General features: G+C 39.5%; 4 protein-coding genes across 5 annotated transcripts; 1 reads left to right on the forward strand and 3 right to left on the reverse strand.

The window, feature by feature from the left end:
* Positions 1 to 6,681: 6,681 nt before the first annotated feature.
* On the forward strand, positions 6,682 to 36,881 carry B4GALT6 (beta-1,4-galactosyltransferase 6). The gene is made up of 9 exons (XM_054284624.1): positions 6,682 to 7,025; positions 22,270 to 22,386; positions 22,743 to 22,856; positions 27,035 to 27,159; positions 27,659 to 27,775; positions 28,604 to 28,791; positions 30,964 to 31,086; positions 31,926 to 32,027; positions 33,285 to 36,881. Exons 1-9 carry the CDS (start codon positions 6,911 to 6,913, stop codon positions 33,430 to 33,432), a joined length of 1,149 nt encoding a protein of 382 aa, XP_054140599.1. The 5' UTR covers positions 6,682 to 6,910; the 3' UTR covers positions 33,433 to 36,881.
* A 589-nt stretch (positions 36,882 to 37,470) lies between these two features.
* Positions 37,471 to 44,519, reverse strand: LOC128942544 (transthyretin-like). Of its 2 annotated transcripts, none has more exons than XM_054285093.1 (4): positions 44,451 to 44,519; positions 42,650 to 42,780; positions 39,952 to 40,087; positions 37,471 to 38,262 (listed from the first exon to the last, which is right to left on the reverse strand). In XM_054285093.1, exons 1-4 carry the CDS (start codon positions 44,517 to 44,519, stop codon positions 38,155 to 38,157), a joined length of 444 nt encoding a protein of 147 aa, XP_054141068.1. In that variant the 3' UTR covers positions 37,471 to 38,154. The 2 variants fall into 2 exon arrangements, with proteins under 2 accessions (XP_054141068.1, XP_054141069.1); XM_054285094.1 differs by having other exon boundaries at positions 44,445 to 44,519.
* Positions 44,520 to 46,680: 2,161 nt separating this feature from the next.
* On the reverse strand, positions 46,681 to 54,435 carry LOC128942414 (transthyretin). Its single transcript, XM_054284868.1, has 4 exons — positions 54,324 to 54,435; positions 53,411 to 53,550; positions 48,750 to 48,885; positions 46,681 to 46,834 (listed from the first exon to the last, which is right to left on the reverse strand). The coding sequence occupies exons 1-4, from the start codon at positions 54,390 to 54,392 to the stop codon at positions 46,727 to 46,729; spliced, it is 453 nt and encodes a 150-aa protein (XP_054140843.1). The 5' UTR covers positions 54,393 to 54,435; the 3' UTR covers positions 46,681 to 46,726.
* Positions 54,436 to 75,654: 21,219 nt separating this feature from the next.
* LOC128942505 (desmoglein-2-like) lies at positions 75,655 to 97,325 on the reverse strand. Its single transcript, XM_054285025.1, has 15 exons — positions 97,281 to 97,325; positions 91,475 to 91,510; positions 90,485 to 90,619; positions 89,385 to 89,543; positions 88,969 to 89,113; positions 87,663 to 87,823; positions 86,696 to 86,830; positions 86,364 to 86,549; positions 85,210 to 85,469; positions 84,384 to 84,526; positions 83,540 to 83,767; positions 81,838 to 82,068; positions 80,675 to 80,817; positions 79,190 to 79,534; positions 75,655 to 77,184 (listed from the first exon to the last, which is right to left on the reverse strand). The coding sequence occupies exons 1-15, from the start codon at positions 97,323 to 97,325 to the stop codon at positions 76,159 to 76,161; spliced, it is 3,378 nt and encodes a 1,125-aa protein (XP_054141000.1). The 3' UTR covers positions 75,655 to 76,158.
* Between the last annotated feature and the right edge of the window lie 11,018 nt (positions 97,326 to 108,343).

The raw sequence follows: 108,343 nt of genomic DNA on the forward strand, positions 1-108,343 counted from the left end.
TGATGTTAGTTAATGATGATTATGTCTCCTGCTGCATTTATTTTCACCTGTACAAGTTACAGTGAAATAAATCCCATGGTTCCCAAAGTTACTTTTTTATCAATCCTTATTTGTGCTACACATACACTGTGATAAAAATGATTTTTTACTTGTACCTTATCCTTGCTAGGTAGATTTCAAACAACTGCGCATTCACTGTTTTAAAGGACTATGAACATGATCTAATGCCAGATATGTCTTTTCCACATAAGATGCTTACAATAGTATGGTATAGAAAATAGTTTTATTCATGACACAATAAAAATTACAAATTGCCTAATCTCAAAATGATAATTATAGAACTATAGAATCATAGGTAATCCTGAGGTCAAAGGGACTCACAGGGGTCACTGAAGTCCAACTTCTGCCCTTGCACAGCCCCAAGAATCAGACCGTGTGCTTGAGAGTGCAGTAAGTTTCAGGCTTGAAGTTGTAGTACAAAAGAAAATACCAAACTTTCTCAAAATACTTCCAATCTGACATTTGATTTAATAGTGGGATTATAAAGAATGTAAGGAGGTTAGGTCACATGGCCCAAAACTTAAGTGAGGTGTTAAATTTTTCATTATTTATTGGTGTGAATTTTATGTCTTTGTGCTACACACTGAAGAGTGCTAACTTTCTCAGGGTCTAGATCACCCTGACAAAACTTGATTTAATCTTTAATCATCATTAATTTTATAATGATCTTTAAAAATCTTACACAGACTGTGCATTTTCTTGGAATTGTCAGGCCTCTTCTCATGCTTCTTATCCTGAGCTTTTTAACTCCAGGCATTTTAACTCCTCCTTGACCTTACAAGAAGGGTTACTTATAAGTTACTGTGCAGGATTTTGGAATGCTGCTGCCCTGTATAACAAAGTGTGATTAATAAAAATCACACTGCTAAATCCAAATAAATGAGAAACCAAAGGTATTTACAAAAAATACCAACAAAGTAATTGCTACACTTAGGATGAATAATGAAACCATGTTGCGCTCATTTATCAATTTTTATTACTACAATTAAGGGAAACAGAAAAGGCAAGGAAGAGAGCTGAAGCACTAATGGCAAAAGATTTAAGAAGGAAAACCACAGGGAATATTTCATGTATTTCTCTGTAGTGAAGAGAAAGCTGATCACAGAATTTTGCCTGTGGCTCCAAAGGGGTTGCTCAGAGCTAAGGGAAGTTTGTGCCTTGACTGCAGCTCACTGGGTTTCTTTCGGGGACAGGTGGTGAGAGTAGGAAAGAGCTCTTGTAAAAAAATGTGAAAGAATCATTCTGCTTCTTGGGCTGTCAGTTACAGCCTAAATAAGGCAGTTGGGCTGGCTTAGATAAAAGTGAAGACAAAGTGACAGTCAGCAACTAGAGAGCAAATAGACCTGACTTGACAGTTCCAGAATGTAAAGGTAGGGTGTAAGGAAGACAGAATGTTGTTGGTACTAATGATTAAATTTGCAGTAAAAAAGAAAAAAATGCAAGATTTTCGGGACTGATAAGGTACTTTAGTACTTTATTGTTGATAAAAAGTGTTTAGATAGATAAATGACAAAAAATTGTGACAAAACCAAACAACCTTTCTGTCTGAAATATACAAGCTATGGAGGCAGCCAGGTGAAATTTGGTAATGTGGGTAGAATATTGATTGGAGGAGACAATCTCGAGATACATCATTATGGAAGAGATAAAACAGCTAGTAAAACAAGAGTTTTATTGCTTGCACCCAGTTCATTCAAAGACTGGGTACAAGCAATAAAAAATAACCCGAGCATGTGGCAGTAGATAACCTGGGGAACAGAATGTGGATTTTTAATTTAGTATTGCAGACTGCAAAACTGGATATTACATAGGCATCACATTCATATGTGTATTCTTTTAACAGCCAGCTCTAACAAATGATCTAAGCAATGCACCACTCTCTACCTGCCTGCATAGTCTCTGACACAGCCTCAGTGATGCTGGCATCAGGCTCAATTCTTTCATTTGATGACAGCAGCAGTGTAAGATATTTTGCTTCCCTCAAGGTATTCCTTCCTGGCATTCCTTCCTGCCTGGTGTCTTACAGCACCCTTTGTCCACAATTATAAAGCCACAATAGTGTGAGGAGTCACTCTTTCAAATGGGTTTCCAGAAGCAACCCACATAAAAAATCACTAAACCTCTCCCTCCTCCCCTATAAAAAAAATTGCTGTTATTTTTCTCCAGAAAAATTAGTGCCTTGGTCTTATTAACAGAATATTGTCATACACAACTGCGCCCATACAGTATGGGAAACCTGTCAATTTTGTATATGCAGTTTCTACAGCAGCATTTGTTGGACTTTATAAAATATATGAACTTTTGAAATGACTGACAGATGTACTTCTTTCAGCAGCTTTGGAGACACTGATGATTTTGCAGCTGTTGCTCTGATGAGATGATCTAGTTGGATTTTGTGCTTGCTGATCCATAGAAAATTCACTTTGGGATGCTTAGATTGAAAACAGGAATGAGGAAGGAGTTCTCATCTTCTTCCAGAATAACCTATAATTGTTTAAGAACCTACTGAAGATATGCCATTGCAAGAGGAAACACAGCAGAGCAGTACACATCCAATGGGATTTCTTCTTCTTACAATAATAAGTGAAGTGCAATATTGTTAATTATTCAAAGAAGGGATCTACATATTGTGCAGTAATATTTTTACTGAAGAAAGTAATATTTAAAGAAGAGGCTTCAAGGACTATGATCAGAGCAGACACCTGTGCAAAGTCATCTACATAACTGTGAGTTATGCTGCTGCTCCTGCAGTGTCCTGCTGCTGGAGATTCAATTAAACTTGATACATCTATCTTCCAAAATTCTATTTCTTATGTTTCCACAAACATTTCTATATATATGAGTTAATATACTACTCCACAGGTTGTCTCATGCTCATCATAGTAGTGTTGTAAACTCCTACAAAACTGCACCTAACAGCCCAAGTGATCAAACCAAAATTCATGTTGAGCCAGAGACATGGCATTTGCCTTAGGCAGAGACAGTGAAATGCAGGGCACCACTTAATTTGTTCCTCCACACAAAAGTTAGGGCCAGTCTTAAGATTTCTTGTACCATGGATCTCACTCTTGTATCTGATAAGATTCTGTGAGTTGTCATCATATTGATCTTCTAACGTCATTCCCTATGCTTACAGCATAGAAACAGATCTAAAACCATATCAAAAAGTCTAATAAAAGTGAAATGTGGGAGAATCATGAGCCAATGAATACTCAGATATTCCAGGTGGCAGAGTAAATCAAGCACTTTAATACATAAAAATAAAGTAGCAATAATGCCATTTCACATATAAAATACATTTTACTTTAATGTGAGACAGCAACAAGACATAAAAATACAGTACACTTTTGCTCCATAAACCCAAGATAATGTCCTATATTACTGTCAGCTTAAGCTTCAACTTTAAATAATATATGTAAATAAATGTTCATTGTTGTATTCCTATGGCTAGTTTTGCATTCTGCTCAATAAAATAAATTACATATGTCAAGTTACATAGCAGTTACTGGCAACTCAGAAACAATTTTGTGACAAAATACATCCCACAATCTATCCCTCTATCTGGTACTGTAGCTGCTCACTGCTCACTCATCCTCCCCCCAGCAGAATCTGGGGTGGGAGGGGGGAGAATTGGAAGGGTGGAAGTCAGAAAATTCCTGGGCTGAGATAGACAGCTTAGTAGGGAAAGCAATTGCTGTGCACACAAGCAAAGCAAAAAAAAAAAAAAAAAAAAAAAAAAGAAAAAAAGAATTGATTCACTGCTTCCCATGGGAAGGCAGGTGTTCAGTCATCTCCAGGACAGCAGGGCTCCATCATGTAAAGGTAACTTGGGAAGACAAACACTGTCATTTCAAATATCCCTCACTTCCTTCTTGTTCCCTCCACTTTGCATGCTGAGCATGATGTCATATGGTCTGGAATATCCCTTTGGTCACTTGGGGCCACCTGTCCAGCTGTCTCCTCCCAATCTCCCATGTAATCCCAGTCCCCTCACCATGGTGGCAGTATGAAAAGTAGAAAAGGCCTTGGCTCTGTGCAAGCCCTGCTCAGCAGTAACAAATAAGTATCTGTATTATCAACCCTGTGTTCAGCCCAAATCCAAAACATATTCCCTATGAGCCACTGTGAAGAAAATAAACACCACCCCACCTAAAACCTGCACAGATACCCATTGCAATAACATCCATCAAAACATAACTGACAAGTCTGTGTTTCAGAGCTCAAGGAACAGAATTTCTCTCTCTCCTATGATAACCCTTACTGGGAAATCCTTGTCTATGCTCTGCATCAGTGATAATCAGGGAAGCCCATGATGTGGCTATAGATTGTTATTGGGTGTACTGTGTTCCACTGTGCAAATAAATGTTCAACATCCAGCAAGATTTTGACTAAGTAAGCATTTGCTTTTGGTTTTACTATCAGTTATTTGCATCACTACCTCACTGGTTAACCAATCATTTTGTATTTCTAGCCCTGACGTTTACACATCAACTGACTCGAGGTTTTACATTTGTGGTTAAAAAATATGATATGTCTGCCTGCAGAGTGTTTTGAAGCAGTTTGCCCATGACTGAAGGAAGTTATAAGGTTTCTCTGTCAGTCTAAAGGATAAGCTCTACTTGACCACGAGCTGTGCTGCCTTGGCAAAATAATTTCTCTCTGTTATTACTGAAACAAGATGAAGGGCATGTATTGAAAGGATAAGGGGGAATGGCCTCAAACTGAAAGAGGACAGGTTTAGATTAGATATTAGAAATAGCTAACACTTAATATGAGAGCAGTGAGGCACTGGAAGAGGTTGTGAAGTTGTGAGTGCTCTTGAACTCTGGAAGAGTTTAAGGCCAGGCTGGACTGGGCTCTAAGCAACCTGGTCCGGTGGAAGATGTCCCTGCCCCTGGGAGGATGGTCAAAACTAGATGGTCTTCAAGGTTCCTTCAAACTCAAACCATTCTATGACTATTTGATGATTTCTGAAACAAGATGAAGCCATCAGCAATATTTATTGCATAAAAACCATAGTGCAGTGACTGAGACAAAATTGTAATGTGGGGAGGGAGTGGGGAAACTCTGTACTTCCATTCTTTTGCCCTGTGCCTGACTGAACTCCACATACACTAACAACACAGACCTGGATTCTTATGCAAATGGATCCTGCTGCCACATCAAGTGTGCCCAGGTGGGACCTGGCCTGCTGCTAACCCCTTGGCACACATCTATCCATGATAGCACTCTCCAGAGGAACGGAGCAATTACTGGCTTAACCCTATCGCCCAGCAACTTGTGGCAGCCAAGTTCATTGCCAAAGCAAGAAAGAGCAGAGGATCGATATGGAGCTACTGCTGCCAACTTTTGAGTGAACTGGTCATGGAGTGTGTAGAGCATCACATTTAAATTCAGCAAATCCTAAAGTACAAGTGTAGCCAAATCTTCAGGCAATGCTCCCTATTCTGCTCTATGGAGAACTCTTGGGCGGCAGAAAGACAGAACCACATAATTGTTATTGTTGGGAGGGACCATCTTCCAAGCCAGGGTCACCTGGAGCAGGTTACACAGGACTGCATCCAGGTGGGTTTTAAATGACCTTCTGAAGAGGGAGCCTCCATGGCATACATCCCTGGGCACCTGCTCCAGTGCTTGGCCATCCTGAATGTAAAGAGGTTATTCCTCTTTTACATGTTGAGGTGACGCTTGTGTTTCAGTTTATGGCCATTACTCCTTGTCCTGTCGCTGGGCACCCCTGGGAAGAATCTGGCACCATTAGGAGTTCCCCTCTCAGATCTCTTCTCAAGACTAAGCAGGCCCAGCTCTCACATGAGAGAAGCTGCCAGCCCTGACTCCCGTTTCCAACCGCTCTGCATTAAAACACCTGGAAGCACAACGACATCCACCCGCGGCACAGCGGCAGAGCCACCTGAAGAAGGGAGGGGAAGGGCGGGCACCAGCGCTCGAAAGCGGGCACGGGCAGGGCAGGAACCCGGCCCCTTGTGTTCCGCACAAGGCCGAGGTGACTGCGCACGGAGAAGGTGTGCGCTCATGCCGGCCTGACACAGCGGCAGTGCCGGGCGGGGCGCGACGCGGGGCTCGGCCGAGCCGCCTCACGGCTCCCTGCCCCCCTCCCGCAGCCCGCTGATAGCAACGGTGCGGGCGCAACAGCCAATCGGAGGCCGCGGGCTCGCTTCTCTCTCGGCTCCCATTGGCCCGCGGGTCCGCGGGGGCGGGGCTGGCGCGCGCCCGCCCGCTGCAGTCCCGCAGTGCCGCCGCCGCGCCGGGGCTCGCGCGCGCCACAACCGCCGCAGCGGCCGCGCGGCTCCTCCTGGTGCGGGGCGGCGCGGGAGAGGTGGGGCCGGGCCGGGCCGGGCCGGGCCGGGCGCACCGCGGAGGTGACTCTGCTCGCCCGCAGCGGGGATGCTGCTGCTGCTGCGGCCGCCGCCGCCGCTAGTACGGGGACTGCAGGCGGGAGCGCGGGTGGCCGCGGCGCCCGGCGGCATGTGAGCAGCGGCGGGAGCGTTCCCCGAGCCCCGCGGCAGCGCTAAGGGGGCCCCTCCCTCCGGCGGCGGCTCAGCCCGCCCGGAGGCGCAGCGCGGAGGCGGGCGGGCATCGCCGCCGCGGCCGCCCGCGAGGAGACAGCAGGAGCGGCCACAAAGCGCCGCCGCCCGCCCTCCTCCGCACGCCGCGGCGCTGCCCCTGCCAGCCCCGCTCCTGGAGACGGACGGAGGGCGGGAGCTCCCCTCGCCCCCTCGTCACCTTCTCGCCGCCCGATCCATGGGAGGAGCGGGCCGCCTCCCCCTCGGAAGCGCCGCCGCGGCTCGCCGGGACTGAGAGAGCGGCCGGCGGCCGGCGCGGCGGGAGGATGCCACTGCTGCGGAAGGTGCTGCGCGTCTCCAACCGCTCCATGCTCGCCTTCATCTTCTTCTTCTCCTTTTCCTCGTCCTGCCTCTACTTCATCTATGTGGCCCCCGGGATCGGTGAGTCCGGAGCCGCCCCCGCGGGGAGCGGGGCTGCGGGCGGGGACCGGGGGCGCGCCCGCCTCCCCCGGGCTGGCACCGCGGCGGAGAGGGCACGGGCGGCGCCGGGCCAGGGGCGGCTCGGCTGTGGGAACGCGATCCCGCCCGCCCGGGAAGGGTCGGGGCGGCCGGCGGGGGCGGCGGTACCGTGCGCGGATCCCGCATCTTTGTTCTGCGGCTTTCAAACGCTCTAGAAGGTTCATCTGCCATCGCGAGGTAGGTGGATGCTGCCCTTGCTTCTCCGGCTGGCAAAGCGAGGCACTGAAGCGGCTCAGCGTTTCGTCGTGTTACAGTGGTACGAATTGGGAAAGCACTGCAAAACTGCTGGAGTCACTTAAATGTGTTAATCTTTCAGATTGTTAGTAACTGCATTAATAATAAAGCCCGTGTGAATAAAAATGAAGGACCAGTTTGAATATTTGTTTTTTTACTTCTGTTAGAGGGATCTCTCTTCGCAGGTTTTACAGTTTGGTAACTCTTCTGCTTCTGAAGGAATCACTTCAGAGGGAGACAAACACTCTGATTTAGAAGAAGCTTCATAAAACAACTGTTCAAATTTGTTTCTAACACAAACCAAAAAAATTTGCTGGTTTCCTTAGTTCGCTCTTCTGCTGTTACTGGGAGACCATCAGGCTTTTTCTCAGTGGAAGATCCTTTTAAAACTGGTTAGCATTACCCCAGAGCTAAGGCCAGTGGTATCCTGTATGGTGCTCTGTGGGATTTCCTTGTGTTGTGTGTTCCTTGATTAGGGAATGTTTTCCTTTTTTTCCCCAGGGAACATTGCCACATATTTCTGCACATCTCCTTGCTTATCAGGTGCTACCTAAATACTTGCCAAATCATCTCTCTCTTCATCCTTAGTGCTTAAAACTTCTCTCTGCAGTCATTACTACAAAATGTCCACACTGGTGTGGTCACTGAATCTTCAGGAATTGTTTCCTGTTGATTGTGTCTTTATGTTGTTTGGCTCCGTCTTGTTTACTATCTCCTATTTAACTTGTAAACACTTTCAAGGTGCAGTTGTTGCTTCTATACCTAAATAGTTCTTATATAGTTCACCTATCATTCTGTGGTTTTCCTTTACTTCCGTACTTCCTATAATATTTACAAGTTTGCCAATTATTTTTCTAGTTCAAGTAAATACAAAAAAATATTAGAAGATATATTTATAGGATTAGAGTTCAGAACTTTCTTGTCTGTCAGTGTTTTCCTCCTGAAAGGGATCTGGTGTAGTTTTCCAAGTGAGAAGGATGCTGATGTCCACTTAGACATCTTAGGTCTTTGAAATGCTGATACAGGACACATACATAAAGTAGACTTTCATTGCAAGTAATTGATACATGATTTATATTGCTGAGTGCAGTTTCTACATCTTTGTAAGTAAAACTTATAACATCTAATATAATGTATGCTACTGTAGTTTTACTTTGTTACTTAAATGTTTCTTCCCAATGGCTACTTTGTTAGGAAGAACCTTGTCTCACAAAGCAAGGCTTATGCAGTCCCTTGCTCAGAATCAGAGCCTTTAGTGATGAGGCTTTAAATTTCTGACTTCATCTTTCTGCTCAGCTATTGGGAATTACACATCTTTTCAGCTTCCTTTGTACCAGGAATGAAATGAAATCAACAGTATGTACGAAAAGTGTTCTTGGGGTAGGTTAATTAGATCTGGTCAACCCTAAGGGAAAAAAGAATAATACTCAAACTAGTCTCTCTTGTTGTCTCAGACACAAATACTGTAGTTGGCCTTTTCAAGATGTGGTTTAACAAAAATCTTGGGTAGTTACATGAGTTTGTGAAATTACAGCTCTTTCCAGCCACTGATCAATGCCGTGCTGCCCTAACTCTATCTGGTGATGGTGTGAACTCATCCAGCTTAAGTCAAAACCAGGCAACAATGAACTTATTCCTTGTCTCTGACACTTCTTAGGTCCATCTTGAAATGCTGCTGTCCTCTGCTGGTCTGAAGGATCTTGGGAAAGAGAATAGAGAAAATGGTGAAGGGCAGTGGGAAAGTTTTACATCTCAGCCTATCAGCCTGCAGATGTAATGCTGATTTCCCAGGAATTGCTCCTTAAAATGTTACTGTGTGGAATGGAGAGAAAGAAGGTCAGATATTACCTAAAAACTAACAAGCTTCCTGGCAGTATAGTGAAAATGTAAGTTGTAAGAACAGAAGAGTCTCAGAACACTTAGGAGCACACAAGTTTACAGGCAGATGATTCATCTAATAATCTTATGCTCATGGCATTTGCTTATTGTGATAGAATAGAATATTTCACTGTACTTGCACATTTTTACTGTGTGTAATGAAGCAGATACATCTAAGTCAAGGCTGATTCTGTGTGTGGAGAGAAGGAAGGCTAAAGGTTGCTTATTGAAGCTCAGCCACCTTACCTGTTAGCAGCTTTTAATTAAAAATGTTCTGCATTTAAGTCATAAATGGTTGGGATCTGCTGTAATTTCTGTGTAAAGATGTGTTTTACTGAAGATATTTTAGTTCACCAGAACATTTTCTTCCTCAAAAAGATACAAGGCACAGTGTCAGAGACAAAGAAAATACTAATTGTGTTGTAGGGAACTGGAGCTGCTCCGTGGCTGGCTTCTCTTTATGGTAGTCAGAGGAACTGAAAAGAGAGGGAGAAGTTGGACTCCCAAATGTTTTATGGAGCAGCAGTGTACTGTAAGGTGGGAGAGGAAAAATACACAAGTTATGCAGCAGAATGATTTTGTGAGATGTCAAAGTTGATTGAAGCTTTGAATTCTTATGGGCTAATGGAGTGGGAGTCCCCCTTAGCAAGCAATTAATGGCTTATCAAAGGGAAAAGACATCTGCACATGCAAGCCATTAGCACTGGAAGAATTCTCAAAGAGGTCACTGTCACATTCCCTCTGTCCTTCAAACTATTTAGAAAATAGAGTTACTGCATTTTTTTTGGACAAAACTGTAAATTTTGTAACAAATGGAGTTTAGATCAACTTGAAGTATTGACAATTTGTTTAGAAGAAAGAAGTCGGAATTACTTATATTAAGGTATTTAATTATTTGTCTAATGTTTAAAAGTTTTCATTTGCACAATAATTCCAGATATTGCAATAATATCACTGTTCTGTTTTTGAAGAGACCCCTCAGAATGTTAGTTCTTTGGGAAACAGAAGCTTTTATTATTCCGTGTACTTCAGAATACAAGGGGAGGAAAACCACATTTTCACGTTTTCAGATGTGGTTCCGTGTTTTGAGATGAAGACATATAGTACTGCAATTTAAATAAAATATGTATGGCTTAAATGGTTGAGAAGAATTCATACACTATGTTGGGATTGTTTTTGTGCCTGCTTTTCCTTTTTCTGTAAGCACAGATGATTGGATGAGGTAGAGGTGATTGCAACCCTACCTCAGCACCCTGGTAGTCTTTTGATAATCAGAGGAGCTGAAACACGACAGCAGAATGATTTCTAACTATTAATTAGAGAAGACAAATATTTTTCTAATTTTAATTTTTCTTGTTTAATTCAGTGGATGTTTCAGAGGAAAACCTCAATGGATAGGATAGCAAGTTAAAATGGTCAAAAGCATTTAAAATGCTTAAAATTTAAAAAATCATTTAAATGAGTCTGTGAGATAGTCTTAAGTATTCAATAAAAGCAGATAAGAGGTGCTGCTTCTCTAGAATGACCACTTTTAGTGACAGTAGTTCATTTTGTACTCCTCTGGTAAAAGCAGAAACTGAAATTTCTGATCTTGAATTAATAGCCTGTGATTTTGCAACTTCATTGAAAGTTGCAAATATTCATGTATTAGTTAAAGGCTGAAGAGGCTAGATAAGAGCAGGAATATTTGGCACCAACATGGGGATTTTTTCAGTGTTATCTATAAAAGTAGTAATAAAAGGGACTCAAATAATTTGTCTGGTCCTGACAGCTATCCAGAACCAATTTGTAGGTTTGAGTTTACATCGTGGAAAGGATCCAAAGATTAGGAGAATAAGACAGATTAACAAGGCAATGGTGACCAAGGGAGAGCATTTGCTGGTCTAATTTCACTGCCAAACCAATCTGAGTACTGCAAGAGACAATTCTTTTTTTGCTGTTTTTCCCATTTGCCCTCAGCATTATAACTGAAATTACATTGGACAGATCTCAGAAAATGATCTCTTATTCATCCCTGGGTTATCCCTTTCTGTCTTGTTGCAGCAGAGAACCTTTGCCAGATTGAGAGGAAGAGTCTCTTAGAGCTCTCCATATTGTAGTCGATTGCAGTCTAGTTCTTCAGCCAGAGAGTGCTTGAGTACTGGAACAGGCTCTCCAGGGAAGAGGTCACAGCACCAGCCTGACAGAGTTCAAGAAGTGCTTGGACAACGTTCTCAGGCACATGGTGACGTTCTTGGAGTGTCCTGTGCAGGGTCAGTAGTTGCACTCCATGGTCCTGATGGGTCCTTTCCAACTCAGCTTATTCTGAGATTCTAGCTTGTCTACCTTGGACATAATGACCTATGCAGTTGAAATAAGAACTGGTTATGAAACAGTGCAATGATCAAAGAAGATGCAGTCTGCTTTGACATCAGTAACTAAGAATCCTGAAGGGTGAAATGAGTTTGAAGAGGAAAAAACAGCTCATGTTTTCTCTCTTGTGGTCTTCTGCTTCTTTCATTAAAATCTTGCTACTTTTTTGTTAGTCCTAACCAGAAGGCAGCTTGCATGGAACTTGGAATAATGTCTATTGGTTTTAGCTCACAATTTTATATAAATCTATTTCCTGTTCTGTTACTAGTTTTCCTAATAGGAAGAATGATATCACTCCTTTTTGAACTTGTGCAGAAATAGAGGAAAGAGTCCTGAAAATGCTGTCGGCAAGATAAATGCTTATCATGGCTTTCAGGTGCTGAGCCCATAAATATGGGGACAGCCTTTGTGCTGGTATTCTTTGTTACTGGCATCTGTGGCAGTTGTGGCATTTCTAAAGACTTGCTGTTTGATTACAGAATAATTTAGATTGGCAGGGGCACCTGGAAGTCACCTGATCCAACCTCCTGCTGAAAGCAGATCCTACTGGATCACATTTCTCAGTTGTGTCCACTTGAGTTTTGGAATAAATCCGGGGATGAAGATTTTGCTGTCTCTCTCAGAAACCTGTTCCAGGGTCAGACAACTGTGACAAAATTGTAGTATGTAATTGTAATAGCCCACCTTATGTTCATTTCCTTGTGTCTTTTGACTGACTACTTTCAAGTGCTCAGTTTAGTCTTCTCTTTACAAGAATACTGTATTGCTGAAGACAGCAAAAAAAAAAAATGCACCCTCCTCTTAGCCATTTATTTCAGACTGAGCAAACCCCATTTATTTTAGTTTCTGCTTGTACAAAATATGCTCGATTTTGGAAGGTTTCCTCTGGGCTTGTTCTGGTATTAATGTTTGGTTGTTACTGGGATGCCCAAACTGGACAAATATGATTTTACAAGCTGAAGAGACAACAATTGCTCCTATCGATGTGCTGGTTATACTGTTGCCAGTACAGGGCAGGATACTGTTGACTGTGCTTGCCACAATGATAGGTGGCTGGTAATACCTTGTCTGAGGGTTTTGTAATAGAGCCTGTATAGGTTTGCTGCACTGAAATAGGACTAATACAACTTGCTTGTTTCTCATGCTGTGTGGAAGTATCTGATAAAAGGCTGATGAGTTTTGCAGGGTGTGGTAGATGTTCATGTTAGTGTTTTTCTTTCCCTGTTATTGCCTTCTTTTATTTCTTTCTAGGGAATTATTCTCATGGGTCTCTTACAAGTTTCTTGAGTAAATGAAACTTGTCTGTCCCATTGTTTCATAATTTCTGCAGGGAAATGCCTGTACTACAGAACTGGTTGTTGTTTGGGAGCTATTTTCAGCTATATTCCATTGTTAAATTAACCTGTTATTAAAGGCTTCATTTGGAGCAGGAGTAGTTTCATTATCTACAGAGGTCTTCTTCTTGCTTGCATTGCAGTATTTCATGTCACTTTGACAAATTATCGTCAAATCCTTTACCTGTGAAATTGTGGTTTACTTTCTGATTAATAGGGACTTTTTTTCTCTTGTGCAGAGGGGAAATGGAGGTTTAAACACTCTGCTTGATCTCTGATTTCCAGTGATCAAATGTTCCTCAGCATTCTGACTAAGTGCTTGAGCTCCTTGAACCCCCTGAACTCGGGGAGTGTCACGGGCACATTTTCTGCCTTGGTCTGGGAGGCGCAAAGACTTTTCCATTATGTTGGCCCTGCACAGTCATTCCTAGCACTTGATTCAGAATAAATTATTGTAGCTCTGTCATTCATGACTGTCTTTCACTTTTACCAACAGATTAACTTTGACTAAACATGCATATTTATTTCTGAATCAGTTGTTCTGCATTTTTATCTGATAGTTTTCCTAAAGCACTTAGGTATTACTTGTTATTTGTCAGGGAACTTGCTTGCGTAAGATTTCAATCAGTATTCATTTTGTGATGTGGTTCTTAGTCAGAAAACAGAAAAAAACCCCAGATACTTATGGTGTGCAGCTAACTGCACAAGGACAAAGTAATTATGAGACATCATGTGAAATGAGTTTTCACTTTAACCAGCCAGTAATTTGAATGCATTCTTCTCATGGGTTGAGAAGGAGAGATTGTATACCCTGGGGACATTTATGGGGGACATCTGAATTGGATGTCTTACTGACAGGGCCAAAGCTTTAACCATTTCCACATCTGTCTGTGGTGAAAGATAGCTTATCTACTGACTTTTGATTAATAAGATTATTTCTACAAGTGACTATTTTTACTTGCTTTTCTATAGCTCTTACTCTTAGGTAATCTTTTGTATTCAAATTATGCAATCGTATTATGGGGAGCAGCATGAAATAATTATGCTTTGTGTGGGATCCAGTGCTAGATTCTTGTGAGCACAGTGCAGAAATTGGGTACAGGACTTTAAAATACAAAAGATGCTTTTTTGCAAGGTATTGCCAATGGTCAGTTCACTTTCTTAGATTTGTGCTTGTCCTTCTTTACCTTCAGTTCATTGTGCATTTATTGAATTATTCTACAGCTTACTGTATAATCAACTAAGAGCCTGAGAGGATAGAATAGTATCAACTATGTTAGAAATTTTATTGAACATTATATCCTTATTATGCTTAAAACTACTGTTAGGGAAAGAAATTTTGATTCCATTTTTTCACTGTAAATGGAGATCCCCTCATTTGCTGTCTCCCAATAAACAGTGAACTGATATTTATCCAATTCCTCAGGCTTGCAGTCAGAGGATTCATCTATTTGACATATCCACTGTTGCAGAGAATATACAGAGGTTGTCTGAAGTATTGAAAAAACAATTTGGAGCTTCTCTGTTGCAGCTGATACAGATTTGTCATCTGCACCATTTGAAAGATCACTGTTAGCCACCAGAAACACTGGTAGCTTTTGTTTTTTTTTTCAACAGATTGAGGTGATTTATGTCTTTCTAAGATTTTTCTTATAAGGAGGTATACATATACAGACTCAAATGCAGTCTCACTATCCCTGTGACATAAGATTGGATTTATTATTATTTTACAAATAGTGCAAAACTGCTATTGAATATTGAAAAACAAATCAAGTAAAGAATATATTTCAAGGCATAAAGTTTTTTCTTTTTTCATGCTGTTGTATCTGTTTTAAAAACAACTTCTGATTAACAACAAATGTGTGAAAATAAATACAGTGCTAAGGAAGTTGGACACTTGCAATAGCATTTATTGATGCTTGTTGTAGATTTCCGTTGTTGAATAGGAACCAGTTTACAGCAGTCTTACATTACTTGGGATATTGTCCTTCATAGCTAAATTGTTTAATGAATCAGTTTCACAGACTAAAGTCATTATACTGCAGAGACTATTCTAGCTCCTGGAATTGTAACTGAGATATTTCAGAAGCAATCTCAGCAATCTATTTACTGTTTATTTAGATTAATCATAGAATTTAATCTTTAACACTTCTGTGTTAATTTGCCATGTGTGAACTCTGCCAATAGAGTATTTCTCACTCCAGTATTGCTGAGAAAAATATCCTATAACCTTGAGATAAGAAGAGACCCTTGTGGGACTTGTTCTAGAAATGCTCCCATGAGATGATTCCCCATTTACAATTACTAGTGGAGACCTTTCTGTTAACCTGTTTGAATCCATACCAATTTTTATGTAATATGTTGAATTTGCTTTTCAGAAGTCCCATGAAAACAGGTGTTGACTAGCAGATGAGTAACTTTAAGGGCAATGGTGAAATGGTAATTTGTCAAGACCTATTGCCTGTAAAGCCATGTTTACCATATTTGGATCTTGCAGAATCCATGGGTTCTCTATGAAATATTTCCTATCTGAGTTTTTCAGCATTTTTTTTCCCGGGAAGATCAGTAAATAACGTTGCTATAACTGCTCTGATGATAGATCATTTTTTTTTTAAAGGGGCATGCTAACTTTTTGTTAATTGCTTTGAAAATATTCTTGACATAGTGCTTTTTCCAATGTGGTTGGGTTTGTTTGGCCTTGGTTTTCTGGTTTTGCTTTGGTAGAATGAAAGCTGCATTTGAAAATCAAGTTTGTGGCCTCCAAGTTTGTCCATTTTTGTTTGGTATTTAAAAATAATTTTTGGTAATAATTAGTACTCTTCTGTGTTTTTAAAGTCATCACATTTCTAACTTCCTAGTCCTGTTCAGAATGTCAGTCATTGACCCAGTTTCAAACTCACTTGTCCTGTTGTATATATTTTACTACATTGGTTGCTTCAAAGTGCATGGCATATTTTTTTGGCTTTGCTTTGGTGTACGAGTACAGCATGATAACTTACTAAGTTTCTATATAAAAATGAGTCTTGTGCTTTTCCTGTGAAATTGTGGGATGATAAACTAAATGCAGTATTGTGAGAAGTGCTTTGATTTTTTGGTGTACTGCTTGGAAGGAGCTTGATTCCCTAATGGAGAGTGATCTGTGAATGATTTAATTTTCTTTAAAAAAAGGGGTAAATAGTCTTCAAGTGAATACCTAAATAACAAAAAGCCACCTGATATAAAACATTGAGCCATTTTTACATTTTTTTATACTTTTAAAATTAATGCATTGCCCTCCCCAACAGTCTAGCAGATAAAACTATTAATAACTAGTGAGCTATAAAAATTTAAGAGAAAAAATGATTCATCTGATACTTTTAATATGTCCTCTGAAATACAGGATGATCCCTTTAATGCTGTAATGTACATTATTAGAATGATTTTTAAATAATGCCCTCAAACTAGGACTTTTGGTTATTGACATGGGGCTGTGTGTTCATGATTGCTGATGCAGATCTGGACCAATTGATAGGAAAACTTCATCTGAATTAGTTATGAGCTCTGAGCTGACACTTGCAGTTGCTTGAGATGGAACACTGAGTATAGTATTGATTCCAAGGTGTACTATGTGTGTGTATTGTCTTATATTCCTCACTGCACTTTCCATCTGATTAACATGTAAACTGTGCGACAGCCTGGATTCTATGTCTCTGGAGTCAAAAATTCTCTTTCTTACTTATTATGAACCATTTGCAGTGAAATAAGAAGAATATGAATAAAATTGCTTCTAGGTGTTACATTGTTAGATGTTTTCTATGGTTACATGTGAAATTTTGCCTTCCTGGTTTGTGCTTTGCCTGGCACTGTGACAGCGATGGTTAGTACAAATGCAGAAAGACAAAAGTAGGTGAAAAATCACAGATTAGTTGAGGTTGGAAGGGATCTCTGGAGAATATCTAGTCCAACCTCCCTACTCAAGAAGTACCACTTGGAACCAATTGCTCAGGCCCTTGTCCAGAAGGCTTTAGAATATTTCTGAGGATATTCTCCACAACCACTGTGAGCAATTTGTGCCAGTGCTCTGTCCCACTCACAGTATAGAAGTGTTTCCTGGTGTTCAGGTGGAACATCCTGTGTTTCAGTTTGTGCCCACTGCCTCTGGTTCTGTCCCTGAGCACCACTGAAAAGTGGCTGGCTCTGTCCCTTTTTGCACCTTCCCTTCACAGACATTGTGTACACATACACCTGCCCTTTGTACACATTAATGTGACCCCTGAACTTTCTCTTTGGGGATCAACAATCCCTGCTCTCTCAACCTTTCCTGATAGAAGCGATGCTTCAGTCCCTTTGTCTTCTTCAATGGCCTGTTGTTGGATGCTCTCCAGGATGTCCATGTTCTTCTCTATTCTACTGTGGAGCTCAGAACTGGACACCACAAGAGGTGTGGCTTGAACAGTGCTGAGTGAAGGCTGTGAATAATCACCTTGACCTGCTAGCAGCATTTTTCCTATTGCATCCCAGGATGCTGTAGGCCTTCTTTGCAGCACATTGCTGGCTCGTGTTCCACTTGATGTCCACCAGGACCTCCAAAGCCTCTTCTGTCAAGCTGCTTTCCAGTTGGATGCCCCTAAGCATACTGTAGTATCTGGGGTTGTTCCTCCCCAGATGCAGAAATTTGCACTGTTCCTTGTGAACTGCATGAAGTCCACGTCAGCACATTTCTCCAGCCTGCTGAGGTACCTCTGGATGGCAGCATGGCCCTTTGTCATACCAGCTACTTACCCCCCTTTTGTGTCTTAAATAAACTTTGTGAGGTTCTGTTCTGCCTGTCATCCAGATTATTAATGAAGGTGTTAAACAGGAATGAACCTGGTATTGACCCCTGGGCTACATCACTGGTCACTGACCTCACCCTTTGGGCTTGGTCAGTCAGCTTTTGATCCAGCTCACCATTTGCTTAGCCAGCCTGTACATCAACAGTTTGTCTATGAGAGTCTTATGGGATACAGTGTGAAAGGCTTAGTGAAGTCCTGGTAGACAATGCCCCCTGCTCTTTCCTTATCTGTTTTTATCTGTCTTTCATCAGAGAAGGTTCCCAGTTGGTTGACTGTTTCTGATGATTTTCTTGTCATTTATGTACTTGAAGAATGGTTTCCAGGATTAGCTGCTCCATCACCTTCCCTGGGATCAAGCTGAGGCTGATCAGCCTGTATTTCTCTGGGTCTTCCTTCTTGAAGATAGGAGTGACATTTGCTTTCCTGTAGTCCTCAGGCACTTCTTCCACTCATCATGATCGATCAAAGATGGTCAGGAGTGGCTGTGCAATGACATCTGCCATCTCCCTGAGCACTTGGTATACCCTATAAGGGCCCACGGACTTAACCTGTGTCCTGTTTGCTTAACTCTTCCACTAAGGGCAAGAGTACAACTTCCTTGCTCCACACTGGTCTCAGGGAGTTGCCCTTTCTGACGACTGGTATTGTTAATAAAAATTGAGAAAAGGTGACATTGAGTATTGCAGACTTATCTGTGTGTCTTTCTCACGGAGCAATGTATTCACTGAATTTTCTTCTTATCACTTTTGTACTTATGGAAATGCTTCTTGCTGTCTTTGACATCCCTGGCCAGACTCAGTTCCATCTGGGCTTTAGGTTTCCTAAATGCATCTTTGGATGCTCAAGTATTTTTTCTGTATTCCTCCTGCATTCTCTGTGATGGCTTCTTCCCACTCAATTATTTTTCTGTTTGGGTTTTTTCACAGGAGGTCCTTGTTCATCCATGCAGGCCTCCTGGCATTTTACCTGTTTTCATAGCTGTTGACATGGATCTCTTGTAAGCTTGAAGGAATATCCCTGAATATTACCCAGCTTTCTTGCCCCTATCTTCACTTGAGGGCTTTATCCCATGGGACTCCACCACTCAGATAATTGAAGAGGCCAAAGTCTGCTCTCTTAAGTCCTGAGTTGTGATCTTTCTTTTGCTTCTTCCTGCCCCATGGATCCTGAGTTCCACCATGTCATGATCTCTGCAGCCAAGGCTGCCTTTGATCTTCATATCCCAATGAATCTCTCCTCCTTGGTAAGTATGAGGTTCTGCAGATCACTTCCCCTCACTGACTCGGGTGCTTGTGGCAGGAAGTTGCCATCAGGGCACACCAGGAACCTTTTGGAGTTTTATCTGGCTGCCTTCTGCTGTCAGTCATCCCCCACCTCACTGGAAGAAAAGCCTCATTTCTCTGTTGCTGTTTTGGCCTCTGGGGGTTGAATACTTTGTTGCTGTTGCTGCTGTCTGGTGTGGCACCTGAGCTGCACTCTTTGTCACAGCTCTTTGCCAACAAACCTGTACCAGCAGATGAGATTTCTTTTTAGGAATAAATTAATATATTTGATTTTTTCCTGATGTTTTAGCTTCTGATGTAATTAATTGGCTGTTCAAGCATCTGCTGCTACCTAAGCAGCTGCTGAATGATGGTGGAATGAACTGAGGAGATCTGAACTCCTTGTAACTGTGATTGTGCTGGAGAGCCCAGAAGGTAAAAGACAGCCCAGAAAGGACAATGTTTCATTCCTGATGAATTCCTGTTGTATTTGTGTAAAGTTGGATAGTGAGTTGACAAGCAGCTCAGCAAGAAAGAGGAAGTAGACTACCAGAATTACTTGATAAAAACATGGCAAGGTTGGATCTTCCTGGCAGCAAGAGCAGCTCTTGCATACTTAAGCCAAGGTGGCAGCAGGCTTTACCTGGTTGGGTTTTTTCAATTGTCTTTTCATGATGTCTATTTTGAGACAAATGCTTTTTCTAACTTTCACAAAGGTCTTGTGTGTTTGTTCAAATTTTCTCCTCTGTGTCAGAAGGGATAAGTACTTCACTAAAGGGAACATGTAGGTGCTCTTGCAGAAGATCTTGTTTTTCCAAGGTTTATGTCTACATTATCTGGACTGCAATAACATTTCCCATAAAAATTGAGAACATTTATTTGGCCTCTTAGTTTTGTTGTGGACTTGTTTGAAAGTTCTTACTCTCCATTCTTTACTGTATCAGGTTCCTAAGACTTTTGCCCTTTTTATTGTTTCCTCCATTTCACTCCAGGGGAGTGAGCAAGCAACTTAGTGGAGACTTAGTTGTTAGTCACATCAACCTACCACACCTGGTTTATGTGAATTATCCTTCTATAAACCTGCTGAAAGCTCTATAAACCTTCTGCAGAGTTAAAAATTCAAATGACTTTAGCTTTTGGTATCACATTAAAAAGAAGAATAAAAGCACACAGTGTTCCAGAGATTAGCTCTGAAATCAGTATTTACTAATGGATTTATATTTAAAAACCCACTTTATTTTAGTGTTGGAATAGGAAGATATTGAAGAGAAGAGCTGTACCTATGGGAGAAAAAAGCTTATTTGGGGGAAAAGATGATACCAATTTAAAATATATTAAAGTTTGAAGAAATAAATTTCTTGTTATTTAAGAATTTTTGGTCCTATTTGAAAGGCAAATATATACATGATTTTACTTTCAGGAAAAAACCTTGAATTTTGAAATTATTTGTTTGAAGGTAAATAATTGTTCTTGGAGGAACAGATCAAAATGCCTGTATTTTGATTCCAAAAGGAGGAGGTTTCTTGAGTAGGTAACTTCATATATGAATTAATGAATTGTACAGATTCCTTGAAATGCTTTGTAGAGACACGCCAAAAATCCCAGTATCTGAATGGAAAACTACAAATGGAATGAAACAATTTGAACCACAGTGTGGTACTTTCCATGAATTGGGTTAAAATTTTGAGAAGTTTTTGTGTAAATTTTGTGAAAAGAAATCTGAATGTTATCTGTTGTCTTGAATCCTGGTAAGAATCGTTCTTCTGGGATTTCCTACCTGTTGTCAGGCTAAGGATGTAGCTTTTTTGTTTTATTTTGCTTCTGTTTGGGTGGCCACAAAGTGTTGAGATAACTTCAGGATTGTAGCAGCTGTAAACATGTTTACACTCATGTAAACTCTTGTTAACACATGCAGTTAGTCATGCTGGCCAAGGGTTTGAGAAGTACATGCCATTCATGGCACCTGGCATGTTCAGAACCTCTTTTTAGCTGTCAATATTCCTTGTTTTAATAAGGAGTTCTTTGAAAGCCAGGACAGCCTTCCCCATTCATTCATTTAATAGTAGAACATTATTGCAGGACTCTGAAATACAATTCCTTGAAAGATTAAGCTGTTTTTTTATCTCTGTGGGTGTTGGTAGTATTGTTTGCTAATATTGTGGAATTAATCACTGTGTTTTCCTCTGGAAATGCCCCCAGTCCCTCATACACAGCTCTCTTTGGCTCTGGGCTCTCTGTGTTGGGCTATAATAAGTTGTTGGTTGATCTGGAGTTACTTGTGGCATGCCACTGGTGCTGGGCCATCTGATGGAGTTCCTGAGATAATTCTCTAACTTTTCTTTAGTCTTTTTACTTATTTTTCATCCCTGGTATGTTGGTTCTTGCCCTCAAAGATGCAGAGCATTTTTTTGTTGTTAGGGTGGTTGCTAGTTACAGGGAGCCAAATATTCCCCAGAGAACTGGGTGCTCAATGTAGGTGAAGTGACAGATGATCCCTTTGACCATTTGTCCTTCCCTTTGCAATATTTCTTTAGCTCTTTGAGTCCTGAGTAGGCATTTGCTCACTCAGATATAAATGCAGCTTCATTTCTACCTTACTAACTTCTGTTGAATACAAAGAAATGTCTTGAGATCGTATTTGGGGCTTTGGGTGCAAGATTGAGACAGAGGAATATTTCATGCTGTTGTTGTTACTGAGTCACTTAATTACTCAGAATGTTGATTTACTCACTCTTGATGCCTATAATAAATATTTCATGTATAATTATAAAACATTAATACTTTGAGATTGGCAGAGATTTGTAACAGTTGTATAACAAAGCAGCTGTTTGGACTGAATGAATAAACAGTACATTTTGACTGGAAGTTGTGTTAAGTAGCGAGTAAAAAAGGAACCATTATATGGGTCTAAAAGATTTTCTGGACTTTTTTTGTCCTATATTTAAATTATTTTTTGTAGATCTATATATGAGATGTGTATCTACATATGAAAATGTTTTATTGGTAAATTAAATTTTCTTGTCACTCTCAGTTGCTTTTTGTTAGTTAAAGAGAAATGAAAGTGTCATATAAAATGTGTATTGATAATCTGTAGTTTTTGGGTTTGAATAGAGCCATTCTTTTCTATTGTTGTTGTTAGTTTTCACTCTGTGGACCTTCATCTCAAAAAATTATTGTTCGTCATGGATTCAGACGCAGTAAAAAATGTTAAACACATTGTAGATGTATGTTGGAATAATTTGGAAATACAATATTTTAATACAAATTCAAAATTGCTTTTTTGTTTTATCAGCAAACACATATCTCTTTATGGTGCAAGCTCGTGGTATAATGTTGAGAGAAAATGTAAAAACAATAGGACACATGATAAGACTGTACACTAACAAAAATACTACACTGAATGGCACAGGTAAGAATATTTTTAATGTATTTTTTAAAAGACCTCTTTTTTCAATTTTTAAAAAAAGCCAATCCTTAATGACATAGCTTGATTATGAAAACTTAGACCCAAATCCTTCTTCTCTGAAATTGGAGTCAAGGTCAAATAGTTACTATTTATCAGTTCACTTCAGTAGGAAATATTTTTATTAGCTATAAGAAAGATACTTGTATTTAATTATTATTCCTCTAGAGTAATAAAATGCTTTTAAAATCATGCTGCTGGGAATTTGTTAGCTAAAAATTAATGCTCTCACCTGCATGATGATGAGTTACAATTTCAGTGGGTAACATAGGTTTTTACAGAAATCAATTCTTCTTTTTAAGATTATCCTGAAGGAAGCAATTCTAGTGACTGTGTTGCTCAAACAACAATGTATCTTCCAGAGAACTTCACCTACTCTCCTTATCAGCCTTGTCCAGAGAAACTGCCTTACATGAGTAAGTTTTAAAGTGACCTGAAAGTTTATCTAGTAAATGAAACTTTTTTTTTAAACAAAACACAGTTTTTTTAATACAAAATATAATTGTAAGGAGTCTAAGTATATAACAGAAATTAATGAATAAAATACATCTGATAATGCACAATGATGCTTAGCAGAAGTTTACCTGTAACTAATGTGTTACTGAAGTTTTGGTCTCTTTTTTAATCATCTTTACTAATTTGAAATCAAATAATTGAACTACTGATTTGTAAGAGAGAAAATGTCACATAATTTCTGAAGTTATTTGTAATGCATTCCAGAATTCTAACCTCTTGTCTTTTAGACACCTGGCCTAATCTGTGGGCTGTCATTCAGCATGAGCAATTTATTAGATATCTAATATAGCAGTTCAGATCCATATCATACCAAAAAAGGTTACTGGCAGCTGAACTGAAATCTGATCAATTTTTCTTCAAAGATTTTATTAGGATAATCTAGATTCCATTATAATATTTTTTTAATCTCAACTGAGTTTATCTGTTGAAGAAAACACAAACAGTGCATGTTACCTGTGTTTCTTCTCAATAATGTCAGACTCTAAGCTTTGTTTTATATTTTAAATATACAGACATGGAGCCAAAAGTATGGATCAGTTGCTGTTATGAAACTAAATCATATAGAAAACTGTCTTAAGCCAGGTAGTAATTAGCCCCATGGCATGATAATACCCTTATTTCAACCTCTTTTCCTCCAGACATAGGGTTTGACTTTCAAAATCACCTTTTTGGATATTATTGAACATCTAAACAAATAAAACCGAATTATTTCAATAGCAAATTTTTAGCTACTTTTGGAAACATAAAAATTTCAGCAAATGGCAAATCTGGATAATCAGAGAAACAAGATGTGATGTTTCTGCTGATTGAAAAATGTATATAATTAGTATTCTTTATGTCACTTTCAGGGTATCTGGCAGTTGGAATTCTGTCAGATTAGTTCAAAACTAAGTCATTCTACTAGTAATATTCTACTAGTAATTTCTCTATAGATCTCCTTGTTACTGCTCTGCTTTTACCATATTTTTATTTTGTTGGTGGTTTTTTTGTTAGTAATTGCTCTGTACTTCTTCTATCCTGTTTAATTTAATAGAGAAATAATAATTTTAATAGAAAATAATTCACCGAATAAGTTGCTTTTCAATCAAGGGATATGTGTTTCCCTTTTTGGTTTTCATGTATGACTTTTTAATCATCATCTCTCTTTCTAATTATAATCTAAATAAAGCATCTCAGAAGGTCTTTTAATTTAATGAAATGTTGTAGGAAGTGTGAGATAGCCAGGCAAGAAAAAGTGTTGAATCATGTATACTTTGACATGTTTAATTAGTCTAAGGTTATTACAGAAGTATATCTTCTCTTCTTTGCATCAGCTTGTCAAGTTTATATCAGGAAAGGAGCATGGTAAAATCATATTTGATTTTAGTACATAAGTACATAGGCTCTTAAAATAGGAACAGCTATTGCCTTTGTTGTGCGACTCAGTAGAACAGGTTATAACCCATTGGTTGGGCAGTGCTGCTGTAATTTGTAAGCAAAACACCATTTTTTGATATAGAGCAGTGCAAGAATCTGATTGTCTGTTCCTTTAGAGACAAACTGATAATCCCAACCTTTCTAGACTGCATAGTTTCTAAAGCTCTTGTAATTCTTGAATTCTTTGCACTGTAGACTGTCCTTAATTTGATTTCTTTCTAAAGCATCATAGCTGGCTTCAATCCTGGTTATAAAACAAATTAGTTTTTGGAAAACTTAGGTTTTTTTCCCACACAGCAGCAGTTAATACATTCCAGGATGAGATTTTCTGGTTTTGTACAATTACATTTTGTTGGCTCATATTAATGTGCAATCCATTATAAACTGTAAAACTACCTGGCAGCATAGCCAGATTTTGCTTGTTTTGTTTTGCATGCTTCATTTTTCCTTCAGTAAGAAACCATCCTTTATTACTTTAAATTAATTTTACTTTATTGGTTTCTGTGTCTACATCATTTGTTGAATTAGTTTTTCCCTGATTTTCTTCTTCAAAATGTTTTTTACTTTCTCAGCTTTCTTATTTTGTGGGTTGTATAAATATGTTTTATTGCAGCCTGCTAGACACGGATGGAACTAGTGATTAATAAGTGCAGTTATTTACGGAGATGCTTTCTCCTGTCCCCCACCAGTGACAGGGGAAAAAATGCTGATTTCTATTCACTCATCTCCTGTGTGCTTTTGATAGTACCAATACTGCAGGTTTTACTATAGCTTCTTTTTAAACACTCTGGATGGAATTTCATCATGCCCCATGGAGTTAAAACCACCCTTATCTAAAGGCTTTATCTAAATACTGTCCTACCATTTGATGTTTCTTTCTAATTTAAACTCTGTAGTCATCTGATCACATCTGAACTTTTCTCAGAATACTGAGGTATCTGAATCACATCATGTGCTACTTCCTTCCCTTTCTGGTATAGTAATTGACCTTTATTTATCTTTATTTTCCTTTTAGATTCTGTATTTGAACTGAAAGACTCTTGTTGCTTTTCTGTTTTTTGCTGGTTGAAATTGATTTTTTAAATTTAGTTTTTAATTTTTAGAAATTTATTTTGTACATGTTCATATACTAGTCCTTTGTTGATTGACATTGATTCAATGTTTCATAAGATTTTTTTGGGGGTTATTGAAGAATTTCAGATGCAACCATTGTGATAATCTAAGCTTATTTTTAAAAAATTATTTTTAATTATTTTAAAATTTTAATTTCAATCTCTGTAGGACTGGCTTGTTCTAGTGTCTATCTATACAGGTTTTTAGCAACTGCTAGGTTTCCTTTTTTCCTAAAATAATTAAATTAGTATGGGTTTCTTTAAATCTTCTCTTGAAATAGCTCCATAGCGTACTGCTGTTGATTTTTTTCACCTATGATTTTACATTAAAAAGGTTGCCTTCTTCATTTGCAAGTAGTACTATATTTAATCATATCCCAAACTAAAAGAGCTCTTGCAGTATCTTCTGCCTTCTTCTGAAAATGATAGTTATTCCTAGTATGTTCCAAAAATTTCAATATTTTCAAAAGATTTACATAATTAGTCAATTTGTTGACACAAATGATCTATTTGGCACAAATAGCATCTTTTGTGTATGGACACAAGGGAGAAAATGGGAGTGATTTTTGGACTGACTTTAAACCATCCCTCACCAAAGCACTCAACTTTGTAGACAAAAATAAGAATAATATTTTATGGTGTTTGCCAGAAAGTTCTTGCAAGATTTTTATGTGATGATTTAGAGTGTAGTAGTTGCTGAAGATAAACTTGAACTTCTGGCTAATGAGTATTACATTAGTCTTCTCCACAGATTTCCTTGCTTCTTTCCATTGCTTTCGAGGGTATTTACTATGAATCATTATTTCCAGTTTTGAACTTTTTACACATGCATAAGCTAATGACTGCCAACTTTCAGCTGTCAACTGATGTTAATATTTTCTCATAGTAGGTACTAACTTGATTTTTTTCAAATCATATTTGGGTCTTAATTCACTAACTTACTGAATTTCACTTTCATGCCTTTTGCAAATGCTTTTCTCATTGGGGTCATTAGTTCTACCAATGGTAATTCTCAAATCCAGCCCTTTGCTATGAATTGCTTTGAAGCAAATAGTGGTGAATTAGTGGATGAAGACTCTACATGAAATGTGCATATCATCTAAAATTTAAATTGAGGAAGTTTGTTGAGTATAGTGATGATACATTTTCCTTTAATGTGGAAGTGGAGCAGGAAGGCACACAGAATTTGAGTAAAGGTTCACTAGTGCAGGTGATGTAGAATTGTTAAAAGTGGTACTTGAAATGAAAGGCAACCCAAATTTTCTGCAAGAGATGCAGAATTCAAATTACTTTGCTTGTTCTATGTCCTTTGAAATTAGTATTTTCTTTATAGGTTTCATGGAAGGAATATCTGTTTTTGGAAACACTAGAACTTCGTTCTGTAAGAATGAAAGATTAGGAGGACAGTATAAATTGTTTCTTTTTTTCTGTAGGTAGTATAACTACAAATTTCTGTTGCCATTTGTCTATGATATTCCTTGTAGTGTTAAGTCAATTTTCTTAATTGAAATTAATATATAAGTTTGTTTTTTTTTTTTTCCTCTCTTTAGGAGGCCTTATTGATGTCAATATGAGTGAAATTAGTTTTGATGAAATTCAGCGACTGTTTTCAAAAGATTTAGACATTAAACCAGGAGGACACTGGAAACCAAGTGACTGTAAGCCACGGTGGAAGGTTAGATGCTGATTTTCTGTTTTGGTTCATTTTTTCTTGTTGGTATATAAGAATAAATTACCATTGCATTACTCAGTCTTTGATGCTATATATGTAGTATCTTATAGTATTTGTTGTATATCTTGAGCCCTCTGTGCTCAGGAAGAAACTTCAGCTAGGAGAAAAATTTGAAATGGATCATCAAGAACTTTTAAGGGTTCATTAGCTGTAGTTACCAAACATTTCATCATATGGATGCAAATATGTCCTATGTGTCTGTTGCTTGAAGTATAACTAGAAGTAAGTGAACATAAAAGGAAAATCTTATTTACGTTTTATTCAAATTTTTTTTCTTAATTATTTGAGCAAATTTTCAGCACACTTTCCTGGGGGAACCAACATGTAAAACACTGAGCCAATTTAAATGTAAAAGTTGAAAAGCCATAGAAAACTTGATCTGTATTGAAAAATTAAAGTTTTATAATGCTGTTATAATAGCTTTTTTCTTCTTTTTCTGAAGGTGGCTATCCTTATTCCTTTTCGGAATCGTCACGAGCATCTTCCAATTTTTTTCCGTCATCTGATACCAATGTTGCAGAAGCAGCGGCTGGAATTTGCCTTCTATGTTGTTGAGCAGGTAAGAGCATCTACTTGAAAAGTGACTTTCAAGATTCCTTACTAAAAGGGGTTTGTGATTCTTACCAAGGTTTGGATAAATCCAGAATTTAAATATTGTTGCTCTACTTTTCTACTCTTTTAAATGGAAAAATAAAGCTCTATTTCCATTCCTCATCTTGAGCAGTGGCCGGATACACAATGCTTTTCTTCAAATATAGGCTAGATAAGGTAATATAGAGGTAATAAGATGGTCTCTTAGAATCTATTGGAGTTGTAAGTTTTCAAGGCAAAAAATTAGGTCGGCAGCAGTGTTCCTCAGGGCTCAGTTCCAGGGCCTTACATTCACTGGATGCAGGAGCTGAATGCACCATCAGCAAGTTCCTGATAATATCCAGCTGGGAGGTTGTGGTTGACTTTTAAAGGATGAGATGCCTTGCAGAGGGTTCTAGATAAATTGGAGCACTGGGCATTGATTAATGGGATGAAATTTAATAAGTCAAAATGCTGGACTCTGCACCTAGGGTGGAGTAAAGCCAGGCACGAGTGTAAACTGGGAGTGGAGTGAGTGCCTGGAGAGCAGCCCTGCCCAAAGGGATCTAGGGGTGCTGTTTGGCAGCAGGAACCAGGCTCACTCCTGGCTCACAGGACTCAGCAATGTGTGCATTGGCAGCCAGGAGGGCAAACCCCATCCTTGGGTGCAGCCAACCTAGTATGGGCTGCCGGTCAAAAGAGGCATCATTGTCAATTTTTGTTTTTTGTGTGTGTGTTAGAGTATGTTTTTCTCATAGTATGGAATTTTTTGTCTCCTCTTGATTTTTACAATATCTCCTTTGTTTTCTGTGTGAAGACAGGTACACAACCTTTTAATCGTGCAATGCTCTTTAATGTTGGCTTCAAAGAGGCTATGAAGGATGCTGTCTGGGACTGCATAATATTCCATGATGTGGATCACTTACCTGAAAATGACAGAAATTACTATGGATGTGGAGAAATGCCGCGCCATTTTGCAGCAAAGCTGGACAAGTACATGTACATGTAAGTAAATTGTTTTATTCACATTATTTCTTAAATACTCAGAAATATTTAGAAGTTTTGACACTATATATATATACAGTAGGTGAAAACAACAAAGCAACCTCCTACTATGCTACTTATAGGAATGAATAATTAATAAAAGAAAGATTTAAATTTAGTTTCTACATTTGATGTGTTACTGATTAGAAGATAATATTTATGATTTTCAATGTTCAGCTTGTTGCAATGATGTTGGTCTCAAAAAAATGGCTTTGTATGTCAAGGGGGAAAATCTTACCTAACTTACTAGAAATTATTTCGGGCTACATAAACACTTCTGCTGGCTGTTACCAAAGAAAAGCAGAAAATCTGCAGCAAAATATCACAGGAATAGTGTCTTTATTTTCTGATAAATGTATATTTTATTTCTGTTTCATACTGCTTTTTAAACTGAAGATTTCCTCACTGCTATACCATTTTGTATGTTGTCTCTCAGTCTCGATTGACATTGGGTGAATGTAGTGGGACCTGCACTTTTCTTACCTCTTTCTCTTCTGTCAGTTTACATTAATGATGTGCTGCTTGCTTCTTAACACTCTGCTATCTCATGACATTCTTGGAATCACTTCACAGGAAGCTGTAGCTTATTGCTTGCTACATGTATGTATTTGCTATCCAGGACTCTATTTGTGAAATTAATCTACTTGACAACCTGGTCAATTAACAGATGAAAAACAATGCCTTGAAACCATGGCTCTGTGTCTGGACTTCAGATTGCCAACCAATCAGCAGTTTAATGTTTAAAGATTTCATGTGTACTTAAAAATAAATAAATAAGCACCTATGAATAAATAAGAGATTTCTTCTATCTTTGTCTGTACTTATAAAACACTTAATTCATTTATATAATGTCTACATAGGTAAATATTTACAAAATTGATACATTTTCTATAAAGAAAACTAGATTTATAAAATAAGAAATAACCTCAAAAAGTCCCATTAACTGTCATATTCCAGTTGGTTTTGGTTTTGGTTGGTGGTCTGGTTTTGGGTTGGCAATGTTTTATTTGTTGGTTATTTTTGAGGTATATATGTGGGTTTTTTGAGAGGCAGGAGGGGGTTAAAACACCTGCTCTTTCAGTAACATGTTGAAAGGCAAATATAATTGCAATCTTCTCCACATGCTATTAAGATTTGTTGAATCCTGTGTTTCCACAGAGATCTGAAATTACATGATTATCTATTTCTATTTTCTTTCCTCTTGCATTCTGGAGTTATTCAGTGTGGCAATTGTGTCCTAAGCAATGGTAAATCTTTTTGTAAATGGTCTTAACTCCTTGAAGGTTCCAGATTTGGAAGTGTCTCCGAGAGACTTTTGTTTCATGAAATTGCGTGCTGCTTCTGAAAGAAAGCTACTTTACTGTAGCAACTTCTGGGTTAAGGATGCAAGTTAATATTGATGGAAGTAAATATAGATACTTAAATGTTTTAATTGTTTTTTAGATTTGACAGTGTTTGGAGGACTGGAAATCACATTGTCTGGGACATAGTGTGTTTTATGGATAGGTTGTTCATGTTGGCCAACTGCTTATTGCTTAATTATATGTGTTAGCAAATACTGACAGGAAAGCCGGTAGATCCTTTTGATTCGAAAGTTTATCTTTTAAAAACTGGAAAATTATTTTTTTAAATCAGCATGCCATTCACTGTTTAATATGTACTGTTAAACTGTTTTTCTTAAGTTTTAACAGTTCTGTAGAATATAGTCATAAATTAAAATTATTTAATTGATGCCTTACTGATTTGTAATTTTTCAGTAGATTAAAGAGGGGTTTTTCAGTTGAATAGTGTCAACATAAATAGTTTGAGGGCTTCACTTAACTCTTCAAGTATGGGTCTAAATCAGCCATCTGAAATTCCCAGTATACTTTTGTTTCATATGTGTGATACTAATTGCAGCTACAGTTTAGGAGCACCTTTTATGCAAATCAGACAATACTGCAAACCTTTTGCTCAGCTTGCTGTATGCTACTTAATGCTGGCAATCCATGAACCAGTTTCCCTTGGTGAATACATTCAGCCTCTGGTCATGTCTTTAGCTTGGGGCTCTTGCTTTTTGGAAAGGTATTGTTCAAAGAGAGGCCTACCTATCAAAGTTCAGCTAATAATATAGAATTTGTCTTTTGTTTCCAGCCTTCCATACAATGAGTTCTTTGGTGGTGTAAGTGGCCTCACAGTGGAACAATTCAAGAAGATCAATGGTTTTCCAAATGCTTTTTGGGGATGGGGTGGAGAAGATGATGATCTTTGGAACAGGTGAGCTTTGAGCGCTTAGGTCTTTCTGTACCATCCAACCTTTGAGACCAATTAGGTGCTTTTTGTTCTGTCACTTGTTATATTTTTGTAATTTGTTTTAAATGGACAAATTCTACAGAGTTTGCTTCAGAAATATCAGAATATACCATTTGAAGGAATAAGTATGATGTTCTTTTTCCTTGGCCTAGGGACAACTAGCAGATTTTTAAAAGCTAGATCTTGTAACAACAGATATAACAACAGCTAACCATACTAAGCACATTGCATCACTCTTACTGCTAGCATTATGAAATACCATCCACAGACATGTAGTGTAAGCATGAGCTTCATGTCTTAGGGGCAGTGCTTGAGAGAGAGGTTAATTTGTGAGTATATTGATAATCCCAGAGTGGACAACAGACAACCCTGCTCATGGCATTGCCAACTGCTCACAGTGAATGAGTCTAAACTGTTCTAACAGAGCTGTTGAAAGTGTCTGCATCAGTTTTTCAGAGAAAGAATTTTATAGATAAAGAGGTTTTTTTAGAGTTTTATATATGAAGCGATATCTTTTAAAGACAAGTTTGTTTTTTACTTTTTTAGTATGCTAAACATGCTATTTTCATGTTTTTATGCTGGAACAAGCAGGAAATGTTAAATATGAAATTATTATTATTTTGCACTTTGTTTTGCCAGCTTTTTTAGTTGTTGGGTTTGGTGTGTTGCAGGTTTTTTTAGGAAGGGAATATCGGTGAACATAAAGACTTAGCTTTAAAATATTTGATGTGCATTTTCCACTTTAACTTGCATGACAAGTTGTAAGAAGATGTTTTTACAAACGTTTATGTGTTATACTGCAGGGTTCACTATGCTGGATACAATGTAACAAGACCAGAAGGTGATTTAGGGAAGTACAAATCCATTCCTCATCATCACAGAGGAGAAGTCCAGTTTTTAGGACGGTAAGAAAAACAGAAATAATCTAATACTACAGCTAAAGATGTAAAATTTTTTTTTTGCATCCACACATATGAATAAGCAGCCAGTTCTTATCAGTGTTATTTCCTCTTTGGTGCTAAAATTTGTATTTTCTTAAATACGTTATGTTTGCTGTTCAGATATTTTTTTTATTTAACTATGAGAGAGACTAAATTTGCATGTCAGAAGATATTATCACCATAACCTTTGATCCATAATGTTGTTGTTCCATAATAGTTTGGGCATTAGTGCTGGCAGAGCTCCATTAGTTGGCTATTTTGGATATTTTGCAAAAGGAAGCAGTGCCACTAGGGCAAAGGACTCCTGCATGAAAAATGACTTTTAAAGTCCTCAAGGATTGGTTTCTTCCCTCATATTTCATTATTTTTTTGAGATATCGGTCTTCTCATTTCCTGCATACGTTGATTTAAACCTTTTCTTTTGGGGTTCCTTTCTTTTGCTACAAAGATACAAAACACTTAAACTGACCAGCAGGTTCAGACTGCCCTGGAATGGAATAGAAACCAGAATGCAACAGATGAATTACACATAAAATTTAGAAGGTGAAACACAAAATAAAGGGTTTATGATAAGTGTTTTCAGGCAACTAGAAATACTGTTCAATTCTGTCATCTTTTTCTGAGAGCATATTTTTTCTCTTTTATTCATAGTTTTGAATTATGAATAAAATTATAGGCATGCACAGTAGAGATGAGTAAATCAGTTATAGGACATGAAAATGTGTATATGGATATCGGGGGGAGGAGAACTTTTTTTTCAATCACCTCAGATTTAGATGTTTGCAAATGCAGGAGTATCAAGAGTGAAATGAAAATAATTTCAGACATTTAAATGTATAATGAAAAATAGTGAAGATTCCTAAATCTTCCCTGAACTCCTTAGTTGAATTTTATAGCAAAAAAACATGAAGAAATTGAATAATCTTTAAAAATCTGTTTCGTTAGGAACCATGAGAAGCTTATGTATTGAATGCTTCCTTTGTTATTTAGTCCTAATGTTAACTTGTATATGTGACCATAAAATCTAATTGCATTAAAATCTTTAAAAGCTTGTTTTTAAACCTAAGGTAGGTTATTTGGCAATTTCAAGGGTCTGAAAAATAGTCTCAGAATTTAAGGTATACTTGAAAATTAAATGACTGTCACAGTATCATGTCTAGCATCAACTGAATTGTTTCTTGCAAATTTTTCTCATTTTTCTTCTTCCAACTCCTTCTGCAGATACAAACTTCTGAGGTATTCCAGAGAACGTCAGTATATTGATGGGCTGAACAATTTAGTATATACTCCTAAAATACTTGTCAGTAGATTGTATAAAAATATAACTGTTAATCTCCTACCAGAACTTGCTCCTGTTAGAGACTATTGATGGAAGTGGGATGGCAAGAATCCTACCAGAATAAACTTTTAACACTGGAAGCTACTGATAAACACTGTAAAACAAAACAAAACCAACAAACAACAGCTTAGAATTAGAGTTTTTTGGCCAACTGATGATGCATATTTGGGATGAGAAGCGATTGTATGTACTGTATGTTTTGGTCTGAAAGAAGAGCCAGCAGCTACCACTCAGATGTTTACAGCATGAGACTACTGTTCAAGCCTTCATTCTTCACACTCTCTATCTTAACTACTCAACTATATAAACTGCAGAAACAGACTTGTAGCTTCTCTGGAAGTAAGGACAGAGGCCTCTTCCAGGAATTTTTTATACTAAACTGCCCCTCCTCATATTTAAATGAATGCTTTTGTTTCTTTTTAAAATGTGTTTTGTAAATATGTGATGTAAATTAATGTGTGTACATTGCTTTTCAATTGTTCGATATTTTATGCTTCAGTATGTATTTCAGTGTGTTCTTGTTTGAATTCTATAGGAATGTTTTTATTAGCATGAAAGAACAAGTGTAAAATGTAAGTATGCTTATAAAAAGGTTATACCTTATGTGAAATGAAGGAAATATTAATTGTTGGCCAGCTATGACTGTAAACTGTTATACTAGTTTTGAGCTCTAGGCCTTCTGCATATCTATTTAGAAAAATCAAATTCTTATATGAACCTGCTAGAAAGAAAGCTTTTGATTTTATTTATTGCCAGCAAAATTGTATGCTACCCTGCCTGCCATCTGAATAGTATTTATATGCATATTGCATGTGTATTACAGAAAATCTTGCAGTTGTTGCATATTATGATCTACAGGAATTCTTAACTGTATCCAAGTGTGCCACTAGTGTCAATGTCAGGGATTTTAATGCCTAAAGCGATGTGTCTGGGTGCGTACAGTATTTTGGTATTGTTCTTTTTTTTTGGTTTTTTTTTTTGGTTTTTTTTAATTCTAGTAAACAGCACTTTTATTCCTCCAAAATCAGAAGAGCCAAAAATGTGTCTTCATTGGAAGAATATTAAAGTTAGATTTTTAAGAGAATAATAAAACATAATTCTGATAGTCGAAATGCTTGCAGTGTGGGATTCTCAGAAGCATGGTGTTGGTTGTGCTGTTCTGCTGATGAGGATGGTGATGACATAAGTGGAACAGAAAGCAGGCCAATCTCAAGTGCTTTTTAAAATTCCACTCATAATATATTATTAAATATAGCTATTTAAGGGCCTATTCTGGTAGAGTGCTGAGTGCTTCTATGATGCACTGAGGATCCTCAAGTCGATGACTGCCAATGAGATTGAGGTTGCACAGTCCCGCTAAGGATTGGTCCTGTCTGTTTCTCTATTTTTGTGGTGTTAAATGTATGAGTAACTAACCTCTTTCCTTACCTTCTTATTTTCTCTTTGTTTGTAATGTTATGCTACCTAAAAGTATCCCACTGCTAAGCATTATTATCTTTGCTAATATTTTTTTACATCCCTTGTTAATACAAAGGAAAAGGACCAGGTCATTTATTTTCTATGTTAATACAAATATAGTGACCAAGATATACTAAACTGTTTTGTTTGTCACGGTTACTCAGCTCTTTAGGAACCAAAGACTGACTTCTGCTCCCATAAAGAATGGAAAGCAGTATATATAATAAGGATTGTTTATCCATAGCGTGTTCTGTAAGAGTGTTGACAAAAAATCCTAACTTTAAGTCATTATTATATGTTGGTTTCTTAAATTGCTGCCACAGATGGTGTGGTGCTTTTTATATTTTAAGTTTGTTTGCCATAAGCACCTTTTATTTCTTTGGCATCCCAGCAGCAAATTTTGCCCTTAGCCATCCTTCAGTAACGTTATGAGCTTAGCTGTAAGCATCCCAAATATTTAGTAGAAATATTATTATTTAATTTAGTAGTTGAGAACAATTGTAAGAGATATTTTATACCATACAGGAATTACCTTAATATCTACCAGTTAATCTAATATTCTTTAGGAATGATGTAATACAATGAAAATAACTAAAAGCATAAAGTGAAGAAAACATCCTTCAAAAGCATGCTTAAGAGGTTTGCTCACCTCCTGATAGTTTTTTCTATAACTGGGTGTATAGAACATTCTGAACCATATGGAGAAAGCTGAGATAATACACTGTATGAAAAAATTATATCTTCAAAATAATATTAGTCTTATTTCATAGCAGACTAATACAGTTCTTTAAGAGCAGTTGAATAAATTTTTAAATCCCTCATGCAATTTTGAAGTGATTTCTGGTTTTCAGTACAGGTGTACCTACAATTTCACATCTACAGTTATGAAATATCCTTTGGTATTGTAGGTCTGTACTGTTTTCTGAAGAATGCTTTTGTTCCCATTTCTTAGGTATTCTGTGAAATTTATGTGCAATTTAAAAAAATCTAATGCATATACATGTATATATACTTACATATATGCATACTATATTACATATATGCTGTGGCTGAACTAATATAACTTTTCAGCTTTAAGTGATTGATCATGTATGGTCCTAGAAAAATGTGAATTAAACCAGTATGTGAATGGATTGTGACATAAAGCTGAGTTCTTAAAAATTTTGCATTTTGGTGCCCCAAAATGATGGATGTTAAATTATGAATTGTTGACAAACACTCTTCTCTAAAAACCTTTTATCACTTTGTTGAGAAGTTTTAGAAGTTGCCATCTTAAATTACATCAAAATAGTGTTTGTATACTACCTGTCTGAACTCAGTACTCCTCTGTAGTGAATTTTAACATAGACAGTGCCTTCAAACAAAATAAATACAATGCAGAACTAAGAGTTGTGCACATTCCTTTTGATAATTTCATGGTTCTTGTAAAATGTAGAGAGAAGCCAATCACCTTGGCTTTTGAATTGCTGACAAGGCAAATAAGGGATGTGTTCAAGGAGTGAACATGGAGGGAGAAGAAGGAGGAAGTGTTTTACAAGATTCTGAAGGTCTTGCAAATTAGCAAGTAAAAACATTACAGAACTATTAAAAGTAGAATCTGGTTAATATGCTAAGATACTCTCAAGCCCATTTTCTATATTTCAAATTTAAGTAGGAGAATAAAATATAAAGTCCATTTTGCAAAGAGGCAGTGTGTTGAAAAGCAAGTGCAAAATGTCCTTTCTCTTGGATCTTGCCACTCTATTTTTCTATTGTTATGTTTACTAATTGTTGTAGTGGGTTACTAATGAGCCAGCTGTTTAAAAAAAATAAAAGGATCCATTGCATATCTGCAAGCGGAAGTGTACTTAAGATTATTTTATTTGTAGAGGTATGTAAGATAGGCTCAATGAAAAAATGCACTGAAACAAATGCTGGGAATTTCCTGTGTACTATCATAGTTTTGGGTTTTTTTGTTGTTCATGAAAATGTTTGTACTTTTTTATCATTGTCTTTTATGAAATATAATGTTCTAAAGATTGTGTTGGTTTGTTTTTTCTGAGATTCTGTGGAAAAGATATTATCTTTGTGTTTTGTTTCTAGACAAAATGCTAGTTTTTCTAGTGCTCAGTACCCCAAAGTAACAGCAAAAAGAATGGACAGACCTGTCCAAATTCATCAGGTTAGGCTGTGACGGGATCAGGCCCTAGGCAGGCAGGGCGTTTTCCCTTTCTTTGTATTTACAGGCTTTCAGCTTTGGGTTTTACTAGTCTAGTGACTCAACGTTCTTGCATACTTTTCCAAGACAGGGTTGTTCATCTGTTGAATCCCTTAATGGTTCTACCCTATATAGGAATTACTAGAATGGGAATAGAAGGATTCATCCATATTTCTCCTGGCATTAAATAGGAAACTGATTTTCTCAGGATTCATCAGTTATCCTTATTTTTGTTTGCATTTTTCCAGCTATTATGAAAATGTCTGATGGTTTGAGGTATGCAAGTAATTCCGGGGAGCACTTTAACTTGGGAAAGTATTTGCAGAATTTTCCGCAAATACATGAATAAGCTTCTTCAAGTGATATACTTTTCTGAAACGCAGAATGTCTCTGGTCCGTCCTTGAAAATGCCTCTGGTCCGTCCTTGAAAATGTCACAAGTTATGATATATAGGAAAACAGGAAAGAAGGCATTTTAAGTATCTGTAGCTTGCTTAGTATCTGTAAATGCTGTTCTGCCATTCTGTCACCTTTACCTGCTTTCACTTCTATGTCTCCAAAATCAGAATTGAGAGGTGAGTTTATCTTGATAATTATGTGAGGCCCTGAGTGAGTAATCCCATGTGACTTCATCTGTTGTGAGCTTCATTAATAAAACATAGGAGATGGTACTGGTGGACTGTATTTTCCGTCTGCTTGCTTTTCATGAGACACCTTTCACGGATGTGTTTTGTTCAATTCCTTTGCAAGAAGAATTTAGTTTATCAGCTTCATGGAAGACTGCTTTATTCTCCAAGTCCCCATAACGAGATTTCAATATATTTTTTTTTCTGAGGTTAATGTGTTTTTTTCAAATCCTAGACTTTTATTCAGAAGGGCAATACTGACAATACAGAAATGCAGAATACTTCAATTCAGAAGACTATTTGAAAACAAAGTCAATACACTTTCTTCCTAAAGTTAACAAAGTGAATAAAAAACTTACTGTTAGTGATTTACTATGAAATCGGAAGCTGTTGATACATTCAGTTACTAAGTTCTTATCATTTTTGGAAATTTTAATTTACACAACTGAATTTTCATGCTCAATGTCAGATTTTATTCCACTGGCTCGCTAACTACTGCTGTGGTTGAGTAAGAGAAGGGAGTGAGCACAACAGCAATCTTGTAACGCCGATTACCAGCATCATTAGCTGTGAACACCACCTGGAAAAAGGAAAAACAAATATGAGACAAAATGAGAAGTGATCTCTAGATAAAAGCCTAGATGGAACCATTGTGATCATTGTATGTAACTTCACATGAGACTTTAGAAATATTCTCACTCTGAAGTGTGACTGCTCGTAACACATAGTTTTTCCACTGGTTAAATACCCTTTATTAAAAGTATAAATGTCACATTATTTAAGAATTTATTCAATTTATTTATTATTCAAATTGGCATTTCCTTGTTGGTACTCATAAATAACAAGACTTTCTTTCTTGTTTCCTTATGAAGGTCATCTATGAACCCCAGTAATTTTCTTTATTAAAAAAAAAAAAAGCTAGCCCATTTGCCCATTATTTCAAGTATTAGAATGCTTTTGTTACTCGTACTATGTTCTCTACTTCGAGGAATAGAACTAAACAGTGCTGCAGTAGCTATCATTAGGCCAGAGTATAAAACAATGTGTCTTTAGTTCTGATTCAAAATCTAGTAGTTAGAGAAAGACTGCATTAGTTTTCTGGCCACAGCATAATAACCTTACATATGAATCATTTACCACAGCCCTATTAAAATCTCCCTGACCAGCACATCCTGTCCTTTGATTTCTCACTCCACATAATACGTTATTTTGTGTTGTGAGATGAGAGGTGTCAGCTTTTAAAATAGACAGTTTAATAGCATTCTGTGATGCACAGCTTGTGCTCCTTTCAACATTAATAAAAAAGATGCATATGAAACAACCAGTGAACTGAGCAAAATGTATTTTCTACTGAGACTTATTTTTAAGAAAGAAGGAACTGTGGATTAAATTAATTTCCAGTCAACCATTATCTTGATATACAGTCAATTCACTTACATGCTGTAAATCTTTCTTCTTCCCTTTTTTATTTCAGTTCCCACAGAAGGCAAGGCTGTCTAGCCTTCTAACCTTCATTATTGTCTAGTATAAGAATGTCATCTTTCATTTGTTGGAAGACAGAGAATTTAATCCAAGCGTTAGCCACCTTTTCTTCACGGAGATAAGGAACAGCTAAGCAGATTTCTCAAAGTCCAACAAAAAACTAATACAGAGCTGCTGCTACTGAAAGGTCATAGGAAAGCACTAATGCTGTTGAGGGGAAGGAGACAGTCCCCAAATCACTCAGCAGTACCTGGTTTGGAACACCTTCCTCTAACCAGTTTATTTGTCCCAGGCAAATTAAAGAGGCATGTTGTACCTTATTTTTTTTTCTGTTGTAAACTGGGGCTCCAAGCCTCCAGAACGTATTACATACTTTTGTTTCTTTAAAAATCTAAATTATGAACATTGTCTGTAGCCATGAAAATGTTGTCTCCAAAAGACAGATCAATGCTTTTCCTAGGGGACTTCACAGAGTACTCCACTCATTGTCCCTCAAACACTTAGAAAAATCACAAAAACAATCATGGGCTTAAGTAGAGGTAGAAGGAATGAAAACGTCTCCATAAATAATGCACTGAGGAGCTTTGAGACTTGTGGGGGAGCTAGTAACTAGGTTCTGTCATGACTGTGTTCCTACAAAGCTTTGAGACTGTGGATTTAAAGTGTTAATGTGAAAATATTTTAAACTGAAAATAAAGTCCAACCTATGCAATTAGTAGCTGAAGTCCACACATATTAAGTATCTTTATTCTTTGCAACTGAAGTAGAAGAAGAAAGGAATACTCACATCAGCGTGTTGGTGGAAGGGATTCAAGCCCATACTCTTCCAGTAAGAGGCTGTATCAAGCTCAAGCTTGTATAACCCTGCTACAAATTGTTCTTTCGTGGTAAGCTCTGAGAGGCCTCCTTTTTCATTGGTTTGTCTGTGTAATGGTAGAAGAACACACTTTTATTGTTTGGTTAAAAGCCTGAGAAAGATGCAGTTTTAGCAATTGAACTTGAGTGGTGTGTGGCTTAAGTAATAGGATGAATACTTCTATTGATCTGGAATGGCTTATGTCCATCTGTATTATGGATGCCTCAGAGCTTATCTTGGCATTTGCTACTTCCACAGTGACCACAGCAGATGGCTGCCTGCCATCTCATTAACTGTGCATGGTTTGGGGGTGAGCCAAAAACTGGCATTATTGTTCATAGACTCTTGGCAGAGACTTGGAGTTCAATTAAATGAACCCACTCAGAGGGAAAACTTCACCACTGCTGTAAGCAACGTGCAAGCTCTATGAGGCACTCACTGTGCAACTAAGTAGGGTCAATTGTCCTGTTTTTTCCATGGTTTTCTTTCTTATTTAAATGCATTGAGTTGTTTTATCAATGTAAATATTGTTTACAGTTGGATTTTAGAAATTTGAGGTCTGCTATTTAAAATCACCATAGGTCAGTTAGCAGTGAAGCTTCATGGAATTTCTTGTGGTTTGTACTGGCCTCAACCAACAGGCAGTTTTGTTTGATTTGAAGATACTATCAGTGTTATCTAAAGCCCTAGTACTGGTATGAAACCATACATCTTTAAACACCAACCCATTTTGGGGTTCAGAGGCAATATTGAATGCTGTCTCTCATATATGCCCCTTTTTTGAAACATATTTCTGTGAAATAAATTTTGTTAATTAGGAATTTTTATATTAGGTAGGTTATTCACAAATAATAGAGATGCCAGTGGCTGATTTTGGTATGTAAAGACCACTTACTTTCGTTCCAGCTGCCTAATTTTTTCTGAACATATTTTATTCAAATTTCATGCAGAGAAAAGTAATGTCATTGTGCAGTGCAATACTTAAGATTTATTTTTTCATGTAGTTTAGAAAATAAAGTATAGAATACCTTTTACACCTTACAAGATGCTCTGTAGTCAGTTATCAGAAGTTTTATATCTGTTCAATTGTCTCCTTTTTTCCTTTTGTCACAGATTGATCATTGCTCGATAACTGGCCACTTCTCTAATAAGCTTTTTCAGATAATACGAAATGCATTTTGATTAAGAACATTTGCTACAGGACATCTTGCTAGCATTCAATTATTTACAAATTATTAAGGTTGGAGAGATTGATTTAGTATTAGCATGACTTTTGCTTACCTTATCTTGAGGTTACTTTGCTCCTTGTTTCAAATATTAACTGTGTTTTTCAGACTTCAATCAATATCCAGCTGTTATGAGTATCTTTATATAGAATCTCTAAGCTCAGAAATGAATTGAACTGAACGCCCTTACTGGAAAATTTCACACATTTACAGTGATAGAATATGCGTGAAATTGTCTTCTCACTTGAGGGAGTGAGGCAATTTAACCAGGACAACATGAATAGATTGTTTTCCCCACATTGTACAGGTATGTGTGGCCTTCACTGTATCTATATTTCTCAAGGACACATGAGAACAGTGTTGCTTGTGCCAGCCCACTGCCCCGTGACACCAAAGAGGCATTTGAGCAGTTTCTGCAGGAATTTATAGAAATATATCTGAGTTCAGGATTCCACTGTTGAAGTTCATGTGCTATGCCAGCTTGAGAGCCCTTTCTCACTATTTTTAAAAAGTGTAATAGACTGTTAGCATACCTGGAAATGTCTCGGATGAGACTTTGCAACTATCATGAGGAGCTTAGTGTGGAAGTGGAATATTGCTTGGTGAATAAAGAATGCTCATTCTGTGTATCCCCTAAGAATTTTTCCAATTAAATTTCAGGCTATAATTTAAGTAAAAATTGCTTTTTATTTTTTCAAGTGTTAATATTTACTAAAATAGACGGCTATTGAAAAAGTCATCTGCATCTTAAATTATACAATTATGTTTTTCAAAAGATATGACAATATTTATATATCTGGAGATTATTTTTTATTATTTGTGGGATGATTGCTTCTTTGTGGGGGAGAAGGTGAGAAAGATTTATCCCAAAATTTTCTTCTTTTGGCTAAGTCCTTTATCTTGAAGTAAAGTAGGCTAGCAAACATGACGTGGTATACGTTCAAAACAGTTTCTTTTTAAAACTGGTGTTGTAAGAAATGAAAATCCACTTAGAAAGATGGAAAATGGCCAATAAAGGTAGGATTCTCTACCAGAATCTTGGTTTCAAAATGTAAGAGTCTATCTGATACTTCTGGTAATAATGCAGCAGTTCATTGCTGGGTACTAAAAGGTAATATAGACCTTTGCAACAAAATTAAAGAGAAGTGATGACTGAATTAAAGGATGGCTTAAAATACTTTCTCCTGTTCATAAAATTTATAAAGCACTATAAAACCATTTTTGTAGTTGAAATTGAAGTACATTTAGAAGACAGTCTGCAGCAAGTTAATTCAATTGTATGTTAACTTTCCTCTGAGCAAAACAGACATCTCATTTTAGAGAAAGTGGAACTGCTCTTTCAACTATTTGGCCTCTTCCCATTGCCTTTCTCATCTTTCACTCATTATTTTAGTGTGACTTACTGTGAATTCAACAGTTCCCAAGATCCATCTGCAGCTCCTTTGTATAATTTAACTGCAACATTTGTAGCTGGACTTCCGCGGACAGAATCCACAACTTTTACAGAAAGAGGATGCTTGGCATCAGGATGGTCCTGCAATAGGGAGAGAATTTTTATGTTGCAAGAAGCATGACATTTCATCATAAAACAGTAAGGAATATAATTCTCCAGATCTACAGTGGAGACCATATTTTCCATGAGAATATTGCTGTGTACTGAAGAAACATTATCTGAAGCTTTCTGGGGGCTGGATATGGTAGAGCCAGGAAGGAAGGTTTCAGGAGCTGTTGGGCATGTAGTCATGCACACCAAGGAGGCACTGCAGGTGTGAGACCACATTTCTATTTCTTCTTTGGCATGGCATAGTACACATCATCTCCAGCATGAAGCTGTAATGAAATTGTGGTCTCAGCAGGAAATAATTGCATCCTCAAAGGTAGTAGCAATGTTTAAATATCTACCAACTTTTCCCCTGCATTTTGGACTGGCAATTTGAGCACAGCTTTCTGGATTTGAGAGCCTCTGATACCCTGTTCCATAGAGCTATCTCTGTTGCCACAGAGTTACAGTTCTGCTGTAAACATGATAAGCACCACATACAGACTCTCTCCTAACAGCATGTTGAATCAGATTTGTCAACCCTGGCAGCTACACAAGGACAGGAGAGAAAAGCTTTCCTTTAAATACAGGATGGCTGTAGTTTCATCCTGATGCATCCATCACAAGTAGTGATTAGGGCCTGATGTTTTACTTTTTCAAAAATAGAATTGAATCAGTTCTTTGACCTTACCCAATTCTGCAGATGAAGAATGAGAAAATAGAGCTTTGTAGAAGATGCTAATCAGGGATGATCTCAAAATAGCAGTCATTGATATCCATTTAATCATTGTAAAATGAATTGTGGTGTAGATGGTTAAAAATTAAGAGCCCTCTCTTTCATGCCCTCTTACAATCTGGGATGCTCCACAGGCCAGGAACCCTGACTAGTATCATACCAATGTGTCAGCATGTATCCATACTGCCTGTATGCCCAGATTCCCCATGCTCCCTTTCTGGAATGCAGTGGCTCCTCACTGGTGACACTCACGAGGCCTTGGCAAGAAGGGATGCACTGCCACCGCTGATTTTCCTGACTTTTGCACCCTGGGAGTTCAATGAAACCCCAATTCCTCAACAGTGCTAGTCAGGTACTGTTTTCCCAAGGATCAGAGTTGAGACGAAAAAGGAGTAGTTGAGGAGAGAGAGACAAGGCTGTTGCAGGAGAATTTCAGGCAGAAACATCTGAGTCTTTAGCTTGCTTTCCTGGGATAAATGAGCCCTCTGGAAGAAGAATCCTGACTTTAGATCTGCTCTTTACTTACATGGGATTAAGCTTTAGTGAGTAGAGCAGTAAGGCAGAAGTCTAGAGAAGGCATGGATTTCTCTAGCATGGATTTTGCAACAGGAGATGAAATTCCTCATGACACAGCTTGTTCATTACGTTATGAATGCACAAGGCTTTTTGTCTAGTGAATACAATAGTTTTTCCTATCTTGTTTTACGTTGTTTTTCATGTAGTTGCTGTGTCTAATGACAAGTGCTACTTCTCTACCCATAAAGTCCTCTCACTAATCACTAGAGAAGGAAAAAGAAGGACCAGAAAAGAGTAAGAGCAGAGAACTACAGTCAGTACATACTGTAAAATCAAAATAATAATGAAAAAACAATAAAAGAAAAGAATTGGGACTACATCAGTGGAAGGACTTCAGTCCTTAGACACTTACCAATGGTGCAGCTTCAGAGCAAAGTGCCAGGCCAGCTAAGAAAACGAGAAATACAGAATGAAAAGCCATTTTGACTACCACTAGGAAGTCTGTGTCAGCAAGCAGAAAATGGTGGGAGCTGTGATTTTTATATCAAGGCCTCTGAAATGAAGCTACTTATCAGAAAACCCCTATGACTTTCAACACGTAGATTCATACTATTTACTTAGTAAACAATGAGAAAATAAGTAACCCATACAAACATGAACCTTGTCTGTGAAAATAAGTCTTTTCTATTCTAGAACTTTGTCTGTGGAAATCTTGTGAACGTTGCCTAGTTCAACTGCTGTGTCAATTTTCTTCAAAGAAATGTCTATTTTCTATTTTTCCCTTTTTATTGAGGAATAATGCTGTCTTGAGGAATAGTTGCTGTATATAGCTGAGAGAAATACAAATTTTATGTCAACTCAGCAATTTCAGTGAGAAATTCTCCCTGGTTATGGCTTAGCTTAACTGAGTCAGCCATGCTCATTTATTAAGAGATTTCTCTCCATGTCACTCTCCTCCCCACCTCTAATAAAATGTAGGTGGATAATCTGTGGGCTACTTCATTATCTTACATATTCCCTAGGAAGAAAAATATATTACTTTTGGTTTTCAGCATGGCATCAAGATACCTACACACCCACTTCTGAAGCTCATTTTAACAGTATTTTAAGTTGTGGCTCTTGTCCCTTAGATTTAGTACAAGCTCAGGACTTTCCCCATATAACTGCAAGTCAACTCTGACCAGAAGCATCTGGTTCGATTGAGGGAAATGTGGCTGCTTGAAATTCAACTTTGTCTTTCTGATGTTTGCTCAGACATATGTACATGCACTCTTTTACTAGGTTTCTCCTCTCATTAGATGGATGACCACAAGCAGAGTGAGTAGGTTTTTTTTCCCTTTTTTTTTTTTTTTGTTTTTTTCCTGAGTATATCTATATGAGCAAATTTAAGTCCTATTTGAGGGCTTAGCATAACACTTCAAATGAAACCTACCAGTTTTCAAGCTCCAGAAATATCAGGAGCCCATGAAATCGCCATACTTTATGATGGGTGCTGTTTTGAAACTATTTGCACTGCTTACAAGAGTTATGTAACTATGCTAGCACCTAGAAATCCATGAAAAAGTAACCAGTGAAATGTTAAAGGGAAGCTTTTGTAACCTGTGAATTCATTTGCCATGCTGTCATCCCAGCAGGCTCTGGGTATAAACTCCAAGGTCAGTGGCAAATGAGTGCTGCAGGTCTCTGGCTGGCATGATTTCAGTTTCTTTCTCTGTAGTTTATGCAATCCAGTTGGAACCAATTCCTCTACTTCAGGATGTTTTAAATACAATACAGAAATCACTGCTAAAGCCCTCAAAGCCTTAAGTCAGTTTATCAGCAACTTTATTTGAATCACAGTCACTCTACAGTTTACCTTTTCCTACTTATAAAAATATGAAGAGGCTATTAAGATGATGCTTCTCTTTTTGGACTTTTTTTTAATGATGGCTACAGATTTGACTTATTAGGGATTTAACTGGAATGCATCTATATAGGGTAGCCAGATGTGTTATGTCAAATAATTGCTGTAATACCAAAGATGTTAAAAAGTGTGCTAATTGAAATTACTTCTGTACTTCCTAGATTGGTCAAGCAGCTAACTTTCCTCTTGAGACATCAATGTGTTGAGATTTACTTGAAGTTTTAAGTAAAGGTACACAGATTTTAAGTCTTTCAGCTCTCTGGTCACACTTATTTCAATGGTTTCTGTATTGTTTGTTCTGCAGCTAGGTATTCAGAATTTCACCTATTCACCTTATAACCTAGTTGATAGTGGGACCATATTTTCTGTGTGTAAACTTTGAGTAGCACAGATGGCTTTCTTATTTTAAGTGTATTTATTTGGTAATTTTTTTAAGGGAACACAATCATATATAAATTTCCTGTTCTGAGCCAATGTATTTGGTGAGACTTCTTTAAGGCAGCGGAGGAAGATAACAAAACTAAATCAAGTGACATCCCATGTGTGTTTTTCAGATGTCCTTTGCACTTTAATGCAAATTATAATACTTTAGAAACCAATAAAATTCCACTAATTGAGTCAAAATTGTTTTAAAGAAGTAATATTTTATTGACTTGTCTGAAGTTTGCCAGGTCACAAAATGAAAAAAAAAACCAAACAACTAATGTAGCAAAAAGTAATGCATTAGCAATAGGAAAAGCCTATGATAGTTCTAGTGGAGGAAAGTGTGAAAAGACAGTACATGTTTATTCCTGGGGGTCAGTGACAACAGCAGTGGTTGAGTAGGAGAAAGGGCTGAGGAGAGCGGCGATGGTGTAGTGGCGGTGGCCGGAGTCGTTAGCAGTGAACACCACCTGGAAAAGGGAAAACTCCTGGTCATGATGAGCAACATACAGCCAAAGCACCTCATTTACAACTAAGCAGCACACCCCACCTCATCTGCAGAGCACTTTGCTGCTTCTGTTCAATGCTTTTGCCCTTCTGAAGGGTAATGCTTCCCGTTACTTTGTGATTGCCAAGGACTGAGATACTTGTGGGATTTGGGCTGAGGTCCACAGAGAGCCTCAGCTGCAGTGAAGCTGGATGGAAATACCACACCTGAGCCAGGCAAACTGCTTTGTGACGTGGAATAAGAGGGTAAGGGGGAGGTATCTCAAATGACCAGTAAGAAAGACAGGGGTGAAATTCCACCCAGGGAATTTAAATACCACCCCTGTGTGACGTGGCCAACAAGGCAGGCAGCTGGAGCCCAAAGCCATTTTCTGTACTTCAGTGCCCCCTCCTGTTTTTAAGACCATTGGTGATGGGTCAGTTTTTGCATTAAGAACTGAGTGGCTAGACTTGCCAGAACAAGGAGAGACCCTTGCCCTAAGACAATTCAAATCTGCTGCTCTTCAAATTAGTCCAATGGGACTTGGGACACACAATTCCCAGGAAAGTATTGTCACCTGGGTTAAATTCCAGCTTTCTTTAGCCTACTATTTGATCTATTTTCTAAATCATGCGGCACTTTCTCTAAGTGGACTAGAGAGTTCTCTCCTATGACCAAAGTCTAAACTGCTGGGACATGAGGACTGTAGGCTTCAGCTATCCTGTACACACTCCATCCCTGAACTCTTCCCACTTCCCAGGCTAGCTTGTTGGCCTGTAGGCTATTATGTCAAGGAAAAGCCTCCTCAGCCTAGCTGGAAAAGTCTCAGGTACTTTCAAGTACCTTCTGAGGTGTATCTCTTACAACTTTCAGACATCCAAATGGTTAGGAAGTACTTTTGAGGTTTCTTTTTTTGACCTAAATGGCACCTCAGACTTTGTGGGACTCAGTAACTCATTTTAGTCTTCCACTAGGGCTCCATGAACTTGTGGTTTGAAATGTTCTACAGCACCACCAGTAACTGTTCTAGACTACTCAAATTGGGGAAACTTAAATTTAATGACAGATTAAGCCTGAAGAATTTAAACAGATTTTGGATGTGCTAAGTAAACATAATAGAATAGAGTACACAATAAATCAATGTAGCACTGAAAGCAAAGGGACAGACAGGACATTATCACATTGCTGGCCTGCTTGTGAGATTTGAGTATCAGTAAAATAGTCAACTTTTCCTTTCCCACTATGGTTATTTCTTTACTTTTTAAAATACCTTTATTTCTTAGTTGTATATATTTTTATACCTATATTTTTGGTACTGAACAAGATTTAAAAAAAGGCACACCAGAAAAAATAGGCTTTTTTTCTGTAATTACATGTCATATTAGAATTCAGGGATTTTCATGTGACTGATATAGGGAAAATATCTCTGATGTAAGCATAGCTTATTTCCTGTAAAATTAGGCATTCTAAATCTCTCCATTCCTTCAGCATCAGTAAAAGCAGTTTGTTTGTTTGTTTAATTTTGTTTTTCTTGTTTGTTTTTATAAAAACTGTCAACTATTGAATAATGCAGCTCTTTTCAAGCGAGATTCCCCGCTGGTATGAGTGGGTGAATGGGCACAGCTACACTTTGGAAGAGCTGTGTCAGCATTTGCAGGGAAGTTGGCTCCTGCCTGTGGCTTGGCTGGATATTTACTGCCTCTATTTGCCCAGTGCTGTGTGGCAGTGAACCACTTCACTGAGAGCTGCTGATCCTTCAGTATTAGAGGGCTGTGTTTGCTCTTCCCAGCTGATGCCACTAGACAGGCAGTGTGTACTGGTTAGCAGTGTGCACTGGTTATCAGTGTGTACTGGTTAGCAGTGTGCACTGGTTATCAAGGATATTTGCCACTACTCACATCAGCGTATTCATGGAATGCAGAAAGCCCGAGCGCCTTCCAGTAGGAGCTGGTGTCAAACTTCACCATGTACTTTCCCTCTACAAACTGTTCTTCGGATGTGAGATCATGAATCTCCCCGTACTCTGTGGTTTTCCTGTAATGATTAAATATCTATATAAATATTTTATGCTATCATTTAGATGCTAAACAGAAACAGTCAGTGTGGAATATTAAATAGCAGAGGTGCCAAATTCTACATTGAGCAGCCTAATCATCTGGAATAATTCCTTCCCTCTATGTAGTGGATGTTTCCATACATTGTAGAATCTATCCTTGCTACCAACTCACCCATATACATCACAAATCAAAGTTGGCTGGTCCCTCTTTTAGTATCATGTCTAACTTGTACCCAATGTTCTCTGGAACCAAAGGTTACTGTCTTAGGAGAAGGAATGTCATGATGAGAGGCAAGATGCCAAATCTCAAAATAAAACTAACCAGAGAAGAGAAATTTTATTGGAAAATTATTTTGTTTTCCAGTTATTTGCACGGAGGGTCTGGAGTTTATTCCTATACAATGATGTGATTTTATGTGACCATTAGTGATAACGTCTTGAAAAAGCAATTTAGCATCATAAGATTTTAATAATTTGAATTACAATGCCTTGGTCAAGGAGCAGGGCCCTCTTGCACTGAGTACCACATAAATGAGCAATAGGAATTCCAGCTCAGAGCTTATGTGCTCAGCTCAGAACAAAAAACTGTGGGATGGAGAAATTCCAGTAGCAAGAAGGAAGTATAGCTGGCACTGCACCTTATTTGTTTGAAAAGGAGGCTTTTCAAGCTTTGTATGACAGCTGTTTAAATATTTACATACTTAGCTCCTAAACACCATTTATCTCTTTTCCCTCCTTTTACTTAGTTTCTGAATTTTTAACCTTTTGTGTTTGTTTGTTTTTGTTTGGGTCTTTTTCTGCTGAAAATATTTATTTGATATTTATAGCACTTCGTAACCACATGATTTAGTTGAAGGAAAAATGAAGAAAGCCTTGACTGGGAGAACTAGTGGAACTTTCCTGTCTTATGGCAAGGAGTAACTGTCTAGGCAGAAAACAAACTTGAGGAGAATGAGTGGAAGTGGAGAAAGCAGTGACATGCTGCTTATCTGGGACAGGATCAGTTGTGTTATTGGGCTTTTCTTTCCCAGTCCCTTTCCCCTCCTTCACCTTATTTGTAATCTTTGGTTAATGGTGGTAAATAAAAAAAGACTGAATGACAGAGCTTTTGCTTAAATTAAGAGGTAGCAGGATTGAAAATCTCCTACTAATTTTAATTTTTCTTATTTGTCAAGGCTGACAAAAATCTTATTGATCCAATACAAGTGTAATCAAGTGTAACCAGGGCAGACCAAACCTGCAGAGAATCAAAGTCGTATTTGAAACAAGTATCACAGTCAGTTTGTAAAATGTATGCATCTGTTTTCTTTTAGTTTAATTAGTAATTCCTAGTTTGATCTATATTGCTTTAATAAAAGAAGAAAGAATTCATTTGTGAGTGTGCCTGAAGCTGTGAAACAGACTTACTGAGATCCTGCAGAAGTTAGCAAATCATGTACTTCTGCCTATAATCTTAATAGTCTAGTCAAGCAATTAAAAGGAAAAATGGTGTCTGCCTCAAAATCTTTGTTCAGAAAAACAAATTAGTTTTAGTTTGAGAAAAGTGTGGATGGAGCTGGAATGGTGCTTTTCCTAAGGGGTAGTGCTCCAGAGTGTCAGATGTTAACCATCCAGAACAGCTGGGAAACTGGAAACAAGAGCTCACTTGAAAATGCATGCCTGCTACCAGAAGTTAATGGCACTTCCTTTATTTTAATTATTAAGTGGTAGCCGTTCAATGCAACCGGTCACACAAGGAAACCCTTCAGCATTACTGCTGCACTGACAGCCAACAGGACACTGTGTGATTCAGAGTCTGGAGGGGATGAGAACAAGGCAGGGATGCTCAGTATTCAGCACTGGTAGCAAAATGCTGTGATTGCTTCTGAGCAGCACTTGTATTTCTGAGTGGGGGACTAAATATAATATGGTTCCTTATTCTTAACAGGATGTGGACTGCCAGCATCTGCTGTAAGATGGACAGCTAAATTAAAAAGCTGTGCTTTTCCAGTAAAGTTACTACAGTGCCAGCCCATACTGCAGTCCTGATCCTATTTTTGACTGTCTGGACCTTAGCTGTATATTGTAGCCAGGTTAAATCTACACTGCCTGTACAATGATGTTTATGGACTCTTAGGATATACTGCTCTCAGATGCAGACTGATGAGGAAACATCTCAGGAACACTAGGTCTTTGGAGTTAAAAAAAAAAGAAAAAGGAGGTTGGGGAACCACTTCAAAATACACAGAAGTCTTTTCTTTCATGACTTATAACCCAGCTCATATGAAAACTGTGTTTGCTGACTGCAACTCTTGAACCACATGATAAGACCTAGATTTCAAAAAACTTGTGAGGAGTGAGAAGATCAAAGCTAGTCATGGGAGGATCTCATATAGAATCTAAATCACATGTTCTGCACCCTAAACCCTTCCCCGGTATGTCTTAGCTCAAGTTATCTCTTCTTGCATGTTTTTAGCTAGAGTAATTTTGAAATAAGCCTCTTAATAAAGTCAGCTACTACTATTCTAACTTCCCCACTGCCCCTTACACACCATTGCTCAAATTCAACAGTTGCTAAGTACATTTGCTTAATTCCATGAAGTGTGCTTGCAAAGTAAACATAAGAAAACAAAATGGTAAAAACATAACTATAACAGACATTTGTACAAAATGTAACTTTCCCATATGTATCTGCTATGTACTGTAACCTCAAAATGTTATTCACCTGACAGGAGTATTTACAGATTGTGTTCCTGGATTCATTCACATTTTCACATTTCATTTAACACAGGGAAATTCTGGCTTCCCCAAAAGAATAAAATTGTAATTGCATATGAAAACTTGGTTCAAACAACTGCCATCAGCTAAAGTCAATGGTATCACTGAAAGCAGCCTTGGTTGTGATGCAAGTCAGGAAAAATGTCAAAACCTTTACCTGCAATAAAAGTTGTGATTTAATGTTCCTTCACTGCCATCCCCCAGCAAAATGGTACTCACTTGCCTAGGGTTAATCTTCTCAATTTATGTTTAAGAATATGTGATTAGATTTTCTTGAGTGTCAGCAGAAGTTGCCTAAGAACTACAGGATTTGTCCCCATGGGCTTGTTGAGAGCAAGGTTGCAAACTGAACAAGAAAACTCTTTTATGCCCCAGAAGTGAGGGCTTTTAATAATGACAATACATTTCTCTTATTCTTCTGTAAATTGTATTTTGTATTAACTGTTAAACAGTACTTGATGAAACATTTTAAATAATTTGATTTTCTAATAATGAAAGGAATGCTCACTAGGGATAAGATGTTATCCTTGTCTCTGCTTTCCTTGAAAAAAATGTGTCACTTTTCATGGAGTTTCTCTGTTCATTAAAGAATAGAAATTCATTTTAGGAGTCATTTATTCCTAGGTTAACACTGAGCACTAGGGAATGGAGTTTGTTTTTTTAAATCTTTTAAACTTTCTTGCTACTTTTCAATGCAGAAAAGCGTATTTTGGTTTTCATTATATAAAAAGAAACCATTCAGATGGAGAAAAAGCTATTTCTCCTTATAGTCTTCTTCTCTGGTTTTTTCCCCCCCTCCTGCTTATGTGTAAATCATGCTATAAAAAATCCTAGTAAAAGACAGTTCAGTGTACAGTAGACTCCTGTCCATTCTTGTGCTTATCATTCTGTGCTTGAATATTCTGCTACTATTGGAAACTTCTATTGAGTTATTTAAAAATCTGATTCAACAAAGTTTTGCAATGAAAATTAAATGTCTAAATACCTCAGCTACTTGAATTTTAGTAAACTGTGTTCTTCTGTTACTCATACACCTGTCACAGACTGAAGGCATTATTGTCTGACCCTCTGTGATGTCCTAAGGTATTTGTAAGGATGCTAGATATCTGTTGGTATTGGTCTGTCATTCTAGAAAAACACATTCAGAGCTAGAGAAATGACCTCAAGCTGCTGAGATTTTGCTTCAGTGTTGTTACAATAGTAACTTAAATAGTTACAATAGTACTCTTAAAAACTATCTGGTCAAGGAGTTTCTTCCAACCAGCACATTTCTTCCAACCAGCAGAAGAAGAATAATGAAATTATTATTTACATGTGTGCAGACAAAGCCTACAGAGAGGATTTTGTATGCGAGTGATGCAAATAAAGCTCTATATCCATTGCATGTGAATGTAGGTTTGTCTGGATTACCTATAAAATGCTGGTAAATAGGCTTTTTTTCTTTTTTTTTTCTATAGAAAGGAAAGATAATACTGAAGCTAGGAGAAAAAATAAGTATCAAAACTAGCCCCTTACAAAGATAAGATAAGCATCTGAACATATTTTTGCAATTAGCATTTCAGTCACAGATAAGTTCCACTTAAATCTAACAGATTTGAGATCAGAATTAATGTGCTGTGAACACTGATAGTGTGGTACATGTGTCAGAAAACATATTTTGGTTTTGATCAGAGCTCCATTCCTTTAACTATTCAATTGCTTGCCCAAGGCACCCTGAAAACAGCTCCAGAAGATCACACAGCTTACCCAACAGCAAAGTCCTGCCAGCTTCCATCTTCAGCCTGTTTAAAAACTTTAACATTGACACCAGATGCAGGGCTTCCTCTGACTGCATCCAGCACTTTCACCATAAGAGGGCATTTGGAATCAACAGAGCCATGGGAGACCTTGGGGAAAGGAGAAGTTGATAGGAACAGTTCACAAAGCCTTCAAACACCTTCTCCCAAAGAAAAGATAGATTCTAATTGCGGAATTACCATTCACTTGAAAGCAAGTTCTCTGCCAATGCTATTCAAAGCTAATTTCCAAACATCTATTTCTTAAGCAGGATATCTTAGAGCCCTATACTGATACTTTATTACACACCCACAGATTGCTTGATCAATATTTATAGTTGCTCTAAATGGCTCTATGAAAATGGTATTATGTTATACCTTTATAATATGATCATAAATACGGAAATAGCAAATTCTTTTAAGTGCAGACAAAGTATGTTATCTAGGGAAACCAACAAAGAAATACATATGACATCCTAAGGCTGAAAGAGTATCCCTGTCTTAGACTTCATTACATTATAAGGAATCCTTAGTCATACCTCAAAAATAGTTTTTAGTGCTTTAGAGAAGCACTTGTTTGGTGAAGCTGCCTCTTTATTGAGGATATGGGATGTGAGTCATGAACAGATAGAAACAAAGCAAAATAAAAGGTCACACCACCTAGAACCCTGACCCTTCCATAATACCTTAAAATAGGTGGGTAAATTACAAGAAAAGAAAAAAGTTTTAAGAATTCTGAAGAATACTATAAAAAAACCCCCAGAAATAGCATTCTGACAAAGCCCAATGTTTACAGAATTTCATGGATGAGGAGGATGCTAGTCATCTAGAAAATCTAGATTATCATTCTTGTAATGATTGAGTTTGAAAACAAAGAAACTCACCAGTGGTGCAGCTTCAGAGAAAAATACCAGTCCAGCTAAGAAAACAAAGAGCACAGACTGAAAGGCCATTCTGCTTGCTTAGTGAGCCCTGGTGCCAGCAGCCAGGAGCTGAGGGGATTTGGGATTTTATAGCCAATCCAACAACAAAACAGGCAGCTTATTGGGTGCCCATATGACTCCAAAACTGCTGATTCAGATTATTTGCTTAGTAAATAGCCCAATCCTAGAGTCAGTCCATTGCTTCATGGCACTGCCATTGAAGTCAATGGAAGGACTGCAGGATCACTAGAGAAAAGAAAATAAGTAACGGACACAAACATGACCCTTGCCTGGGGAGATTACACTCATAGAAAGCCCTCCACAAAATAACACAAATGACCTTTGTTTGCCCAGAAATCCAACTAGTTCTAGGAGAATTTCTTTATTTTGCCTTCAGGTTGGGCATGATAATGCCCCAATACTTTCCTGCACCTGCCCCATGTTTCTTCTCAGTATATCCTGTTCTTTCTGAGGATCAGATCCCACATAGGGATGCAGACTCAGTACATGAGTTTGTTCATTGCCTGACTCAAGCAGTGCTGGATTCTCAATCAGTCTCCCTGCTTGTTGGAAAGGAGCAATGTCTCTGTTTTGAGACATAACTTAAATGGTATCTGACACAATCTGTCACCCACCAGAAGTTTGTAATGATTCATCTTGCCCAGCCTTCAGGTAGACACTGAGGTCTCCTGTTAGTCACTGGGAAAAGACCTGTGGAGAGCTGTTCCCCTAGGAAGCTAAAGATCTCAGAAAAATGAAATGAGTCCTCTCTTGCACCATGTACCCCAAAAGGAGCCAAGGCAGCCAGCAAAGACTGGTAGCTTTTGCTAACATCTGGCTAAGGTTCCAGGTGCTGGGAATGTTATTGTTACATGTATGTTTGTACGTTTCTACATTTGTAAGTGTAAAGATATACATTTCAGAGGTTTTTCAGGGGTGGACTCAGCCCCAGCCTAAGCTGGGAGAACTCAATGGGGGGGGTTTGACATGGTATAGCTGTTTTTGTTCAGGTGCATCACATAAACTGTCCATACTGTACCTTGTGCTAGTTGAGAGACAAAGAAACTGCCCTGTATAGCAGATCCTTTTCCCCATATCCTAAACAACCCTCAATCTACACTTTTCAGGAACTGGCACTCATTTTTTACTGATTTCACAGTATTCTAACAAAAAGCAGTTTTCTTGAATAGGATTATGATGGAAGTCTTAGAAATCACAGAGGGTATTCTCCAGAGACTTTCATGCCTTCAGGCTGCTTTAGGCAGTTTTTCTCTCTAGGCAAAGTTGATTTTTGAGAAAAAAATCTGTAGTACAGTAATCTCCTGCACTGGGATCAAAGTGCCCTTTGTCCTTACAGCAAAGCAGGCTGATACGTAGGTAACATTTTACACACATTTTGCCTGCAAGTAAAAGTCAGTGCAAGGTGCCCACCAGTAACAAACCATGCTCCAATCTAATGCTTGGGGGTTGTACTCAAGTCTAGGAAAGTTAAATGCTGCTCCTAGATCGGTGACACAACATATTACCTCATAATTTTGTTCCCATTATTAGTGAATATTTCTCTGAAGCAATGAAGTTTTGTATGTCTGGAAGAGAAATGATCTGTATTGTAGGGCAAGTAGGCTCTCCTGTGTTTTGCTATCAGCTGTTCTGCAAGGAGATAACACCAAGGAGTTGTTATATTGGCACTCGGCTGCATGAGAAATTGCTCTTCTATGAGACAATTACTTAAAAAATTATTTTCTTCTAGGTTTTCCTGCAAAGTAGCAGTTTCTGAAAAATGATATCAGGTCTACGAGGATAGTATGTTTTAGCTGTCCATATTATCTGGCTTCCCTCTTTTGTAACATTGATTGACCTTTTGGTAGCTGCTTCTTAGAGTGAATAATGAGCATGAAAAATTCTAACCACAATATGATTTTTATCCCAATGTCCTTCATTTGCTGTTTTTTTCAACTCTCAACATAACCCAGACAGGGATCCTTTGACTACTAGCAGGGACACCAGTTTGAGTGGAAAATTAGACTAGACTTTGTGTGTTTGTGAATCTCCTTTCACACATTTTGCACACAACCAGATCCTTTCTATAAGTTCTAAGATACAGGTGAACTCAGTGAGAATGCAAAAAAAGAGTATCTACTACATCTCATCTCTGATCATGAAGCATCCAGAATTTATACAGAATTCTATTAAAATCCATGCAGACCTAATTTAAAATTACTATAGCCTAGTGAAAGCAATGCTAGGTTGATCTTCCCACTTCCATTGTCAGCCTCAGCTTAGTACCACAATGTGGTAATATTTTCCATAAAATGCATGTGAAGGATCAGGGATTTGGAACAGCTGGTGAAGAAGGATGGCTCTCCCTTGGTAGAAAGCCAAAACATGATTGTGGGAGGGAAAAGGAGAAAGAGGATGGATAACTGCTGAGCATCCAGCAGGTGCTGATTGACTGTTGTCTGTCTGCTGTTAAATGTTCTTAAACATTTTCTGTACAACGGGATTCTGAAACTTATATACCTAATAGCTTATCCCAGATACAAAATAAGAGAAGCTGAAATGAAAAGAGGCTGAGCTCTGAGATGTAAGTGGGGCTGGCAAACTCTAGGCCCTCTGAAGGAGGAGGAAGCTGCCATGAAGAGCTGGAAAGAGGGCAGCTCCCAGAGACTGCTAGCAGGGTACATGCCCCGGGAAATGTGGTGCAGCACAGAGCCTTAGCACAGAGCAGCAGCATAAATGCCCTTTTGTGAAAAAAGAGTAAACTGAGTTACTGAAAACTCAACAGAAAGAGATATTTAGGAATTCTGGTGTGGAAGAAGCTGTAGGGTAACATAGCTAAAAAAGAGATAGTATGAGGCCATATAGTGCTAGCATCTGGGATCTTGGGGCCTCCCAAAACCCAGAAGAAGGGGTGCTCACCCAGCATACAGGGTTTTTAGGGTGTTGGAGAAAAGAACGGCCAAGAGTCCCTGGTGCACCCAGTAACCTCAGCTTTATGGATGCCAACAAGTGTGAGACCCCCAGTGATGGAAAAATTTAGATAATCTTCAAATATGTGAATGATTTAAGGCTTATCTGAATTCCAAATCAATTGAAGTTCATCTCTGAAGAATTGGGATTAGTGCTTATTTCTAATGAAAGTGTGTTCCCTGCTTGGAAGCATTAGAGTGTTTAGGTCAAGAGCAAACATGTCCTATGGCTAATACTCTTGTTTATGTCAAGGATTTTTCCCACTATGCTGTGGTATTTTTCTCTCTCTTCTATGTAGTCTCACACACTTAGGCTTGTTTTACACAGATAATCTCCTTATTCTCTGCAGCATTTCCTTCTATTTGACTTCATTTAGAAAGCCAAATAGACTGCTTCTACATAGCAAAATGCTCAGACAGGCTGGAATACTTGACTTTGACCATAAAAACCTGTAAGCTTCTCCTGTGACATTGGAATGAAAGGCCCTGATAGATGATAAGCCATTCAGTAATCTGGATAGAATTCCCAAACTCCCTGTTCAAAGAATTAATGAATTCCTGGGCTCTGAAAAAATCCTTTCTATAATATAGAGACCTGAATGTGACACCTTTTTGCACTTCTCTGGAGTAACATTCCATAGGGACTTACAGGAAAAGACCTGAGATTTACTTCTTAAAGGAGTTCACCTAAATTTTCTAGGTGAAAAAAGAGTCAACTCAGCTTTGTGAGTTTTACTTCAGGTGTCTGCCAGCTCAGTTGCTGTGGCAGAGCTCTGGCACTTAAGGAGAGTGCTCAATGCAGTAACTGTGTGAAGCCAGTGAGAAATCTTCTGTTGCTTTCACTATTTGCTAATTATACAACATTCCCCCTCTCTGCAAAGCCTGGGCTAATGCTTTTTTAATTAATAAATGTGCTCAGGGAGGTTCATGTTTGAGCTTGAATTTCAATCTGTAAAGAATGGTATTAAAAATTGTGGCATTCCAGGTATGTGTGGTGTTTGCATGTTTATCAGTCTTTTTCATTTTAATTTTTGCTAAGGATTATGTCTGTATTTTGAGTTTTAATGGCCATTATCAGATTTTCACAGGACTAACACTGCCCAGTTATTTGGAAGTAAGGAAACACTACTGATCTTATGCAGAAAAATAAGGAAAACATCCTTATTTTGCACCTTAAATCATATCCAGTTACTTCAAAAGTGAGGAGGTGGATACTGTTAGCAAACAATTTTGAAGACAAATGGGTTGGTTTGGTCTTGAGGTATAAAATCACAGGGTTTTTTATAATTTCCAAGGTTGTGTCCAAGGAGCATCCTAGGACATAGCTCAAAGTCCAAAGAAAGAGACATATAAATAGATGATTCGTGCTTTAGGGCATTTGTAATGTATGAATTCACCTGGCACCTGCTCATCTCAGCAGGCTCTGAAGCATTTAAACTCCAAGGTCACTGGCACTGATCATTTCTTCTTCATTAGCTACCCCTATAGGTCTTGTGATCTCTCAAAAGCAAACTTCTGTGATTCAACTTTAATATGTATTCATGTCTACATATTAATCTATCAGTCTAGACAAGTGATTTAAAAAAAACAACCCTAATTCAGTTTATGTACAAAGCTAACTGAATATTCTTGTGCCAGAATTAATATTTCCTGTGTTTGAAAGATGCTGGAACTTGCCATGAGATCAATGTTTTTAAAGGTCAATCTATTTATTAGTAAAATGATTAGGTGGTTTATATTTTAAATTTAGCTTTTATGCCATTCTTACAGGAAGACATGCACAATAAATCTACAGCATGATGCAAATGTTCCAATAACAAAAAGAAATCTTAACACAGGTCACTATTTTCCTGGGGTCTTGGCTAGGCTATTTTGGGAGTGTATTATATTTGTAAGTGAATTTCCATCAATTATCCATTTGTTCTCAGTGGACTGCAGATATCAAATGATTAATTAGACCACACATGACAATCAAAATCTTCCTCTAGTAATAATGACCAAAAGAGGCTCTGTAGAGTTAAACTACAATCTTTTCTTAGGTTATATATATTTGCTAAGCTATTGCAGCTATGTGCTTTGTTCATCATCTTGCTGTTTAAGATTGTAAAATGCTGAGTCTAGGGCACTTCATTCTGGTACCTAAATACAAATAGGTGTGAGGAAATGCCTGTTTTTCCATCATGCAGGGCCACCTGAGTAGGCCCTTGAAAAGCTTCTGCAAATTTGTACAGGGCCAAATTAGCAATTGGTTAACGTCTTTTGAATTACTCAAGTCTCTGTTTAGTGGAGATAATGGTAGATACAGGCAGATCACCACATGGACTCACATGGATGCAGCTTCCATGTGAACTGTGGCTGGTGTGCCTGTGGGTGCCTTTGCACTCTGTCATGTGCCCTGGCCCACCCAGACCACATCTCCCTCCTGTCCATCTGTCCCACCTTGTAATAAGATCCCCATCTGCCCTGCAATAAAATCCCCTGGGGATGCTCTTGAGTGGGAAGTTACCAAGTGACAGTGACAGTGACACATTTATGCCTTTCTTTTTATTAATTGAACTGGTGCCTGCTTCCTGCCAAAAGATCTGAGGAAATGCTATACTAATCATTTTATTCCATAAACAGAGTTCCTGTATCCACCACAGGCTTCACTCAACTTTGGCATCAGCTTCCAAGCACATTTACCAGTGTCACAGTGACAAAACCCAATGAGTGCCTCATGAAAATGGATCTGAGAGAAAACAGCCTTGTATCTTGTATCTTGTAAGGGATAAAAAGAAAAAGGTATTTCAAAAGATAAGGGACAGAACAGATCATGACCCTATGTACAATGCATTCATAACATCTGTCTTTCCTTGTTTATTTATTTTTTTTCTTTTTGTTCTTCTTCAGATTTTAAAGACAAGAATAGAGTATACTACAGCATTTCTGGGAGAAAAGCCCAAGGGCTAGACACTTTTGTAATGTGGAACCAGCAAAAGAAAAGTGCCAATAGCTGTTTTAGACAAGCCACTGGTCATAGTTGTTTTTAGCTTTCTGAGCCAAAAGCTCTTGCTGGTTCTGCCTGAAGCAGATGTAAAGCTAGCTCTGTGACATAGGTAGGAAATACTGGGTGAAGGCATGCTAAACCAAACAGGAGTATCTTTGGGGTAGTGCTTCTCAGCATGGTACCCATACACTGAGCTGTACAGACAAAAATGATTCACACACTTTGAAATGCAGTGGAGTACATGATTCAACAGGAGATTAGCTGGCTGTTATTCCTTGGTATATTGTAAAGGAAAAATCTTGCTTGTGTATGTAAATTCACAAATTCTCCAGTGTGTTTTCTGCACAAACTCCTGTGTGCCTTACATAGTGACAAACACAGGTTGCTGCTTAAATGGATGGACAAAGGCAACGTGCGTATACCTTTCCATGATTAAACCTCTGCGGTTATATCCCCCTTTACCTACTGCCTGCCAAGCTGGGGGACTGAATTCCAATCATGTAACAGATACATGCTCAGGTTTATAGAGTGCAAGCTTGTGAATAAGTCAATGCAACACTTGCCTCAGATAAAAACAGCAATTTCTTTTCTCACTATCTCTGAACTAGGTTCAGGACACCTCCTGTACCAGAAAAATAAAATAAATATCAGTTGAGCCTACAACTTAGCTGTATCTATGAGTCTTGTGCCACTGCTTTAGATCTACAGGCACAGCTGTTACAGAATCTGCTTTTTGCAGTTAAAGTGCATTTTATCCCTGCCTTGTGTTTGTGTGTATTCTTTCTGGGGGACCTTTAACTTCTCTTTCTTGCCCTGCAGAGTATATAGGCCCCCCACAAACCACTGCTGAGAAACTGTTCAGTATCTGGACTGTTCACAAATTTTTCTGCATTTGTCAATAATTGTAGCAAAGCAGAGGCTGTTGTGTCTTTAAGACAAACTCAAGCAGAACAACCACTATCTTATTCAGCAGACCTCTGTGTATCATGCAGTTTGTAGTGTCCAGGGGGTCCAGCAGCTGGCTTACAGCAGCCAGTTATGTCCCTGCTAGAGTTAGGAAAAATTATTATTGCCTGTACTCAGGTCCAAGTGGGAGGAAGCTTGAGTTTCTGACTCCCAACAGCTTGCTTTACAAACCTGGAGTCCACATAGTGATTTTAAGCATTTTGAAAAATCCTCACTCTGCAAGGGGAGTGATCCACAGTGCTGGATGAGGATGGAGCTATTGGGGAATTATTCTAACTCCTCACTCTCAGGAGGTGTGGAGGTCAAGTATGAATTGTCATTGCTGTACTGCCCTTCTAACAGTAGTTCCCAGATCAGACCACTCCTGTTCCTTGTACCCCAGCCTTCATGCAGAGTGGATCTGAGAGCCACATCTGATCCTGGGGGCCAGGCAGTGCCCTCCCTGTTTGTAGGGCAACACTATGGTCCCTTCACTGCTACACGATGCAGTGCACAGCATCCCATGTCTTCCTGAAAGTGCATCACAGCCCATAATATTGGAGCCACTGGAAACCAGCTTAGGGAAATATGTACTGGTAAACTAAATTCATTTAATCCCCTTCATCTCTCTGATTTTCTCCTCTAAGCGTGAGTCAAAAGAATTTTAATCCCTCTCATGTAGGCCAGAGAAGGCATGGAGGCCAGCAGCTTGTCCACACCTAGCAGAACTGTGGCCACACTTCATGTTCTCATTCTGCCTCAACAAACTCTCAAGTATGGCCAAATAGACAAGTCCTTAGAATTGCTTGGATGCTTCAAAAGGCTTTGAAAGGTCAGATCAAAGTCCTTACCCACTCTTGCTAACTAGCATTCTCCCTCAATAGAGGACAAAAGGCTCATGCACTCTGAATGACTTTCTTTACTCCGCTCTCCTTCTTGCAATTTAAAAAGATTCCTTCTGTCCTCAGTATTGGACTTCACAACACTGTTGGCTACTGCTTTGTACTGATGATTTCCAGTGAGCTTGACATCATTAGTTATTGGGCACCTGGTGGCAAGGAAAAAGTAAAAAAGTAAATTTTAGCTTTTTCTTTAAAGATGATTCTCAGCAAGTAGGTGCTTTAGTCTTTGAAAAATGATGAAAGAAGCATAGCTTGAAGTGGGAAAAACCAGCAAATAACTCCAGCTCACGACTATTATCTGGGGAATATTTGACTGTAGACAGAACTGTAGATCTTTTATTAGTATCAGCTTGATGAGTCTATTGAAGTTTCTCCACAAAGTACAGAAAGTCACATGAAAAGAGGAACACATACTAATTTTGCTCTTTCTTTGTGTCATTATGTGAGGAAGGCTGCAAATAGCAGAAGAGTGTAATTGCTAGTCACACTCCTTTCTGTTGAGCAATTTGCCTTTTTTTTTTACACCCAGGGTTGCCATGCAGAAGTTGGGGACATCTCAGTGCAGGAAAGCACTGAGTTATACATGGCTTATGAAACTTTTTACCTTCTCTGCCTGAAGTGCAAGCAAAACTGTATGCTCATACACCCAGCTGGCTTGTTGATGGTGGATTTATTTCCTGCACAAGTCCATAAGTGCTCTTGTAACATCTACCAGCACAGGTGTAGTTGCCTTGAGAAAACACCCCTGGGCTCTTTTGAAGGGCAGAACTCTTCTGTTCCTTGCTCACAGCCACCCAAAACAGTAGAGAAGAGGTAACAGAGTGCCCTATTCTGCTCCTCCTCTTTGCCTGCTGACCAGCTCTTTCCTGAGGGGACACAGTCCTGTGCCCATGGCAGGGTACCCAGCAGCCAAGGAGCTCTGCATGCAGTGGGCAGACCCCTGCCATTGTATTTTGTTTGTTCAGGAATGAAGAACTCCAGCAATCTGGAGCACAGCCACGTTGTGGTACAAAGAGCATCTTTTAAACAGGGTGCATGGGTCTGCAAAGGCAGGTCTTGGCTGCTCAGTTTCAGAGCAAAACACTACTGTAAAAACAAAACAAACAAAAAAAAAAGCCATGTCCTTGGCTGAAGATAAACCCAGCAAAGCAAATTCAATCCCTTTAAAATGTAAATATTAATTTAAACTTTCATTCTAACACCACCCTTGGGTCTGTTGCCCTTTGGATGGAATACCTCCCCTCTCTCCTCTGCTTCTGGGCAGCACTACTGGGATGGAAGCCCATCCTTTCCACAGTACAGGGAATAAATTGCTCAAGGTGAGAGGAAGCTGCCCTTGTAGGAATCTTGTCTCTGGGATCATGACACGTGCAAAGGAAAAGGCATCCGAGCTGGACTATGGGAAGGATCTGCTGAATGCCAAGCAGGCCATGCAGTCTCACCAGGCACTCCAAGATGTGGCTGAGCCTGGTTGTTAGGCAGCTTTTAGCACATCTTTGAGCTGTCTCTCTGTCCCAGACTCACAGCAGCACTGAAAAAGATGATGCCTTATCTGACTGCTCAACTCTGTAGGCAAGAAGCACAGGAAAAGAAAAAAGGTGAGAAAAAAAAGGAAAGAAAGGTAAGAAGAAGATGGAAAGAAGAGGCTGAGATAAAAAGAGCATGGTGACAGGCACTTAAATTTACCTCTTTTCTGATGTTTATGAAAGTAACCGAACCTAAGAGAGACCTCAGGTATGCTGGCACTCTGTTGGGTGCAAAATGTCTCTCAAAGAAAGGACAATGAGTGGCTCTGGGTAGGGATCACTGCTAAAGATTACCACCCTCCTGCACCTCTCCTGAGCATCTCTATGACACTGCGGATATCCCTAAAATATGATGATTACTGTTTGACCCAGCAGTTAAGAATAATTTCCAGTGCAGCAGTTTTGGCCCAATGGTCCCTTCTTTCACATTCCCCCTTCTGAAGATGTATGATTTTAATGGAGTTTGTGGACATGTGTGTCTAGATTAATCCTGTGTTTCTGTGAATGAAATTTACTAATTCTTATAAACAATGCTATGTGCGCAACTGAGCTGTTCTTCAGGCAACTTGAAATTCAGGTGTCTGTACTTATGTTGTGCTGAAAGACACAATTCCCAGTAGCTGGGAAACCTGTTGTGCCTGCTCAGACAGGGACTTTTTTTCATCTCTGCCCAGCAAAGAGAGGAATTTTAAGTCAACCTGGCTTTCCATCCTCAGTTTGTAATTCTGTTGCTAAGTGGCAATGAAAGAAGATTATCGGATCACAGATTAATAGAAACTTCTATTCAGTGCTTGTGTGTAATTATACATTTCAGTCACTTATTTAAGAACTGAGCTTTAGCTGCCTCAGCCTCACCCCTCCAGAGATTTTTATCCTGAGGGTCTGATCAGGATTCTGATAAACTGGCCTTTCTTTTCCACACTTAGCCTCTGCACCCTGGGGTGGCTCTGCCTGCAAGAGTACCCCGAGGGTCTCTGCACTCAGGGGGGTCTCAGAAACCAAATTCCTACTCTAGTGTTTTGGAATTATTTATTTTGGGAGAAAGCAGGAAGAGTATATGAAATGGTTTGAAGAGTTCAGACCCGTCAGAGGTTTCCCATTTGCTTCCTCCGCTGATAAATTCCCTACTTTTTTCTCTCTTTTCCAAGCTAATAAGTTCCACTGTCTTAGGCAAAAGTGGCCAAGCAGCATCAAAAAGTGGAGGAAGACACAAGCCTGAGTGGCTGAGGTAATTAAATTTTAAGGGTGAACCCCTGGCAGAAATTGTTTAGAGTGGGTTTTGAGGGGAGCCCTGTGGAAAGAGCACAGAAGAATCAGGAAACAGCATATCTGGCTAATGTTGGAATGCAGTCAGAAAGGGAAGGAGAAGTCTGGGAAGGAGATGTAGTTTGTCAGCTGGGAGAAGGGGTAGTACACAGCACTTACAGTCATAGTACAAGTGTGAGGGGCAAAGGCCTCCTTATGGAGGAAAATTTTTAATTATTTTAAGTAGAAAAGCTGCACCAGGGAGAACCATGCAAGGAAGAGGAGACAGAAGAAGGACAGAGCTGTGTGGGGCCCCATCTCTGTAAGTGAGCAGGAGGAAAGAACATGAAGTAAGCATTTAACTGGAGCAGGGAAGAGGGATGGTTGGAGGAATCACCTGGCATAAATTCAAGTAAAAGGAAGAAATGGCATGGAGGGATGGTGAGAAACAAGAGCTGCAAAAACAACAGAAGGGAAGGCTGTGTGCAGGGAGAGAGGATATGCTTCCAGGTGGTGATGGCCCCAGACTGTCATACAAATAAAACAGAGAAACAGAAAGCAGCAATGTGTAGAAAAGTAAATCTGTTGGCAGTTCAATATACCTGCTTTACAGGGGACTGGTACTTTCGAAGTCTTATGCTCAAGTCTCCAAGGGAAGCAGCAACTCAAAAACAAACAAGGCTGAAATAATATTTTCTGAGTCAGTCTCTGTGTTTTAAACTGTCACTGACATTAAACATGTGCTGCCCCTGTGCCTACTCAAGACTGGGTTTGCTGGATATCCTGTTTTACAGAACTCTTTGCAAAGGAAGCACTGGGGTTTTTTGGTTTCAAATTTTAGATGGAATTAATATACTCTCCTTTTTTTCTGAAGAACTTGTGTAACTCTCCTGTCAGCCCACTCTGCTGTAGCTTTGCATGTAATTTCTCTTTGAAGGTAACTGTGCTGTTTCCAAGTATGACACCTTTTCACTAAGATCAGTTTTAGCTCAGCTATCTCAGGGTAGCTACTGCCTAGAGCAGTGGGTCAAAAAATGGACCTCCTCTTGCTGGGATGAATCAGCTGTTCAAACACAGGGTAAACATTCACTTTGTGGTTCCTACACCAGAACAGATTTTTCCCGTGTATATTATGTGTCTTCTTCAGACTCAAAGAAGAGAATTGGCAAAATGCAGGAGGTGTTTGCTGCCCTTGAGGTTTGGGCGCAGCATCCTGGATGAGGACAGGATTTTGCTTGCTTTCCTCCCTCATCCAAATAAACTATAATCTGAGACACAGTGTTTTTGAATTTCAGTCTGAAGAGGTAGCATTGACATCATCATGGCAGTGCCCATGGACCACTCCAGAAGTAAGGGCCTGGAAGAGCTTGCTGTGTGGAGATGGTGGAAACCAGAGAAGTGAGCAGGCAGATGGACCAGCTTGTACATCTGAGCAGTGATATGTAGCTTGTGATTGCTGACCCCATGAGCAGCCCACTTTTGGGGGAAAAAAAGAATTGTGAAGTACCTGGTAGGCCCCTTTCTTCTGAAGTAATTTTGGAAGGAAGAAAAATACTCTTCAAAAATAGAGAGCATTCTCTTTTCATTCCTACAGACATCCTGCTGTTTTTATGGGTAGTTACCTGCAGTCTAAACTCCAACTTTAACCAGAGTTATAAAACACTAAATTGCTTATGCCCATGAAAAATAAATTACTAGGACTATGCCAGCCTTGCTGTTTGCTAGAGTATTCAGTTATGACAGGATGACTAATTTATCCCTCACCTTGTAACGACAAATGTTCCCCTATATGACTGATGTGATTTACAGAAACTCCCATTGGAATGACACTTGCCTCTCATACCAGGCTGAGCTCTGCTCACAAGGAAAAGAAATTTCTGGGCCCTCTCAGGGTGTCCCTGTCTATATGTTGAGGAAACTTCTAGAGAACCCTGATGAAGCAAACACAATAGTGCCTTCATGGCAAAAAGGGTCTAGTCTTGACCCTAGGTCAAGCTAATTTCCTCTTACAAACCTTCCAGAATAGTGAGGTGGAAAAAGAAAGAAGCACTGATAAAGAAAAAACTGAATTCTCTGGAAAAACTATAAAGCATTAACAGAGAAAAGGGGTGGAAAACATACCCTATTGCAAAGCACATAACAAGATTTTTCTTTTTCCAAGGGGACAAGGGAACATAGGGACGTCCTGTGCTGTGTTCTGCAACATTTTTTACCAACCGCTTCTTAATTTTTGCTGATTAAAAAAAAATAAAAAAATCAACATCCATAATGAGTCCCTTTCTAAAGTTATAGGTTGTTCCTTTTGATTTAGAGTGATAGCCATACAGAAGCCACCTCACAGTGAACTGCAGCACTGGGATGCTTTTTTGTGTCCTCCTGTCGCTTGACTCATCACCGGTATAAGCCCAGCACATGGGTAGTGCTATCTCAGGTTAAAACTGTGCAAAGCTGAGAAGAAAAAGAGTGAAATAGGGATGGAGATGTTGCTCTTGATGATTAGAGTGCTGATCTCTCGGCACTGTTTGTTAGCTGCAGTTCTATTAATCAGGCTGTGTATTGTTTCTCTTTTCATTACAGCATGCGTCAAAACTTCTGAAAGAAGAATGCTGTAAGGGAGTCCTAAGGGATTCATATTTTGAGAGCAGGAATGTGCTGGTATATTGCCAGAGAACATCTTATTTAAGAGATCAATGACAAAGCTGGGAAAAAATCGTTATTATTTGGAAGGGATTTGTCACCGACATGAAAGGAAGCACTAGAAGAGAGAGGCTGTACTGCAGTCCAGGACCTGCTCCTGTGTTCCCATGGGCTTTACTGAGCCCAGCCGGTCACATTTTAGTGCCACTAACGATGTGTTTGTGACCGACCCAAAAACCTTTCAGGTGCAAGGAGGCCTGGGCGGTGTCCTCGACAGTGGCGTGTGGTGTGGGCAGCTCTGAGGCCGCTGCCAGAGGCGTCCGTGGCTCCTGGCTCCGCTGTCGCCGTGTCACCCCCGCGCAGCCCGGCAGGCTGGGGACACACGGTCACGGGCTGCCACCTGCTGGCCTCCGGCACTGCTCGCCTCCTCCTCACAGCCCTGGGCGCTGTCCTCCTGTTCTAGGAAGAATACTTGCTGTTGCTGTTTTTGTTGGTTTGGTTTCGTTTCCGAGGCAGTGGGGCAGGAGCTATCCCGCACAAGGAGGGCCAATGGAAGGCTGGGGTGCACCAGGAGAAGTGGGGCCAGCAGGTTGAGGGAGGCGACCGTCCCCCTCTAATCGGCCCTAGTGGGGCCACATCTGGAGTGCTGTGCTCCGTTCTGAGCTCCTCAGTACAAGAGACAAGGAGCGACTGGACAGGGTGCAGTGAGGGTCACAAAAATGATTTGGGGTCTGGAGCATCCCTCTTACCAGGAGAGATGTGGGAACTGGACTTATTTAGTCTAGAGAAGATTGAGAGGGGATCTCGTTAATCCATATGAATATGTTAAAGACAGGGGTCAAGAGGATGGTGCCAGACCCTTTTCAGTGCCCAGACACGGGACAAGGAGTAATGGCCATAAACTAACACTTAAGATATTTTACCTCAACATGAGGAGGAATTCACTTCTTTCCATTGAGGGTGGCAGAGCACTGGAACAGCTACCCAGGAAAGTCACGGAGTCTCCCTCTCTGGAGACGTTCAAAACCCACTTGGACACATTCCCGTGTCACCTACTCTAGGTGACCCTGCCTTGGAAGGGGTGTTGAGGCAAATGATCTCCAGAGATCCTTTACAACCCTAACAATTCTGTAATTCCATGAAGGAAAGATTTAATGGTTCTGCTTTGTGAAATGTGTTACGCCTTTAGTGCCTCCTGGAAAGCAGCTAGTCATCTATTGGCAATAAAGATAACAAACTGATTCTTTTATTTTCTTTTCACTGACACCAGGAAAAATGTCAGCCATTCCTCTGTTACTGTGATAAAGAACCTTATCTATCAGGTGGCAGACAGAGCCAAGCATAATAAAAAAAATCCACCCAAAAATAATTTTGTTACCAAAGTAAACAAAAAAAATATATGCTGAAGGCAGCTTTCCATTTCCCTTCCCTCTGAGAGCCTGGATTTCTTTTCTAATGTTCTGCAGACAAACTTAATGCACTTCGATATTGTCAAATTCCAACTCCTTGAAACAAAAAACCACCCAGGTCTGCTGGATGAGAAGGCAGCACTGTGGAGTATTTCAATTCCTGTTGATCCTTTAATCTGGCTGTAGGGCACAGCAGGAAAAGGTAGACGTGGGAGAGAAACAAAGGGGTTATCTGAGGGGCAGGGCCCTCCAAAGGAGGCTCTCTCTGACATGAACCCTGGTGGTACTAACTGCTGATTTATTTGTGGTACAAATTCCTTCCAGTGCAGCAAGCATTCCTCACAGAGTATTTCTCCCTAACACACAGCAGATAATTTTGTGAACTCAGACTGAGCAGTATGTTCAGCACATTCTCTTCCAGAAACAATTTAAAAAGTAACAGCTCCTTTTCTTCTTCCACACAGTATCATGATACATATTGTGTCACATTGCCCTTTACTGCTAATCTCAAACTTCAGCTGATGCAGTAAGAGAGCCTCAAATTTTGTTTACAGCAGAACCTCACTGCTTGGAGGCTTTCTACCTCAAATTATTTTATTGCTCCTCTGCCACATCATATCAAGAATGTTTTTGTGCTATTCATGTGCTTCAAAAGTATTCTTCTTCTTTTGTCATAGGTCAGAATACCCCTTCTCAGTGAAAAACCTGAATAAGATATCTGAGAAATAATTGAAGACACTCTGGGACAGCATCATGTTCTGGCCTTCCCTTTGGATTTGGCACTGTGGATGTGGTGTCCTGGCTCAGTCCCTTCCCTGCCCACCCCTATCCTGCTTGCTGACAGGACAATGTGAGCAGCAGAAAAGGCCTCAACACTTTGCAAGTGCTGTTCAGCAATATCTAACACATCCCTGTGCTAGCAACACTGTTCTGGTCATAAATGAAAAGCAGCACTACAGGTGCTCTACAAAGAAAATTAATTCCATCCAACCAAAAGCAGTATGGTGGGATGCCAGACTGCACTAAAAATTATTAGTGTGATTTGTAGAAAGGGGATCACACTAAAGGGGTGCGATCTTTGGAAAATGATACACTTTACATCTTATAAGTGTGTTAGTGGGTGTCTTGAAAGTTTATGATTTTTTTACCAGAATGTTCATTTAAATATCTCCTGCAAAAGACTTCCTTAGTCCTTAAACAGCCAACTACACTTGTATATTGACCTGGATTAATTTACAAGTCAAATTTTACTATAGCTGCTTTCCCAGCTCCTGTTACTGTGTTATTGTACTTGTACCGTCTTTTAATTTGACACTGATTTGCAGTGTCAAATTCTTGAATTTGAAAGGAGAAGAACACAATGGAAAAGGCAGATAAATTTTAATTTTTTTTCTTATTTTAACCCTATCTTTCAAAAAAAAAATTATCCAGTGTGTCTCACAAGTATTTTGAACTAATCTTTTGGAGTAACACAAGCAGAGTGAGCAAGGAAATTTATCAGAGTTTATAATAATGGTTGACTGTATGCAAGTTGTAAGGGATATTTTCATGTGAGAGAAGACCTTGTTCAGTTCCATTCTAACTTTTCTTTCTTTGATAAGAGCATCCTCACTAACAACAAGGGTGCTGTAAGGTCACTCTGTTTGCACTTGCTTCACATGGTATCAAATATTTAAATGATCATTAATTCAAAGAACAGGGTGTGTGAGAATGACCCTTGTGCTCCTTGTTCAGGACACGTCCTTGAGATCTGTTACTGCTTGTTTACCTGCTGTAGTAGGGACTTCATCTGCCCCAGGTGACAGCCATTTAGCCAAAATGCAGGAAGCTCAACTACTAACCAATTCCACTGGCACCACCTGAAAAGGGGTATTTGAAGCATTTTTTTAACCCATCTGACACTAAGTGTAATTTGCTTGCTTGCTTAAAGAGATGCCTGAAAAACCTCACACAGAATCCTGGCTGGTATGTCTTGGTTTGTTTGTGTTAGGGAAAAATATTTTATTCTGGTCAGGCAGAGCATAGGGAGCTCCAAGTTACCAGGACTATGAAAAATCAAATATTTGTATGAACCTGTATTTCATCTCTCCCACCTTGTTACCACAAAACCAAGGTAGGATGGATGACAAGGAAACTTTTTGTTAATAGGTCTATTACTTTGACAGTATCTCTCCTGGAGCTCTGATTCAAAAAGGGCATGAGAGGCTTCCTGCCTTTTCAGCTGTTGCAAAAATCAAGCTTGCTGGTTACAGAAGTGTAACACATTTGATATTTATTTGATAAATAACAAAACAGGGAACACAGGGCAAATCTGTCCATCAGCACTAGCTGTGCCACTGACAGGTGTGTGATAGATCAGGTGAGATGCATCACCTGGAGATGCAATTTGGCTCCATCAGAGAGCTGACGCTGTAAGTACATAATCCCTTCTAGTGGGAAGCTCTGCTTTTAGTCTTATTTTCAAGAAAGGAGTAATTGGTAATATTTAGGGAATAATAACAATAGTAACAATAATTAAGTAAATCTGCCTTAGAGAGCTTTTTTATAAGGGAAAGAAATCTAGGGAAGCAAGGAAGGAACCAGCTTGACTTAAGTGAGTGGCAAGAGAAGGCGGACAAAAACCACCCAGCTGGGATGGAGGCTGTCCTGAGCTGTCACAGCTCTGATCCTGGTACCTAGCCCAGGGTTTGCACCTTCCTGCTGTGCAGTGCCATGGCACTGCCACTCAGCTACTCCCAACAGCTCAGTGTCTGCCACCATCCCATGTCCCACAGCTTTTTGGGAGGCTGGATTCAAGGCCTCAGGGAGACCCATCAGTAGGTCAGACCCTCAAGCACTCTGCTCAAACTCCTGCTCTCCCCCAGGGTTTAAACTTCAGCCATTCTCCAAAGATCTTGGGTAATCATTAGCCAGGGAATCAATGCTGGTTTTGCGTAATCATTGTGAGGTGCTATCTCTGAGTTCTATTTGTCCTAGCAAATAACAGATAACAGATCTAAGAGAAATAGTCTGATGAAACATTTGAAACGTAGGTCAGAAACCAGCTTGAAGCTGAGGTGGAAGGCTGTAAACCCTCCTGCTTCCCCAGCACCCACAGAACAAACCTTGCCCTCTGCTTTTCCCCCAGCATGTCCACAGCACCTTCTGGATGCACTCCTAACATATGGCTAAAGACACTTACTGTTACACATTTCAAGGAAATGAGTTTCAGGGCAACTTTAAAACCAGTGCTATCACTCCATACACATCAGTATCTAACAGAAAATAATGGACTAAGCAGGGGAACATCTGTTCAGTGTGAATCCCTCTCTCCCGTGGCTTCCCTAACAAATACAAGATAATTTTAGAGGTTTGAGCATTTGGCATCTAAAAAAATTTGCTTAGAATTACATAAAAATACAATTTTCAGCTGTGGGCCCCACTGTCATGCCCCCTTTCATTATAGCCTCTGTGGCTCCATGAATGGGTCACTGTAAAAATGAGGGCAACTTCCCCACATACCAGCTCCACACAGCAGGGAGCAGATATCCAGCTCTGCATTTGATTTCTGGCTGCCAGGGTGCTGAGCAATATGACATGGTGGGGAGACCTGACCACCTGCAGCGCTGGCTCCTGGGGTGAGGCCACAAGGAGAAACTGGGAGCTGGTGACTGCAACCACTTTGTGTGGTTCAGGAGTCACACTGGCTACATACGTGCAGTTGTGCCCTGGCAGTGACTCTCACTAGTCACACAAGAGGGTTGGGGCACTGAGCATGGCTTATTGGGCAATCAGGGCCCTGCCCCACATAATTTTTTTATTCAGTGATTGCTGTCTGCGGAGGGAAAGCAGAAAACCATTTCTCTTCATATAGTCATCTTAATCCATCATTTTGCCTCAGGTGAGTGCTGTCCTGTTACAACTTGACACCGAGCCCCTCTTGGATCATGCCAAAATCCTTGTCATCCAGTATCCCATCTTTGTAGCAGCAGCCACCCAAAGATGCCTGTGGAAGAAGGTTTTCCTAACAGGGCTCTCAGCTTTTCCCACGTCTGGAAGCAACTTTTGCATGCTCAGTAACCCCCAGTGCCTTGCTTCTTCATGCACATAGGCCTTGAAAAGCTACCTTGAAACAGTGCAAACTCTATGTGCTTTGAAAGCCTGCATGAGCAGCAGGCAGAGGCCAACCTTTCTGCACATAAAGTAAGGACAGATGGCTGTCAATGCACTCTGAGCTCCCTGGAAGCTCAAGGGCCACCAGGAAGGATCAAGGGCCAGCAGAGGAGACAGCAGGCACCACCAGCTCCACCACTGCAGTGCACACTGAAGGAGGAATGCATTTTTGAGATGCCTCAAGGCCATAAACAGTTATCACTCTCCTGGGGATAGCAGCTGATTTACTTAACTTTTTAAAAACTGATTTACTGCTGATAACCCTGACAAGCTTTAAACCTTTGATGGTGGACTATGCGCAAATTCCCAGGAAAGAATGGAGTCTGGAAAAGATTGACTGTCTTGCAAAGTTTAACCTAGCTCCAACTAGACACTGAGGGATGACACAGAAATACTTCCTTGTGGGTATGCAGGACACAAGCTGCATCCTTGTTGTGGCAGGCTGGCTCATACTCATGGAATCCAACATACTTACCAAGATTCACAGGTAACATAAATCACAGAAAGCAGCATGGATCTAATCTCTGTCATGCTGGCATTTCAGCATAACTGTGCTCTATTATTGTTAGATAAGAAAATTACAGACTTTGCTTTTCCTTTTGAAGTCACAATGAGGCATCTCTCACAAAGATAAGTGTCTGGGGCTAGTCCCCCTCTTGGGGTTATCTAGTAGTCAGATGCTAACCAGGAACTTCCATTAATTTGGGTCTGTACATTCCTCCCACCAGTCTCTATCATTTACAAAACACAGCTCCATTAGAAGTGAGTGACTTAATCTGATGGATGTTCTGCCAGCATTAACACATGCTGATATGCTGACAGACTTGTACCAAGGCTGCAGTTGCTAAGTCAAATAATGGAGACTCGCTCTTACTGAATCTATTCAAACAGTCTCTTTACAAGCAGATCTGTGAAAGCAGTTTATATACAAACATTACACTCTTACCTCTTCTCCTGGATGTGAACAACTACATGTTTTAATATGTTATAAAACTGAGACTGTTCCAGACATATTGTCTGGAAGCACAAACTGATTTAAAGGTCTGACTCAAAGTCCAGTAAATTTATGGCGGGGATGCTGTTATCTTGCATCAAGTTAGTACAGAATTTAGTGCACTTAACCACAAGGCAAAATTCCCATTTTTTAAGTTATAGCAGGACACCAACATTTTTACCTCTGCATCTTTCAGATATTCCTTGAGGCTGTTTGGGAAAGCTCAGTCCTCATTCTATTTTTAAACTCTTTATTTGCAGCAGGAAAGCCAGTGTTTTCACTGCGGTAGCTGTTTGAATGAAGAATTAAAAAATACAGTAGAGTTCTTTATTTTAAGATTGCATAAACGCACAAAGATACTCTATCAGAAAGTCAGAAGAGTGGTGACCACTTGGAACTGCAGGCTTGCTCAGAAATAAATACGTGTATTTTAAAAACGCAGTGTAAGAGATAAATAACCAATAGGTCTGAGCAAGCAGGGAGTCTGATATGTTTGAAAATACTACTCCACTTAACATAATGGCCCAGCTGTCACAGTTGAGCACAGCCATGGTTCCTAGTTTATGTATTTATGTTTTTGAAGCAACTTTTACTATTAGTAAAACTAAGCACAGTGAGAGCATTTTCCAGTCAAGGGCAGAACACATCAGTGGAAAACATAACACTGCAGCTGCAGGAAAACTCCAGGAGATGGAGACAACCTGAAAGTTCTGCAGGTCCATGGGCTTTGCAGTACCTTATGACCAACTTGTTGATTTCACAAGTATGAGACAAACACACTACCTATGCCACATCTAAAAATACTTCTACTCAGAAAACATAAGGAGTGTAAGGCATTCTTTCCTGTATAAAATTAATTTCAGAATGTTCCAAACAGTGTACAAATATTTACATGTGCATATATATATATATATATATACATACTGCCAAACAGTGCAGTACTGTCTCTTGCTTTTACCACATAAACTCCAAGGAAAGCAAAGTAAGCTCAAATATTGCAGACCTAAAGGGAGCTTCCTGTTACCTTGTCACAGCCAAGCAAAGCTGTCACTACACAGCACTATACCAGCCATCTGAGCTCTGGTACTGAAACTAGTGGAACCTCACACACACAAGGCTGACTTCTATGTCTGTGAGTTCCAGAACAAATTCCAAATACCAAACTGCACCTGTAAATCAGATCCTACAGATGTCCAAGGGCTAGAAAATTTGCTGACAAAGCCACTGACTGAACCTCTGGCTCTAAGGCTAAGGTAAGCCTTGGCTGTTTCTCATAAGTTAAATAAAGTGAAAAATGTGCACGATGCAAATGCTTAATTGTCCATATCAGTGTAGACCCACACCAAGTAATGGAACTTTTAGGCTGAGGTAATGAAAAATTGCAATTCTCAGCTTTTTTGCTGCTTGCTGTCTTTAACTGTTGTGGTAACATGCAAGTATTGATTGCTTAAGTTACAAATTCTGATAACCTGAAATTGTGACATCCCTTCAGGAGATCAACACACCACTGCTCTGAAGGCATACTAGCTTTGGTGGCCTGGGCTTCTCAGGAAGATTTTTTACAAGGTTCAGGAGGAGCTACCATGGCCCACAACACAATGGCAAACACACAATGAGAAACTGATTGCCCTCACAGGAGGACTTCAGATACATTCAATAGCAGTTCAAAAACTTGTGCTTTGCAGGCTACTATCCATCACTAGACTGGAGACTTTTTTCCTGTTTTCCCATAATTATGCAGCTGTAGTTATGTGGCATCATTCACTATCTGTATAATAAAAAGCAATAAAAAACACCAGCAAACCAGGAGAAAAAAGTTATTTCCCACATCTTTCCATTTCAAAGGCCAATGTAACATAACACCAGATTTCCTCACTAACTTCCTGGTCATATAATCCATATTTATACAAACTAGTGCAAATGAGTACATGTCATTCTGGAAGCTCCAGCAAATTTGGATCTCATGGAAAGGCCCGAGGCAGGATGCAGACAGAAGGGTGCTGGACACTGCCACCCCTGCACGGAGCCAGGCTATGAGCGAGTGTACTGCACTGTGCTGTATTTGGTGACCCTGGAAGACTTGCTCAGTGTGGCACTGGCAGGAGACGGCCCTTGTGAGTCAGAGCCCATCAGGTTAAGTGGGGAGTCTGTGATCAGAGCCTGCTCTTGCCTTCCTGAGCTGGCACCTGTGGCCTGTTCAGCTCTGCTCTGCAGCCCTGAGGCTGTCACCACCCTTTCATTGCGCACCATGCTGCGTTCCTGTGCGGCAGCGGGGAAGCTGAGCGAGCCCTGCTCTGCAGCAGGCACAAGGACCCTCTCTCGCTCCCTCACCACGACATACTGCGAGTCAGGAAGATCCTGAACTGTCAGGGCTCCTGGCCCTGCACCTGCTGACTTCACCATCCTTTCTGTAACCACCACATTACTTCCGTGTGGCAAATCAGGGATTTTCACCATGCCCTGAATGCTTGATGCAGGTGCCAGCACCCTCTCTGTCACCACTACGTTCTCCTTAAACTGGGGGTCTAAAAAGACAGGGGCTGAGCGGGCAGGAGCCCCCACAGAATAGGATGTTTCTGTCACGGTGACATTGCTCTCTGCGTGGCCCGTGGGGAGGTGCTGGGCACTGTGCTGCCCAGAGTGGGATGATGAAAAGGTTGTTTCTGTGACCACCTCCTTGGACAGGGTGCTTTCCCCTGTGCTACTGCCTGTGTGCACAGGTGGGATGGACTGGAAACCACTGCCTGAGGCAAAGGCTTGTTCAGAGGTGGAAGCAGTTTGCTGATGTAAGGACTGTGACTTTGCTTCACTAAGACCAAAACCTGATTCATTCTTGTAGCCACCGTCTTTCATGTTGATCTGTCTACCTATACATATTTCTGCTAGAGTCTTAAACTTGTCTCCTAAATCATCAAGAAAATGGTCATCAAGATCCCCCTCAATAAAGCTGCAGCAGCCAACGGAGCCATGAGGGGAGCCTGATTCTCCCTGGGAATAAACCAGGAGACAGTCTTTTGCAGCTTGCTCTTCATCTTCTTCCGCAAAAGAGACAGCTTTCTGCAGACAGAAAACAAAAGCAAACAAAAGTTCATTAATGCCAGCTCTAGACTTGGTAATTCTGAAAAATCAGAAATACTAGGACAATTCAACAAATTCAAAATAAGAAATAAGAAACTGAACCGATCCCACAGAAACTGTCAACGAAGTGAGGGCTGTACCTAACACTTTTTTCTTTTTTGAAATTAATCTGAATTTGACAGTACACTTGATGAGAAAAAAAATCTGAGATTATATTTAAAGCCTTGGATACTATCACCAGCTACTGTTGATCCTTCCAGTAAATGTGCCCCTGGTGATACTGATCCACAGTCATAAAGAAATTGTTTTAGTTTTAGTTCAGTGAATGAACTTCACCTCTGACTAGGTTTTTGTGGGAGAACACCAACACCATTTCTGAGAGTACTCTAACATTTAAAAAAACATTTACTGAGTACATGCTGTCATGTTATCACCCAACATGGCCTTTTTCACTAGCGCAGACTACAGGATCACATCCAAGATGCCCAACAGGAAACAAATCAAAAAGTTAAATGGATTGGTAAAGCATGGATGCATAGTTCATCATATAAATTCTTAGGCTCTATGCAAGCTATCTGGTAAGAAGGAGGGCTCACAAGCTCTGGCAACAGTGCTTACAGGCTCAGCTCAATCTGAAAGCAGTGTCTGACATGGAGCTGCTGCAGTGCTGGCACAAATATCTGTGTATATGTTTGCATCAGCTACAGTTCCAAAAGTGAAGACAGCCAAGTGAAGACAGCCAAATCCTGTGGGCCTGCTGAACCAGGTTTATCTAATATGGCTCCTGGCTTGTGCTCAGAACCACCTTTCTGCCACATCTGAAGTTCTGGATTTGAAATTAGCTCAGGAGTCTGTGTAATGTGCTATATATCCAGACCCCCATTTGACTCTGCATGTTTATCTGTATTTGATCCCGGAAGTAGGTACACAACCCACAAAAATCAGCAGCTGAAACTATTTGGTTTGGTTACTTGTCTGTTTCCTTACCCCTAACCTGAGATACTTTAGCCTCCCAAAATGGATCCTTCTCTCCTGCAGATTTCATCAGTCAGTTATGCTTAAAGTTATGTAACAAAGAGTAGAAGAAAAGGAGATTGCTACTGTTGCATCTGTTCACCTAGGAGACTAGTACCGAGAGCACTCTGAGACATGCAAGTACCTAAAGCTCAAATCCTTCACTGACCTGAGGTAGTGATTGAAATTGCAAAGCTACTCCCCTGCAAAACCACATCAGCTGCCAGTAGTAGGGTGTTTTGTTTGTACAGGTGATGGTGCATGGAAGTCCAACTTTCACTACAAGGAGCTCACCAGCCATAGGACTAATGATGTGTGTAACATGAAGAGAAGTAGCTTCAACAAGTAGGAACAACTACTGGCCAATGATTAGGTCATTAAAAAAAAAAAAAAAGAAAAAGGATTGCAACATATGCCTCATACACTTTTGATGAATGGCCCTTTACCCAGGCTGCTGGGCAAACAGACAAGTCAGCACTACTCACTGCATCAGCTACTTTGAAAATACAGCCCCACCCACTGGTGTATGACATCTTCAGCTTATCTTTCAAAAACCTGCTCCGTGGTAAAGTTTGGAGCTGTGACTCATGATGAGTCACAGGTGCCTCCCTAGAGATCAGTTTCATGTTCTTAAGTCCCTGAGATTTAGATCACACAGTCTTTCTCAGGGCTTTTTCCCGGGCAAGGCACTCCTATACTATTGCTGAATATTCTGGATCCCATCCACAAATACCTCCCTTGAGAGAATGGTCTATTTGTGTGGCCTTGCAAGTGTTCAATGCCAGAAGACTGAACATTGTCACACTCCAAGTCCCACTCCAAGCGTGCCAATCCAAAAATCCTTAATGCCCCCAACTCCATGTGTACAATATCAGGACTGTTCATATCTACTCACCTCTGTCATAACATGATATTTCACAATGCTAAGTGCAAACATTAAAATACTGTTATTTTTGGGTCATATGCTTACATCGTTGAAGTAGTCTCTTAAGAATTCTTCATTCATGGCTCCAGCCGCTCCCACAGCAGCTCCTCCTCCAGACACGACTGTCTTCCCATCCACACCTGCCATGCCCTCAGCTGCTCCAGCTGCCATGGCTCCATAGTCGGCAGCAGAAAGAAGACGCCTTTGCTCTTCCCATCTTTCCCTGGTAATGGTGTTGTGATGTTCTCCTACATGAGAGACAGAGCTGCCTGCTCCTATTAGAGCTCCTTCTCCACTCATTCCTGCTCCTGCTGCTGCTCCTGCTGCCGCTGCTGTTGTTCCTCCTTTCACGTTCCCAAGTGCAGTGGGTGGAATGAAGCTTAGCACTGGCTACATAAATAAGACAAATTAAGATGTGACATGAAAGCTTTGCTGTCTAGCACATGGAACTCACCAAACCAGCAGTGGGGCTGGGTGGGGAACAGGGAGGGTGCTGCCTTACGACTTGTTTGAATTTGCACTTATACATGTTGCTGCAAAGAGTAAAAGGCCTCCTAAAACAGGGTGCAGCTTCCACAAATGTATTGCCAAGAAGGTTTATGGAAATGTTTCTATAGATCATTGTTTTCTTGAAACTCAGAGGATTGAAAATGAAAAAAACAAAACAAAACAAAACAAAAAAACCACCAAAAAGAGGCTTGCAAAACTCTAGGGAGCTCAGCTGTTCCAAGAAAAACTCTGCCTAGTTTTCCTCAGACACTAAGTGGGAAAGTATGCACTGCCCGCCACCTTTGCGGTACTGCCTGGCCCTTTTTTCCCTAGCAGTTTGGCTTGTTAATTATCTTTTAACAAGAATTTGGTGTGAGCATTGGCCCTAAATCAGTCTTTTACCTTCTGTTTCTGTTATTGTGCAAAAGCATGTCAGTATCATGCCCTTTTTTTAAAAATGTTGTTTTGTAGTGTAGCAACAAAGAGCAAATTTCTCTTGGTATTTACTGTTCTCTCTGCAGATTTGCACTTTTTCTGCCTTTTTCTTTTTTTACTAAGGAATTTCCTCTGTTTCAAAGAGAAAATACACAGAGAAGTAATTTAAAACAGCCTGAAACTTCAAATCAATGAAGGGAATCTCAGCATTATAACCCATTATTTTGCTGTTTTATCATGATCCCAAAGGGGTGCAGAGCATTCCAGGCTTGCAAAAGCAAATATTTCACTCTCTACTGGTTCAACGCTTTTCCCACAGTGCTATCTGCTGCTCAGATATGATCAGCATTTGCTTGATTGCTTTCCCTATATTTTGGGATTTAAGTGCTATGGCTGCTTTTTCTACAGCTGCTGGTGGAAGTAATCTCCCACACATCCTTCCCTGAGCCTCACAGGGTTAATTTTGATTAATGTTCATGTGTTGTTAAAATCAGCAATGTTGTAGAGCTTCGAAATATCCTCCTGTAGTGTGGCAGAGGCCCCAGGTGGCAAACTGAACACTGGGATAGAAATCAAAGAGAAGGGGGGGCTATTGGGGATACATGCCTTCTCCTCAGGAGCTGCTCCTTCACTGTTCCACTGGCGCAGCATCGCTTCACTGTGGTCTGGTATGTCAGTAAACGTCTTTGCTCCACCAAATCCCTTGGCTCCCAAGCCACCCGGACACAGCAGCAGCAACAGTGGAACAACTACAGGGAAACAGAAGGTTGCCATTAACTGTGTGGTTATTCTGACCTTAGCATGCTTACAGCCCCTGTAAGTTTGGCCAGCTCCCATACCCAAATGTATTTTTAATGAGCTAGTGATCAGTATGAGGGCTGCCAAGGACTGAAGACAGGTTCCCAAACATTTAAGGGATTTCCTAGAAGCATATGCCGAGGCCAGTTTCCAAGAGAGCAAACTGACATCTAACGCATCAGGGCCTGAATCCTGCAGATGGCCACACATGTCTGTACCTGTACTTCTATCAAAGATCTCACATACCAATTCCAAACCCTGGCTATCACTGTACAACCTCAGCATTTCTAACTCCTCCTCTTTTACTACCAGATAACAACATGGCGTCATGTAAATTCCACCTCACCACTCCTTTGACGTGCCTAGAATGCTGCCTGGGGGACTCAAAATAACCCAGTTTCAGAAGCAGAGAATATTATTCCTGTGGCATGAACTTTGTTTTATCACAATTAGATTGTTGCCAGCACAAGCAATAAACTATTGGGAGTTTAAATGCAGCACTGCTACACCTGGCCACAGCAGAATTACAAATATTCTTATTTTTATTTTATCTCATCAAAGAACAATGTCACATGCTGCTCTGAGCAAGGCAGTGAATCTGCAGTGACAGAAAAGACAGTGGAGAATGTGCTGTGGTTTGAGTAGGAAGAGCTAGGGTTCACCTGGGGACATCTCAGAATACCAAAAGCATTCCTCACTGCTTCCCCACTAGTTATTTACTGCACCATAAACAAATATTAAAAGTTGTTGATATTAATTTTAAAATGCACAGCTTGAAATCCTTTGAGGGTGAAATGCTGATATTACCAAAATTAGCTGGGGATCTGCCATGACCTCCACAAGACTAGGAGTTTACACAGAATGCATCAAGATGATAAAACCTGGGAGCTGGATTGTTTCTTTCCTGATGCTTTGCAGACCACATACATTACATTACAGTACTTCTGAGATGATATGAAACAATTACTTACGCAGCAGAAGTAAAAATGCCAAGATGATTAGTGCAATTGCAGCTGGTCCCAGACCCACTGACTTTGCTCCAATAAACCTCTCCTGGCACACACCATCATCTGTACACTCACAAACAGTCAGCTGCAGAGACTGTGGCAGAGCACAGCTGACCCCTTGGAAATCCTTTATTAGCATGGGAACTTCAGCTCTGCCCGGCTTCAGGTTTTGGGGTACCAGCTGTACACTGGTGTCTGACACAGGAGTGGAGGGAGGTTAAAGGAAAAAAAAAAAAAAGACAAGGAGTGAGCAGAGAGAAAATGGACTCCTGTAAACTAACTAAAATACCACTGTTGCAGTCTTCTACCAAATCCCCTCCAGTAAAGCCCAGCCAAAGCAATGGAATTAAGTTTAATTAGCTGTTACTATAGTACATACGTTTTTACTTTTATCAAGCAATTTTTCCTGGTAAGTGAGCAGCCATGCTCACTAGCAGTCTCAGATAATTCTGAAATTTCACATGACCAGAGACAGCACAGAAGACAGCCCAATCACCTGTATAGCATCAACCATGTCATCTGGATAGATAAAGGGTGAACTCACAGAGAAACAGCTTCAGTCTTGAGGAGATTAATCTGTTGTAGGCCACAGATAGAGATCAGGGGCCAACAAAACATCTGCTCCTGTGGCTATGTCATGTCAAGGACTAACTAGGCAGAAGATCACAGACTGGTTAAAGTTGGGAGGGACCATAGTGGGGCATCTCCACCGGGCCCAACCTCTGTGCTCAAGTAGAATCATTCTAAAGTATATGGCACAGGATTGCATCCAGACAGTTGTCGAGTATGTGCAGTGAGGCAGACTCCACACCCTGTCTGGGCAATCTGTTCCAATTGCACACCCACACGACAGTAAAGAAATTCCTCCCTGTATTCAGGTGGAAACTTCTTGAGCATCAGTTCCTGCCCATTGCCTCTTGCCCTATTGCTTGGCACCACCAAGAAGAGCGTGGCTCCATCCTCTTGACACTCTCCCTTCATCAGATACTTATAGATGTCAATGAGGTCTCCTCTCAGTCATCTCTTCTCAAGGCTGAACAGGCTCAGCTCCCTCAGCCTGACCTCATAAAAGAGATGCTCAAGCCCCAATTTTCTTTGTTGCCCTGCGCTGGATGCTCCAGGAATTCCACATCTCTCTTGTACCAAGGAGGCAGAACTGGACACAGCAGAGAACTGGACACAGCACTCCAGATGTGGCCTCACCAGGGCACAGGAGAGAGGAAGGATCACCTCCCTTGACCTGCTGGTGATGCTCTTCCTAATGCCCCCCAGGACACCATGGGCTGGTGTACACACTGCTGGCTTGTGTACAGCTTGTCATCTATGCTCAGGTAATGTAACACTGCATATTGTCCATAACGAGATGGGGATAGCTTGTTCTTAACATTATTCATGAAATCCTGGTCATCACACATGGGGTATCAAGCCAGACAAAGACAGTCAAACTGAAGGAAGGCAACACCCCAGAGGCCAGAGGACATGTCTGGACTTTTACAACCTTTAGAGTAAAGGGAGCAGAATGCAACACATGGTCTTAATGCCTGACTCCATATATAGGGTTGCTGTATTGGTATCACTCAGCCAAACTGTCAGTTTGACTGGAATTAATAAATTATGACCTTAGGACTTCAAAGAACTGAAAGTAATTAAAAAACCATTTTCTTACCATTTCCAGATACAATTATCCAGTTTTCTGCTGTCCCTTCTGGCTCATCAATGACAGTAAAGCTGAAGGGATAACTGAAGGGGTAACCATCCAAATCATGAGCTGTAACATCAACTAATTTTGCATCTGAACACACAGTCCGCACAGGGTTCACAATAACTGGGCAGTTATCATTCTCATCTTTAACCTGAATTACGACTGTGCCAGTGATTGTTTTCCTTGGGGAATCTAAGAATTTAAAATAAAAAAAATTAAATTGATTTGTGCACAAAAATTTATCTTAAAAAAAAAACAACAAACCCAAACCTTAGTATCTTCCAAAACTCCAACATTGCTGAAGTAAGTTGAAAGAGATCTCCCTGGAGCTTATGACAGCAGTGCTTCCTTCCCAATGTTAATAAATATATTGACAAGGCTTGTCTGAAGACAAGCTGGTTTATTACTTTAACTTGAAAAAAAAAATCCTGTGTGGTTACACAGTAACATGTAGATTATAAATGAGGAATTCTACTTAGATATAAAAGAAGTTCAGAGAGTCTTTCTTGCTTAGAAGTTGAGAAAACTTAGGACTATGTTTGATGACAGGCATATTGAGATAATGGCAATTCCCACCTTGCCAACAGAGTTTCCTATCAGACCTATCTTTGAAAACTTTTATGAAAAGTTCACCTCTATCCAGTCAAAGGGGAGAAACCTTGGGAGCCCATTCCAAAAAATGAGTTGCCTGTGTCTCTCCTTTGAATACTGAGACTGCACCTGCTGCCTAACTTTAGAGATGGGTAGGTTAAACCAACAACCCTTGTAGACAGGCAATTTGTGTGAAAACAAAACCCTCTCAACTTACCAGTAGTTACACCCAACATGGTGATAGTGTAGGTACCATTTACTACATGAGGTGATTCGTAATCAAGATTTTTAGCAAGTCGGATTTCACCTGTGACTGAGTCTACAGTGATCCAGTTTGCTGCATCTTTTCCTTTCATGTATCTGATGAAAATAATGCAAAGATGGACAATCAAAGATTCAGGTATGGGTGCAGCACAGAAAGTACAATCAGGGAGCGAGACTGGAATACGAGACAGAGCTGCACTGCTGGGCACTGTCCTCTTCCCCCCAATCTGTTCTCCCAGCAAAAGCTGAGCATTAGACACTCATGAAAAACTATTACAGGCGTGGGGGAAAGAGGTCCACCCCTGGGTGTGCAACTCTGCTGTGCACCATTTGTACAGGCCACAGTGGTGGTCAACCTTCTAGCTGAAAAGCTATGATTTAAAACCCAAGTGCACACATGCAGACGCATCTCTGTTACACCCTTTCTGTCTGACTGATAAATGTTTCTGCATATTCCTTCCTAATTTTACTGGAGACAATGGAATCAGATTGGCAAATCTAATCTCAAAAGTAGACAGGTATGACAAACACACCATGCAAACACAAACAACTTCAACCCAAACACTCAGGTCTCACTATATACAACAAAAGAAGGAGGATTTTTGCATCACCAGTTTTCTCCATAATAGAATACTGATGATCATTTTGATGTTTAAGGTGTGAATTATCATTAGCAGAAAAATATTGCCTCTGAAATTTTTTCAGTTTAACATGCAAATTTTGACAACAACAAATGACTTCTGACATACTCAATTATGATGGTTATAAAAAATTCTTACGTAATGCGCTCTGCTACTTTTCCAGTGTCTTCATCATAGGCTTGATACTGTCCAATAACCTGTTTTATTTGGAGTTTCTCACTTGCTTCAATAATTTTTGTGCCACCAGGGAACACAGGGCCTTCCTGCACATTGATCACCTTAATTTTGATTGGAATTGTTTCTGGTTTGTAACTGGGTTTAATTGACTTGTGGAACTCTGCTTTGTTTGTAACAACAATGCCTAAGTTTAGGCTTTGCATTTTTTCATAATCCAGCTCCTAGAGTAATAAAGAAAATAATAAAAAATTCAGAATTTGTCAGAATCCAATATCAACATGCATACATTTAATATTTAAATACTACTATAGCATACTTATTTGAGTAATAGGGATGTAAATATTTAAGTAATATTTAAGCAGTAAAGATGTTTCTTAACCTGTTACTCATTTTTAATGGATGACACCATAGGTACGGCTTTATATTATTGAATCAAACTTATTCAATGTATGTGAAAGAAGTCCTACTGCCTGTGCTTTCAGTGAATCAGTCTTTAATTACCTGGCTTCTCCAAATTTACGTGTTTGCCTTTTTTTTTTTTTTTAATCATTCACTTAGTAATGTTCAATTTTTTTTTTTAATAATTAGCAGCTTTCAGATAAGGAAACCTGAGCACGAAAAAAAAAGCTACTTAGGACACTATGTATCTTGAGTACTTGCGGACTAAAGAAAAGTGAAAATGACAAAATAGACATTTCCATTAATTTAAAATATTTTCATCACCATTTCAACTTGCTGAAATTCATAAATGTAGCTCATGGATCATGGAACAGGTGTTGCCTGCAGCATTAGCAGTGGCCAGGGGAAATAAAGAAATTTATACTGAAATCAAGGACAGCAGAAAGATGAAAGTTTACAGCACGTCAGTACTGTTGCCCAAAGGGCAAGGGAAGTCTGGGGACTTCTGCCTTACTATTTTTTTTGTGATGACAGAGAATGCAAATGGAAAAGCTTGACAAATTATTACCTTGCATGGAATTACTGAATGCATTAAAAATATGACAAAGGAAGAGTATCCACACATTTTACATATTGACTGAATAAACACAATTTGTCAACACAGACGGATAAATTATTCTAATATATAAAGCAGACTCTCTAAAATCTATACTTACCTTCACAACAGTCAAAATTCCTTCATTTGTTTGGGTATCTGTTACAATTTTGAAAAAACCACCTTCATTGCCAGAAACAAATGTAAAGTTTGCCAGCCAATTATCAGAAAACTCTTCGTCTTTGTCAAATACTTTTATTCGCATAATTTCCACATTTGCTCTGTTTTCTTCAATGCTGCCTTCAAACTGCAGTTAAAAAAAAAAAAATCCACTGTTTAAAAAGATGTCATGGTTTACCTCGTTTCATCAGTGCAAGGAATTTTGCACAATGTCTTATTATGGGGTAGTGGCAGGGGTAGGAACATGCTAAAAATTGTGATAATTGTACTTACTACACGACTTTCAACAACAGGCAGATTGTCATTGACATCCAGAATCTTGATTTCTAAAGAACATGTCGCAGCATTCCCACCTTTTTCACCACCACGGTCCTTTGCTTCCACCACCAAAGAATAGCTACTTTGTGTCTGTCATGGTAAGAAGAGGGTGTTTAATCCAGGCTAAAAATTCTTCCTTTGCTATATGATCTCTACTACATTTTGGTAATGTCTCTTATGGTTTATTTTAAGTCCTCTCTAGCTAGAAGTAAATTTCACAACTGCCTTGACAGATTCTGCTGGAATAGAACTGAGGCTTTGAAAAAGGTACAGGACTTTCACATCTCCCCCACAAAGAGTCAGACTGTACTTACAAAGCAAAGTAAAAAATTCCAGTGAGCATGAACAGGGACAGGACCAGTGACACCCGCATGTCAGGACACAGGCAGAGCCACATCCCTCAGCCACAAAGCCAGCATTTCCAACACCATCTGCTGGCCAGAGAAAACTCTGCAAGCACAGCTCATGTCCCTGGCAATATGTGACTTCCAATGCAGTTTCACAGTAGCACCTGTCCTAACTCTTTGAACCGCAATTTGCATGGCAGGCTACCAAAATCCAGATGCAGCCAGCAATTTTGCAGGTGGTGATCGAGGTTCTCTCTGCCATACACTCCCCAGCAGAAAGAAATGACACCTTGTTTTGTGTAACTGCTGCCCTGACTGCACAGGAGGGACAGAAGGCAACAACCATCAGGCTGGTGCTGTGCTAGGGAGATGGTGGGGGGGATACAGCCTTAATCCCATTGCCTCCTCCCTCTGTCCCTGAAAAGCATGCATCAAACAGACAAGGCTTTAATCCCAAGGGAAGTTAAAAAAGGTAAGAGGGCCAGCTCTCCACTCTGCAGGCAGGGCTGAGGGTGACACAATGGGCACCAGAGAACCTTTACTAACAAATATCAAAACGGGAGGGGTTTTTTTACCTCTCTGTCAAGGTTTATTTTTGCCACTCGAACCTCACCAGTATTCTTATCCATGCTGAATGCAGCGCTAGGGCTTTGAGAAACAATCCTGAAAGCAATTTTGGAATTTAGATTATTTGGTTCATCTGCATCTGTTGCATTTATCCTCAACACAATTGTACCTGGAAAACACAAACAAAATATGGCACTTGTTTACACCACCATGCACTGGTATATACCTTTATTGCAATGTCCAAAATAAGAGCGTTTTGTTAAATGCACTGCACAATTTTCTGATGCTCTTGACTTTATTTATTTAATGCATGAAGTTGAAGAAGTGTTCTTAAACCCAATAGGTACATGTCAAAAGTATATGTTCTAGCCAACAAAAAGATTGCATTTACATATCTGTAACTCATAAAATTCAATGCACAAATTAAACAACAGGTTAAATTCTCTCAGTAATTCTGACAGAAAAATGTAGATACCACACAGGGCAGAAAGTACAAGCTTTTGAACAATGAGCTACATTTCCCTCACATATTATTATAAAGAGAGCACTAATTATTCCTTTACCTGAACATTATTAAAACCACTGATCTGTACTGATGCTCTCCAACAGCTTCACTCAATATATGTGGTGGTATCCACGATGCAATCCCCTTTTAATTTAATATTTCTTCACATTATAGTGGCATTGAAACAGACACACTGTCAAGTATTTATTAGGAAGTTTTTTCCAGCTTTTCTAATCTTCTTGAAAATAATCTATTGCTCTTATGTTTACTGCTGTCAATAGGAAATGGCCATTAACCTGCTCCTCAATGATTGTGGCATAGTCATATGTGTTTGCTGATGTCAATAGGAAAATGGCCATTAACCTGCACCTCAATGGTTATGGCACAGCCATATGTGCTTACCAGCAAACTACCTCTGTAGCCCACAAATAAGGCAGGGCTTTGGAAGAGGATGGCAGAGTGAAGTCCCTCCCAAATAGGCTGTGACTAGTAGGCCAGAAGGCAGATTGCATTTCCTGTGCAATTCCTGCAGAAGAACTCTGGTTCCTGAACTTGTGGTAGCTCTGACAACAAACCAAAGGTGCCACAAGAGGAAATACTGTTCTCCCTTGCCCCTAGGGGGATGCTCTCCCTTAATCACACAACATAGCCTTGAATTAAATCCTTCATTCACACACAGATGAGCTGGCTTATGTGAGTAAGAGAACATGACCTTGCTACTGCAGATGTACTACTCAAAAGTGCAAATTCACATGTCCCCTTGCATATGCTGGGAAAAACTAAAAGAAAAAGATTTAAAATAAAGTTACCTGTTTCACTTAATTCTTCAATTGAACCAACAAAAACTTCATGTGAAAACACTGGAAAATTGTCATTTATGTCCACAACTTTAATTGGGAGGTCGATTGGCTCTTCCAGTTTTGCCCCATTCTTATCTAGCGCATGGCCTCGGACCTGATAATACAGACAGAAACAATAAATGAATCCAATGAGTGACTGTCATATTTACAAACACATATGCAAAACAGAAATACATCCACTATATATAACAAAGTCTAAATACTATAAAAGCTTATTACATATGCTTACAAATACAAGAAGGTATACACAAATATCCAGAAATACATTATATATATGTATTATTTCAAGCAGACACATTTGAAGAAAATACATAAAAAATGTATAGCAGGGGACCTATAAAGAAAAAAATTAATTTTCAACTTACAAGAAGAATGGGAGTCTTTTCTCTGTCCACCCTTCCTGTTATGTTCAGGTCACCAGTCTTTCCATTGATAACAAATAATCCATAAGGGGGTTCTGTTACTCCTTGACCAGATATAGTGTAAGTTACTACAATTCCTGTATCTTCAAGATCTGAATGTATCTAGTAGGAATATAACAAATTAAATAGCACTCAGTAAATAAAACCACATTTAAAAGTGCAACAAAATAGTTTTTCTGTCTTGTAATGAACTGACAAAAAAAATATTTAACACATTTCCCTGCACTCCTCTGACTGTGGACATGTAGAGATGAATGCAGGAAAGGCTGCATGTTCTATTTGAGAATCTGGTGCAGGGAGATGAGAAACATCTGGAGCAGGGAGTTGACCTGGGAGGTCAGACCTCAGCTGGCAAATATACCAGGACTGGAGAAGGGATAGGATGGAGGGAAAAGGTCAGACCTGGAGAGAACACATAGAAGAGGCTGCAGAGACTAGAGATTACACCCTTTCTCCGCTGTCAGCAGATATTCAAACCAGCTGGAAAAGTGTGCATTGTACCAGTATCACCATCAAGGGGCATCCCAAGCAAAGGGCAACAGTTTGCCACCACCTGCAGTCACTTCATACGCTGAAGTGGTAGGAGTGGTGAATTTAGGTTTGAATGCTGGTGCTGAACCAGGTGCATACCACTCTTTCACACAGGATAACACCTGGATTATTTTTAGCTCTTTTTCCTAAAAGACTAGGCATAAATAATCATGTTCTATGTACATCTTTCTGCTCAATTAGCACCAGCACATTTGGGACCCACTTGACAAGTTCAACTCCACTTGAGAAGTGGTAGTGGGGTGAAAAAACTCAAAGATACTGCATTCCCAAAGCTTAATGAAAAATGGGGCTATGAAAAGATGAGAGATTGAGCCAAACCAGGCTTTAAAAGTAAAGGAAACAGAAGGAAATTTGTCAATCTTCAACTGGCATTCAAGTCCTTTAAAATTACAGAAATATTTGTGCATGCATTTAAGGGAAGCCACACTTATTTTACATTTCCATCTCTATTTTTTATGTGTATTTCATATTTAACTGCTTTCTGGGCTTACTCTAGCAATTGGATTCTTGTAGGAATTGTCCTCCTCCTCCCGTATGAAAGCTGGAGGGACTGTCCATTCTCGCTTCTGTCTGACTGGGCTGCTGGGGTGAGACAGCAGGCCACTCCTGTCATTTCGGTTATAAACCTGTGAAAAGACAAGATGGAATGTCAGCACTGCATTTACTCATTTCAGATAAATGCTTTATTGCTGCTGTAGACGAGACTTCTGAGCAACTTTTGCTCTGTCAATAGCTAGTGACTTCAAAATCATGGAGCAGCATCTGCCTTCTGAGTCACAATCTGAGAGCTACACAGTCCTCAAGCTGGCTGAAAACTGCACTGGTCTTTTCATCAAGATAGAATTAGGCAAGACAGGCTTTAAAAATATGAGCAAGTTTCCATGACCAGCAGCTGGTGAAAATACACCTGCTCTGGAAGATTTACATGCTCGTCATCAGATGTGGGAAGAAGTTTGGCACTAAGGCTGTTTTGAACCACCATTTCTGCATTACCACCGTGTTTCTCTTCCCACCAATAGTGCCTTGCATGTTTAACTTTCTCTCTGAAACAGAATACATGGAAGATCAGGCTTCTATTCAATCCACCCAATGTCTCTGCTATCTCTGTTTAACTACATCTCATTCTCACTCTGCATAAGACTCCACATCCTTCTGTCCACTTTATTTTCTACTGTCTCTGTTGACTCCTAGTTTAACTAAAACAGTGGTTTTTCATCTACTGAGTTCAAAAAAGCAATCGACATTTTTACTGTGTTAGGGGAAAGTTTCTTAAAGTTCAATGCCACCCTAGGTGACGGATGTAGCAATCTGTTCACTTACTTTTCAGCTTTCATTTCTCTATTCATTATGCAGTTTTCACATTTCACAAAATGGTAGAATTGAAGGCATTTATCAACTGAAATAAGGTATGGATTTGACGTGTTGCTCAGAGAACCCTTCTACAGGCACTGATAAAGAAAAAGCTTTCCATTATATCCTACCTTCACATAGAGCCCATGTCCATAATTCAGACAGATCTGCAATAGAAATTATGAAAGTAATTATTAATTCTATGTCTCTTCAGCAGCACTAAAACATAACTTTTGTCATCTGCTTCGTATGAACAGCAAAGCCATAAGGAAGAAGGCTTCTGACACATATAAATTAATATTCATTATTTACCCATAAGAGCTTCTGAAAAATTCACCCATAACCATTGGCATTAAAAACATGCAGCACTTTGGAGAAGCTCCCTTTTCTGGGCAAACCTTGGATTTGTGGCTGTGGGTTACCAATTGCATCAGAGAAGAAAATCAGATAAATGGTGTTTAAAGTAAGGACTAACCCAAACATCTGCTGAAGCATACACGACAGAAGCAGCTCTCCTACTCAGAACCTCGCTGGGAGGATAAATGGCATCACTTATTTAAACAAGGCAGAGGCGCTTGCTCTGACAAAACCTTGCAGGCCAATGTTCAGCATTGGGACTGCCCACCTGTTCACACACCAGGACAGCTATGCATAACTTTGAATGACTCAGTTAGGCGACAAATCCTGGCTGGAAGAAGCCAATTTTTCAGAGACCCCACGTTTATGTCCACTTTCCAGGCACCACAGACTCTGCAAGTAACAACACCCCTCAAACTGCAAAAAATGCAGGTATTGGAAAGCAGCAACAATAAAAAGTAGGCTATTGTAACATGGGAAACCTACAAATCAAGCTTTTGAACTTTGTACAGGTAGCAAAAACTGTTATTGTTCTGAAAACTATTACTACTTATATTTTGCAACTTAGGTGATCATTTTCTTAGGCATACCACTGCCTAAGACAGAGCAGGCTCAGAAAAGGTGGTTTTCTTCTCAAATAAGTCAGTCTCTGACTGGTTTCTAGTCTGTTCACTGGGCTCTCCCTATTCTTCCCTCTGACTCAGCCTTGATTACTGAATTGATGACAGCTTCTTTTTTTTTTAAAGATGTTATCTTGTACCCACACAATCTAGTAGACTGTGTTGAGCAATACAGCAGATTTCTGTTTCAACTTGTTCAACAGAACTGTTTTTCAAATGGTATTCTTCCCAATGTATAGATTCTGAAGACAGAAATTATTAAGCAGTAACTTTCCTAATGGATATGCATCAGGAAGGGTACAGGATCTCACACCAAGGTCTTTTCATGGATGTTCTTAATCTTATTTTATTTTACTAATAGGATGGATTTTTAAAATTTATTTTCATGACTAATGAGATTGTACCAGCATGAGTGTCAGGAGAAATTTGCTTTATAGTCCAGGCTTTCCACAGAAGCTCCAATTCTTTTGGAAGGTGAATAATTGTGAAGATATCATTAGAAACATCCTGGATTGTTCTAACTGGTAAACTGGAGGGAAAACTGTTTGTGTTTCAAAACTGAATGGAGACAAGAGCATGCACTGAGAAGTTTCCTTGTATTTGAAATCTGAGAAACCACTACAAACAAAAATGTCTGAAAACCAAGAATAAGCCGATGTTCCACTGAGATGCATGTCAAAAATGTGTAAAAAATTCCACTAGTCATTATAAAAATAAAATCTTTCAATAAGATAAGTAAAAGTAAAAAATCAATTTGTTTGCATAGCAGAAAATGTCCCTCAAAACTTTCCAGATTAATGCTAAGACAATAAAAAATAATTTTGCTCTTGTATTATTCAATCTGTAGTCTGCAGGTAGCCTCACAAGGGACTTAGAAGATATCTACAAAAAATTTTTAAGAATGATGATTTTATTCACAAGATACATAAATACAAGGGGAAACAATACATGAAGAGGTCCAGCCTTTTATTTTTCAAAAATTTTTAAAGTTCCAAAAATCTTAAACTGGAGGAAAAGCACTTTTAATGACATTTTCTTCAAGGACAAGTGAAATGTCAGAATTTACTGCCTGTCGAACATGAGAATTCTCTCCCCCACATTATCTTTTCTTTTTAGCATCTTTCAACTGCCTTCTGTTAAATGGCTCAGAGAAGGAAAGCTCTGTCATTTGCTGTAGATCATAGCCTAAGCACATCAGGTGTCTGATCAAAAACCAGACACCTACTGATGACACCTGTTGATCAGAGCTGAGAACATTGTCAGAAGAAAATGGGATGGTAACAAAAAAAAGTCTGTGGCCTGAAGTAATGAAACTGGAATGAAACACTACAGGAAAGAAGCAGGAATAGGCAAGAAGGCATGGGAAAGAAGGGAGTGACTGCCATGTATAGTGACTGCAAGGCTGCTCTTGCCCAAATCCCTTCTCATCTATAGTCAGGAAGTGACTAACAGACAGATTTTCAACATAAAGCTCAGATTTAAGCTGTAAAACTATAAAGACTGAGTAATCAAGAAGGTATGTGTCTGTATTTACTACACCAGTTACAGTAATGACTAGAAATGTGATCTTTTCTGTGTGCTGTGTGTTAGGAGATTTGAAGCTTGCACCTCCTGTGAGTCAGTCTGGTGTTGAAGACAACATGTGAAGACCCCAGAGAAGCAAGCAAGGAGGACTCTCCAAGGTCATCTACTAGTACATCTCTTGGCCCTGGGGAAAACAAACTACACCCAAATGCTTCCTGACAACGGTTTATCCTGTTCTTAAAAATGAGGGATGGATGTCTCTCAGCCTCACTAACCTAAGGGGGCTCCTAGATAGTCCTACAGATGAAAAGTCTGTTAATTTTCATCTTCATTTTATTATCCTGATTCTTAGCTCCTTGCAAGTTGACCATATTGCTGCTTGCATGATATTCAGAGTAAGGCACACAAATTTACATATCTAAATGAAAGCTAAGCACCTAAACTTTCATTATGACCAGCAGAAATACAGCCAATACCCACAGAGATCAGAGCGCTGCTCAACTTGCCCCCAGACCAGTCCATATTTATTTCTCTCTGAGCTCTTCTGATTGACTGTAAGTATGTCCAATTAAGTATTGTAAACCCAACACAGGAGGATTTGTAGGGCAAAGCATTTGATGCAGAAAACCCAACATCATACAACCCATGGTTTGATGGATCCTTCAGACTAGAATTAGCTTGTCCCCACAGATCAAACATCTACAAGCAGATGGATGCATCTCCCAACATGGTTTTACTCAGGAGGGATACAATTCACTCACTCTTGAGATTTTCTTCAAAAGTACAATATGATCCAATCAAACAGGTGAACTTAGCATCCACTGCACCTCCATATACCTTTACAGAAACTTAAACATTGAGATTTCTTAGCCTCAAACCTAACCTTTGTCATGCTGACAATGCTCTCATTGTATGGTGCAATTCGCTCTTCTTCCACTCTTCATGTATCTGCAAACTTATCAAACATCTCACTCACTCACTGTCTTTTCTCAACTACCAGTTCTTTTATTTCCCTTAAAAATGATAAAATAGGATTTTGTGACTTTAGATTTTTTTTTTTTTGCTGTTCTGTAGTCTCTTCTGGACAGAATCACTTTGTTCTGAAGTCTGGTCTCAAAAGTAACATACCACTTCAGTTCAACAGGATGGATAAAATACTAGACCTTATGTATTTCTCAGCTGCTTTCAGACCTCACCGCAACTGGGCTTTCCCTCCCTTTTGGAACAATATTAAAATGTTGAATCAATCCACAGATGGTTCTAAATACTTTTACCACATTTCAACATGTTACTGGCAACAGAAGCTAGGTTGCTTTGAATTAGCTCACCTTTGCTCTTTGTAAAACCAAGTGCCACTTTATGATGGTTTTTATTTAACTTGTTTCTGTGACTTCTGAAAATTAACTGCTACTGACTCTGACATTACATCTAATATATTCAGGACTGAATTTCATCATACCCAGCCTAAGTCTAACATTCCAAACATCAACAAAGTACAAACTGAGGAAGACGTTCAGAGTAAAGGTAAATTTTGCTACTCCCATAGTAAGATTCATTTATCTCTGTCAACTATTCTTTCACTCAAATGCAGGAAGTGTTCTAAGCCTTCTTCTCTTGAAGCCATGATGTCCACCCCCTTTAGAAATGACCAAGAAACCTCCCAGTCTATCCTCAATAGCCGTGCCTGCTCGGCAGGCCCAGGGATCTGGGTGTGTGCCCTGGGCACGCTCCAAGTCAAGCCCAACCCTTTGGGTGCACCACCATTCAGCACAAATGCTCCAGGAAAAGGGTTCCTGGAAAAAAATCCCCGGGAGATTTGCTGTGACCTCTGCAAGGTACCCAGGGATGATGATACGGGGATGCAGCCCACAGGCAGGGAGGGAGCACTGAGAGAGACTTCCAGGAAAAAACTGGGAGAGGAAGAACCTACCATTCCTGATGCTTCTAAGGTAGAAGATGCTTTGAGAAGACACTACTTTTAGACTAATTTTGTTTTTCAGTCATTTCTTAAGATTCATAAGAAATAAATGACCCTAATCCAATACTCTCAAATAGGAAACCTGACTTTTTGATTAGGAAAAAACCCCCAAAATTTCAAAATCCAGCAGTGCCTCTCTCTTCTGCCATCAGCAGCTTTATTCACTCCAATATTCTAACAATGAGTCTTTTAGGCCATACTGAGTTGACTCTCAGTACATCATATCCTGACTCAGCCTAAGCTGAAGCGGATGATGACGAGGATTGAAAAAAACAACGTCCTTCAGGCAAAACTAACAGCAACCTGACAGTGCAAGCCCACCAAAATGGACAATGGTGTGGCTTCAGGTATTGCAGGAAGAATATGTAAAAACTTTTGCACAAGTGGTGCTCCATGTTTTCCATTGTTAATTTGGACAAAATGAGGATAAAACATTTTCCAACCAAACCCCAACTACCAGCTTGCTATAAAAACAGGTTTAACTGTTGCTGGCCAATTTATGCTCAAGCATATGTCTGGATTAAAGTAATGAGACGACAGGTCTCCAGATAACAAATCTGATTTTGCAGGTTCCCGAGCTCAGGCAACAAGATCCCGACCCCCAGCTCCTTCCATTCTGTCCATGCAACGAGCCATTCCTGATCCCTGCCCAGCTGCTCGGCAGCTCCTGGCACAGCTCAGGGCATGGCCTCCACCCTCACCTTTGTCTGATTGGCGGCAGCCCAACCTCCACAGGCGTTCTGCCAGCCTGGAAAGGTGAAAAGCAAAAGAAAATGCCGCAGATACAATGAAGACTTTGCTGTAAATCAGCTAGAAAGAGCTAGAAAACATCAGTCCAAATCCAACAAACCAAGCGTTTTGTTCCCAGTTTGTTATGAGACAGTCTTTGCTTTTAGCCTGAGAAAGTATTTCATAGGATGGAAGATCTAAAGCTGATGGCTGAAAAACAGCGAGGGAAGGGCAGGAGAAAGCCTGAAGAGTCCTGGATTGTTAATTTTTCTAAGGTGATAAAGAATTCCAAACTTTTTGACTCATCCTCCCTCCTGGCACTGTTCCCTCAGAAGAGAAATGCAATTTACTAGTATAGAGAGTATGCTGAACATGAAAACGGCAACAACGCGAACTCCTCACGGCCTTCCCATTCCTCCCGGCGCCTCAACAACCCCACCCATCCCAGATACCGCTCCTGCTGGGCTTTCCTACCTCCACCTGCTTTCAGGCAGCAAAGGCGATCAAATTCCCAAAGAAAGCGAGAAAACCCGTTCCCAGCCACATGCAGCGTTGGCAGGGCAGCCAAGCGCCGACGGGCACACCTCTTTCGGGCGGCCGCACTCGGGACCCCCGCGGCAGCACCACCGCGGCTCCATCCCGCGCAGAGCAGCGCCCCGGTACCGAGGGACCCAAAGCAGCGCCCCGGTACCGAGGGAGCCCCTCGGCAGAGCAGCGCCCCGCACTCACCAGCAGCGCCAGCAGCCGCCCCGCCGCCACGGGGCCCCGCGACATGACTGCCGTGCCGGGATGGGACAGGACAGAGGATAAAATGTTTTATCCCCTCAGCTCCTGCGGCCGCCCCACACGGGAATGCCGCGGCCCGCCGACGGAGGGGGGCACAAGTAGCCGCGGGTGGGTGGAGTGTGGCGGGCGGGATCGCGCCGGGAGGGGGCAAGAGGCAGCCGGGCCCGAGCCCCGCCCGGCCCGAGTCCCGCCCGCGGAGCCTGCACGGGGCAGCCCTCGGAGCGGCGGGCCTGGCTTCCCCAGGGTGCCCCAAGTTGGCTGTGGCCTGTTTGCCCCGCTTCCGCCCAGGGAGGCGAGCCGGGCCGTGCGGGAGTGCGCAGGGCTGCCACAACAAACGGATACATGGAGGAGTAATTGGTAGGGGGGAGCGCAGTCTCACCGGGAAATAAAATTGTGGGCGTTTTTAGGACAACCTTCCCTGTAATCCTCATTTTTTATACGCTCCGAGCCATATCCTTGCTACTCTTATCTGGCAGAGATCTTTCCTGGATACACCTGATTAATTGGTGCTTACGAAGGCATAGCTGATTTTTCATGATGGCGAAACAATTAAATGTGCTTTCTTGTGCATCCTCTCTGCTGAGGCAGTTACCTGGTTAATCTTTCCAGGATCACACTCAGTTGTGGTGAGTAACTTCAGAACCTGCTGGTCATGATACTATTTTTTTGATACTATTGGGGTCGGAGAGGGGAACCAGCCTTAGGCGAGTCTTTCCAATCACATTATGTACCTTTATTGCGTGTTGTAACAATGCACAATAATTAATTCAATGTCAGTTGCAACAATAATAATTTCTATGAGGGGAAGAGCTTTAACCCAAAAGTTTTTCTGAAGTGACATATATCTGTGTTATTTACTTAGAATATACCACTTCATGGAGTTTGCTGATACCCCTGCATAAAAATAGGTGCCTTAATATAAAGAAAACAAAAGGGATAAATGAGCCAATATATTTGAAATGCACAGTATTCGGGGCTTTTGTATGCCTTCTTTGTTTTGTTACTGAGTCACTGTGCTGGACTGATCACTTTATACCCACACAGAATTCTGTACGTTCACACAGCAGTACACACTGAGATCCTGTGAGGATTCTTCTTCAGGGTCTGGAGGACAGGGATGTGTTCTGGCCCAGGTTTACTGCAGGTAATGGTAATAGAAGTACTGTGAAGTTTTCTGTTAGCTGTTCCTGTTGGAGATCAATGAGGCAGAACATGTCTTGGAGAGCATTCATATTGCAGCCCTTTCAATTTGGTGATTTAGAAGTAGATTCTTCTTTCAGATGTATATTGTTTCCTAGACTGATGGTCAAGTATTTCTTTACATCAAAAGGCTGTAAGAGAAGAACCATGATTTGCAACTTTCTTTTCAATCTGCAGGTTGCTTTGTGGAATTCTGAAACAGTTTTTCATTGCCGATCCAGCACACTGTTAATGAGATTATAGTGTAAATATATATATATGTATATATATATATACACACACAACTATTTAGCAACTTTAAATGCTGATATGGTGGAGTTAAAACCTAAATGAATTTCTTTTGAAAAGTTCTTAGCATTGATTTCCCTTTGAAGTCATATGTGCTTACAGGAGAAATGAATACAATAATCTTTTCCCAGAGCTCAATAGCACAGGAGCCCTTCTGCAAATTATCTTGCCAGAGCTTAGATGTCTGTTCTTAAGTTGTTTATGGCTTAAGTGTGGGCCAGTTACATGTCTTGGACATCCTACAAGAACCTCAGCTATTATAAAGAAGTTGTTTGTTGTTTTTTTTCTCTTTAACTTGGCTGCCTTGTATGAAAAACTTCTGTGATCCCTATTTACAAAAATAATTATCCTGCTGTTACAAAAGAATGTCAAACACTATCAATTTTGTTTTAGTACAGCTACTAAGTGTGTTAGCAACCATTGAGGCTGAATTTCTTTCTGTCCTTCCCCCCACTTAAACCTGGCAGCAGCTAAACACTCCTCCCACAACCAGGCTGCAGTTCTGTCCCTACAATCAGTTTGCAAGGGAGGATCCATTGAGCATTAGATTTTTTTTTTTCCAGCAGCAATTCAGAGTTCACTGACACCGCAGAACAAAGAGAAAGTTAATCTGTGCTTTTCAATAAAAGCAGCTGAGCCCTTCTTGGTGCTTGGTGAGGAGAGGGGCTTTCCAGGTGTAAGGCATGCACCAGGTTGCTGTTTTCTCAAAGTACAAACATCTAAAAAAATGTCTAAATTCTCTCGATAAACTTTTAACGGCAATTAATTATCATGCAAAAAAGCCAAACTTTTGTCAGGGAGGGAGAGTGTTTGCTCTCAGGAATAATAGTTGTAAGCACAGGTGTTCTAGAAAGTTGCTATCACACCCTTGCCATAGTGGCTGGGTCTTGGTGACTCCTTTGAAGCCTTGCCTTGCCCCCAGCTCTGCCTGCCGCTCCCTGTTCGTGCTGACTAATCTTCCCTACATCAGTGCCTGGAAACTTCTGGCTTCCCTGGGGTGAAGGACAAGGGAAGCCAGCTTGATCAAACCAACAGAGTCCATCTCTGCTTCCTACAAAAGCAAGGTTAACTTTATAGTTGTGGTTTTTGTTGTTGTTTTTTCTAAAACAATACAGTTTCTTCTTGACAAGTGATTCAACCAAATAAGACAAGTGTGGTATCTAGCAAATGGTGTTAAGGTGGAAAACCCAGTGCATATTCTTAGTAATGAAATGTTGAAATTCATTTGTATTTACATGAAGCTATTATACAAATATTTTGCATTGTTTGAGATTGTCATTAATCTTTTCTGGGTTGTTTACAGATTCTTTACTGTGGTCACAGATGCCACTTATTTTTTGGGAAGAGATCCCAGTAGAAAGCAGTGTATCAAGGCATTGCACAGATACATCAAAATAACATTTATTTATTTTAAATAGGTAATGGATAATGCATAATATGTAAAAAATTATACACATCACAGAGGGTTTCTAACACTCATACAGCTCTTGAGAGCAGAACAATTGCAATAGGTAGAGTCACCAGCTTCAAAGTGCTCACAGAACCAAGCACATGCATTTTTTTTGAGAACAAAAATGCTCTAGCTGAGGAGAGTAGATTAGCAGCAGGATTTGATACTTTAAGCAAACACTTGGCATTCTAAAAATGGAGTCATTGTTGTTCCTGTATGGGTGAACAATGTTTTTTATTCTCCATGCCTCCTGTCATGCACCTTAAACAAATTCAAACAGGAATAACCCCCCTCCCCCACTTTTTTTTTGCATTACCTCCTCTCTCTCACTTAACTGCTTTTTCAGCTCTTTCCCTTATATGCATTGTTCTATTTGCTTATTTGCTACTTGCTGGTTTTTTCCTTTCTCTTTTTTTTTTCTTTTCTGGTGTGGCCAGGTTGTTTAACTTTTCAGTGTGCCAGGTGCAGTTGTGGAAATGAGTAAGCCTGCTGAGCTGCGAGCTGTGGGATTGGCAGAGCTGTAAAATAGCCAGGCCAGATCCTTGCCCTGAACACAGGCGTTTTGTTACCGACAGGGTGATACACTGTCTTTTATGTGTGTGTGAAACAAGGCGTGGCAGAGTAACCCTTTCCTTGCTTTCCTCTGCATAGGAACTGGCGCTGCTCTGCAATTGCCTGTAGACTTTTTTCAAGGTGGGGTGGATCTCTTTCTGGCAAAGCTCATGACACAGAGCATTTAGGTAGATACAAATAAATGTCTGCTCTGCTGTGCAGCTAGTAGAATAGAACAAAATAAATGGAATAGAATAGAATAGTTCAACTGGAAGAGACCTACAACTATCAGTCAGTCCAAATGCCTGACCACTTCAGGGCTGACCAAAAGCTACAGCATGTCATTAAGAGCACAGCTGAAAGACTCTTAACCTTAAGCTTGTTGATAGCTTGGGGCATCAGCCACCTCTCTAGGAAGCTTGTTCCAGTGTTTGAGCAGCCTCTCACAAAAGAAATGCTTCCCAATGTCCAGTTTGAAACTCTCCTGGTGGAACTTTTAGCTATTCCCACATGTTCTGTCGCTGGATACCAGGGAGAACAGATCAACACCTCCCTCTCCACTTCCCCTCTTCGAGAGGCTTCTTGTAGGAAGCAATGGGTTGGCCCCTTAGCCTTCTTTCCTCCAAGCTGGACAAACCCATAGTCCTCAGGCACTTCTCACAGAACATTCCTTCCAGCCTTTTCACCAGCTTTGTTGCTCTCTCCTGGACATGTTAAAGGACTTTGACATCCTTCTTGACTTGTGTGGGGCCACACAGTGCTCCAAGTGAGGCCACACCAACACTGAACACAACAAAATACTTTTAAAATTCCTTTTAAGACTGACTGGTGTGCTGTGTTTGATGTACCCCAGGTTGGGGGTTGCCCTCTGGGCTGCCAGGGCAATGCTGACTCCCACTGAGCCTCCTGCTGGCCAACACCCCCAATACCCCTCTGCAGGGCTGCCCTGCAGCCACTCCTTTCCCATGTTATACTTGTGTTGGGCAAAAGTAGAAATATTAGCCTCCTTTTGGTCTGTGAATTTTCATCAGTGCTGAACAGCTGAACTGTATTCAACAGAAAGATAATTCTGAAAAGTTGCACCTTGGAAAAAATCTCTGCTGATCTTACTCTAATCTGTCAAGTCCAGTATTAGCTGCAATGGTACAGTGTAAGTTTTCAGGGACTGGAGATTCAGGAATGTGGCATCCCCAGTCTCAGAAGAAAAAGAGTATTATTCTATTACTTTTTTTCTGTCACAACTGAGCTTATAAATGTAAAACTATTGTGTGTGCCTGTGTGCTCTGTCAGTAGGTAACTTTAGAAGGGGCTGGTTTAGCAAAAAAAGAGGGCTCCAACTGAAGAACAATGCAGGCAGGAAACCAGATATCAACTGACTTGAAGTTTAGGATGGAAATTGGAGAAATGTTGAACTCTGATTGGTAGACTTTGGTGTGTCTGGGTTGGAAATTCAGAGACGAGAGCTCAATGGATTTTTGGGTGGATTTCAGTCAACTCAGAGAAGGGATTTTATAATGTGTTTGCCAGTTATCAATGGACTGGTGGTGATAACGGAAAGTCACTTCACGTTTTTTGTAGAGTTATTGAATGATTTGGGTTGAAAGGGGCATTTAAAGTGTGAAATGAACAGGAACATCTTTGACTAGATTGGGCTATAATAATAAGGTAATAATATAATATACTAATAAGAATAATTCCATATTAGCTAAAAAGACCCTCAAGATGCAATATATATATATTCTCTAATTTTAAAAGTTTTTGATGTATAAAGTGAGATGTGTGCTCAGGAGGAGTCACATGATTCACGCTAATAAAGATAAAGTGGTCAGTCTGAAGATAAAAGGGAATCTTTGTTCCCTTTTATGCTTACAGGCTCCTAGAAACTTCACTAAGGCAGTAATCACAAGTCCAGGAGACTGGACTAGAAACTCTTTTAAGAGGCTTCCAAACCAATCCATTCTATGATTTCATGATTTTTAAAAGGTACATTAGAAAAAACTTAGGTGCTCTCTGCATTCACAGAGAATGGCAAATTGCAAAAGAGGAAGATTTAAGTAAGCTACCAGTTGAACTTTCCAGTAGGAATAGAAGGACAACTGGGAGCCTGTTGAATCCTCCCTGGAAATTCCTAGGGTTAAGATGGTCATTTGTCAGGAAAGATAGTGCTAGAATTAATCTGTTGGGTCTCTACTGTTCCCATTTGCATTAGACTGAATAAAACATAAACAAGTTAGACTGAATAAAACATAAACAAGTTAGATGGGACAGTGAACTCCAGTCCTTTAAAGCACCAGACTTTCCTATTCAGCATCTCCTGATGACATGAGATGTAGTCAGGTACTTTTTATTAGTGATTAGGGGTGTAGAATCACAGAATCTTAAGACCTTAAAGATCACTTAATTTCAACCTCCCTGGATGGGATGACTAGCAGAGAGATCTAGATAGATTGGAACATTGGGCAGTGATTAACGGAATGAAATTTAACAAGTTGAAATGCTGGATTTTGCACCTAGGATGGAGTAAAACTGGGCACAAGTATAAACTGGGACAGGAAAGACCAGAGAGCAGCCCTGCAAAAAGAGGCAGAGACACCTTCCATTAGATCAGGTTACTCAGGGCCCCATCCAGCCTGGCCTTGAACACTTCCAGGGATGGGACATAGCGCCTCAGCACTCTCACAGTCAAGATTTTCTTACTAATATCTGATCTAAACCTCCTTTCAGTTCAAAGCCGTTCTCCATTGTCTATCCCTACATGCCCTTGTAAAAAGTCCCTTTCCAGCTTTCTTCTAGGCCCTCTTCAGGTACTGGAAGGCTGCTGTAAACTCTGACCTTATAACTTTGTGTGTACTTAATTTTTCTTGTAATTACTTGCATGGATGTTGCTGTGGTCTAAAGCACTTTCCAGAATTAGAATTTTTCCCCCTCTATTTTCTCCTTTTGTCCCAGTTTAGTTTGTATTTGTTGATCTGTTACACATGAATTTCTCCAGTCCCTTTCTAAGGCTTTTGGGACACCTACAGCTTACCATGGTGTCTTTTATTCAGTAATATGTTAACTAAGAAGGTCATGCAGATAAGTCAGATGTACATATGCAGAAACAACACAAGAAAAGCATTACTTTTGCATGTCTAATAGCTGTTATTTTGCTATTTATATTCAAACATTTGATCTAGAGTGGATTTACAGTCAAATAGCATTCATATAGTAGACATTTAGCATCAAAGACTCCAGATGTCCCTCTTCATATGTGCTTTAGGCACATAGCTGACAACATATTTATGGGGGTTACCAAAACACCTTAACACCTGAGCATCTTGCAATCATTGATGAACTTGTAATCATATTCCTAAGGGCAGGAGATTAAGTTGCAATCTCCCTTTTCAAAGACAGTTTATTCAAAATTCAGAAAAATTAGTCAACTTACCGAGATCCTGTAGGGAATCCTGGGGAGCCTTTGTCTCTTGAGTCCTGTTCTGGTGTCACAATTCACCTCCTTGACAGCCTGAGCCTGCAGTGACCAGCAGAGGAACAGACCCTCACCTAGACCTTTGGTACTGGAAAACTGTAAAATCAAAGCCTGCAGGTAAAAAATTCCATTTGTTTTACCTAGATTTTGACTGGCTTGAAACAAATCTTTAATGAAGGAGCTAGGAGGAAGCCTGAAACAATATTTGTTGTTGTGTTGTTGCTATTGTTGCTGTTTTTTAGAGCTTTCTCAAAAAGTAGAAAAATAAAAAAATTAAACTGGCAGCTATTTATATTTGCAGGTAGGCCCAACAGCACATGATGAGCATCAGAAGTCAGGATATGTGATGGGTCTCAACTAAGCAGCTTTTGTTTCCTAAGCTGTCATTTTGTGACTGTTCTATTTCATAACTTATTTCACTGTATCCTGAATTGCAAGATGCTTTTTAACATATGGTCACAATAAGGAAACATGACAGATTGATTGTTATACAGACGTGCATCTAAAACTGTCACCAGTTGTAACTTTGTCATTGTTCTCCTTTTTCAAAAATTTAAGTGCACTTGGAATATGAAATAACATTTTCTATTGACCCATTTTTTTTGACTTGTATCTGCACTCCCATGTATTTCAACTCAAGTTGCTTGAACATAAAAACTGATGTGTAACATAGATTTGGTTCATTTCTCTTTTGTCAGGTTCTAAATACACTAAAGATAAATGATAAATTATCTTTGCTGCACTGGAATTGGCACCATCATCAGACTGATAGCAAAGTTGCTATAAATTTGAAGATGAACAATTTTTTCTTCTAACTTAATTTCCTGAAAATACACTTAAATCATTATCTGAAATATGTAAGAGTGCCCATAATAATTCTGTATGAAACTGCAAAAATAAGATGTCAAAGCGTTAAGTCAAAATAAAATGATAGATTAGATGACATTTGCTTAATACATGATACTGTTTTTCAAAGCAGTAATTTATTGAGTTCAGATAAAACTTTTTGAAAAAAATCTCTGTACAAAAAAGAATTATAATCATGAATAATGATCTGGAATATTAGAAAGAAGTTTGATTTTAGAACCAAAGTGCTTTTTCTTGGTTCAGTTCATTCTGATCAACATGCAGTGAATGTACCTGTGATGCCTGTGCTGCCCAAACACCGTGTTTCTAGACTTCTGCTGTTCTTCTCTCTGTGGCTTGTAGTCCAGCATTAATTTATAGCTCCTCTGAAGCATGATTTCAGAGCTGCAGGACAAAAAGGTATCACAGAAAAGGCTGTCTAAAGAGGGAGAACAATGCAGAGAATGATGGGTTGAAGGAATTGTACTGTAATTCTTGTGAGACCTGACACATATTTCTGCTTGGCAACCTGAAACAAAGTATTGTAGTCAATTTGACACGTGAAATAACTTTGTTTTGGAATTACCTGGCTTTCTAAATCAAAACTTTCTATTTCTTTTTTTTTTCTTTCTTTTTTCTTTTTTTTATTAAAGAAGGAATTTTTTTTTTCTGAAAAAAACCCCATCAGTTTTAAGGAAACTCTATTTCCCACTGATATATGGAAAAAAAAAAATATTCTGAGCCACTCTATGTAAAACATGATGTTCCAAATGATCATTTATTATATTTTTTCAGTGCCATTCAGAAATTATTACAAACAAACCTCTAATATTTTATTTATGAAAACACAAGCCCACAGTAATATTACTTATATTTGAAATAAAATTAAAATGATGCATTTGGTGACTCAACATCAAGGAGCATTTGAATTATGCAGTTATGTTAATTCAAGCAAAGTGGTAGAATTTTTTAAAATTGTTGCTTAAATTGTGTGGCCTTTTCATATTGCGCATAGTAAGTGCTGCTCACAACAGTTTAAAAGTATTATTTATTACCACAGAATTAGGACAGAGTAAAAAGTATTGAAACTTGCAGTTCAAGTTGAGATAGTGTTCCTAAGATAGAAATCTAACGAGACCCTCAGCTTGTGACTCTGTTTTCTTTCATGTCAGTACACTTCTCATCATGCCAAGATCTCACTGAGCCTGTTTAAAACTGTAGGATCCTATTCCCAAATAAACATGAGTTAAAAAGAATAAAAAGCCAGCCATACACTTGGTATTGCATGTTGCTGTCTCTAAGTAAGAACATTTCTTTTGAGTGGTTTAGAGCAGAACTGATATCACGACTGTCTTGCTTCCCTAAAACAATTCCTTCTTCATTATTAAACAATACAATTAAAGGTGAGACAGCAAACAGGCTTTTAAATTACAGCTGGAAGAAAAGGAACAAAACTAATATCTGCTGGCCAGAATTAAACTATTTGCTATTTTTTAAACAATAAAGCTAGAAAAAGAATTTGAACAGAATTTTTAATGAACCAAGTATTTGTTCATGTCTTCACATGCATTTTTTTCTTTCACAAATTGAATCTAAAATATTTGAATCTAAAAGAATCCTCAATTGACTAAGAAAGCAATTTTTAGGAAGGTTGTAAAAATTACAAAGCAATAGGAGTTAATATTCAGAAGTGCACAGGATAGTGCAATTGCTGTTTGTTGTGAGAAACCAATATTAAAAGATGCTAGAAATATTTCAAGAAGTTGTATCACATAATAATTAATAATTAAAAAGTTGGTAAAAGATAGTACTAGAAGTAGACAACCACCACAAAACCAAAATGTCCTTTGAAACAACATTTTTTTCTCTATTTTTCTATTATTTTTCTATTTCTCTATTTTTTTCCTATTCATTCTTCCCCTATTTCTAGACATGCAAGAGACCATAGTTCAGACACTCATACATCACACAGTATTCCTGTTCAAGGAATTCACCATGTGCTCCTGAAGACTAGTTTCATTACTTTGAACACAATTCAAAAAAGTATTTCTGATTTGCTTAAGATGATTATGGAAATATTTACACTAGACTTAACTTTTTTTTTACATTACAATATTTTTTTTGTGGGGTTTGGCTGTATTACATAGGCTTTTTATATACCAGATAGTAATATGTATTTTAAATATTTGTTTTTTAATGTAAACAGATAGCTAGCAAAATGAAAGGGAGTTTGTCAGCATTTTCGTGAACTTCAGCAAAAATTCTCAAGATGTAGAAGGATATAGCTTTATATATCAGTACCTATTTTCCTTCTTTAAAGATTGGTTCCAGAAACCATAATTACAGTTGGTACATAACATATAGGGAAGACTAATCCCTTCAAAGTCAATGCAATTTTAGTGATACTTGAGATAATCAAGGCTACAGATAGAGGCAAAACCAGCAATATGTCAGATTTTATGGGGAGAGCATCTAGCATGCTCAGTTGCTGTAGAAAAGAACCTGAAGCTATGGAAGGGACCTTTCTTGGAGGTAGCCTTGGATTTGGTCATGACTCCTCAGGATTACTGATGTTGACAGTGGCATTGACTCAGGGGGCACTGCAGGCTGTTGTTGACAGCAGATCTAGTTGCATTTCCAAAAACATCTTTTAAGAAACCTTTTCTTGGTATCAAACTCAGAAACTGGTCATCCATTCCTTCTGAGGTAAGTTAGTCTAGACACACAATTGAGTTTCTTTTCCATTTTATAGAGTGGGAGGTTCACAGACAACTCTTAAACTTTTCACTAACTTATCTGTCAAAGCCAAAGAAGCAAAATTTTCAGGAAAACTACTGATTTAGTGGTCTACCAAAAAAAGCTAGTCCCTCCCTATAACTCTATTTTATTTACACTGAAGCAATGTTGGGTGTGCTATGGTTACTATACATATGATACAGAAATAAAATGAGATAAAAGATATATTTCAGTATTTTGGTCCTTCAGATCATATTCTAAGACATGTTTAGGTATTATTAGAATAACAGAGTCCAGCAGAGCTGTTTTTGTGGGAAAATAAAAGCCAGATTTAATTAAGTTTATAAACTCATAAAGACTATTTCAATTAATACATTCAAATAAACTTTCAAAATATCAATGCAAAATACATTGACATATGAAATAAAAATTCTCCACATTGCTTATTAGCAAATTTATATTGCT

Source organism: Melozone crissalis, unplaced genomic scaffold, assembly GCF_028551555.1.
Source record: "Melozone crissalis strain CALT ecotype California unplaced genomic scaffold, PUWL_Pcris_2 ptg000042l_1, whole genome shotgun sequence".
Lineage (NCBI taxonomy): Eukaryota > Metazoa > Chordata > Aves > Passeriformes > Passerellidae > Melozone > Melozone crissalis.

Excerpts from the sequence above, each read along its gene's own strand:
- B4GALT6 (XM_054284624.1), top strand. The coding sequence starts at position 6,911 with ATGCCACTGCTGCGGAAGGTGCTGCGCGTCTCCAACCGCTCCATGCTC. Across the intron at positions 22,387-22,742 it reads TACTACACTGAATGGCACAG|ATTATCCTGAAGGAAGCAAT; the intron begins GTAAGAATATTT and ends CTTCTTTTTAAG. Across the intron at positions 27,776-28,603 it reads CCTTCTATGTTGTTGAGCAG|ACAGGTACACAACCTTTTAA; the intron begins GTAAGAGCATCT and ends TTCTGTGTGAAG.
- LOC128942544 (XM_054285094.1), bottom strand. The coding sequence starts at position 44,519 with ATGGCTTTTCATTCTGTATTTCTCGTTTTCTTAGCTGGCCTGGCACTT. Across the intron at positions 42,781-44,444 it reads AAGCTGCACCATTGGTAAGT|GACCATCCTGATGCCAAGCA; the intron begins GTCTAAGGACTG and ends TCCCTATTGCAG. Across the intron at positions 40,088-42,649 it reads TGGGAACTGTTGAATTCACA|ACAAACCAATGAAAAAGGAG; the intron begins GTAAGTCACACT and ends ACCATTACACAG.
- LOC128942414 (XM_054284868.1), bottom strand. The coding sequence starts at position 54,392 with ATGGCCTTTCAGTCTGTGCTCTTTGTTTTCTTAGCTGGACTGGTATTT. Across the intron at positions 53,551-54,323 it reads TCTCTGAAGCTGCACCACTG|GTCTCCCATGGCTCTGTTGA; the intron begins GTGAGTTTCTTT and ends CCTTTCCCCAAG. Across the intron at positions 48,886-53,410 it reads TGGCAGGACTTTGCTGTTGG|GAAAACCACAGAGTACGGGG; the intron begins GTAAGCTGTGTG and ends TAATCATTACAG.
- LOC128942505 (XM_054285025.1), bottom strand. The coding sequence starts at position 97,325 with ATGTCGCGGGGCCCCGTGGCGGCGGGGCGGCTGCTGGCGCTGCTG. Across the intron at positions 87,824-88,968 it reads TGAAGAATTAAGTGAAACAG|GTACAATTGTGTTGAGGATA; the intron begins GTAACTTTATTT and ends TGTGTTTTCCAG. Across the intron at positions 84,527-85,209 it reads AAAGTAGCAGAGCGCATTAC|ATACATGAAAGGAAAAGATG; the intron begins GTAAGAATTTTT and ends TATTTTCATCAG.